The sequence below is a fragment of the Rhinolophus ferrumequinum genome, chromosome 13 (assembly GCF_004115265.2).
Source record: "Rhinolophus ferrumequinum isolate MPI-CBG mRhiFer1 chromosome 13, mRhiFer1_v1.p, whole genome shotgun sequence".
NCBI lineage: Eukaryota > Metazoa > Chordata > Mammalia > Chiroptera > Rhinolophidae > Rhinolophus > Rhinolophus ferrumequinum.
In genome coordinates this window covers 25,222,356-25,359,689 of record NC_046296.1, presented here as the reverse complement: position 1 = coordinate 25,359,689, position 137,334 = coordinate 25,222,356, and the positions used below count along the sequence as shown (strand labels likewise).

At 41.5% G+C, this 137,334-nt stretch overlaps 1 protein-coding gene across 2 annotated transcripts; it reads right to left on the bottom strand.

Annotated features, from left to right (window-relative positions):
* Positions 1-32,541: 32,541 nt before the first annotated feature.
* On the bottom strand, positions 32,542-135,925 carry SERTAD2 (SERTA domain containing 2). 2 transcript variants are annotated; one of them, XM_033124975.1, is made up of 2 exons: positions 135,277-135,925; positions 32,542-37,805 (listed from the first exon to the last, which is right to left on the bottom strand). In XM_033124975.1, exon 2 carries the CDS (start codon positions 37,799-37,801, stop codon positions 36,857-36,859), a length of 945 nt encoding a protein of 314 aa, XP_032980866.1. In that variant the 5' UTR covers positions 37,802-37,805; positions 135,277-135,925; the 3' UTR covers positions 32,542-36,856. The 2 variants fall into 2 exon arrangements, with proteins under 2 accessions (XP_032980866.1, XP_032980865.1); XM_033124974.1 differs by lacking the exon at positions 135,277-135,925 and adding an exon at positions 54,886-55,178.
* Positions 135,926-137,334: the final 1,409 nt, after the last annotated feature.

The following is a 137,334-nucleotide window of genomic DNA, read 5'->3' as shown; positions in this document are numbered from 1 at the left end:
TTAGGCGTGGCTGTAACAACAACCCAAAATACTGCATTTCATGTAATAAGACTCACACCTTTGTCACATTGGAACTCTGAATCTGGAGTGTGTCATACACCTGGATGGGGTATCCGTTTATTTGGCAGTGTTTTTTTTTTTCCTTAGTGACGTACAAAAGAATGCTGTTTTACAATCCATGCGAGCATTGATGAAAAATGGTAATGGTGGCTTAAACAATAGAAGCTTATTTCTCTTGACTTTAAAACGGGAGGAAGCAGTCTGCAACTGGTAAAGAGGCTTCATAAGATCATCAGAGACTGAAGCGCTTACTAGCTTTTCTTCTCAACACATGGTTTCTACCTGATGATCCAAGGTAACTGTAAATGGTACAATCACCATCCCTCCATTCCAGCCACCAGGGAAGGCATTCTCCCTCCCTTTAAGCACTTGCCATAAAGTATGCATGATGTTTCCAATCACACTCTATTGGCCAGAACTTAGTTGCAGCACCATATCTAGCTGCAAAAGAGACTGGAAAATACATTTATTCTGGGTAGCAATCCAAAAAGGAGTCTAGTAGTAAGGAAGGAGAGAACAGATAACATACGACAGCCAGAAGTCTGGGCCCCACCTATTTTTCACTTCTCAGCCCATGCAAACAGTCTCGTTGAGCTAAAGGAATGCTTAGAAACAAATTCCGGACCTTTGTCTCCAGCTGCAGCGATGCTTCAGACTGGATCTGTTGCCTTCCTGGTGCTTTTCCAAAGGAGAAAGAATCTGCAGGGGGCAGCACAGGTTTACTGGGACCTTGGCGGGGAAACACATGCTAAGACAAGCCATGGACGGAAGAAGGGAACAGCCTGGTAAGGTGAAAGGGGCACTGGACTACACGAGGAGTTGTATGTTCTAAACATAACTCTGCCACTCATCAGCTATAAGATCTTGAATAAATCCCTTTTCTAAGTCTCCAGTGTCTCATGCCTAAATGAGGGGCTCAAGTCTATAGAACTGAAGACCTAAGGTGGAAAGAAACCTTAAAGAATCATAGAATTTTAGGGCTGGAAGATCCGCTGGTCCAGTGCTTTGTAAACCACTCCCAGGAGCCCTGCTGCAGGATTCTGGGAGGGGTTGGCCCTGCGGTGAGGGGGTGTCCAGCAGCAAAACATTGGACTTATGTATTGGGGGAAGGGGGGTGTGCAGAAGATTTCATCTGATAAAGGGTTCCATTGCTACCAAAAGTTCAAAGCCAATGGTGATTAAATTCTCAGAGTTGAGATTGAAGCCTGAAAAGGAAATTGATTTATACAACATTACACATCTATAAGCAGAGGCAGGACCTTGACTCTTGGTCTTTTCATTTACACCCTCCTGCATCTCCTGAATGGGTGGCCGGTCCAGCCTTTACCTGAACATTTGGAGGGAACTCATACGGGCTCAGAATCTCACAAGGCTTCCCCCCACCCCACCCAGCACCGATTCTTAGGACTTTCATTGAGTGGAAAACTACTTCATGATAACCTGCTGTTGGTTCAAGTTATTCGCTCTCAAGCTGCATGAGATAAACCTAATCCCTTTTCCATAAATATCTGAAGACCACTATCATGTAGCCCGTTCCCTCCTTCCACCAGGTTTCCTGTGATGACATGCTTTCCAGGTCTTTCCCATAACGCATCATTCTTCTCTGGACATTGGCCCAGTTTGCCGAAGTCCCTCTTAATGTGCTCCCCAGACTGGACCACAAGTTGCCTCATCACTGGCATGGGGCTCATATTTATTTTATTTCAGACTCTTCTTTTTAAATGTAGCCCAAAATTGCATTACCATATATGGCAACAATGTTGCCTCTTTAATTCATTGTGTAAACAGCATTTCCCCATAACTGTCATCAAGGCAGATTTTCTCTTATCATCTATTTGTGTCATTGAGTTTTTAGATCTAAAAACAGAGTTCTACATTATCCGTTTACAACTTTATTTTGTTAGGTTTAGATGATTATTTCAACTGTCTCACCAAATCTTAATTGTACCGTCTAGCATATCGTCTCTCCCTCGTTCCTCAGCTTTGTCACCCACAGATTGATAAATAAGCTTCAGGATCCAAATCACGGACACAAATGTTAACCAGTAGAAACTCTGCAACTCCCCTCCCAGTGTGCCAGGAAGACTCAGCATACTGGGGGGCTTCTCAACACAATGATACCCACGTTTCTCCATCTTGCCCACAGATCCTAAGAACAGGCTAAGTCTTGCCAAATCTGATCACGCTACGCCTGTGGCATTTCATGAACCATCCTGAGCATTTCTACAGATAATCTCCAACACCTCATTCAGCTTGAAAATTTCTGTGACCTAGTGATCCAAAAGAAGCATAAGGGTGATAAAATAAGTAGAAGACAAAATGACATTGACTCAGATGAGAGATTAAATGAAGATAACACATGTAATCACAGACACATAGCAAGCACTCAGTAGATAATTTTGGATCATCACTTATCCAGGCCAGTATTCCGTCATTGATGCAGATAAAAGGCTGATGGTAGGAGAACATGGCTCTCTTCCTTACAGTACGTGAGAAAGTCAGCCCAACCTCCAGATTACTCGGGTTGCCCTTCCTGTAGCTCTTATGCTTAAGTTATCCATCATTTTAGCTTATCTTTTCAGCCCGGACTAACTCTGTGGATAGCATTTTATATCACCTCACACAATATTTTATTTTAACATTACCTCTTTCAAAAAAGTCTCCCTTTCTTCAGTTTTCCAAAAACAAGATTTAGGGGCCAACACAATGGTCACCTTCTCTACACCTTGAAATGTACTATGAGCGGTGACTGTAGCTCCTTTGGCCTTCACCCTTTTGACCCACGTTCGTGCTGCTCTTCTGAGTCATTGTCTCTCTCCTGAGGGTCAGTGACTACGGTTATGAAAGATCACATAGCTCAAGGAGTTAGACAGAGGTCTGTGTCATCAGTGCTGTGTCTGCCGCGGCAAAGTGCTGCTTTTGTCTTCCACAGTATTTCCTATCTGGCATCCTCAATCAAAACAGGTAATAAGGGCTGTCCCGGTGGCTCAGGCGGTTAGAGCTCCGTGCTCCTAACGCAGAAGGCTGCCAGTTCGATTCCCACGTGGGCCAGTACCAGATAGCTCAGTTGGTTGGAGCATGGGCTCTCAACCACAAGGTTGCCGATTCAACTCCCGCAAGGGATGGTGGGCTGTGCCCCCTGCAACTAACGGCGGCAACTGGACCTGGAGCTAAGCTGCGCCCTCCACAACTAAGACTGAAAGGACAACAACTTGACTTGGAAAAGTACCAGAAGTACACACTGTTCCCCAATAAAGTCCTGTTCCCCCTCCCCAATAAAAATCTTAAAAAATACAACAACAACAAAACAGGTAATAAATGTTTGTCAAGAGCCCCATCCTAGCCCCTCCCCGAGTTCTGCACCATGAGTCTGACAGCCCCCTGGCCATCTCTACCCAGACAGTACATAGACTCCAGTATTTAAGCCTGGGCACCACACATCCATGCTCTTACCTGCCTCCCTGCCCTCGGCCCATACCCCTGCCACACCCCCTGGCCTTGGTGGGCTCTGTCCCCACCGAGTGCCCAAACTCCAAACTCACTCTTGGCCGCTCCCCTTCCTCACCCCTAATCCTATTGGTTCTAAAGTCCTGTCAGTTATACCTCCTAAATATCCATTTCCTCTGTCTTCAGGCCCCTCTTAGGTGGCTACTGTAACAGCTTCCACACTCACCTTCCCCCACCTTCCCTCCTTCCCATCTCATCTTCCGCTATGACAACAGAGTGCTCTTTTCTGTTACAAATCCTTCATGGTACCCATTTGCTTTCTGGACAAGGTCTTAACTCCTAGGCATGTGCAAAGCACCTGGCATCTTTGTCCTACCTGGGCCATGGGTTTCTGATGGCCAGCTCCTCGCTGCTGGTTACCCAATGCCCCAGAGGTGGCCCAAGCCAGCACCTCTCGCAAAATGCTCCCTCTCACCATCCACACCAGTGTCACTTCCTCTGGGAGCCTTTCTGGACCTTCCCTCTTCTTTCCCCTTCCTCCCCCCAGCCCAAACACACACACAGCGGGCTCTCCAGCCTCCTAGAGTGCTTGGCAAACCTCTGATAATATAACACTCAGAATAAGCCTAGTTTACATTTATTAAGGGCACTTCTGAGTGCCAGACACAAGGCTTTGCACATATCCTCTCTGAATCCTCCCAGTAACCATAAGAGGTACGTGAACTGTACTTATCTCCAGTTTACTGGTGAGGAAAGCAAGACTTGGAACGTTATGTAACTTCCCCAGGGTCATTCAGCCAGGAAGCAGAAGAGTCTAGAACCCAGGTCTGTCTGATCCCAGAGGCTGAACACTTAACTACAGAATATCAGACCCTCAGCGTGATGAGGGCTGTTAGAGCACCTATTGCCTTCCTGTGTGATGACCAATTCGCTGATCTTTCTACCTCCGTCTGTGAGCTCCTTGAGGGCAGGGACGTGTCTGAGTCAGGTTTGTCCCCTTGGTCCCTGGGCCAGTGCCCAGATGTGGGCAGACTTTCACCTTGTTTGCTTCCTCAGCCAGGTTACTCATGAGACCCTCCATGAAATAGATGGCAGTCCTTCCAGAATCTGTGTTTTGCCTCTGCCTGCAAATATTGTGAAACCCACCTCGAGCCCCACCTGAATTTTCCCCCAAATATCCTATTTTATCACTCACGAACTCAATTCCACAAGCTCTGAAGCAACCCCAAACACCAATACCAACCCCATGGGGCTTCCATTTTGCTAAAAACGATTTGTTTTGGTTTGTTTGTTTTTGTCTAAATCCCTGCTTTGTGCAACTATCATGTAGGGGCTGAATGCAGGGGGGATCTCAGCGGCTTCTAGAACACAGCTCTGTAGCCCACACCACCTGGTGGTCCCTGGATGAAAAACACACAACTCTTAAGAGCCTCCCAAACCTGGAACAGTCCTTCCCATTCCCCAGCAGGTGCCCTGAGTGGATGGTTATGGGAAATCAGTAGAGATGCTTCTCAGTCCCTGAGCAAGGCCTGAGTGTGGCTCACAACGACTCAGGTGACCACACTCTTGGGTCCTCAGACAAAGCTTGATATTCCTGAAAGGAGGTGTTCAACTGATAATCATTAAACTCGAGTTACACAACAAGGGTACCTGACGGCACACTATGTGGAAACCCACCCAGCCATCAGTCAGCTTTCAACATCCCATTTACTCCACCCCTTCTTTTCTGTTATCCTAAGCAGGACTTGTGTGTCGGGGCTGAAGGGGATGTAGGCATGGTGTGTGGGCCGGGGGCAGGAAGGGGGGTTGCTGCTAAATTTGACATTGTGGGCCTGGGCTCCCCATCATGGCCCCCAAATCCAGCAGGATCGTTGCTGCACCAGGGGTTCTCCTTTCATTACAAATTTAAGCCTCAGCTAAATAGAGATGTTTTACTGAAACCAGTATTTTGACTCAGTGGGAGGAGAGAAGTGTGGCCCGAGGACCGTCCAACTCCTCAGATAACACTCTGGCCAGGGGGAGCATCCGTTTGAGTGGGGTTACATTTGGTTTCACTTTATTTTTGCTGAGTTGCCTTGGGAGCCTGAACTTTGGTCTGGGTGAGAATCATTAATTCATTGGCTCAAGAGCGTGACCCCGAGCAGCGTCCCACCTCTCATCAGAATAAACTGTTCTCCCTCAGCTCAAAGACGGAGCCTGAACTCTCTCCCCAGTGACCTGACATTTGCCTCGGCAGCACCCCTGTTCCATTCCAGCCCCTTCTCCCCCACCCTGGCTGTCCAGGTCTCGTCAGTGCGGCAACAGCTAGAACCCAGAAAACAGGGAGGCCTGTTTCCCTTCAGCTACTATCTTGTAACTCCCTCTTAATTTACAATCTGTTTGCTGTTTCAGATGTTTGGAAAGAAAACTCCTTAGTCAGCAGCTCTGGAAAACTTCATTTTCAGTGAAATCTGGACTCTTCTTTCCCACCCCCTACCCCCCAGGTTTTTTTGGTTTAGTGGCTGGAACCTAACGTCTGTGAGACGAGCAGCAACTCCTGGGCCCTGGTCGCCAGATACCTGTTGAAAGGATGCATTCAAGGGTAGAAAATCCGGGCGGAGCCCACCGGTGACAACTGGTATTCATCTAATATCAGCCTCCACTAACGGAAAGAAGGGCAGGCAGCCGGCCACGAATGAGGAGCAAACAAGAAAGGGCGGTCTGTCCTGGATCAGATGCTACTGGGGACTTACCAGGACACCCTGTTCCTACTGACTGACAAGAAAGCCGAAGGTGCTTGAAGACAGGACCATTTTCCCCGCTGACTGGCTGTGGCCGCCCCCGTGGTCTAGACCTCCACAGCACCACACTCTGGCAAAAGGTCCTCCTAGGCACTTGTCAGTCTGCCCGAGTTGGTCATTGTCCTTAATTGTGCTTCTGCAGGATGGTGAAGGTAGGGGCATGGGCTCTTTCTTATTAGATAATCATTCCATCATGGAACTTGGTAGGGAACAAAGGAGGTAACGGGCGTTGCAGCTCTTGCTGGCGGGTGGCTCACAGCTTTCCCAGGTAGCCGTCCTCGAGCACTCCCCAGCCCCAGGACAAAGGAATTCTGAGCCTTCCAGGGCCACAGAGGCTGTGGCCTGAACATGCTCCTGAAGAAGCAGGAATGAGACAGCAAAGTTGGAATCCTGGCACTGCCCCTTCTTAATTGTGAGACTATGAGCCAGTCTGTTAAATGAGGATAGGAATTAAAGTAAAAAATACCAAAACAGGCTTGTGGGGACAGAGCCAGGAGAGCAGTTTCCAGGCTCTCAGCCTCACGTGGAAAGGTGCTGGCTCGGGTAGTAGATGGCCATCTGCTGTGGCTGGGTGGCCATCAGCTGTTACTGGCTAGCCATTAGCCACTGATATAACTGCCGTGGCTGCGCTGGCAAGCATGGATTGCAGTCAGCAAGGGGTTGGTTGGTTGGCAGAGAAGCAGACGGCAGATTGCGGATCGTGTGGCTCCTGCTTCCTGTGTCTCCAACTCAGCCACCAGCGAGAATATAGTGATATGACTCCATCTATGGCTCCTTGGAGGTTCCTTTTTGGCCTCACCATATCCTGCGTTCTTATGTGGGGAGCGGGAGCTGAGACCCCGCATGACAGGGCTTCTTAGAAGATAACTGGTGTTCAATACTTAGCATACCTGGAAATACTAAAATACTAAGGGATCCATAAATATTAGCTATTATTATTATTATTATTATTATTATTATTATTGACACCAAGTTCTTATTGCGTATCAACAATGTTTCTCACCTGACTTGGGAGCCTTTCAGGTTACGGGCAGTTTAAAATGCAGCACCTGATTCAGGAAGTAATTAGGGACCAGCAGGCCAGCTGTTCATGATCAAGTGATTATGAACCTCCTACTCTTGACCTGAACCAAGAAGCTACAGAAGTAACTGAGCACCATATCAGGGCTTCCGGGAGATGCTGAGGTGACCTGGGGAGAGGAGAGATGGCAGCAGTGCCTCCAGTCATCCAGGGAGACCTCAGAGGGCCCCCCCAGGCATTTCCACAAAATGCCTTGACACTCTGCCCATGGCTTGTGGTGGGCCCAGGCTTGAAGGGTGGGTGGGACATAAACATATTGGGAGGGGGTGCGCGGCCACAGCCCATCCTAAGAGGTGAACCCCACAAAGTCTCATTCCTCAACTGTGATTAAGCACCTACTATGTGCCAGGTACCAGTGCACACCCCATCCCTGATCACACAGGAAGTGCACCCCTGGGATTTGTCAAGCACTTGGGGCCTGGCCGAGCCAGGAATGTGAGCCGTGTCCCTTGGGGCATCTCATTCTCTTCCCTTGAGCCATACTAAACCTTAGCTAGCTTAGATTTTATTTACCTACTGATTTACTTTGCTGAAATTCATCGCGTGTTGCCCCGCACAGCAACGTCACGTGCAAATTAAAGAGATAGCCTTCTGCTAACACTGTTATCACACATGGAAAGATTAAGGATAATTTATGAATACCGTTTGAAATCCAGTCTGTTCAAGTTCCCCCAAAAGTCCCTAAAATGTCTTTGATCGCTTGCCTGTTCATACCAGGGTCTGCACAAGGCGTATGCATCCCATTTGATTGTATGTTCGTTTTAATCTAGAACAGTTCTCCACTCCTTCATTTTTCATTACATTGTTTTTTGTTTTGTTTTGTTTTGTTTTGTTTTGTTTTTTTTAAGAGACCAGGCCAGAAGGACAGGTGGCTCAGTTGGTGAGAGCGCAAGCTCTGGGCTGACGGTTCGATTCCCACATGAGCCAGCGAGCTGCACCCTCCGCAACCAGAATGAAGTCAATGAGCTGCCGCTGAGCTCCCGGGGAGAGTCATTTAACTTGTTCCTCTATCCCTTATGTTTCTTCTAATAGGGTCTTAGTCCCTTCAGGATGCTTTACCAAAAAATACCACAGATTGGGTGGCTTATAAACAACAGAAATTTATTTCTCACAGTTCTGGAGGCTGCAAAGTCCAAGATGAAGGTGCGAGCTTGGCTAGGTTTTGGTGACAACCTGGTTCATAGACAACCGTCTTCTACTACGTTCTCACATGGCAGAAGACGTGAGGGAGCTCTCTGGGGTCTCTTATAAAGGCACTAATTCCATTCATAAGGGCTCCATCACCCTCATGACCTAATTACTTCCCAAAGACCCCACCTCCTAATATCACCACACTGGGGATTAGGATTTCAACATATAAATTTGGGGGGACACAAACATTGTCTATAGCAACTAGCATAGCCTTTCTAATGGTCAATGTCTTGAAACATCTCCCACTTCATCCAGCAGAGGATTTGGGCTCAGCAAAGCATAGGTACACTAGGGTGGGGAAAGGATGAGGAAGAAACAGTCCTTGGGGTGCTCTAAGCATGGCATGCAGACACAAGCACACAGTCAGGAAGGACCTACGTGCCCCAGAAAAGATTCCAGCAGAGGGCTGGAGGCAGCCCGCAAACTTGTCATCCAGAAACCCCAGCTGTGGGAACTGGCCCTGTGGGTCATCTGTCCTGCCAGGCTGTCCCAACCCAACCAGGACTGGCCACCTGGTGGATGGCCCTCCTTCCTTCCTGGGACCTTTCCCAGACCTCTGTATGGCTCCCTTCCTCCATTCTTCAGGCCTCTGCTCAAAGAAGCCTTTCCTGAACACTAGCTAAAACAGTGCCCCCAACCCTCTCCAGCCCCCTGCCTACTGTGTTGTTTTTCTCAGCACACACCACCATCTGACATATATTTGTTGTTCATTTTGTGGTATCTGTCTCTCCTGCCAAGACTGTAAACTTCATTAGGACAGGGCCCTTTGTTGCCCTGTTCACTGCTGTATCCCGGTGCATAGAATAGCTTCTCCTGTGAAGAAGAAACCTAATAAACCTTGAATGAATGAATGAATGAATGAATGAATGATAGATATATAGATAATAGATATATAGACAATAGATAGATAGATGAGCCCCACAGCAAATAGGCCAATTCCAAGCACATAATTGACCTCACGTAAACAGATATTGTTTGGATTATCATCTTCCCAGAAACATATACTAAAATTCTGAAAATACACTTAACGTTAAGTGGGGAAAAATCACATCATCCATGTATAACAACAATAAAATCTCCCCCTATGAGTTGTCTAGTCTCCTGGCCCTCAAGTTGCCCTGCTGCCAGAGTTTGGGCAACTCCTGGATAGCTCAACTCAGGATAGGTCCAGGGCCTCTCGGCCATAAATACCATTTAGTCCCACTCGGCAAATAAGAGCTCTGTGAATTATGGTGTTTGGCTGAAAGGATGATTCCTCTGATTTTTTTAAAGCTGAGTCTGCTTTCTTTTTCTTTTTCTTTTTTAGCCCTCAAATGCTGAACAGGTGCTGTATTCAATTCCTAGCCAAGGGTTGTGGCTTAGAGTGGGCACTGAGCCAGGGGGCCTGGGAGAGGTAGTGGGGGTGCCTGGGGGCCAGGGTGGAAGCTAGGGTGCTGCCCACTGACGAGTGAAGAAGCAGGGCTAGTTTTTTTGTTGTTGGAGTCAAACCAACAAACGGAAGGGTGTGTTATCTAAAAAGGGGCTTCTCACCCTAGCCCTCAGGGGGACCAGAATCCCCTGAAACTCTGTGCAACATGTTGTGAATATTTGCTTCTGAGCACCCTTCTTGGGAGAAGGTCTGTAGCTTTCATCAGTTTCCAAACGGAGTTTGTGACACTGCCTTTTCCCCTCCCCCCACCATGACCACCACCAAAAAAAAAAGTAAGAAAAACACAGAGACTGCACCTGGCAGCTTTTTGGGTAGTAAATCAACAAACTTGTGTCAAACTCCTGCTGTGCCCCCATCCCACCCAGAAGCTCAGGCTAATTGGGGAAATAAGGCCCAATGGGAGGAGGCAGGTTAGGGTGTTTGGGTTTTAATTTGTTTTTTCTTAAGTTATTCCTTGAGGGCTTCCCCTGCGCACAGCACCGAGTTAAACTCTATAACAACAACAGTAATAGTAGCTGGCTCTTACCCAGCCCGTAGTAAGCGGCAGGCACTCTTCAAAGTGCTTTCCGTGTATTAGCTCCTTTAATCTCCCCAGAGTCCTATGAAATAGTTACTATTATTTTCATCTCACCTTACAGATGATAAAACTGAGGCTGAGAGAGGTTAAGTAAGTTGCCCAAAAGCCCACAGCAGACTAGAGTTAAACACAGAGGATCTGGCTCCACGTTCACGTGCCTACGTAACCCCTCAAGCTCTAGTCTCTCATTTGAGCCTCACAACCACCCCCAGAAGTATCTTTGAGGGTAATCTCCAGTCTGCAGGTGACAACACTGAGGTTGAGCAATGTGCCCAAGGTCACTCTGTACATTACACACCTCCTGCTGTGAGGTCGGAGAGCCAAAGAAGAGTCAGAGGAATCGAGAGGCGCAAAAGGTCACTCTGGGCAGGGGTAACCAGGGGAAGCGTCCAGCAGAGGGCAGTGGGAATCTGGAAGGCCACCACACTCAGATGTATGTGCCTGGGGGACAGCTCCTAGAGGCCAACAAGCTGGGGTCCTGGCCCCTGCCCCATCCCATTGCCTCCCTCCCTAGCCCAGTGGGAAAGGTGGCTTGTGAAGGAGGGGACAGAGCCTCAGTCTCAAGGTTAACACCCACCGTCATCCCCTATTCTGCATCAAAGTCACATAGGTCCTACAGGATTAACAAGGCAGCGAGTATCCCCAGCCTGCCCCCACCCCAACCCTCCCTCTCAGCCTGTTGTCCTGCTTTCATTGACCAGATGCCTAGAATAGCTCTGCAGGAGAGGCCTCTCTCCTACGGGGAGAGGGAACCCCCACGGTGCCAGGCCTCAGGCCATGTGGAGACCCAGGCTCATTAGGGAGCCACACAATTACGGGACCGGTCAGGCCTATTGCCACCAACCGCTCAACACAGACGGCACCTCAGTGTCCACAGCCATCCTACAAACAAGAAAACTGAGGCTTGGAGGCTGTACTAGGTTGATTGGTGACCCCCTCAAAACTATGTCTCCCCAGTACTTGTAAATATAACCATTTTTGGGGGGGGATGTCTTTGCAGATATAATTAAGCTAAGTATCTTAAAATGAGACCATCCTGGATTAGGGTGAGGTCTACATCCAATGACAAGTGTCTTTGTAAAGGAGGAAGGGAAGTGAATGTACTTAATGCCATTGAACGATACATTTAAAAATGGTTAAAATGGTCAATTTTATGCTATGTATATTTTGCCACAATAAAAAATTAAATATAATTCAATGTTTTAAAAAGGGAAAGAAGAGGAAGAAAAAAGAGACACGCAGAGGGGAAGGCTACGATGAAGATGGAGGCAGAGATTGGAGTGATGTGTGTGCAAGCCAAGGAACCCAGGGACTGCCAGCAACCACCAGAAGCAAGGAGCAAGGCAGAGCACAGACCCCCTCCGAGCCTCTGCGAGGAACAAGCCCTGCTGACACCTGGTTTTGGATTTCAGTCCTCCAGAACTGCGAGAGAATAAATTCCTGTTGTTTTAAGCCCCCCAGTTTGGGGTCATTTGTTACTTACTCAGCCCTGGGAAACTAATCCTTAGAATGACACTTGACCAAGGTCACATGGCTCCTCTGTCATGGAGACTTGGGGTTTCTAACTATAAATGCAATGCTTGGTCCACTGTCGAAATGTCCCTTTCTGCTGCAGGGCAGCTCTCATGGACTCATGGGGCAGATGAGGCTAGAAGTAAGGTTTCCATCTGTGTTGACAGCAATGACCCGTGCAGCACGGCCCTCAGAGAAATCAAGTCACCATCTCATTGCCTGGAGTTTCTTTCACGAGGCCATGTGTGTGCAGACACCTCGGGAAGCTCTGTTTCTAATTGGTTTCTAAACCTCACTGGGCAGAATGGTTGTCCTGAATAGCAACAGGAATGCCTCCAGGACCACACATACTGGGCACTGCACGACTCCAGGGGGCACCTTCACGGAGTCAGCAGCACAAATGGCACTCCTGGAGCTGCAGTGTGCTGCCTACAGCACTGCACACCGTGGCCTTGGACACTTCTGCTGATCAGGTCAAATTCCCCCATGGCCAGCCCGTCAGGCAGGCTAGCCTGGCCCCTGTGGTCCCAGCTCTCCAGCAGAACTGGCTGGTGGGTCCTAGCCTGAGAACTGTGGGGGTTTCATCAGTCCTGGGGGGTGGGGGGTCTTTGTATCTTGGAGCCATTACCAGAAAGTAAGCCCCCATTTCCTGTACAGGTTCAGGTCCAGAGGAACCCCACCCTGGACCCAGGGCGGGATGAACAGTCTGAGATGCCGGCAGAGCTTTCTTAGATGTTCTGTGTGGTTTGCTAAGATTTCCCTTGCTCTAGATATTTGGAGAAGGGTATCAGTGAGACTCCAAGTTGTTAAGCTTGGGAGCTGCCATTGGACAGTCTTGTCACATTCAGGGCCCAACCACACCCCTGCCCTTCCTACTAGTACTTAACCTTTACCTAGATTCTGTGTGCCAAATATACATATAAAATACTTCAAAGATCTATATCTATATCTATAGATAGATGATAGATAGATATTTTTAAGATATATATATATATATATATATATATATATATACATACATTTTTTCTTTAAAATGAGTATACATTTTTTTGGCACCCTCTGTATGTATGCCAAAAAAATGTATACTCATTTTAAGAAAGAAAAAAACTGTATTAAAATTGTAATACTCAATATATACTGATAACAAAAGATGAATACAAGTCACGTATATACATTTTTTTGGCATCTCTGGTATATATATCTTTAAGCTACTTGGAGGGGAGTTTCTGCCACTTGCAACCAGACTGACTGTCTTATATATATATACTTCTCTGAAGCATCTGGGCGTTTTGTAGAAGCATCACCTTCCTGCAGAGGGGGCAGGGGCGGACTGGGGAGGACATGAAGCCTCTGGGTTAATGTGTTGGAAGCTGCTGCCAAGCTTATAAATTTTTTAACTCATTAAGTAAAACTATAGGAAAATGGTTCTAAGTTGAAAAATAATTTCATTTCCACAGTCTTGGAAGCACATGGGTTCGGCCTCAAAGCTACTAGACTTTCTTTCTGTTCAGAAGCTCTCAGCCCAATGGCAGCCAAGTTGCAGGACAGGCTCCCCAGGGTCCAGCAGGGCATGTGACGTGGGGGCAGGGCTGAGCAAGGCTTCAGCCTCCAGTGTGAGGTACAGCCAAGGGCTGTCTCCTGCCCAGCTGGATTTTCCAGTCCAGCCTGCACGTTCCTTCCTGTTCCTTCCCTCATCCTCTGGCAAAAAACGTGACTGCAAACCAGACGCCAGATAGTGTGTGTGTGGGGGGTTCCCATGGGGGCCTTCCTGGCGGAGACGCTAGGGCTCTGCCAGCCAGCTCTTGGTCAGGCTGGCAAAGTTCCCTTGGATGCTCCCTGTCCTGCCTCCCCGCTCTCTTCCTTTCCTCCACACCTCACAGCCTCTGCCTGTCTTCATTCATGCTTTTGCTCCCTGCACCCAGACCCCATCCCACAACCTGCCACTTACATGGTCAAGGTGGAGAAACCCTGCAAATGTATCCATCCCCTTCCACCCAGTTGCTTTACACAAAGACAAACTGAAGACAGGAAGGTGAAGTGGACTGTTCAAGGTCACATCACTGTGAAGATAAGCTCTGGAGCGAGAACCCAGATCTAGACGGGAGGACAGTAATCTTGGGGAGGGGGGTGCATTTGAAGCTAGCTCTCTCTCTCTCTCTCTCTCTCTCTCTCTCTCTCTCTCTCTCTCTCTCTCTCTCTCTCTCTCTCTCTCTCTCTCTCCCTGTAGACTACGTAGGAGGGGAACCCTGCGCTCCAGTGACAGACAGCTGGGGAAGCAGAGGGTTTGAGTCAGGGACCTAGTCGGTCTGGACATTGAGTCGGTCTAGACATTCAAGAGGGAAACAAGTTCAGTCCCCTCCTAGCGCCTTTGTCCCGGCGCGTGGGACTCCGGTTCTCTCCCTCTGTGGAGAGGGCGCAAGAGGCCGGGAAAGCCAGGCCAGCGCGGGGGTTCCGGCGCTGGGCTGCGTCAGGGAGCGAGGCTGCCAGCGCGCCCCGAGTGGCTGGAGGAAGCTCCCATCGCCGCTCCCTGGGCAGGGACCCCCTGGCTGCCTCTGCTGCCTCCCGCATGGTTCCTGCTGTCCCCGGGCCATCCAAGCTGGCCCGGCCGCTGGGTTCGAGCGGCGGCGCCTGCAGGGCGTCCTCGCCCTCCAGCCCCGCGCCGCGGAAGCGCAGGTAGCAGCAGCGCCTCCGCGGGACCGGGCACCGGGGTTCCGGCTCCCTCTCCGGGTCCCCCAGGCCCGGCAGCTGCCCCCTGCCCACAAGATCGAGCCACGCTCCACCCTGGGGCCTGAGTCTCGCCCGTCTCCCCCGGGCGCCATCCCTGGGTCTCTCCTTTTGACCTCCTGGGCCAGCGTCCTCTAAGTTGGGCCCTGGGACCAGCAACATCAGCGTCCCCCCCACCCCACCCCGCCCCCATCTTGTTAGAAATGCAAACTCTGGAGCCAGGCCAGACCTACTGAATCAGAACCTCTGGCTCCAGCAAGGGGTGTGCCCAACAGGCCTCCAGCAGACGTCACTTCTGCTGAAGTTTGAGAATCGCTGCTCTGGAGCACGGACCTCTTCCAGCTCTGCCTGGAAGGGTAGACAGCTCCTTGAGCACAGCGATCCTTTGTTCCTCAATTAGCCGTCTTCTGCGCAGCTGATTATTGACTAGTGAGACAGGGGAACTTGTTCGTATAGGCAGCCCTGGGGTTAAGAAACATGTCTTTCCTAGGTGATGACCAGGAGTGACTTGGAAGTTGACACAAATTTCCTCAAAGAATTCATCCATTAGCGTCTCTTTAGATTAAATCCTCAACTGTGTACAATGGAGCTGGAAAAGCGCTGGGACTCTCTTGCCCAGGGCCTGGAGGGGTTCACAGCAGCTGGTGTGGCTCACATATCCAGCCTTCTGCTGGAGAAGCCGGACCTGTTGCTTTACAGGTGTCATTTGTAGGCTGAATGAAAATCTATCCAAGGTTTGGGATACATTGGAAGATACTGATCTAAAGGTTACGAAAGGTCATTACCATTTCATAGGAAGAGACTAACTTCCCTGCCATAGCAAAATGTGGACAAATGAAAAAGATGTGGCAATGATATTTTGTCCTTTTTTCCAGAATATTCTTTCATATGTTTACATAATGTTTTCAATAAAATTTGAAACATGCATAACTCTGTAATGTGTCCCAGTCCTTGGGGCCGAAGTCTTTGCTGCTAACCTAGTGACAGAAAAGGTGAGCCTACTGGCTGTGGCTTAGTGGGAGTGTAGCCAGCTGAAGTCTATTTTACAATCAGCATCCTGTGAGTCAGAATCACCCCAAGGAGTGATTCTGATGATGGAATCCAGATCAGAGCGGGGGAGATTTGGGCATAGGTTGGCCAGGTGTATAAAGTCGCATCTCCCAGGTGACCCTCTCATCTGCAGTTTGAAAGAGCAGTGGGGTTTGGGAACGAGAGGGAGTGATAGAGGATGGGACCTCTGGCTGGTCAGTGGGGACACCTGGGTGGGTAAGGATGACAGAGGGTTTGACAGAGCAGGGGTTTATTCAGAGCTTACTGTGAGGTGTCAGGAACCTTGAGAGGATTAGAGGTGGTGGAGGCAGCCCCTGCACCATCCTGGGGATCCCTCCCGTACCTGGGCCAGGCCCGTGAGCCAGGGGACTGGTTCCCTTTGGACGACCCAATTCCGTGGGCCCATAACCCTTCTCTCTCTCATGCTGACATCTGAAAGAAGATGAAATGCCTCAAATGAGACTTGAATTCTAAACCTGGAAGCCCCAGAGAGAGCAAGATTGCTGTGTACCTAAGGTGGGTACAATAGAAAAACAAACGTGGTCCAAAGAACCCTGGCTTGGTCCCCCTCCACTTAGCACCCAGGCTATCTTCAAGCAAAGTCTAATTGCCTGAGTGAGCTCTTTTAATTTCTTCCGATCCACCTAGCAGAGAGCCTGACCACACCATCTGCCTCACCCTGTTTCCTGAAATTCTGGTCTCTTCAATGGGATTTATAGAATTGGGGAAGAAGGTTCTGTGTTGCTTCACAGTTCTGCTGCCCATTTTTCACAAGAGAAAACTGGGTGTCAAAGAAATGAGAATAGATTCTGCAATGAAAGCATTTGGAGCCAGACAGTGGGAGAAATTTAATTTATAATAAGTGTTCTCAACCACGGCTGCAAATTAGAAGCACAAGGACACTTTAAAAATACTGATACCCAGGCTCCACCAAGCATTTGCTCTGGGATGAAGAGGCCTTCTCTCTCTACCTCCCTCCTTTCCTTCCTTCCTTCCTTCCTTCCTTCCTTCCTTCCTTCCTTCCTTCCTTCCTTCTTTCCTTCCTTCCTTCTTTCTTTCTCTTCCTTCCATCATTTAAAATATCTTCCTGGTGATTCCAATATGTCAGAGTTGAGAAAGGCTCAACTAAATGCAATGGTTGTGTTAAAAAGACTGTCCGGTAGAAAGATGAAGAAAGTATATGAATGGACAATTCACAGTGAAGAAACAAAAATGGCGGATAGGCACATGAAAAACTGTTGACCCCAATTAATAATTAAAGAAATGCTAAATAAAACAATAATGGATAACATTTCATGTATCAAATTGTCAACCTTTTTTTTTTTTTTAATGAAAGAATATTCCCAGGAAGAGCAATGATGTGTTTGTGTCTGTGTTGGGGTGTGCATGTGGTGTGGGGGTCTCAAACACTGTTTATGAGAATAAAGGGCTACAACCTTTCCTGAGGGCACTTGGGCAGCATCCACACACTTTTTCAGCCATGAATTTCACTTCAAGATTCTAGATAGGATGTACTGAGATTTTAACTCGAGTTGTGAATCATAGCAGGAACAAAAAAACAATCGGAAATTTTTAAATATTTAACATTAGGAGGTTAGCTCAATGAACTATGTTACAGCAGTAGAATAGAATGCAACATAGCCACTGAATATGATATAGTGGATGAATAAATATGTCTCCACTTGGGAAGATGTTCAGATAAATTATTGAGTGAAGAAAAAGCAGTTTCTAAATTATAGTGATAACATTTTTGCTTTGTTATAAAAAGTAGAATGTAATAAAATACATGTGTGTGTTTGTGTCTGAACTTAGAAAGAACTTAGCAAAATGTACTCAAGGTTTTAGCAGTCCTCACCTTTAAGTAGTACAATGGTTATTATTTTATATTCTTGTTTCTGCTTCTCTGTATTTTCTAGCTTTGCCCTACAGAGGACACACTTGTTTTTGTTAAAAGGGAAAAAATATTTTTAATTTAAATTTTACTCTCCAGAGCAAAATCTGCTGTTCTGTTTTCTTCTGGAAGGGGAGAGGCCAACATCTTGGAGCAATGAAATCACCACATAGTACCCTGACCACTCACCCTCCTCTATGTGTCGCACCTTAGACCAAGAAGCCAAAGTAGCGGCTCCACCTGGATTCTTTTCCCCTTCTCTTCCGGGCCTTTTCCACATTGTTGGGCTGTGAAATGGTTGAGGGTGGTGGAGTTGGAGAAGAAAAAGTAGATCCAGAGGTCTGAGGGTCCCCATCAGAGCAGAGAAAACCCAGGTTTTGCAGTCCTGGCTCCCCTTCAGTTTAGCTGTGTGACCTTGGGTTGGACCTTTAACCTCTCTGAGCCTTGGTGTGCACAGCTATAAAATGGAAATAATCATAGTGCTGACCTCATGGGTGGTTATGAGACTTGACTGAGATAACGGAATGTAAATGGCTTAGCACATTGCCTGGCACATAGCATTTCTGATTCTTTCTGATTTGGGAAGCCAGGTCCTTCTCTGCCCAAGGGGTGGGCAGATGCACACAGGGAGCCTCTGACGGTCCTGACCCTCAGCACAGCCCCTGTGACCACCGCAGGAGGAAAGCTGAGAAGAGGAGCCAAGCCCCAGACCCGGGGACCCCAGAAGGGCTTTTCTAGACTCTGTGCCTGGACCTGTTACCTGGGGGCCACACCAGTTAGGGCTCCCACCCTCAGCCCCTACCCCACGTGCCTGTCACTCCATCCTGTAAATGCCTTCAGAGACTGGGGTCTTGACCCTTTTCCCGCAGTAACTCCATTTATCTCAGCCCACTTGCTGATGCATCAGGGCTGCCCAGGGACTCTGAACACAGCTTGCCCCTAGTCGTCGCCGCCTGCTCTTTACAATGTGGGACTTAAGGATGAAATACCACCTCCACTAAGCCATCCTCTCAACCCTCATGACCATCTTCGTGCGTCCAAGCCTGTCACTGGCAGCCCAGAGGGCCAGCTCCCACAGAGGTGACTGAGCTCTTCAGTGCAGAGCAAGGTATCGACCAGGTTGCAGAGTTCCCCAGTCAGTGCCACGACTGGGGCTTGTTACTCAGGCATGGGGAGGCTCCTCAGCAACAGTGCACATACCCTCTGACAAAATCCTGAACAGACCAGCTTTACGGTCTTCTAGAAGCTTCCATCTGGGAGTAGGAGGAGCTGTGTCCACTTCCTGACCCAGAAAGGGCCATAGTCCTTGGCGGCGGCAGCTGGACCTGCCTATTCTCCACTCTTCCAGGTCCTAACCTAGGACCAGGTCCTCAGAAACAGTGTCAGCAGGAGAAAGCCTTCACAGCAGCAGGTTGAGTACCTGTGATTCCCAAATCCCCTTCCCTGAAGACTAGGAAAGAGTTGGGAGAACATTTGGGGTTTTTAGTACAGAGGACCTGGTGAGCCAGCCTGACTTCACGTCTCCTGAATGAGTGAGGGGATAGACGGAAGAAAGAAGGAAGGGAGGGAAGGAAGGAAGCAAGGAAGGAAAGAAGAGTCACGTTTACTCTTTTATTTCTAGAGTTAATTGAGGTAGAGAGAGAGAATAAGACATCCATGGATATGTTACCAGCCATTATAAAAATACATAGTTAAATAAGCCTGGAAGCTTAGCTGAGCACACAAGTGTCAGTAAGCAGCTATATTTTGCATTTGCTGCCCAGCAGCTAAACCAGAACTTGACCCGCAGGGCAATAATTCAGTGAACTGTGGAATGGACGAATGAATGATATTACCAGACCACTCCGAGAAGGTAGGGAAAAGGGGAGGAAGCTCTGGGTGTGTCTCCACACTGCATAGAGTTAACACCACTTCTACTTCTTGGTGTCATCTGACAACTACCTGGGGGAGCCTTGAAGTCAAGCACCCACAGATGAAAACTCATTTTTTAAAAAGTGAAATGAACAAAGCAGGAGGAGCACAGGCAGATCAGGAGGGTTCGTTTCATACCCCAGGCTGCTCTCCTAGCAATCTGGTAAAGAGGCCAGAGCTTCTGCTAAGTAAGCTAGTTAAATAATACCCGCCCAGGCTGCAGGTCTTCTTCAGAATTGCCTGACCTTCTAAGGTGTACCTCCTCCCTCCCCCTAACACACATGCTGTGACCCTGTCCTGGGCTATTCTGAGTGCTTGATGTTTGAGCCAGTGTTAGGGTTTGTGTGGATCGGATTTTGTGGGGGTTGAGCTTCTGGTTGGGATGGGGTGCCGAAGAACTCCTCTGGCTTGCCCAGCCCAGGCGACCAGACAGCCACTGGTTCAGATCCTCCGGTCTTGTTGCTGTGTCGTAGACTCGTTGACTTGACTGGGGACTTCTGGTGGCTTTGAGGCTGTCCCTGATCTAAACTCAGTCCCTGGGGGCTCCAGCCTTCTGCCTGCTCCTCATCTCCTGTCTCCTACCCTTGGCCTCCCCTGGGTAATGTACTGCCCCAGTCTGAAAGGGGCAGTATCAGGGGCAGTGCCCAGACCCTGTCGGGTTGGGGCCTTGGCCCCTGGGAGACATATGGCGTGGAAGGCAGGCCTGCGAAGCTGGTGTTTTTCTCCTGCGGAGTGGCCTCTTTTGGTGACTCAGACCCTGGGAATTTGGGAGCCCTGCTAGGCTCTGGCTGAAGTGGGGCTCCCAGGGGCCCTCACCAGACTCGAGTGAATGCGCTTAGGTTTCTTAGCTCCCCTAGCCCCCCCCCACTCCCCTCAGTGGGTTCCTTTTGTTGTCACTAAATCCCCTCCAATCTCCCCTTCCAAAAGCCGGCAGATCCAAGTGGAATTCAACACCCAAACACTCACACAAAAGCTAGGATTAATAGCTGGCTTTGTCTGGGCACAGATGTGCAGCAGCTTGGATTGGGGGGGGCATTTTTCCTGCCACCCCGGCTGGCTCCTCACTGGGGGAAGGAGAAGAAGGGGAGGAGGGACTGCCACATGCTCCCCCTCAAGAGCTCTCTGAGCTGAGCCCCGCCTCTCTGAGCCGCTGTGCTCTTGAGGGTCTGGCCCCACCAAGGAGGAGTCACAGGTCCTCTCCTGCTGGGAGGCCCCTCACTCTCCCCTCCTATCCCTTCCAACAAGTCACACTCCACTCCGAAGCTGGTGGCATTCACAGTCCCTGTTCTTTTGGAGCCAGAGCTCTGAAACAGGCCCCAGCAATCCTCAAAGAAACCCTGTGAGCTGAGCAAACCAATGGGACACTGATAGGAGCCTCCATCACATACAGAGCCTCCTTATCTGTATGTGCAGGCAGATAAGGAGGCTTCCTGGAGGAGGTGGGGCTGAGCTCCAAAGGATGGACAGGGTCTGGAAAGCAGGTAGGGGAAGAAGGTGTCCTAGGCAGGGGCAGGACAGAGCAGGGCCTCTACAGTCTGGGAGAGGATTTGAATATTTCCCCAGGGCAATAGGGAGCCCCTAAAAGTTGTGGCTCAGAGTAGGAGCTGGAGGAACAAGGTGAGGTATAAGGAAAGCTCTTCTGTTGTTGAGTGGGGGACAGGCTGGAGGAGGTGGAAGCCCAGGTAATAAGTGGGTGTTGCTGGGGCACTCCTCTCTGCCTCCAATAGAATCCCTTTTCTGCACAATCCATGCTACCGTTCAACCACATGATTGTGAAGGTTTTGTATTTGGTCCTCAACACTTTGGGGAAACTTATTGTATTTCCCTATTGTTCTGTGTTGGGTAAATCTGGCTCCATTTCCAACCAGGTAGCCGATTGGGAATATGACATCAATCAAGTTTCAGTGATTGGGGTGGAGGGTGGTCTCCTCCTCTCTAGGTCTCCTGCCCGTCGGGTTTCTGAGGGGCTAGTTGACCAAGACCAGGTCTCTGACTGTCAGAAGGTTTAGATACTAGATGAAAGCAAACAGATATGGAACAAGGAGGCAAATAAAACACTGAGACGACTTCACATGGTGATAAATGCTATGGAGAAAATAAAAGAGAGATGTGCCTGGCTGACGCTGGGGTGGTCAGAGAAGGCCACTCGGAGGAGGCAGCATGTGAGCTGAGATTCAGAGGATGAGAAGCAGTGGGACATCTTAGGTAGAACCCTGTAATCACAGATATTTAAGTAGTTTCATAAGGCTCAACGACATAAAAAGATAGAGGGAAAGGAAGAGCAGATGAAAGGTCCAGAGGCAGAACCGAGCTTGGAGTAGTGGTCCAAAGTCAGAAAGCCTAGTGCCGTGGTAAAGCACCAAGCGAGGGAGCACGTAGGAAGAATGAGGTTGGAGGGGAAGACTGGTCAGGAAAGGAGTTGAGAGTTCAAGCTCAGTGGAAAGTTGTTGGAGGGCCAGGATGTGGCTTGATTCACATTTAGAATATCGAAATGTTGAATGCCTTGAAATTTGAAATGAAAAACATCACTCTCTTTACATTAGCACTTTATACTTAGGTAAAAATCTAACAAAATATGTACACAATTATATGAGGAAAACTACAACATGCTAATGAAATAAATCAAAGAAGATATAAATAAGTGGGGCGATAGTCCATGTTCATGCAGAGGAAGGAAGACTCATTATTGTTCAGATGTCAGTGCTTCCCAACTTGACCTATGGCTTCAACACAATCCCAATCAAAATCCCAGCAAGTTATTTGTGGATATTGACAATCTGATTCTAAAGTTTATGTGGAGAGGCAAAAGACCCAGCATAGCCAACACAATACTGAAGGAGAAAAACAAAGTTGGAGGACTGACTACTTGACTTCACTATAAAGCTACTATAAAGCTATACTGATCGAGACAGCACAGTACAGGAAAAAGAATAAATAAATGGATGAATAGAAGAGAGGAGAGTAGAAACAGACCCAGACAAATACAGTCAACTAATCTTTGACAAAATAGCAAAGGCAATTCAATGGAGAAATGTTGGCCTTTTCAACAAATGGTGCTGAACAACTAAACACACACACACGTGTGTGAATCTAAACACAGACCTTTCACTCTTCACAGAAATTAACTCAAAATAGATCATAGACTTAAATGTAAAATGTGACACTATTTCAAACTTCTACAAGATAACATAGAAGACTTGGGCTTGATAATGACTTTTTAGATAAAACACCAAAAGTATGATCCATGAAAGAAAAAGTACGTTGGACTTCATTAAAATTTAACGTTCCTACTCTGTGAAAGATACTATTAAGAGAAAAAAAAAAGAAGTCACAGAGTGGGAGAAAATCTTAGCAAAACATATATCTGATAAAGGACTGGCATCCAAAACATACAAAGGACTTTTCAACAATAAGAAAACGAACAACCCAGGGGCGGACGGGTGGCTCAGTTGGTTAGAGCCCGAGCTCTGGCCTACAGGGCTGCCGGTTCAATTCCCACATGGGCCAGCGAGCTGCGCCCTCCGCAACTAGAATGAAGTCAATGAGCTGCCGCTGAGCTCCCACTGCCGCTGAGCTCAGTTGGTTGGAGCGCATCCTCTCAACCACAAGGTTGCTGGTTCGACTCCCGCAAGGGATGGTGGGCTGTGCCCCCTGCAACTAACAATGGCGACTGACCTGGTGCCGAGCTGCGCCCTCCACAACTAAGACTGAAAGGACAACTTGACTTAGATGGAGCTGCTGAGTCCACTTGATTTGTATGAAGCTGATGAGTCCTGGGAAAAACACACTTCTGTTTCCCAATAAAAAAAGTCCTGGAAATACATACTGTCCCCCAATAAAGTCCTGTTCCTCTTCCCCAACAAAATCTTTAAAAACAAACAAACAAACAAACAAACAAACAAAAAACAACCTAATTAAAGGGCAAAAGACCTGAACAGACACCTCACCAAAAAAGATACATTGACAGATAAGCATATGAAAATATGGTCAATATCATATGTCATAAGGGAAATGCAAGTTAAAACAACAAGGAGATACCACTACACACCTGAGAATCCAAACACTGGCAACACCAAATGCTAGCCTAGTGAGGATGTGGAGAAACAGGAACTCTCATTCATTGCTGGTGGGAATGCAAAATGGTACAGCTGCTTTAAGAGACAGTTTAGCGGTTTCTTACAAAGAACACTTTTACCATATGATCCAGAAATCACACTGATAGGTATTTATCCAAAGGACCTGAAATCTTACATCCACACAAAAACCTGCACACAAATGTTTATAGCAGCTTTATTCAAAAAACAAAACAAAACAAAAACAAAAGAACCCCAAATTGTAAGTAACCAAGAAGTCCTTCAATAGGTGAATAAACTGTGGTACATCCAGATAGTGGAATATTTTTCAACAATAAAAAGAAATGAGCTGGCAAGCTATGAAAACACATGGAGGAACCTTAAGGCACACATTGCTAAGTGAAAGAAGCCCATCTGCAAAGGCTACATACTGTATGATTTGAATTATATGACATTCTGGAAAAGGCAAAACTATGGAGACAGTAAGAAGATTGGAGTCTGCCAGGGGCTGGGGAAAGGGGTGCGTAGGGGGAGCACAGGGGTTTACAGAGCTGAAACTATTCTGTATGAGACTGTAATGGTGGACATACGGCATTAGGCATTTGTCAAAACCCATAGAACATACAACACAAAGAGTGAGTCCTCAGGTAGACGGTGGACTTTAGGTAGTAATAAAGTATCCAAATTGGCTCATCAATGATAACAAACGTAACACTCATGCAAAATGTTAATACGTAATAAGGAAACGTGGGGGAGGGCAGGGAGAGTAGATACGTGGGAACCCAGTACTTTCCCCACAAGTTTCCTACATACCTAAAATGCTCTAACAAATAAAGTCTAATAATAAAATATCTAAAACAATTGCTTTAAATAGATTTCTGCCGCCCACTCTTCCCCTCAGCGCCAGCTGCCAGCAGGTGCTCGCTCCCTCCCCACCCGACGTCCCGGAGAGCACGTTGTGGAAGCCAATGTACCCCTCAGGGTCCAGACTAAGAGAACAACATTATTTCAATTGGGAAAGGGAAATATCTCTCACCTGGCAGCAAGATTGGCACACACATCATTCTCTCAATCAATTATCCGGCCTGGGTGATGCCCCAGGGCTCCTCCCTCCAGGCAGAAGCCAGCCTGAGCCCATCCTCTTTCCCTTCACCCCTGTTTGGGTGGGGGGTGGATTGTTCAAATACCTGGGGCCAGGGCATGGTCCCCCAGCCTGAGAGCTAGCGGGAGTGGCTGCTTCTCCTCCCCACTGCAGGCTGCCCCAGTTTTGGCCCTGGGAGAGGGTAGTGTGAGGGAGTCAGGTCACTGACCCAGGAGAGAGAAAGTGGATCCCTAAAGAGCAGCAAGCAGAAGACCACCCTTGAATGGGAAGTAGGTGGTAACAACAGCTCGTCCCTTGCTGGGTTGCAGTGGGATTAAATGAGGTACTTCGTGGAAAACACTTAGCCCAGGACAGACACCGGAAAAAGTGAGGAAACATCGACATGACAGTTCCGTGACTCACCCCATGGCCATCCTCCTGCTGGGGAACAGGCTGGGGACTGCTCGAAGGGAGAGCAATCGGCTTTGCTCCCAGAGCCTGGCACCTCGCAGGAGCTAGTCTATCCATTCCTTCAGCAAGTAGTTATGTAGGGTCGGCCCCTATGCCAGGCACTGAGGAAATAGCCTCACAAAACACAAATTCCAGTCCCCGTGGGCTCACACAGTTCAGAGAGGGAGACCCGAGCATCAGACAAACACAGGAAGGTGCATATCAGGAAGCCGCGTGTGCTGGGAGAGCAGGAAGGCCCATGGGGCCGGAGCACAGTGAGTCAGGAAGGGGAGACCTGGGGTCAGAGAAGAAGCATGGGCCACAAAGACCATGACAAGAACTTTGGATTTTATCCCAAGAAAGCCAGTGGAGGGCCAGGAACACGGGAGTAACAACCTAACCCTGGGCTACCTGATGTGTGGTCCATGGACCAGCATTTCCCAGAAGCTTGTTAGCATTGCCGACACCCAGCCCCATCCGGACCTGCTGAACGAGAACCTGATTCTCACAGGGCCCCCCCGGTGATTTGTGTGCACATGTGTGGGAGCACGGCACTCATTTGTATTTCTGAAGGTTCACGCCGGTGGCTCTTTCGAGGACAGATGATCCAGACAAGGTGGGAGCAGGAAGCCGTGCTGGAGGCTGTGTGATCATCCTGATGAGAGCTGACAGTGCTGGTGGCTGGTAAGATGCCAGTGGATCCTGCAGGTACCTGAAGGCAGATAAACAGGATCTGCTGATGCAGTGGGTGTGCTGGACAAGGGGAGAGGTAAGCGGGCTCCAAGGATTTGGGCCTTATCAGTTAGGTGAGTGGTGGTGCCACCGGCTGTGCATGGGACACTGGGGATGAGCCAGTGAAAGCTGAGTGACAGAACAAATAAACCTGCAGGCTCCCTAACCATAGCTGCCTAGCCAGAGTCTTCCTGCTGCTACGGGCAGGAGACAAGCTCACAGGATGTTTCTAGCTGGAAAGGGTTCTATCCTCCAGCCGGTTTGTTATGACCCACGCAGACCATCTTGGTGGGGAGGCACCCTCCTGGTCTCCAAAATCCTCTCTTGCCCATTTTATTCTTTCCTGTAGCCCAGCCTAGGGGTCTGGCAGGCTGGGGGTGCTGACTGCTAGGATTTGAGGACCAGAACCTATTCCTGGACCCTCATTCTCCTTGGAGCCAGCCCCGAGACAGCTACGGATCACTTCTAAGCTTCCGGCTTGGCACTGGCTCCACAGTGACCCACAATGTGGCCTGGGCCCCCTGGACAGCAGTGTGATATGTCCCAGGCCATGAAGGACAGAGTCCCATGGGCACACACAGACCCCTCATTATCAGCTGTCTGGATTAGTGAGAGGGTGACCACAGAGGGCCCTGCCCGGTGGCTGGCAAAGAGAAGGTGCTTACAGAACAAAGTCTCCCTGTCTCCCATCTCCCTGAGGGCACAAGCCCTAAGCCCCAGGCCCTCAGCCCTTCCTTGGGGTCTTCAGCAGCCCCTGCCCACACTGTATGGTCTGTTGGAGACCACTTAGAGCAGAATGACCTACGACTCTTCCCCTGCCCACTTGCCACCACCGCCACTGGCTCCTGTCCCCCACCCAGGTGGACATCTCTCCTCAGCGCCTACCTCCCCTAGCACCTGGCACCGCACCGGTTCAGCCAGCCCAGGGAGCCCCTCCCCCTGCCTAGAATCGCCATCCCTGCCTGCAGGCCAGTTGTACTTAGTCCAGTCAGAGTTGCTCAGGCCAACCTGGAAAACAGAGCTAGCAAACCTCTTATCCCAACTGACCCTATAGCCAGGAGGCTGGGCAGCCTCAGCTCAGTCTCCAGCCATCAGAGGCAGCACCAAGGGCCTGGGCCAGCAGCAACAGAGCCCCTCAGGAGGCTCTGTGGGCCCTGACATGGTGACTCAGAGGTCCCCAGACCTTGATGAACCAAAGACCTGGAGCTTCCCACCAGGCCAGCCTCAAAGCCCAGGGGCTGGAGCCTGCCTGACTCCTCTAAGTGGAGGAGATGGAGGGCAGAGAGGCCAGGTCATCAGCTTCCAAGGTCAGACTCTGCAGCAGCAAAACTGGCTTTCAAGCACCAACGTAGGAGACAGGCAGAGGCAGAGAGAGACTGACAGAGACCAAAAGGGAGGAAGGCAGAGAGACTGAAAGTCGGAGATTGGAGAGGCGGGTGTGAGACAGAGAGTGGGGCAGAGCGGGTAAGAGAGAGACAGGCCGGCAGGAATTTCCACACTGGCAAGGCTTGGAGCAGCAATTTGGTAAAGGGGGAACTTGGAATGTTTCTAATGTTTTTTAGGTTCAGTGTGGGCTGGCTCCCTGAGTCACACCAGGCTTGGACCTAAAAACCTGCAACTGGTGCAGGGCATTGGTTGCCCCCTTAGCTGAGCCCCTTCTCAAATCCGTGAGAGTGTGCATATGTTTGGAGCCAGGGGAGGGAGGCTGGCAGGGATAGAAAGGACCAAATGGGAGCTCTGAATGGCTTCTGTCCCCCCTGATTCTGTCACAAATCTCCAACAGAACGTGAGACTTCCAGCTCCCGTGCTCGCTGTTCAAAAGTAAGTTTCTGCCCAGTTTCTTTACACTCTGAAGCAGGACGTAGTAATGGTAGGAGTCCAGAGCTTGGGACTTCACCCCACCGCACTCCTCCACTAAGCAGCCTTTGGCCCCTCTTTCTACCTCCGTTTCTCTAAGCCTGCTCAGCCTTCCCCCACGGCCACCCCCTCCAAAATTGTCATGAGAATCCATCCAAGGGAATGTATATGAAATGCTTCCTACACCATCAAGCCGTATGCAAATATCAAGGGTGATTTTCATCATCACTGGAACCTTTCCAGGCCCAAGGAAGCCGCATTCCCTGCGAGCGTGTGGATTGGATTGACTTTGGAACAACACCATTTCCAAAGCACTCGGCCACCTGGCACTGTTTTCAGCCACTCAGCTGGGAGATAAGTGACCATAAATCCTTTTCTAGAGGCGGCCTGGCTCCTCACATTAACACACAAAACAGCGGCACACACTTCCACAGATAATCACATCCTGAGAGGACAAGTGGTAAAACAAACTCTGGGAGGCGTGTTTGTGCTCTGGCTTCTCCAGGCAGGCCAGCCAACCCCTGTGAAGGTTGTCCTCATGGGGAGACTTCTCCCCAGCTCGCCCCACCCCTCCCCTTTCCTGGCTCCCGCCTTTCCCTGGGTCTGTGCTCCTGCAGCCATTTCTTGTCACTGCTGAACAATAGGCCTTGCTAGCAGCTGGCAGCTTGGCCGCCCTGCCTTGGGAAGGGAGGGAGGGAAAGAGGGAGGGAGGACCCAGGCGGATTGTGGGCTGGGGCAGCCAGCCTGCTGCAAGGGGGTTCCCAGCTCCAGGGACAATGCCAGCGTGTGCACCTCCCCAGTCATGCCCATGGCTGTTCCATCCCCAAAGTCCCAAAGGCTGGCACTGGAGACCTTAGAGCAATGGCGCTTCCTGCTACCTGAGAGCTTTTGTGAAATGCCCAGGCCTGGACCCCATGCCCAGATGCTGGTGGAGCGTCCCATAATTCTAACTTGCTCTCAGGGAGAGCCACAGCTTGCAGCGTGTGGCATGTATGCAGTCCTGCCTCCTCCTTTTGCTACTGAGTCAGCTGAGTCCCTGAGAGGGATAGTGACTGGCCCAAGGTCACACAGAGCCAGGATGAGAGAACCTAGGGGACATTTAGCCCTAAAGGGCTCTCCCTGCTCCTGGCGCACTGTGGCCCCCTGGGACAGTTTCCTACTCTTGTCCCTCAGGGCAATGCCTCAATATTCTGGGAGGGAGCCACACCTCTATAAAGAAAAGGAGATGTGAACTGACTTGTCCAAGGTCAGGCAAGTATAAGAGGTAAAGCTCAGTTTGGGACGTGGTCTACTGACTAACTCACCTTGCTCAGCCTCCAGGTGTCAGCCTGCTTATGAGCCCCAATGACACCAAAAGCAATGACAGACGACAAGAGAGTGTGCTGACGTGGTTATAAGAGTCAGAGGCCTGACCCACAATCCCGGCTCTGCCACGTGCCAGCTGTGTGACCTTTGGGAAGTTGCTTAAGCTCTCTGAGCCTGGACTCCCTGCTCTGCAAAGCAAGGGTGGCAAGATAAACATCAGAGGGCTGGGGCAAAGATTCCATGAGATCACGCACACCAGCATTCACGGTGTCCAGCTCTGCAAGTAGCAACCCTGGGGACTATTACTCCCGATTCAAAGACTTCTTTCCAAGAGGAGCAAAAGGACATTAAAAGCAAAGATGGAAGAGGCAATAGGGATTCTGGGACCCCAGTCTGCCACACAGACTCAGAACACAATGTCTTCAGTAAATAAATAGTTGACCACTGTGACAACAAGCATGGTGTCAGGAAATGGTGCCCCACAAAATGTGCTTTCAGCATTAAGACGCCCCAGCCTCACTTTGAGGCCCAACCTAAAACACCACATTGAGTAGAGACCTGGATTTTCTCCTTGCCCGCTTCTTCTTCTCCTTCTCCTTTTTCTCCTTCTCCTTGCCGGCTTCTTCTTCTTCTTTTCCTTTTTTTAATGTTCTAAGTGCTTTATGTGTATGAACTAATTCACTCCCCACCATTGCCTAAGATCAGCTCAATATTAACCCCATTTTATAGATGAGAAAGTCCAGGCACGGACAAGTTCAGAAACTTGCCCAAGGACACAGGCTATAAATGATGGAACCAGGATTCAAACTCAGGCAGTCTGGTTGCAGAACCAAACTTGAACCTCTATGCTATAAACTGCTCATGCCTTAGACAATAATCACTTCTCCTCTCTGTGTCTCTGCTTTCACATCTGTAAAATGGGCCTTTTGACAAGAAGATCCATGTCTAAGCCTCCTCCCAGGTCTTAAGCTCTCTGAAGAGGTCTCCTCTTATGTGACTTTTCTGACTGCTCTGCTCTTTCTGGCTCTAACACTCTATGCCCTTGGGACCCCAACCCTGCACCTGGACTCTATTCATTTTCTTGGGGTGTTCTTCCCAGTCTATGTAAATCCCTGAGCACAGGGAGTGTGGCCTGGCCCAGCTATGGCCAGATCCCATCCTAAGCATTGTGTGGTTTGCAAAGATCAGGGTTTGGCAAACATTATCTGTTAAGGGCTCAAGAGGAAGTACTTTAGATTTGGAGAGCTATATTTTCTCTGTGCCATTGTGGTAGGACAGCAGCCATAGACAATACACAAATCAATGAACGTGGCCGTGTTCCAATAAAAGTGTACTTACAAAAACAGGCAGCGGACAGGATTTGAGCCAATGGCCATAGTTGGCTGAGCTCTGGCAAAAATGCACATCACAGGGTCGCTTCTCTTCAGAACAGCAGAGGGTAGCTGAGGAGACAATTGGTGTGCAGCTAACCTAAGACATGGCAGGACTTGTTAAGTGTGTTTGCAGAGGCAAAGAGCCCTCTAGAAAAGAAGCAGTTGGTTCTGACCCAGGGATGTGGAGACGGCTTCATGGACGGGCTCTTGAACTTGGCCTTGGAATAATGGGCAGAATTTCTACAAGCAGAAGTGGGAGCATGATCCAGGGAGCGTGCTGGGAACGGGACATTCACGGGGTCAGGATGGGGTGGAGGGGGCCTGGGACCCAGAAAAGGAAGACTGAGCTCTGGGCATCTCTCAGGTCCTAGACAGTTTTTTCTTCTGTTAATTCAACAAATGTTTTGAGCACCTACTATGTGCTAGGCACCGTTGCTGTAGGCATGAGAGGATAGACAACATCCATAATGTGCTTTTTTATTGTACTGTCAACATTTTCAAAGAGATTTAGGAGCTATGACTTTATCTTGTCCTCACAAGCACAGAGAGACGGAACGAGTCGCCAAAGTTTTATCTCTGATTAATAGCAGATGCTCATATTCCAGAGACAAACCACTCTACTGAGCAACAGACTTATTTCTAGCGGCCTAAGGAGTATCTCTAACGGGATGTCTGGGAAGACTCAGCCTGTTCTTCTCCCCGTATTAGTTTGCTAGAGCTGCCATAACAAACCAAGTGGCTTAAACAACAGCAGTTTATTGTTCCGGAGGCTAGAAGTCAGAGATCGAGGTGTCAACAGGGCTGGTTTCTCTGAGGGCTGTGAGAAGAATGTTCCAGGCCTCTCCCCTCGCGTCTGGTGGTTGGCTGGCCATCTTTGGTGTTCCTGGGCTTGTAGACATTCCCCCGGCCTCTGCCCTCGTCTTCACATGGTGCTCTCCCTCTGCTTCTCTGTTGAAATCGGCCAGTTTTAAAAGGACACTAGTCATACTGGATTAGAGACTACCCTAATAACCTCATTTAAGTTTTATTATCTCTATAAACACCCTGTTTCCACAGTAAGGTCACATTCTGAGGTGCTAGAGGTTAGAAGTTCAACATAACTTTTTTGGAGGACACAAGTCATCCCGTAACACCCCCCCATATTCCATTGCTGATTGAACGGAACCTTCATATCCAGGCCATTCCTTCCCCAGCTGGTTCAGGGGCACAGAATTGCCTGGACCAGGTGTGGCTGGATCCCAGCTGCTAAGGAGGTTCCACTGGATCTCCTCCATTAACTTCTGGAAGATGGTGGAGGAGGGCCAGCCTGCACAAACCAGGGGACTGCTGGAGGATGTGCCACAAATGTGTGAACCACTGGTGCTTTGGGATGTCAATTCTAGCACCAAGGAAGTTGAACACCTGTGGTAGTTAGGAAGCAGGTGCAATAACCAGAGGCAAGGAGGGAAGAACTCTGAAGCAGGGGAAGCTGTGGTAGGGATGGAAAGGAGATGGTGGGAGCGTCAGACATTTGGGAAGAGTAGCTTGCACCGGGGGTCCCGTTGTAGCAATCAGGCCTGGGAGAAGGGTGATGAGGCCAAAGAGAGGCTGAAAGGGGAAGGATCGGCCCCATGAGGACACGAGGCTGATTGAGACAAAGCTTGGTAGATACTTAAGTCCAGAGTTCAGGAGAGGCAGGACCTTGAAACAAGTTTTCAGAAACTGAGTGGATTACATTTCCTCAGGAAAGCAAGCAGTAGGAGTAGAGGCTCAGCAAAAACCTGGTCACTGACCAAACCCTGAAGAAAAACAATGTTTTGAGAGAGTTGGGGGAGGGACGTGAGAATGTGGAGGTGGAGAAGGGCCCAAGAGCCAGGGGGAGAACCAGGAGAGAAAGGTGCTCCAGAGACCAAGGCGGTGAGAGAAGGTCAACAGCACCGACTCCAGCAGAGGCGGCGGGGGGACTGTTCCTCTACACGAGCAAAGTGGGACCTGAGCTGGTTATGCTCCGGCCAGAAGGAAACGACAGACACGCCTCTCATCTTTTAACTGTTTATTGTATAATATAAAACTACAAAAGTAAGACTGCTCATTTCCATGTACATTTAATCTGTCCAATTGTTTAGATTACAGCCCAAACCTACATGTGAATACAGCCATCTGGGTTCCGATGTAACGTCTGTAATATTGCATAGAAAAGGCACAGCTCTCAGGTCTGTAGGGGAAAGGTTACACCTCCTTTTTGTGACAAAAGCCCTCCTCAAAAAAACCATGCACCAAACTATGTACATCTTTTCCAAACTCTTGCTTGTTTCCTTGTATGGACTGCACTTCTCTTACAAACTTGTTATCCCCAAAAGACATCCAAAATTTGTACTGGCTTTGTCTGCAATAGCATTTGATCCTGGCTGATTTTCAAGAACCATTTAGCCTCATTCTTAGAAGCACTGAAAACAATTGTACACCAGCAGGATGCACACACCTTGCTGTCGTCAGCAATGACAGAACGTTAACCATTTACAGCCAGAACAGGTTAAATATGCTCTTTTCAGTGTTTTCAGAAAATGTATAAAGGCCCAATTTGTAACAGCAAGGTTTTGAAATTAAGACAATTCATACAGAGAATAACAATTGCTGCACAAAGTAGACGATTGTTGTTTTTTTTATATTTTTCATTTAAGAAGGCTGCCCTGCGGTATTCATAATTCTTTGTTTACCACAAAGGTGGTTAATAAATTTAAGCTGTAAAAACAATCCGTAAGTTGATACTTTGGCTCTTTGGAGCTTATTTGTTTAAGAAATTTTCCTTGATCGACCTCAGGGCAGTTGGGACTCCAAGGGGCTATGGCAATAAAAAGCTCGGTTGATAAAGACACTCAAGGTGTAAGGAGGCTCTGGCTAGGTCTCACCCTTTGGTGTGAACGAGGGTGTCGGTATGGTTGCCCCTTCTGTCATAAAGAGAAAGTGCTACTAAAAAACATTTAAAAATATCAACCCTTTGATGCTCGATTTTCTTAAAAATTTGGAGGTATTAAAACATTCCTCATCTATACCTTTTGCATATTTCAAATAGACCCATATTAGAGAATAGAGTAAAAATGAATGTGGACTGTGCATACAATAAGACCCAGGGGTCTGGCGTGGACCCCCTTTTAATACAGATTGACATTCCTACAAGAGAATACATTCCTACCATACATTCTGCACATGTTACGATCCAGATGTTGTTAGAGCTCCACAGTAAAATAAATATATTTACACAGAAAAAAGGAATAAATAACTTATGAAAAAAAAATCACTTCAAATTCAAAGCTCTTATTATTCTGCTCTCATCTTGTCACTTCATTGCACGTCACTGTCAATAATTGTCCTCTCCCAGCCCCATCCAGCATGTCTTTTTCATAAAGGCACCTCAAACTGCCTGCCCGCCTCTGAATGCCACACCATGTCCTTTACGAAGGGGAACGTATTGCAGCCAGGTGGCATCGGGAAGCACGTCCCCCACTCAAACTAGGACGTGGAGATCACACCCAGGCTCTGATTCTTCCCTGTGGGGACATCACCTTGTAAAAATAAGACACAAGATAACTTGAACACTTGATGGTTTTGTTCTTTTTAAAATGGGCCCTTCATTTCCCATGTCTTCCTCAGTAGACCTTGAATATCAAGAATTTATGGCCAGGGTGTCCAGAGTTAACAAGCATTTGCCTGCTGCTGGTGGGCGGGGGGGAGATTTGTTTTGATTTTGAAGCCCAGCCTTATAAATATGAGAGAGTCAGAGAACCACGTTTGGGCAACACTTCGCTGTGCTTATGTGAACTGTTGCCCAACATATGGGATTTGTTTAAACACACGATTTGCTAATCCAACCAAAGTACAGTTGTTCTAAGTTACTGTAAATCAGTTTTTAACAATGGCAAATCAACCGCCTTACCCTGTTATTGTTCAGAATAATCAACACTATTGTGTATGTATACATGCGTATAAGTGTGCAGCACGTGGGAAGTTTCCCAGGTCCTCCAGTTAAAAGCATGGCGTCTGGGCAGACTTGTTCTCCACAGAAAAAGGAAGCTCTTAAAATGGGCAGGCACAGTGACACCAGAAGCATCTATGACAACCCTCACCTTAACTATATGGTCCCTGGTCCTACCTAAGGAAATGACACATCTGCAGCAGTAAGAGGTGTCCCTGGTGGAGGTTGCTTGTAGGAGAACAAGTACAATTTGATCTTTTCTCACTGCTCTCCTGAGTTGATAATTAGCCTTTAAAAACACATTCAAGTGGGGGAAGAAAGTAAATTAGGATGTAGAAAGATTTAATCATATCATACAGGAATCTTTTGATTAGATGAGCAGTTCCTTCATCACAAATGTATTTGTTTTGCCATGTGCATTATAAAAATAAAACGATCTGTGGCTTGTTTAAAGTGCCATTTTATAAAGCTGTCTTTTTTTAATTGGCCAGAAAGACTCAATTTTATCCATGGCAAGAAGTGAGCAGAATTGGTGACTGAATATTGACAAATGACTAACAACAAAGACAATAACAAAAACACAAATCCCATAATTTAAAAATTCTTAAATAAATATAAAAGTTATTCCTAAAGAAGCCATCTGCATTTCAACAATATAGGTTGTAACCAGCTAAAGTACCATTGGAAGAAAGAAAAAACTGAAAAGAAAAGGCCATAAACAATTCCCGCAACAAGCATGATACATTGCAAACATTTTAAAATTAAATGTACACCACTAGGAATAAAAAGCTACTTCTCAAGTGTCCGGGGGGGAGGGTTGGTGGTAGGGGGGTAGTGGCAAGGGGAAGGAGGAGAAACATGCATAGAGTGTCCTGTCTGCGTATTTGGGTAAAACAGCCTTGTAGTTAAAGCAGTTGATTCAAGAAAGCAACCAGATTGGAAGCCGTGACATAATGGGACCAACTCCAGGTTCAAGAGCCACGGACGTTACAAGAGTGCATCCCAGGCTGGGCCGAGGTGAGCCGAGCTCACTGTGGTGATCAGGAAAGATGCCATTTTCAGCACTTAGCAACAGAGAGAAGGTAAAGCTCTTGGGAATGGAAGCTGGAAAAGACAACTGAGCAACATGATGGATGCCTTCTGGGGGAGATTTTTTTTTTCTGTATGAGTCCTAAGCATTGCAGTAGGGTTTAGTTCCATGAAGAGGTTGATTGCTTTTCATAAAATTTTGTTCGCATGTAAAATTTCAGGTCATCATAAAAATTTTGCCAAAAAGGAAAGATCTAGATTTTCGTTTAAAAAAATAAAAACAATTAAAAGCGCAAACTTGGCATAAATACAGTGAATATTCGGTAGCTTTCCCCTCAAGAGAGGGAGCTAAAGAGAACCATCACTTAATCCCGAGTTCCACAGCCACCTCCCGCCAACTGCTTAATGTAAGTTTGATGAGCAGACGTGGCTCTGGCTTTGGAAGTCACAGTGCTGGCGGGTGTTCATGCCAGGGGTCGGTGCTTGTGAAATCTGGGTGTGATATCACCTGGCTCTTTCTTAAAGCGCTGTGTGTGTGTGTGTGTGTGTGTGTGTGTGTGTGTGTGTCTGCCTGCATTTGGGGACATCAACTGTAGATTGATTTGATTCAATTTTCTCTTTGCACCAAACACATATAAAACATTACAACGCTATAAAAGTACAAGTGCAACTTGTACATCTGAAGTTTGCAGGAACTATGTGAGCAAATCCTATCAAAATAGCTATCTCATATGTATAAACAGCATTTGTTTTTAGAAAAACAATATCATAAACTGCAGAATCTGTACAAAAATATAAAATAAATTTGGGCAGCAGTTTCTAAACAGCCATGTAAATGCAACACTTAAGAGGAGTAGTTAATGCCTCTAAAAAGGCTGAATTGCCAAGTCAACTTATACAGGGCAAAAATGCCAGAAAAGGTACTGAGATTATCTAAATAATATATATATATATATTTTCTTTTTTTTACCTCTTGCAATAAAACTTATAGAAAAAATAGACAAATATGCACATGCAATTTACAGCTTTCCCAACGTATTTATCTCTTGTGCTTCACTTGAACTGTTTATTTTTGCCATTCGATATAGCAACATTGTGTTCCGATGTATTCTTTCCTAGTCCAGGGTTGTAGGTCTCTGAGGAACCACTCAAAAAAGTGTATGAAAAGTGGTCATACTTGGATGAAGGCACTCCAACTCTGCTCAAAGCAAAAACTAGTGTGATCCTTTTGTAAAATGTTCTTTTTCTCTGAAAAAGGCAAGCAAGGGTGCATGCACAGTGCGGAGAGCTGTCAGGGCGCAGGGACACTCGCAGGCTCTGGGTGGGCACAGCCACCGGGCCCCCCTCGGTCTTAGGACCCGACGAGCACCTCCATGATGTGGTCCAGCTCTGTGAGGTCCATTTTGAAAGGCTGACTCGGGGCGACGGGCTGGCTGCTGTAAGGAGCGAGAGTCTTGAGGAGGTCGTCCGCGGACACGGGGGCCATTTTTGAGGCTGTCCCCGACGCGGATGTGCAGGGGTCAAAATCATACATCGACGTGTCAATGTCGGCGAACAGGATGTCGTCTAGGGTCAGGTCCGTGAGAAACCCCGTGGACGTGGTGATTTCAAAATTCCCAGGCAGAGAGTCCATCAGTTTCGGGTCGTCGGGGCGGCCCTCTTGGAGCCCTTCGGGTTTCGGAACGCTGGACTCGCTGGCGCCCCCTTTCGAGCTGTCAGTCGCTGCCACGGCGGCCTCTGTGGAGGTAGATGTGGGACAGAGCTCCTCGATCTCGTCCAAGGCGGAGGAGAAGCTGTCCTTTTCCGGCGGGAGAGCTGGAGGCGAGAGTTTGGTAGGCGCCGCAGGCTGCACGGCGGGGGAAGTGCAAAAAGTGTCATCGTCGTCCTCGAGCAGCGAGGCCGGGGTGAGGCAGGCCTCCAGGGGAGTAGTGCTTCCCAGGTCGCAGGGGTGAGTGGGCGGGGACGCAGGGTGGCTGAAGGCGGGCGGGGCCTCTCGGTAGCTGTCGCTCAGCGAGTCGCTGGGCTGGGCCGACGGGGTGAACACCGGCCTCAGGCTGCCTTCCTGTTTGAGCTCCTCCTGGATCCGCCGCAACATGTTGTTGATTAAGACGGTCTTTTGCAAGCTGGGCTCTGTGAGGGGCCTGTGGTTGTAGAGTTTCATAAGGGAAATGTTGAAGATAGTCTGGCGCTGTAAGGTGTAAGACACCTTGGATGGACCGTCAGAGGGAGACAGGACTTTGCCTTCCAGCCCATCTTCATGCTCATCAAACTTCCGTTTTCCTCCTTTACCCAACATATATCTGCAAAGGAGAAAGGAAGACAATGGAATTAATAACAGGAAAACTCATTGCTCCGGTGGAAAAGATGCTGGTTCTGAAGTCAGACCGTAGACGGCTGTTAGTTCCTTGCCCGGGCTTAGTTAGGACCGACGAATTAATTGGGGGAAGACCCTTTAGAATGAGCGAATTGGGAGATCTACCTTTGTAAGCCCGTGGAGCAATTTTTCTCACTAGGTAGTCTGGTGAATGGATTTCTTGAGAAATGTGTATGACCCAGACAAGTTAAACGTTACCATGGAAACCGTGATTTTGACTTTCTCAGCTCCTGCTCTTGCCTCACATCACCATGCAGGTTCAATTTCCCTCTCCCAGATTTATTTTTAAAGCCCAAGAAAACACAATGTTATGACCCAGGCAGATAAAGGTGTCATAGATTACAGCTTGAACACATCCTGAACCCTCAAAAGACCCAAGTTGGAGAAGGGGAGGGAACATGTACAATTCTAGAACTGTGTGTGCTTTCAAATGCCTTTTTTCCTTCCTCATTACACACAAAGCCTTTTTGCCTGTTGGGTGACACGCGGTGAAGCACTTGGCCTGCATTAAATGACCACAGTGAATGAGCTGCCACTACTTTTCAGTCTAGAATCAAGTGGAGGAATGTGGATTTCCCAGCCCAAGTTTTTCCACGGCTCAATTTCATCACATACAGTTATGTCTGAATGCAACTGGGCTAATTTGAAAGTAATTTGCTCTGATTATAAGCATTGCTGTTTCGGTACTTGGGACATTTCATAACAAAATACTGTGACTCCAGAGATACATATGTATTTCAAAGAAACAACAAGCTCATATCTCAGGCCTTGAGCATCTGGGAATGGGCTGAACTCTAACTCCTGCCCCACCTTGCCTGACACTCACAGCCTAGACTGTCTGTCCCGAGCTCGGGCCTTATGAAAACACCCTCAGCTGGCTGCACCTGCTGGAGAATGGTCCTTCCTCTCATAACTTCCACCATCTAAACAGAATAATTGCAAGTCCATTGGCCTTTACCTTGTACAACTAATCTTCTAACTGTACACCTAAACTTCTAACTGTTGTCCTTATGTCGTCCAGACCAGAGGACATGGCTCTAATTCAGCCAAGCCTGTGCCTGCCTGCTCTCTACAACACCAGGACACGTGGTAATCCTCTCCTCAATGCCACTCACTCTCTGGTATCTTCATGTACAAGCACTTTGTAGTTAGTTTTCCTTCTAAAAGTGACTTGCCTTTTACTGAATTGCTTCAGCTGATTCTGATGGCACTTAATTCAATCCCTTATGAACTCATTCTGTGCCTTTGCTGTCTTGGGCACTCTGCCAGGCAGTGGGGAGTCCCGCGGAGGAATAAAGCTTGGTCTTTAAGGGGACGGATAACTTCTCCTACACCTCATTATCATTTTGAATTATGAGTCTCATCTCATCCTAAAGCTAGCCATAATAAAATTTCATAGAACTTCCTTCTGACGCTTTGTTATAAAGGCCACGTTGCCTCTCACGGCAGACAGACATTCAGGTGGTCACAGAGCCTGGCACGCAAGTCCCACTTGGGGTGACTACCTTCCTGTGCCTCGGTGTCTGGGAGAGAAAGACGAAGACAGCTGCAACCCATCAACGTCAGAATCAGCTTGAGAATTTGTTAATGCTCATAAAAATGTGGAGTTCCTTGTATGAAACACTTGCCCTCATTTTGTAAACATTAAGAAAATGGCTGTCAATCACTAGGACTAAAGACCAGTCCCATAATTAACCGTTCCCTGAGGCAAGGAAGGTGTGATAGCAACAACTGGCTTATCTAATACCTCACATGACAGAAACGTTTCCTACTGTTTAGTGCTAAAAGTCTCATTTGTATATATACTTTGCAGAGAACATTTCCTATCTAAAGAATCTGTGCCCATTTAAACTTGAGTGTGAATCAGAGAGGAAGTGATTTCATTTTACATTACAAAATACTTTCTACTTTATGCATTTAGCAGCATTACCGGACAACTGTGTTTTGAAACAGATAACTGTATTCACAATTATACTATTTGTATTTGCTTACAATTTAAGCATTTAGAAACTCACTTCCAGAAAAATTCCACTTTTGCCAAAGAACTCATTAAGTGCATTTAACTCTCATACAAAAGCTGTTGGATGATCTATGTTACATGTTGTAATGTGATCGGACTCAATACATTTAAATGTGTGTCACAGAGGACACAAATGCATACATGTAACAGAATGAAATACTTGGCCTCTCTGACTCCATCTTGTTCAAGCCTGCTTTGTTCCCATGGCCTTCAGGCTAACAGCTTCTGCCTAGTCTTGCATATAGACATGCTAATCATTAGAGGAATTCTGCTTGTGGCTTGAGTGTTACAAAAACAGCCCCTTACCAGAAAGTGCCTCTCCTGAGGAGATAAGGGAAGTATGTGTTGTTTATCAAAGATTTGCAGGAACCTCCAGACCAGACTCACATCAATTAGGGTCAACAGACTAAGCACCATCTTCCTCGAACCCCTGTTGGGGCCCAGATGTCTGCGGTCCTCAATCACCTCATGCCCCTTCCATTTCCCCTACCCCCACATAAAAGAAGCTGCACTTTGTACTTTCTTAAGGTGGATTTGAGATACCACTAGGTCTCCCATCTTCTCGTTTGGCACCTTCTCAATCAATAAACCTTTCCTTATGCCAAACTCTGACGTTCTGAGTTTTGGCCTTTCAAAGCATCAGGCACCTAGGCTTTGGACCAGTAACATAACACATACACTCTACAACAGTGATTCTCAAAGTGTGGTTTGTAGAGGGTGCCAGTCTGTGAACTGTTACTGTCCATGATGAGATAAGTAGGTATTACATTATTTATAAACTTTTATAGCAAGTTTACAGAGTAACTGTATGTCTACAAATCTAATAAAAAGTGAGGCTTCTATTTTTACATCTTTGTACTTTTATTTCATTCTCTAGTAACTATTTTTATTGTGTTTTACTGAAGTATTAGTCTATGCAGGAGGAAAAAAAAACACCAAACTAGATGGTCCTTCATCACAGAAAGTTTTAGAAGCACTGCCCTAAAATGTAAACCAAATACACAACTAAAAACAAATTAGTAAACTCATCACTACTTTGAAGTAACACTTAGGTAAGACAGTGTACACTTTTCTTTTTCTTTTAGTCATTGATCTAGAACTGTCTTTTAAAGACTTGTTACCAGAATAAACAACAGGACTTTCTCAATAACTCACATTTCTCTAGAAATATTCATGGAAGCTAGAGAACTCAAATATTTTAAAAGTATGTAGTACTATATACATTTAGCAGAAGGATATCTGTGGAAATGCTTTCAGAAAGATTTCAATGTGAGAAGTACCTAATTTCCAATTAGAATGATCTAGCTGGTCATAGCTATGTGATAACCCTAATGATTTAGGAAAAATCCGATAAGACATTCGTAATACTGTCTGGATGGGGAAGGAGGAAGGCTCATGTAAGCAAAATCAGTGAGCAGGAATAGACAGACCAATCAAATCTTGGATGCTTTTCAAATGTGTAAATAAGGACCCATGACAGAGTATGTCTCTCTCCAAGCAGGTTTGCCTTCATTTCTCTATTTCATTTTATGAGGCAAAACTGGCTCCACACACCTAGTAAGATTGCAAAATGCACACAATCCTGATTGGTAGTCCTACTTCTATCTAAATTTTTATAGAAAGGAATAAAATGCAACATAATTAAATCTCACTCACACTTTTACTTAAAAAATTAAAAAAATTTTAAAATTAAAAAAAGTTACAGCGTTCTCAAAGTTGGCATAACACAGTTTAGAATCAAGTCTTCCCATTGACTGTTTTCAGAAGAGGCCTCCAACTCCTAGAAGTGGGAGGGTCATGAGAAGAACCCCCTCTCAGAGCTGTATTAATGACCACCTCCTGGAGCAGGGCACCATTCAAACAAGAAAAGACAAGCCTCTCAAGAACCTGAGGGCAAGAAGCCAAATGGTGCCTCTGGGCCTGCAGCTCAGGCCGGCCAGAGGCAGGGTGGACGGCTCCTCAGAAGCCTTTCCTCAGGCACTCCAACGAAAATAACAATAGCTCTTTAAGCAAGCTAGTGGAGAGGCACGTGACCTTTTAAAAGGCCTCACTCACTAGATGGCAGCTAGAAGATGAAGCAGAAGCTGGAGCTCATTAAGGGCTTCCAGGTAACACAGGGAAGGGGGTGCTCTGGTGTTCTTGCCTTAACGGCCCCACGGCTGTGGAACGACAAGCCTGGTTTCTAGGCCACCCCCAGGCTTGACATCCCACTTTGTCTCCTCCCTCAGCTTGTGAAGATCCAAGTCCAAGGTCCATGTTTTCTACCCAATCTTTCAGTCAAAGACCCAAAAGAGACCCTGTGGCTTCAGGGCTGGTTAGAGGCCCCCAAGTGGAGGAGGGAAGTGGGTGCTCCCTCCCTTTTCTGCCCACTCAAAGGGACCTAAAACTAGTCACAGGCACTCTTCCATTCAACTGTCACTGGCTCTTAACATAAACTTAGAGGCAAGACACCCTCCCTTCCCCAGTAAACTTCTTAGAACCAAACTCCTAGCAGTCTGATTGTCTTAACATAATTTTTTTGCAACTATTAACTACAGCAAAGTTTTGAAAATAAAGAATAAAACTCACGGGTAGCAATATGAATGAAAACTTCTCTTCTGGAGTTTTCCATGAAGTTTAATACTGAATAAAACTCTATATACCAAACCTGGCTTTCAATTATGCAGCTTTCATTAGGAAGGGCCTGGCTGCCCTCAAAAGCTATAATCCCTTAGGGCAGATGATCAAAAGTGACAAATGTCACTAGGAGATTCCTCAGGGGAGAAAGGACCAGAGGAATAGGAAACGGTATCACTTATTTGGGGGTTTGCAATTCTAGATTCTGAGTGCCTCTCACAGTAAGGAGTCTGAGAGATTATTACGGGGTGATCAGGAGAGACTTCAGGAGATAGGATTTGAGGTTATAGTTAAGGTTGGATCGTCTCTTAATATTTCCCACCCCAGCCAATAAGCCCCATGAGGGCACAGCCCATCTATTTTGTTCACCTCTATATCCTTGGGACAGGACAGTTCCTGACACACAGGGCATACTCCCTAAACAGTCGCTGAATAAGTGAATGGTAAATGGAAAGAAGGAGAAAAGACAGTGAGGGGCAGCCAGAGAAGAACTGTAAACAAAGACAGAGATGCATGTCTTTGGACCTGAGTGTGAACTGTGCATGAGAGGGAGGGTATGAGAAAAGGGAGAGGTGACAGCTGTACAGGGCGGACCTGGCTAAGACAAGGCCCTGGGACCAACAGCATAGAGGGTGGACATGGGAGCTCTGCTCAGAAAATTCTCCTGTGAATGCCTCGCTCACTCTTTAGTTCTTGAATTTGGGTGAGCATCAGACTCACCTGGAGAGCAGGTTAACATAGACTACTGCCCTCCCCCCGACAACCCCAAGGGTTTCATTCAGCTGGTCTGGTTTGGGCCCAAGAATCTGCATTTCCAAGTTTCCAGGTGATGCTGGTCTAGGGACCTCACTTGGAGAACCACAACTTCCTCTTTTCCCCATCTGGCTATTTCATGTTTAAGCCTGAGAATATCTTTATTCGATTAAACTTGAGTTTGAAGGTCTTCTCTATTTGTGTCTAAGTAAGTTAAGGGAAAAGAGAACGAACAGCGTTTCTGTGATGGCAACTGACAACTGACATTAAAAGAAAGACTATGCAGAATTAAAATATCTTCAGCTTAATTTTATTGGTAAAGCTCAGCTTCTCAGACTGACCCCAGATCCCACAGGCTCAGTGGGGCCCAGATATTTCTTGCTGTGATCTTAAGGAGTGAATGAATGGCAGTGAGGCCTTACGCCCAAGGTCCAAAGAGGAACGGAAATAGTACCTGTGTGTTAAAAAGGTAACATTTCACAGCTTTTATATTTTTAAGGCATTAAGGAAAAAAATACATTAAAAAAAAAAACACCAAGTGATCAAAAAAGTTCTCTTTAATTCAATGTTTTTCAACTACGTATTTAAGCTCTGCCTTTAAAACAATTTTAAAAACCCCTCTCTTTAATGTTATTTGAACTGTCAAAATAAATGTTATGGTTTTTAAATTAAGAATATTAAATTGAGGGAGGCCGGTTTGCTCAGTGGTTAGAGCACAGTGCTCATAACACCAAAGCCGCTGGTTAGATTCCCACATGGGCCAGTGAGCTGCGACCTCCACAACTAGATTGAAAACGACTTGGCCTGGAGCTGATGGGTCCTGGAAAGACACACTGTTCCCCAATATTCCCCAATAAAGATTAAAAAAAAAAATACTAAATCTACTTGTGCAAACTACCACTTCTGTCATTCCCACTAACAACAACGAAACCCGCTGCTCTAACCTGCAGGCTCACCGTAGCCCTGGTGGCTGCTAGTGCTTCCTAGAGGCCCAGGGCCTGGTGGCCACTGCCTGACAGGCCCCTGGGGGCTGTGGCGGCCCTGTGGGCAGCATTACTGCGGGGGCTTGTGAGAAGCCTGGATGGGAAGCCCTCTTCTGCCCATCGCCAGGGCTGCCTTTCTGGCTTTCTGACTCTGTGCCAGTCCAAAAAAGATGCAAATATTGTATTACGCTTTAACTCAATCCATCCCAAACAACAGCCAATGCTCCAGATGGAAGGAAAACCCTCCATCTCATCCTACTCAGTATCCATGGAATTAATGCTACAAAAGAACTTTAAAAGAGGGTCAAAATCGATAGTTTGCTTCCAGTTTCTGAAAAGAGGACATGATTGGGGAAGGTGGGACTGACAGGATTAAAAAGGCAGCAAAGAGGAGAGGCCCGTGCAACGGGGAGAGCGGGTAAATGGCTTCCAGCTCAGCACCACCCAGATGGAGGGACGCCAGGCAACGCAGAAGCTGGGTGACAGGGGATCCTGGAAGTCATGACTTCGAAACTCCTCAAGGCCCTACTGGTTCCTACCTGTGCACATTTTCAAGAGCTTGTTCCAACTTCCTTTTGGAATAGTATATAACAACTAGAAATCCAGTGTTTTCCCTTCTCAGGAGTATAGCAGGCTCCATGAATAAGTGACATGTTTTAAAAATCCTTTAACAAAGCAGGACTAAGCCGTGGTGTCTGCATTTGGGGAAGGGTAGCTACTAGGGGGGGCATGAGGCTTCTGGGGAGCTGGTCACATTGTACTTCTTCACCTGGGTCATGAAGACACTGGGGTTTGCTTTGGGATAAGTCACTGGCCTGTACACGTAGGATCTGTGTGTTATGCTTTGATAAAAAACGTTTTAAAACACTAGTTAATAGCTGTCCAGAAAAAGACTCCTAATTCAAAGGGGAGCTTTCCGAAGCCACATCCCTAATCTCTTCAACTGTCCCATGTAACCATGGGTGTGACCACTGATTGCTGAAGAGTCCAGACGTGCCAACACTGACACTACTAACAATGAAAATGAGGCATTTACAGCAATGCCAACCATTCAGAACAATGATTTGTCCTCAAGAATTGACCTTGTTTGAAGAAAAAAGACACTAAGAGAAGATGTGTGATGAGTGTCTTCAGAGAGGCTACTAGCAGAAGCTATTTCCTCACTCTGACATCCTGTGCCACCAAAACCCAGAGCCCTTTACGGAGAAACACACACATTCTTGCAGTTTCTTTTGAGGGTAGTGGTAGGAGGAAGGAGTGCCTCTGGCAAAATTATTGTGTGTGTGACAGACTTCCCAGACCAAAAGAGAGAGGCTGGCCAGAAACGGTTCTGACATAACTTCTGAAACAGAATATTCTCGTCTCTCCTCTCTTCACCCCATACACTCCCCTTCAGATGTGTTTTAGATCCTGCTTTTGAGGTGGTCCAAATGGAGAATCTTTTCTAACAAAGGACACCTCCCACCAGCCGTGGGTAGAACTCTAAGAAATGGTCATATTGAGTATGTTTTTTGTTAAACTTAAGTTCACCCTGTCACACAGCAACTCCCAAGCAGGAAGGAAAGGTCCTATCCTACTTCGGTGGAGAGGAAGCCACGTTTGCTTAGACAACTTTCTACACTGTTAAAATATGACACCTTAAACAACACACAGGACTCAGAAATCTGATAATGTCTACGCTTTTAACACCCTCCTTTCCCCAAGGAACACCAAATCACCAGGAGAACAAGGCCACCTCTGAGTCGTGGGGGTGATGCTGGCAGAATCAGAGAGGAGGCTAAGAGAAACAGGGGTCCTCCAAGGGTTTGCTATCCAGGGGATGTATGTGCTGTGGGTGCAGGAGTAGTAGATGGCTCTCCCCCACCCCCCAAGCTCCTGGGTAACGATCTGGTGAGTCTCCAGGAGAAGGGGGGTCGGGGGAACCGGCACTCCCAAGGGCTGCCTTCAGACCCCAATGTGACTGCCTCAGGCTTAGGGGAATGGCAGAAACAGGGACAAAATTCCATTGAGGAGGAAAGCCACTCCGCTTATTTACAGACAAGGACTCCCAGAAGACAAGGGATCTTAGTAAAAGCACCCCTAAAGCTGCCCGGATAGGGGAGGCTTTTTTAAAACAAAAAAACAAAAAACTAAAGCTCATCCAGGATGAGGTCCCTGCAGTAACATCCATGGTAATTGGTAAGTAAGACAAAGCCTTCCCTGACAAATCAGCAATGTCATTATGAAGCCAGTCACTAGACGAAGCCAGTTAGGCGCGCTCGGGCGCTATTCCGCAGCTGTAACCCGACACCCCTGTTTGCGGCGGCGCCTCCTCCCGCCTCTCCGCCTGAACTGGGGGCTCGGGGCAGCGGGGCACTGCACCGGCTGCTGATTAATCATCAGGCACCGAAGGAGACCGACGGTAACAATCCTCTTTGCTTTCTCGATGGCATCTTGAAGCCTGGACATAAACCGAAATTCGGCCAGGAAGTCAATCTCCAAGTAAATTTAAAAAAACAAACAAAAACTTTTACCGTTTGGGGGAGTCTTTTCAAGTCCACATTTTAAGAAACTAACTTTCCCTCTCAGGATTTTTACATACGTGTATTATATTAAAGACAGTTTCTGACACTACTGATTTGTTAAATATAATCTTTTCTTTTGGAAAAAGAAAAAATATTTAACATTGACAACAAATTGCATTTAGTGGGCAAAACAGAGTCAAATTCTGGGAGATAACGTTTCAAGTAAGTATTTCTTTGGAATAAATTATGGCCTGGTTAATAAACATCTGGGGGGAGGAGAAATGGGTCTTTTAGAATGTAACTGTTAAGTACTATAAAATGTTTCTAATATCCTGTCTCATTGGGTCCTCCAACAGCTGGGAATTTTAGGTTTTAAACAAAACTCCTATGACGCTAGAGACACCACTCACCTTCTTCCAGAGACAGTGGAAATGCTAACAACTCTTTTCTTTTACTTAAGGATTCTGGCTAAAAGCACTGCACACTTAAAGACTGGGCAGAATTATATGGTCTCTGAACTTAAGTTTAACAAAAAACATACTCAATATGACATGATGCCAGGAATTTGCTTTAAAATACTCGAGAAAGAACTTGGCTGTGTAGATGAAACAAGATTGACAAAATGTTGATAACTGTTGACGCTGGGTGATGAGTGCAAGGGGGTGCACTGTCTTCTTCCCTTTACTTTTGAGTATATTTGGAATTTTCCATAATAAAAAATTTTAAAAATACAACACACCAATACATAGTTTTAAAATTCTATAAATTAAAAAAATCAAATAAGCACAATAAATTATTTACACTCTTACCGAGGACTGTTATAGTAACTTGATAGATTATTTTACACAGAAGAAAACTATTAATGCGCTATGTAAACAAGCATGCCCTGTAGGAGACGGAACTCCTTTTAAGCTCCGAAAGACAGCACTCCACATCCAGCCACAAGGGGGCGCGGCAGAGCAACAAGGCACTCCTAAGTGATTATTCACTGCAATTTCTACCTACAGATCTTTCAGAGTATACACATTTCCAAGATTGTTTCCAAATTCCGGTCTCTGCAGGACACTGTTAAGCAAGGCAAGAGCCTTGTCGAGACCAAACTAAATTATATTATGCTATGGTTCAAATTCTGGAAATATTGTATGTAAAAAAGGTTGTTGCCCGTATATATTTCAAAAACCATGGTTAAAATTCCCAGAGGATTTCTGAAGTGAGAATACACACACAACAAATATACAAACCCAAGTCATAAGATGTGGACTTGGAGAAGCCAATAATCCAGAATTTCCCCTGGGGGGTCCTAAAGTGGACTCCCAACCACACAATTGAGTCTCAAGGTAAGCACTAAGAATTTTCCAGTATAGAAAAACGTTCAATAATCCTATTGCTTCTTAATAAAACAGAAAATTCCATGTTGAACAGATACAGTTTCAAGTAGTTATTTGGGAAAACTTCATAAAGGATATGGGAAGAGTCATTTAATTATAAAATGCAATACAGTTAACCTTAGCGAGATAATGAAGGAAGTTACTGTATAACTACTTGCTAGAATTCTTTCTATTCAAATTATTACCAATTCAGGTTCTACGATGTTATATGTTCAGTAATGACGTTCATAAGAGATGAACTACTATCACCAATCTTTCCATTTGAAACTTGGTAAATATGAATTTGTAAAAATAATATAACCATTTAAATTATGATGCTATTTCATATTAATTTGATGTCACGAACACATCTTTACCTGAATCTAAAGCCTCATCTAAAGCCTCATTAACATTAAGAAAAGGAACTCTTAAATTTGAAATTCTTTCTCTTAAGATTATATGCCTATAAAGACTAGCCAGCCTCACCCCACCCCCATTCCCATGCATAATGAAAATATTTTTTCTCCTGTATTTATAATTGCGTGGATGGGATTCTGGTTTCAATCCTCCCGTAGCATCTTTTCCCCAAAGATACCTTGTTTTTCCCCTCACACTAGAGACCTTTAATAAACAATGTCAAGGGGGAAAAGAGGCTTAAGGGATAAACTCAATGCTTTGCCAAAAGTATGTGACAGGTTTATTTTTTTGTTTTTAAAGAGGGCCACCGGATATGTAAAATAGTCACACTGAAACAGGTTAACTGTAATATGTTAGAACAAATCTGTGGAAAATAAAATTGCACATTCGTTAAAACAAAAGGGTTCCTTTCTAGATTTTGTTAGCCAAAACCTACTGGCCACTGAATATAACAAACAAATAAAAACTAAGTATGCTACATCAGGCAGTGTTTTTATGAAGTGTTTCTTAAAGGTTATGATTAGTTTTTAATCATCTTTGCTTTCAAATTTGGAATGCTTTATTACTGTGAAAAATCACTTAAAATAAGACATGCTATAAAATATTCCTCACAAACACAGAACATATTTCATCTTTTAACTTCTTCATGTAGCCTAAAGAAGAAAACCAGAGAAATGTTATTTCTTTATTTACTTACTGAGTGAAACTAAACATTGTATTATATGGTCTAAATCTAGATTCCTTAAAAGAAAACTATCGAATTTCTACAATATGAGACATACACTCATGAGACATGTAAAGGAGAGGAAATAACTATTCTACTACTATGGAAATATTTGTCCCACGTAAGCAACATACATATTTAGAATGTTTATTTTAGTTACTTCTAAGAATTAGGCAGGTTAGTGATAAGGTTTTACAAAGACAATTTAAAATTTATATCATCATGTGCTCGAATACAAAGTAGAAAAAGGAAATGAGGATACAAACTAAACTTCAGAGCACTGAATGATACTTTGTAAATGTGGTAGCCATCTGTTTTTATTTACTTTGGGGCTATTTTGAGATCAAATGTATTTCTTTCCGCGGACTTCTATGTATTGATAATTAATGACCCAGAGAACTTTACACAAAGTCATTTAGTCAAATACAATAAAAATAATTAGAGTATCACACTTAATGTAATAAATATTTATTTTCGAAGGAAGCTACCTTTTAATGCTTCAAGGATCTTCAATCTTTAAGGAGACTCTGCCTCCAATCTATCCCACTTGCCACGCCCCTAACATTCCAATTACCCACCTATCTTACTTGAGGAACCCACATTTTGAATTTGTAAACCAACTACTGTTAGATAACTAACAATCATTACCAGGTGAAATCTATTTCGTATTTCTGGAGATGGTAAAAATATTTTTAAAAATCTTGTTTTAAAAAATGCTCAGAAAATACCAGCACCAGGTTCAAGACAAGCAGAGAGGCAGTGCAAAAATTTCTTCAGCTGCAGACGCCAGCGCTCAAATTCCTCTGCCAGCTCGGTTCTCTATATGACAGCAAGGAAGACACAGAAGTACACACATACATGAAGGGTCCCTCCTCACAAGAAAGGCAAGAAATCTGAAAAGCAAATCTGTAGCATGTATTATTATAAAATGGTATAACCACTCCGGGAAGATCAGTTGAAAACAGTTGCCACCTCGTTATCTCGTTAGTGTGGCTAGAATTTTATGCAAACCTGTTCTGGTATAGAGATGACCTTGGGACTTTCAGATTCCCTGAGTTTAACTCGGGTGACACTTCTGAACACCAGGGTGGGGTACTCCAGCAGGCCTGCCCGAAGCCCCAGGAGTGTGGTGTGGAACGATAAGGAGCCAGAGGAGAGGAGAGCAAAGGGCTAAAGGTTGATCTGCAGAAAAGTGACATTTCAGTTATTTAATGTTGTGACCAGGGCATATTCAAGTAGAAGTTTTTACTTTTTTGTTCAACAGGTTCACACAGCCCACTATAAACACGAATGTGAGTGTGTGTATAAAATGTCCTTAAAAGCCAGAATCCCTTCCCCTTCACTATTCTATGTAAAACTCCTCAAAACACAAACAATGCTTGCTTTAGCATCTTCTTTTCAGTTAACCGCCTATGAAGGTTTTTAAAGAAAAAAACAACAACTTAGAATTAAACAGTAACTGCAAAGCTACAGGTTTTTGCATAGAGACAAAAAGATAGTAATACAGACATGAATTAGTTCTAAGAACTTAGGTTTGCTGCTACCCGGAGTTACTAGAGAAACAAAGCTGCCTTTGGGCACCTAAAACTAGTCAGACCTGCTGTAGCAGTTGCACAGTCGGCTCCAGATCTGTCCTCCACTCTCCTCCCTCCAGCCCCCACTCCACGCATCCGCATAGCTCACTCCACTCAGGGCGGTGCCGAGCCAGGCACACTCACCCCTCGTTCTGCCGTCCCTGAGCGGAGGCAGGGCCAACTCTGGACACACAGCGTGCAAGTGTGAGAGGAGGCCACACAAGAGAGCAGCAGATGCCAACTCCATTCTGAACTGAAAGCTGCAATGGGTACAGAATACAGCTTCTGTGATCCTTGGTTTCTAAAACAGATAAATCAAACGGTGGCGTTTGCCTCAGTGACTCCTGGCAGGTATTGCCAGTGAAGTTCAGATGACAGACAGAAGACCTTGAGAGGAGACAAATGAGCCTTTCCAGATTTAGGAGCCCTCAGACCACAAAGAGAGAATTTCCAAAAGGGAGTTTGCAACGTCCGTGGGCAGTGCTTGTTCAAATGATAAGCATCTGTTTTGTCTTATTAGAAATCACGTTTTCAAAGATACTGTGATGTGTTTAGTTTTCAATCTTTATTTGTATTTCAACGAAAATTTTTAGACAGCCAAGCATGTTTTGTTTGTCCTATGATCCTCAAGAAAAACAAACAAACAAAACAAAAAACACGGCATCAATGATGACCCAGAATAGGAATGTTGTCTTATTGGCCTGACATATGCCATTCACAGATTCATACAAAGAATGAACTGCCACATAGTGCTCATGGAGAAAGACACTGCTCCACACAATGAGTGACGGGTGCTCCAGGGGACAGGTCTGTTCACAGTGTTTCCCAGCATCTGCACAGAGGGCAGAAGTCTGCCTTTAATACCAAGTGCACTAGCCATTGGAGACAACACTTTTTAAAAAGAGAAACGCCAACTTTGGTTAGTAGTAGCTCTTGCCTTCGAAGATATTAAAACTAAATGAAATATCCACAAACTTAAGCAGCAGTCCTAGCTTGTGGGTTTCTGCCAATTGTTTAACGAATGATTATTAACAGTGGATAGAAAATGTATGATTTGTGCATATGCAGCGGCCACAGCATTTTTAGATTTTCATGTTCTGCTGTATTAATTAATGGAGAGACCTATTAAGGTGGCTGTTCCCTTTATTGCAAGCCATTTTCACTTAAAACTGGAGCTTGCCCTATGGTGCCTTTAGCATACATCTGATCTTTAGACTCAGTAATCAGAGAAAGAGTCAGTCAGTCCTTTCCCACCCCTGGCTCCCCCTCCTTGGCCAAGAAACTAATGCAGCTATAGCTGTCTCCTTCAGGATATGCCATAACAGTAAATATGAAATTTCTGTAAAAGTAAACGTTTAAAAAAAGTCTACAAATGAATTAAAATTCACACTCGTAAATACCATATTTAACTATGTATTATTTAAATCTATATAAAATATAGACAAAGTCATCTTGAATTTTCTGATATAAATGAAATATAAGATAAAACTTAATGCTTTTACTAGTGTTCTTGAACAAGAAACCACAGGAAAAAAACAGTCCTCTAAAAAAGTGTGTATTGTAGCTTTTAGCATTCTTAGCTACTAAAGTATAAAACATTTTGGCTGAGGGTAAACTTTTAGTATAATACTGATAATTTGTAACCTGATACTTTGACAGAAAAAAAATCTAAGTATTTGTATATATGTGTATATGTGTGTGTCTTCAATCTCCCCTTACACCTTTTTGATCTGTTTTGTGTGTGTGTGCACATTTCTAAAGTAGTGTAACTTTTGTTCTGCCACTGGAGCACTGTTTAAAATAGTGGGTTCCAAAAGCCATCAGTTGCTACACAAATTTAAGTGAGTTTAAAAATATCATAATATATATTATTTTACTATGCTCATTATTAATAATCAGTGCATGGCAACTGAGTAAAATTTATATTTTAGCTCCTGAATTAAATTAAAAAGCTTTCAAGGGGGACAGTTCAGAAAATAGGAGTCGAAAGATTTTCTAAATCTGAGTTAATATCCTTCTCTTAGCTTTTAAAGGGAAACAAGCTTGAGCAGCTGTTACCTAAGAAGCTGTGACACTTGCCTGACAATAAAACTGTTCCCTAGGACACCTCTTGTCTACACTTGGTTGGTATTATAAAATGTGAGTCCTCTCTTCTACCTGTTGTAATAAAGCAAGGATCAGAGCTGAATGTTCAAAATAAACACACAAAGGCTGTCAAATCCATTTCATAAGATTTCTCATCTAAGAGCAACATAGTTATACACATTTTTATTAGGAGGAGGAGAAAGAAGTAAAAATTATTTTAAAGGGTACTAAACTTGATGAATATAAACAACTTTACATTAACATATAATACCTCTTAGTAAATCAATGAAGCTAAAGGAAAACTTGCTAACATTTCTCTCTCTCTCTCTCTCTCTCTCTCTCTCTCTCTCTCTCTCTCACACACACACACACACACACACACAAATTGATAAAATGAACAGGAAAGCAGAGATCCATGAACAAGCTATTCTTGTTCCTGCCAGAAGCTAGGATCTTAGGATGGGTATTTTCATCCTCACAGCACACCCTAGCACACTCAAATCAGAATAGACTGCTATAAAAAGGGGGAGGAATGGGAGGAGCTCTTGGGGTGAGACATGCCTTCTGGTTAGCTGAGCAACTATTCCCAACCTCCCCCCCCCGCCCCCACCCCCATCAGCAAAACAACCCAGAGGCTCTCAGGTGGACTGTCCTCCAGGGGTTGAGTGGAGCCAAGAGCCCACTTCACTCTTGTCAGAGACTAGTCCCTAATTATAAAAGGCTACTTTGAACACTTAAGGCCTCGGGAATCCTATTGGCTACTACAACTTCTAGGCTCTTTACACACGTTATGGAGGTTTCTTAACATATATTGGGAAATCAAAAAGCGTATTTCATGAATAAAGCTTGAAAACATTTACTCACTATCTTTCTTAAGACCAACTGGGGCTGCTCAATTCGATTCAAATAAAAACTGCTATAATCTGAGGCTGAATATCTCACCGTGCTGACTGACCTTCCTCATTCAGTGCCTGTAAAAACTTACTTTCCACCTCCTGAAACATCCGGAAACTACCCAGCTTTAAAGCTATTGGAAGACAAATTATATCTAACCTTTTCGTGAAACTTAAGACTAAACCCAAAAACTCTACTCCCATCTCAATCTATTACTATTACTTCTGCTAAAGGTAAGGTAACTCATGACCAAGGGGAAAAAAATAAGAACAATTTATGATTTTCTCTCGATGCAATGGCCCTCTGACAGCACCCTCTGTCTTAATGGTACAAAGTCCAGGGCTTGGGACAGCTGGCTCCCCTCAGCCCCCTCCCTTTCAGTCATAGGCAGTAACCACCAAGATGACTTTTAGATTTCTAACTTAAAAACCATGAAACATTAAGTTTAATATACATATACATTAAAAATCAATTCACTTGCGCACGGGCGAAAGAGGGTGGAGAGGGATGTTTTTAAGCCAAAACCACAGGAAAACTCACAGAAACACACTATAGCAAGTTAGATGCAAACCCAGCCACGGAACTCAAAAGTGAAGCAGCCTTCGCGGCAGCAATCCAAACCTTTAAAAAAAAAGTCTCGCACATTCACAACAACACAACCGCCACAACACGCACACACATCCCAGCTGTAAAAACGACAGCTCCAAGCTCCCTCGGCCCCGCTGCTGGGCTCTGGTTGGCTCCCGACCCCCTCCTGACCCCATCCGTGACTGCCCGTCCCCTGCCCTTCCCCCAGCAGATCTGCACTCGTACGCTGGGGGTCCCCGGCCCTCGCCCCGGAGGTCCAAGGGCGCGAGGCCGGGAAGCAACGGGAGGGAGCGCTCCTCCGGGTACCTGCTCCAGCCCAGGTTCTTCTGGAGGAGGCGTCCGCGACCCTCGCGGCCGCTCGGGGGCCTTCTCCGCCCTCCCGGCTCTCCGGGCCCTTGGCCAGGTCCCAACGCCGCCCCCCACTCATCGGGAGCCCAGCGCATCCGAGGATCCCCTCCCGCCTGGCGCCGGGAGAACTTACCACATGCAGCTCCACCTGGGAACTAACGCATCAGGAGGGGTTTCTGCCCACTCCTCAAGCTACTCCCGCTCCATACGGAGTCCCTCGCTCCGGGGGCCCGAGGGTGGCGCCGGGGAGCGGGCAGGAGGCGAGACCGAAGCTAAGACTCCGCCGTCCTCTGCCTGTGCGCTCGGAGCATTATACAATGGTGGAGGAGGAGGCGGCGGCGACAGGCAGCGGAGGAGGAAGCTGGAGGCGGGCGGAGGGGGCGCCCTGACCGAGAGAGCGGCAGCTCGTGCTCCAGCACTCGCCGTGCAGGAGTGACGTGCGGCCAGCGAGCCTCCCGCAAGCTGCGGCCCCGGGCTCAGCAGGCCCCGCCCCTCAACCACGCGGCCCCGCCCCTCGGCCCGGCCCCGCCCCCTCCCCCGGCGGTCCCGGGAGGCGCGATAAATGCCGAGCGGGGCCCCGGCAGCCAGAGGAGCAGGAAGGGGCAGGCGGAGCACGCGAGACGCCGGTTGGCAGCGCGGCCCACGGCTCCCTCTCTGGCTGGCGCACCCTTTATTTTTTCTTAAGGAAAGGCTTAAAGAGAAGGGGAGAGAAAAAGAGACACTCGGGCCAGGGGACCATTACTAACCACCAATAATCCCCTCACACTCTAGAGAATACTCATGCAAATGACGGAGCGGCTAGTGACAAAGGCGGCGGCGAGTGCAGCGCGCGCACAGCCTGCTGAGTCGCGCGACCGCAAATATGACAAGCATTTGAGCTATTCGGCAACTTGGGGCCGGTCAGCAGTGCGGGCAGGGTCCCGCGGGGGTGGTGGGGGGGGGCAAAAATACGACCCCGAGGCGCACCGTCCACGCTACCCGCAGGGCTTTCGAAACTGGAGTCCCGGGAGGGCACGGGCGGCCGCGTCCGCAGCTGGGACACTCCCCGACGCCTCCGTCTCAGGACTCACGAGTGACCCGCAAAGATCTCCGAATGGCAGGATGGGGGCTCCAGCTAGAGTCGGGGCTAGAAAATGCCCCATGCGCGCGGTGGCCTTGGCTCAACACTCAAAATGGGTCACCAAGTCAACAGTACTTTCCGAGCAGGACGGAAAGAACCGAGTTGCATCCTTCGTGGCCGGCTGCGCCGCGATCTAGACCCGGCAGCGGGTAGCTGGCCCTGAAAGGAGCCCACGCAGATAGGGAAGCCAGGCTTGGAGACGCAGGGAGGCCAGAGGCTCCGTCCTCTGCTCAGAAGTTTCACGTTGATAGCCTTTTCCCTCTCCTTAAGAAAGCTTCTGCTCTGCTTATTGGGAGAGGCTGTGTCTATGCCTAAATGGTGCGAATTTTAAAAAGCAGTAGGAAAAAGAGAGCCAGCTCCCCTGGAAAATAAAAATTATTGTATTTAAAAAATAACATGCGTGTTCAGTGTAAAGCTATTACAAAAAATAACTCAGGCACCTTAAAATTTTGGCTGCCCTCCAATCAATACCTCAGATCACTTCGGTGTTTAGTGGTCCACTATGCTGGTTATATTTAAGGATAATAAAGCTTTAAGACCTAACATAAAGGTGATTATAAGTCGTTAACATCAAGACAAGTTTATCTCTATTTGAACTGTTCCGTAATGATTTGTTATCAATCAAACTGATGATCGTATTGAAAATTAAACCTGGGCTAAAACGTTGCTTCTGTTTTATCTTTAAGGGCAATGAAAAAGGTTTTTTGCTGGACCCTCAGCATAATTAAAATCTTATACAGATTTTTCTTGAAATATAACCATTGCCAACAGCTAATTAATTATTCGTGGATATCTTTGGAAACTCTCATTATAACGGTGTTCCAAATTGCACATCATGGAAGTGTGCTCAGAGGCTTCTGCACGTTCTGCTCAGTTTGTGCCTGGGTGGCACAGCATTCAAACATTTTGCCGAGAAGCCAAGATAGTTTTCATTTCCAGAGTTCTGCCTTTTAGAGACGACACTAACTACTAACAGTTTCCTAACCACCCACTCACTTGTACTTTCAGCGCTCACTTTAAGGAAAAGCCATTGAAATAGAAGCTGCAATAATCTCTTCCTGTGATATCTTTGTAGTGGAGGCCAGAGGCTCTGTTGAATTTAAAATGAATTTAAACTGTTATTCATGAATTGAAGTCAGCAGCAAGTTAGACTTGCAGAATTTTTGTGACACTTGGATCTTTTCTAGCAAATCGATTCCCAAATGCAGTGTTCCTGTACAAAAAGAACTAAGATCAAAGTGACTATTTTTGTGTCTCCAAGTGGCCATGTGATTCTGCTAAAGCACGTATTCTGTACATGCTCAGTAACAGTTTGAGTTCTTAAGAAGCAACTTGAGTTTTGGGATTCAATAATTTTCACCTTTCCACACTTTTGAAGGTTGTAACATCCCATCAGTGCACATGTTATAAACGAGTCCCACTTCCCCACTTTTACATTCTGGCATCTTTCACCAATAAGTCAAAGCATGAAGTGGCAGCTCCAGCAGCTGCTGCTGTGGTCCAACACCAGGTGGTGAACACCCCTCCCCCCCCCAGGCCAAGTCCCCACAGCCTAGCCCAGGGCTGGCCCTGGGAATCCAAGTCCACCAGGATAAGGAAAGGCCCTCCCAGAACTTTTGAAATCAACCCCCTTTCAGTATGCAATGGCCTGGTTTAAAAAATTTATATTGTTTATTCCTAGCAAACGAGAAAGAAATGTTTAGTGAACATTTAAGTGCAATTTTCACTCTTTCACTCTTTGGAACATTTAAAAGCCCATTTAAAATAATCCTACCCTCAAGATTCAGAGCTTAAAGTTTCTCCCTCGCACTTTCATATATAAGAAATTAGGCCAGTCATCCACATTTAAATATCAGGAACATACCTGTTCAGGGAGAAAAGCATTGCTTTTCTAAGTATAGAACGGTGCTGGTAATTTTAAAAACTACTCGTGAGTTTATTTCAGAGAGGTACTTCTCAACATTGCTTTGTAGTTTTGGGTACTAGTTTGCACATCACTGCTTCTCTTGAAAGTTTCTGTGCCCTCACATCTTGCAAACTACTAGACTACTGCACTAACTGAAGACCACTTTTAGCACTTAATTAGCATGCACCAAAGAAATGACATAAGCACAAGCTGGCTACATAAACTAAGAAACAGACTTTAAAACAGTTTTCAAACTGTAACTTTTCTTTCACCTTTATTATATTTTATCTTTCAGGTTCCACATGAAATATTGGTAAAAATCATCCATCTATATACCGTGAAAACATTGGTCTTATGGCAAAAAAAAAAAAAAAAAAGGTACACATTTCAGTTATGAAACACACTGCATAGCCAGCTGTGCTAAATAACCTTTTCATGGAAAATACAGAGCTCCTAACCAAATGTGGACTTCCCATTCACCAATAACTGAAAACTGTTAATACATCTTCAAAATAAAGCTCCGGAAGTCACATCACCTGATTATCAAGGACTGGATACAGTGATTTGGAAAGCTAAATACTCTCACAAACATAGTACAGACAGGTTTAGTACTTTTCAGCCACTAGTGAGTTAAGACTTCACTGTACCAAAGAAGCAGTGAACTCATCTACTTCTGCAAATTCTTCTCCATCTCTTTTTCCACCTGCTTTTGTCAGGTTTTTTCTCCCTGCTTCTCCCTGAAGTCATGCTTCACACAGTAGAACTTCACCTCCAGTGAAGAGCTGCTTTTAGAAAGTTTCCTTATTGTTACCGAACTGCTTTGCAATGACACTTTTTATGTTCCAAGAGACGGTCATTCTTCTCTTAGAGATAGTGCCTTTTCTCTTTTAAAAATATGACAATATTTAAATTCTAATTTGGATCCAAATCTTGATACTATTTGAAGAAAATGCTTTTAAAATCATTTTCTTTTCTCTAGTATTTTTGATTAGTTCCTTCTGACCATTACTAGAGAAGACAGCTTCTATTAGGTATTAGTTTCCTTCCCATTCCATTTGCCACTATTTTCCGTTAAAATCCCCAGATAAATTGTGAGGTCCAATTGGGAGCAGCCCCCATTAAAGACTCCAGCTTTTGTTTTCACTCTCTCCTCAGATGGAAAGTGAAGGCCTTTCCTCGTGACAATTCCAGCGTTCCCTTCCTACCAGATGCCACTGCACCAAGACTGGAGGTCGCTTCCCAGAAACATCTGTCCTTGTCCCCAGTTCCCCACACAGCAGTACCCTCCTGGTGGCCTCTGCATGTTGGCTCTGTATTTCCTGTCTAGAAACCATCCACCCTTGTTGGGGAGTTCATACTCTTCTCAAGACACTCAGCACTCCTGGCTTCCATAGAAAACATTAGTGGAGGTTACAAATAGCACAACCTCCAGATCACTTTGTCCCTGGGAACCAGCTTGGTGACATGAAGACGACTGGAGTAGGAATTTGAAAATCCTGTACAAATAAATCACTTAATTCAGGATCAGTTGTTGACGTTTTCGTTTCTTAATCTGCCATGTCACAGACTTGAGAGCAGCACAGGTTCCAATGAAAAGAGCACAGGTTTTTGGTCAGGGGATTTCGGGTTCAGTTCCTCAGCTATAATCAGTGGTGAGGCTGATTCAGACCCTGAAAATCACAGGGGGGCTGCTTCCACACCCCACAGAAGGAGGAGCTCAGATTCAAAGATTTCTGTAGCCCCTCCCCAGAGCTAGGAGTCTATGAAAAGTGCCTACAATGGGGACTACCTACCTTCATGGAGGAGCTTTAGGGCACAAATGAGATAATCTGCTCAGACTGGAAGGATATGAAATCAACCTCACCTTCACATATTTCGAAAAGAAATGAGTAGAAGTACAAATAATGACAATAGGCTCTCTTCAATTGGATATGTTCTTTGAATTATTTTTCATATCCGGAAGGTAGATTGGAGCAGTCTCCTGGATTTGTTACCTATTATGGTTCAAATCACCTAGCTGTGAAATCTGTAATACACCACCCCAACATTTAGAAGCAGGATGGTTTACACGGCATTTTCATATGGATTCACTTGTTTGCTCTTCATAACACCTTCTTTGTGCCATACACAGGACATGTACTATTTCCCACATCTTACAGATGAGTAAACAGAGGCTCGGAGAAGGACCTGCCAATTGAACTCTTCCTTTATCAAGCCGACTCCCAGGGACAAAGAAGGTCTGGAGACTGCGAGGTTTCTAACGTTCACTGATATATTTTGTAGAAGCCACAAAAGACTCAAGACGAGTGTCTTGAGAAAGTATGAACTCCTCAAGAAGCGGGTGGTGGTGGTGGTTTATAGACAGGAAGTACAGAGTTAACATGCAGAGGCCACCAGGAAAGAGGTGCTGTGCTGGAATCTGGATACCACTTTGCTTCAACCCTACCCTAGAGTCACGAAATAACAACAATTCTATATCTCACCCAAAGAACTCCAACCCTGCCTGTCCTTGGCTTTGTTGGCACCATATTTTAACCCACAGAATTAATAACCCACACGCATCACAACAACAAAAAAGAAATAAAACTTCTCACACCCTCCAACCCCTCCCTCATTTCCAATATGGTTCATAAAACTGTCATTCGTGTCATCACTCTATCTCTAGCCTCTAGAATAGCACCTGACACAGTAGTATTTGGTAAATACTCACTGAATGAATACATTGAGGAATACTAACAAGTTTACCACAGCTTCATAAACTCAAAGGGTTAATCTTTCCTGCTAAAATTTTCCTTTCATTACCCTTTCACTAAGCTCTGCGTGTACACACACACACACACACACACACACACACACACACACACACAGTTTAAGCAGTATTTGGGAACCTTCATAGTGAGAAGGGTCACTGTGAGTGATACTGTATTCTACTTATAACTGCTTTTCAGCATTTCTAAAATATACCATTTGGGTTTAACACAGTTAAAAGGAATAACGGGCACTCACAAAGTACTTACTGTTAAGAGTTAATCTATACAGCCTCACTATTGGGGGAACAACCTTGCAGATAAATTATTGCCATAATTCAACCAGACTGCACTTCTTTTTTTTTTTTTTAATGGTTTCTAGAAAGGTGATTTTTTTTTTATTCCTATAATAATGACAATCAAAATTTGAGATGGAAATCATGCCATACTTCTTTATAAAGATTTTATCTTCCTACTTAGTTTAAGAGATAAAATTCTCAATTAAATCATATTTAAATACAGAGGAGCATTCGATAATTATGGGTAAAAAAGATTTGCCTATCCAAAGTTTCAGTGATTACTTGAATGGTTCAAATGACAATTTACCTTTATCACCTCCATACCTTCCTAGTCATGAAATATAAAAACATGCCAATAATCAAACGTTCTGAATATTATCAACCAATATTCATTTCCAGAAAAACTTGGCAAAATGATGACAGGAAAATTTATTTTTTTCAAAAGGATTACTCTAATGCCAACTGTTTTTTTTTAAGGAAGGCACAGCTCACAGTGGCCCATGTGGGGATCGAACCGGCAACCTTGATGTTATTAGCACCATGCTCTAACCAACTGAGCTAACCAGCCACCCCACCAAACTGTCTTTTGTTTCAAAATCAAGCAAATATATATGGCTGGCTAGACTAAATTCTATTTTCTGCTATATATATATTCTCATGTCTATTATAGAAACCATCTAGGATTGTGTACCTTTAAATTACCTATCAGTGAAAAGGTCATTTAAGAGAAGTATGGTGATTTGGGGAATACAAATTACATATTTCAAGCATTTTTTGAAGTCCTAGCTATAAAAATTCTACTTTGAGAAATTAAAAAAAAATTCAAAGTTTTAATGTGTACAGATGCCCTGAAAATGCATCTAAGTTCAGGCTATGTGGTGTCATTAGAAGAAACATGTGGACAGAGAACATAGTTTAAATGTAAATATAATATACAATTAAAAAGGAATCAGCTCTTTGCCACGCTGAATTTTTATTGGTTTCCTGAAAGAAAGGTAACACTTAAGTAAGACGGTGTAGACTTTTTCTTTTCTTTTAGTCACCAGTGTAGAACTGTTTTAAAAAACCTATTGCCAGAATAAGCAAGACTTTTCCAAAATTTTCCAACTGTCCAATAATACTGTCTCATGCTTTAAATTGAAACAATATATTTTTTAATTTAAAATTTTTTATATTTAAAATCTCAGAAATGTACAGTGTGAAGTCAAGCACGAAGAAACTAAGGGAAGCATCTCAGATAATCACCAACACCAGTTAGATACTGTGTAACCAGATAATTGTTTTTCTAAACATGTTTAAATATTGAACAAAAGATTTAATCTTGCTAAGTAATATTTGTTTCATAACTGTTGTCTTGTTTGATTTATATGAAACTCCTTAAATGGGCAATTATCAGAGAAACTGGCTTTTAAGGAGAAAATAATAGTGTGAATGAGCTATATGTAACTTCCCTTTTTAAAAACAGAAGTTGAATCTGTAACACCAAATTTAGAAAGGAGAGTGGATGGCAGCAAATACCACGAGAATATCATCTATAGCAAAGACGCCCACTGCCATTCCGTTCTGGTACAAATAAATATATTCCGCGTTTCCCCAAAAATAAGACCTAGCCAGACAATCAGCTCTAATGCGTCTTTTGGAGCAAAAATTAATATAAGACCCAGTCTTATAATATAATATAATATAATATAATATAATATAATATAATATAATATAATATAATACGAGATCTTATATTAATTTTTGCTCCAAAAGATGCATTAGAGCTGATTGTCTGGCTAGGTCTTATTTTCAGGGAAACACGGTACTCTATGATCTTCTGTTTGCTCAAACAATGCATGTATTTGATCATCCCTCAAGATGATTCTTTTAAAAGGAAATATACATGTAAAAGAGGCACATCAAATTAAAAAATCTCACTTAAAAAGATTCCCTGATATTGACTACTGTGATTCATTTGGCGTCATTATACAGTGTGCACAGTCGATACGGGGGCTGCAGATAAATAACTTTTGTGGGAATAATATTAGTAATTTCAACACCATTTATATTTCCTTTTAACGTCCTTTAAGAAATTAAAGTCCAAATTACAGAAGGTAGAAAAGTTTTTTAATCAATCAGATATTCATTTTCAATCCATTTTCGATTTGTTACTACTTTAGAACTGTTAAACATCAAGATTTTAGTTTTAGTGATAAAAATTAACAGCTATAAAGATAAAGACTCCAGAATTACTATTTTCACATTACACCCAAAAATGAAAAGCGAGAAAATAGAAACCTTTCTAAAAGTTCATGAAGTGAAAAGATCAGAATTAATGGGGCTCCATAGCAGTTATGGACCGGAATATTTAATGTTACATAAATACCAATCCCGCAAACTCATCAATAAATTAAATGCAATTCCAACTTAAATCTCGATTTTTTTTTCATGGAACCTGATAAAGCAAATCCAGAAATTCATCTGGAATAGCAAAGGGCAAAAGATAGCTATAATAAGTTTAAAGAATAAGATGGGGGACATGTCCCATCAGATATCAAGGCTTATTATAAAGCTCTAGTAATTAAAACAGACTGGAGTTGGCATAGGAATAAATAAAGAGAGCAACAGAACAGAATTGAGAGTGCAGAAATATACCCACACATGTATGGAAGTGTAAAATATGACAAAGGTAAGATTACATATTAGTGGGAAAAAATACATTATTCAATAAATGGTTATGGGCCACTTGGTTACCTGCATGAAAAATAAAACAAAATTAGGTATATAATATTTAAAGGAAAAAAAACACCTATTAAGTGAACTGAAATCGAAATATGTAAAACAAAACTTTAAAACTCTTAGGAGAGAATATAGGAAGATATATATACCCGGGGTGCCAAAAAAAATGTATACACATGACTTGTATTCATCTTTTGTTATCAGTATATAGTGAGTATTAAAATTTTAATACAGTTTTTTCCTTTCTTAAAATGTGCATACATTTTTTTGGCACCCTCCGTATTTATGGCCTCAGGATTAGGAATGTGTGATTATTGTTTGTCTCCTAAGATTCATTCTCTTGCTTGCCTCTGTTTTGCCCTGTGCCTTGAAATGTTGACCCCCTTCCTTTGCCAGCTAGCTTCCAACTGGATTCAGCAAAAGGAAGGCACCAGAAAGAGATCAGTGGGTCAGAGAGGAGAGAGGCTGGGGTATTTCTCCTGTGCTCCTTCCAGCTTTGGGCCTTGTTACAGCAGTACCCATCCCTCTACAACCACGGCTTCTGCGGGTGGCCCCTTCTCCAGAATGCCAACTCTCATCGATTCTAGCAACAGCATTTCTTCCCTTTCCCCTTTAGACCTAAGGATAGCAACAGCTTCCTCCTATTGTTGACCTTCCATGCTTCAACTTTTGTCACATCTCTGTAAAAAGGCCCTTTATTAAAGTCTCTTTAGTTGACTCATATAGTGGAATTCTGATTCCTGCAGAGACTTTGACAATTATTAAGAACAAGACACCCAATGCACAAACCATAAAGAAAAAGACCAGTAACTTTGATTACATTAAAAATTAAACAAAATATAATATAAACAAGATAAAGGCAAGCTAAAGACTGGTTGAATGATTTATGTGATTCATGTAATTGACAAAATTCGTAGTATTCGGAATAAATAAAGAATTCTGAATCAATTTTTTAAAAGCCATAGAAACCCAATTTAAAAAAGGGATAAAAGAGGAAACGCAAATGTTCAACATGTGAAAAGATGCTCAACTTCATCAGTAATAAGAAAACTGCACATTATAAAGAGATAATTCACAGCTCTCAGAATGACCATTTTGGAGATAATTTGGCATCATCTAATAAAGTTGGAGATGCAAACACCCTGCCCACATACCTGCAGTCTTTCTCAACCCAGGTTCCATGAAAAAATAAGCCCTACAGAAAATGATTCAAGTGACTATTTCCTCAATCCTCCCAAGGATGGAATAAAATTAAAAACCAGTGGTATGCTAGCAAATGTTTAACAACTGGCTGGGGGGAATGGGGAAAGAAGTCCTTATCAGCAGCATTTGCTGATGTCTGTGGTGTAAATACCGCCACAAGGGCTGATTTTAAGCCCTCCAACTGAATCCAAGAATTAAGAGATCCACACCATTGCTTTTAGGAGCAAGCATCAGTCTCTAGCTCCAGCCCAACAGTTGAACCATTCTAGATTTATAGGACAGAAGTCAAAATATTTTAAAACATGCAAAACATTGTTATATGTTGTTTATAAATACACACATATGCAATTATAGAATAAAAAACTAGAGATAAAAAATTCAGGGAAGTAGTTATTTCGGGTAAACTGAGGAGGGTAATGGAATCCGAGAGACACACGCAGGTGGCATCTATTTTATCTATAATGTTTAATTTCTTTTTTAAAACATCAAAGCAAATAAATACATTATAATAAAGTATTTGAATTTATTGTTTTAGATTTTATTAGGTTAAAAAATGTTTTTTCTTTCTTCCTTATAGTTCCCATGAAGTAGAACTTCATAAAGTTTTTTCCTACAATTTCTAATATCTATTAATAAAGCATTGAATAATATTTGTATTTCATGCATTTATTGATTTCCCATTATTTCAGTAATAACTTACTCCTTTCACTCATTTTGATAAACTGTTCTCTCTCTCCCCCTCCCCCAATAAGAGACTTTCTTATAAAATTCAATAAAACTCAAGTTCTTAATAGGAAGCCCAGCTGATAGGGCAAATGTAAGAGAATAATTTGTTTAAAGCCTGTGTTTAGGGTATATTTCTCACCTACCAGGCTAATTTCTATCTAGCTAGAAAGGATAAAAGCTTCCTCACAAAATATGGAAGGCTTCTTGTTCCTTCCTCAATATGCCAAATATCACATTTAGCACTAAAAAGTGAAATCTTGTTGTTGATTAAAAACAACAAAACAACAACAGAAACACACTTTCCCCCATGAAATATCTTTCACGTGGTGTTCAGTTGACCACTGACTGCTACACCAAACACATTTTGATTCTTCCTTCTTTTGTGTCTCTTGATATGGGCACCTTAGGAATATAACCCACACCTGTCTTCATTCTCTTGACCTTGGGGAAAGTGGTGTTGTCCCGGTGCATAGGGAGTGCGACCTTTTTTCAGAGATTGTCTTGAAATAAGCCTATATTTTAAATACACACTTTTCTGCGTGCTAGCAGGCATTCTGAAGCTAGGTGGTTCTAAATAAAGAACGCTAGTCAACAACAGGAAATAACTCCCACAGAAAAAAGGGGCAGAATACAAACTCTCACCAACTCTTGTCCACAGTTCACAACGGCCTTTTGTTCCCTGCACATTAAGCCTGAAATCTTTACTTTGCAGAGCATGTTTGGGCCTTTGCAGAGCAATTAAGCCTCTTTTCCTTTTGCTGGTGTCCCTGCCTTCTTCCCTCTGAGGATGTGAACCTTACCACTAACTTCTTACTATGAGGTAGCAGATCAGAACACAAAACAGTTTCTATTCCAAAACTTAACATCTTTTTTTTTTAATACGTTTTTCTTCACGCAGGTTTTTAAAGAAACAAAATCAATTCTCAGTTTAAAACTCGCTTTACCTTCTAATACATACAACACCACGTCGTATATATTCTAAAGGAATATCGTGCTTCCCCGAAAATAAGACAAGGTCTTATATTAATTTTTGCTCCAAAAGACGCATTAGGGCATATTTTCAGGGGATGTCTTATTTTTTTCATGTACAACAATCTACATTTATTCAAATACAGTCATGTCATCTTCTTCTGGAACATCGTCATAACGTACTAAATGCATCCATCTGGCTGACAATCTTAACTGGGGCTTATTTTTGGGGTGGGTCTTATTTTCGGGGAAACAAGGTATGTCTATCTGCAGTCTATGTTTCTAAATCTATCATAAGGATATATCATATCAACCCATAAATCTAGATTGATGGGTTATCAACACTTTACTAGGGACATTTCAGCAAATCAATGAAACCAGAAGATCAATTTATATTCTACTCAAAGGCTCCCCATCTTGAGTCTGTAGTGAAAAAGAGGGAGAAAAAAATCTAGACCCAAGCTAACCAAATAGAAAGACATCTGAATGATGGTTTTCAAAGTCAAAGTGACTCCTACTGGAACAGACTGGTTGGCATTCAAGTGTAGACAGCACAGGTACCCCAGACAAGGAAATGGGACTGAGCAAAGTAGCTTCGATATCACTGCTGCCTGGTATTTCTTCCCTCTCCTATACACTCAGCCTTTGTCTCTCTACTGGCTCCTTCCTGCAGTCAATAAATTACAGACTCAGCGCTCTCTATCTTCACTTTGAAAACAAGAAACAATCCTCCCCCTGCTTCAATACAGCAGCTATGTTGGTGGCTACTCCTATCTTTACCCTTCACGGCTTTAGTCCCTCCTACTTCCTCTGGCTCCTGCAGGACAACTCTATGGACAACCTCCAGAAAAGAGCACCAGTGCCCCTAAATGCTAAGGCCAATGGATGCTTCTCAGTTCCTCATGTTTACTGAGCCTCTCTATAGCATTTCACGTTGACACTACTGGCCACCTCCAACCATTTCTTTCAGTAACTTTGGCTAAACTATATAGTCTCCTGGTTCTTATCTGTCTGGCCACTTGTAGTTTTTGCTTGTTTATCTGTTGCTGGCTCCTCTTCCTCTGCCCACCCTACAAACCTATAGTTCTCGATTTTTAAAAAATTACCTCCAGTTGCACTTTGCGACCAGAGAGGGTTACCAAGGTGAGTGGGGGATGGGGATGGTTGGTTAGGATATCAGAATCTTCAGGAAAATTTGGAGACACGAGTGTTTTGAAAGAATTTTGCCTGCTGATAATCACTATATAAATGTTTGCACTCCCTACGGTTTTGTTTTGGCTCCCTCTTCTCTTCTGCTCATCCTATAAACCCTCCCGAGGCAACCTCACCCACTCTCAGGGTATCTATATGCTAATGATTCACAAATCATTAACCACATTGCAGATCTTTCTCTTTAAGCTTCATAGCTGACCTTTACATATAAAGAGAGACTACATATTCCAGTTTTTCAGGGTCATTCCTAGTTTATGCTTGTCCTAGTATAATTATTAATAGCACCCTGTTTCAATCTCAAAAGGGTCCTGGTTTGAAAAATAAAAGTATATAATTAGCCTATTTCTATCCTATTGCCTATCAGACATCTCCACTGGGTATCATAAAGGCGTCTTCAACTCACGGCACATCTGAAATTGTCCTACCAGCATCCTCCTTAAATCTGCCCCTCCTCCCCAAGGCCTAAATATGGTTAAGGCACTGACGAGGTACTCCTGGTGTCTAAGCTGGAAATCCAAGTCTCAAGGCACCTTCCCTCTCCTTTCCCCTCACATTTAACCAAAGTCCTGTCAATTTTCTCTCTCACATGCTTTTCAAACATGTCCCCTCCTCTCCGTTTTCCCCATCAACTGCCCTTGTCAAGATTCTAATCTTCTTTCACTTTGATTATTACAACAATCTATCTTCCTCTGTCCAGTTGTGGATATTCTCCTCTAATCCATCTATACCACCTACTTCTGTACGACAGGTAGCACTCCAGGTACCAGAAATACAAAATGAACAAAAGGTGCTCCCCTGAGTTCACGGGGAAGACTAACTAATCATTGTGATGCAGTGGGTTACATGGTGACAGAGCCATGCACAGGGTGACAATGGACACACGCACGGCCTGGCCAGTGTGAAAGGGGTCAGGGAAGTGGTGGTGGATCTTAGGGTACGTGGGAGTTAGTCCAGGTCATTAAAACCAGATGGAGCAGCAGAGGTGGGGACATGAGAGAGCATAGGATATGGGTGCAGATCGGAAGTGTAAATCACAGGCAGGGAGTAGCAATACACAAGACTAGAGAGTTTTGCTAGGAAGGCTTTGTATCCTCCATTAAGTGGTCTGGCCTTTATATTCTGAAGGCATTAAGAAGGCACTAGACGACTTTTCATGAGGATGTGAGTGACACGATCTGATTTTTAGTTTATGACATTAACGCTATACCTATTCCTAAACTTGACAGAATGATCCAAAAATGTATTTAAAATAACCAACAAATGAAAAAATAAATTTAAAAAAAGACATAAAAAAGATGTAATAATTAAGAGTTGGGTTCTGACAAAAGAAAAATATAAATGTATCTGCACTGAAAAACTTGAAACAGATTTTAGTATAAAGATTTAGTATATTCTTAAGATGGCTTTCTTGATAGTATGAAAGGAAGGTGTGTACAAGTTTACTATTTAAGGGAAAAAATGAACATTATATTCTTGCCTCACATAATATGCTAAAACACTAGAAATTAACTAAAGAATAAAATATATATATTTTTTTAAATGTAAGAACTTAAAAAATTACCAATGAATAAAACTGATCTTAGAGGTAGATAAGACCTTTCCAAACATAAAGCAAAAGAACCATAAAGTTAAAATGGATTACATTAAAAAAACTATATATCAAGAAACACCATAAGCAAAATCAAAAGAAAAATGACAAACTAGGAAAAAAATTTGCGACACAGATAATAACAAAGACATACTAACTTTACAACCTAAAGAGGTCTTATGTATTAATTAGGAAAAAAATACTAAATTAGAAAACATCAAAACTAAATTAGAAAAGTGAGCAAAGCACAAAAGCTGATGATCATTGGAAAAAATACAAATTGACCTAATCAAAGAAATATAAATTAAAAAGAAATATAACTGCCACATACCAAGCTGGCTACAGAGATGTAAAACTGGTAACAGAGTGGACTGGGCTTTGTCATAGCCACTGATGAGCGTGTACAGCTGACCCTTGAACAACACGGGTTTGAACTGCATGGGTCCACTTATACGTGGATTTTTTTCAATAAATACGTACAGTACTGTAAATGAATTTCCTCTTCCTTATGATTTTCTTAGTAACATTTTCTTTTCTCTAGCTTACTTTACTGTTAAACTACTGCATATAATACATACAACATACAAAATATGTGTTTATGTTATCAGTATGGTTTTCAGTCAACAGTAGGCTATTGAAGGGAGTCAAAAGTTATATGCAGATTTTCGACTGCAGGGGACGGGGTTTGATGGCCCTAAGCCCTGCATTGTTTAAGGTTCAACAGTAAATGGATTCAAGCTTGGAAGGCGGGGTTTGTTCATGTGTATCAAAACCTTTTAAAATGTCCATATCCTGTAATATGGTCATTTCATTTCTAAGAATTTACCCTGTAGAATTCATCAGAGCTGTGCATAAAAAAATATATTCATTCAACAAATATTTATTGAGTGCCTAGTGTGTCCTAGGTTCTAGGAGCTGGGATGTAGCAGCAAACAAAACACGCAAAATCCCTGTTGTTGTAACTCTTATGTACTAGTGAGGGGTAAGAGAGAAAACAGAATAAATCAGTAAATTATATGGTATATTAGCAATTAAGTGTTACTAGGAAAATAAAAGAGGGAAGGAGGATAGGGAATGGGTGCTTGGGTGTGTATGTGTGGGGTGGGGGTGTGCTTTTGAAGAGGTGGTTAAGAAAACCTCACTGAGAAGATGACATTTGAGAAAAGACCTGAAGGAGGTGAAGACTCAAGCCAAGTGAACAGAAAATGCAAGACTCAGGCCTTGAGCAGGGAGCGTGCCTGAGGGCTCAAGGACTTCTAGGGAGGGGAGGAGTAGCTGCGGGGGAGCATGGCAGGAGAGGGGGCACAGGGAGAGGCAGGGCAGGCTGTGGAGGGTCTTATAAGCAGACACAGTGATTTTGGCTTTTACCTTGAGTCAGATGGGAAGTGATTATTGCAATACTCTTGATCCCTGACTGTACTCTCAAGACAGTGGCCAGTGATGCTTTTACAACAAAAGTAAGATCATGTCATTCCTCTCTCCAAGGATGGTGACTGAATTGCAATGATTGATTTGTTTGGTGTTGCTTTGAGTTTTTAATCTCTTCAAATGTGTCAAAAATTCTAATACTATTTTGAAAATGTGTTAACACTAAACAACTGAGAACCACTGAATCGGCGTAATGGCTAAGAGCTTCAGCTTCACGGTTATGGCAGATCTGACACTTAGGAACCATGGTCGCGTTTCTCAATCTCTGATGCTTAGCTGTAAAAAAGGGGAAATGTTACCCACCCCACAGTTTATAAAGATTAAATAAGATAGTGCATTTTTTTTTCCCCAAAGTGCAGGGTGCCACTGGTGGTACATGAGGTGATTTAAAAGGTACAACGATTTGGCCCTAAAGGATCATCTTGGAGAAGGGAGGCAACAGCTAGATGAGAGGTAAGTGTTGTTTGAGGGGATGCAAAGGTTCCCCAGGAGAAGAACAGGATAATGGTATGAGACGTTACTTGAGGTTTCTTACTGTTGAGCCTCCTGTGTTGCTGGCGACACAGTTCTGGCTAATTAGGTGGAAGGGGAAGCTGGCTGGAAGCCCTGGGAAAGAATTTTTCCTTTGATTTAGAAAGTGAGAGACACACAGGCATGCAGGGAGAGCTCTCTCTCTCCTTCCTGGCTGTGAGGCTGTGGTCCCTGCAGTCTTGTGGGCATGCTGGAAGAAGGTTAAGGACAGAAGTCCCACATGCTGGGGGAGGTGGGCTATAGGATGACGTGGAGCCTGGGTCCTCTATGACGTCACTGAGCTGATGAGCGGAAGAGAACTGAGGCCAGGACTACCCACTTCTAGGCTTCTAAGGGAAAAAAATAAATGGCCTTATGGGTATGTTTGTAACTATAGGCGAGGTTCCAGGACCACAGGTCACTGAATCACCTAATCTAGGGACTAGTTTAACCCCACATCTCTGGACTCCACCCAGCTCTGCTAAAACCTTATCTCTGTGGGAGGGGCTTAGGAATCTGCATTTTATACTTCTCAGTTATGTTAGTTTTTTCTTGCTGCCAGTGGCTTAAAATGACACCAATCAGGGTGGCCCGCTGGCTCAGTTGGTTAGAGCTCAGTGCTCATAACATCAACATCGCAGGTTTGATTCCCACATGGGCCAGTGAGCTGCGCCCTCCACAACTAGATTGAAAACAATGACTTGACTTGGAGCTGATGGGTCCTGGAAAAATACACTGTTCCCCAATGTTCCCCAATTAAAAATAAGTAAATAAATAAATAAATAAATAAATAAATATAAATAAAACGACACCAATTTATTCCCTTACAAATCTGGAGGTCAGAAGTCTTAAAATCACAATGTTGACAATGGCTGCATTCCTCTGGAGGCTTCAAGGGAGGATCTGTTTCCTTGTCTTTTCCAGCTTCTAGAGGCCGCCTGCGCACTCTTTGGCTCTGGTTCCCTTTTTCATCTTCAAAACACATCATTCTAATCTCTGCTTCTGTTGTCCCATTTCCTTCTGCCTTTTGACCTTCTTGCCTCCCTCTTACAAGGACCCTTGTCATTACACGGAGCCCAGGATAATTCAGATAACCTTCCCATCTCAAGACCTTTAGCTTAATCACATTTGCAAAGTCTCTTTCAACATGTAAAGTAACATTGGGGGGTGGAGAGCGGGGGGCGAACTATTCTGACCACCACATCAGTTGGTTATGGGACCAATAATAAACATAGGTTTAACCTTTTCACTGTGTTAATTGATTTCAAGTTTATTCTCCAAAATGTGTCAAAAATCCACAGAAAATAATTACAGTATTTATATTTTTAAGTAAATACAGTTAAGGTGCTACATTTAATTAAAACAAATGATTACTTTAAAGTATAAAAACTTCCTATTGTTATTCATTCTTGAAAAACACAAAAATATACATCTGCTTTCCTAAACTTCCTTTCTGGAACACTGAGCTCGTGGGGTGAAGTCGCAACACCGCAGTCAGCGGCAGGGAGATACTATTCGACTCTAGTCGAATGTTGCACACGAACATGTTAAGCCACTGTTGGTTTTTCTGTAACCTGGGGAAAAGGGTCAGGGAAAGTGATGCACGTTAGAATTGTTTTCATATACGTATATATCTGCGTCCTGTCCCGGACCTATGGAATTGGACTGTCATACCTCCCTGGGAGATTCAGCTGCAACCCCTGTCTAAAATCTACTGACTAACCTCCAACTACGTACGCATTAGTTTCTTATCTGTAAAATATAAAAATAGTATATGTGCTGCCTCTCATGATGATGTGAGGATCAAGGGAGGCAATGTAAGCGGAAGCATTTGAATAACTGGTAACGAGCTATTTAAGTATCAATGGTAATTATTAAAGAAAACTGAGGCAGACAGAAAATGGTGGTGTTGGGCAAAACAATTCACCCAGAGAGACTCCAGTTGTAGGGAATTAACAAAAAAAGCAAAAATAAATCCTTGAAAAAAAGAAGAAATCACAAATCCCATGCACCAAACCTCATGCATTATATCATATTCCTTGAGTGTTTATCATAAAGATTTTAATTTTTTTTTGCCCAAAAACCATAAATTGTAAATGGAAATTAGAGAGGAGAATGGATTAAAAGAGGCAAGCACATGATACTAGCAAAAAAAAAAAGAGCTAACAACTAGAAAGGCGGGGCGGGGGGGGGGGGAAGGGCAGGATTAAAAACCGTTGGTGTAAGATGTGAGATCATTTAAAGTAGCAGCAAACAGCACCATGCCCCTCAACAGCCCTGCCTTAAGACTCTGTGTTCCAACAGAATACCTTAGCAATCTAAATGATCCTGAATCAGGAAGAAAAGGTAGCATTATGCTCAGTGCTCTCTGTGGGGAAAATGTAATTACCAACAACAACAATAATGAGAGAGGAAAAGATTTGTATCAAACAAGCTCACATTAAACAAAGTTGGGTGCTTACTTCAAATATCTTTAAAATGCACATGTACAGAATGCCTGTATGCTATATAAATAATATGTCACTGTATAAACTATAGCTGTTATAAATCTACACATAGGTTCTGCTGATGTGAGGGAAGTTCTCACACATCATAAGAGCTCACTAAATCTGTGTTGTTTGAGAGATTGAAATTGATACTGTCACCTTCCTGGATAAAGAATGGTGTTAGATCAGTCTGTCCATCTGCTGGCTGTGGAATATACACTAACAATACCACACCGTTAAGTCTGTATAATGACTTATTTACACATTATAAAGCACACTGATATCATTTTATTTGCTCCCTATTCCCTAAGGCCCCAAGAACCAGCTAGCTACTACTATTCTGTTTTACATTTGAGGAACTGAGATTCAGAGAAAACTTTCTCAAGATGCCACAATCAACAAGCAATAAAGCCTAAATTCAAGACCCAGTTCTCATCTTCAAATTTACGTTCTTGTAAATAAGACACTTCACTTAACTTGAAGACTCTGCTAAAGTCCATTTCTGAAAACAAACTCAGATGGGAACTTTCAGTGTGGTTATCTATCTACCTATCTATCTATCTATCTAATTACCCACCTACCTATTTACAAAGCAGCATGAATCAGAAAAATTTTAACATATCTTATCTTTCTCTTTTTAATATGCCCACACATGGGTCAAGTTTCTATAAAGAGCTTTAGCTCAGGGTAAAATTTTATGACTGAATCTTAGACACTTAAATAAATGGAAAATGCTAAGATAAAGCTAGTAAACAAAATCATTAGCTCTAAAAAAAAAAAAATCTCAAAACATACAGATTTGTACTTGGTTACTGTATGAAATGGTGCTGTTATTCCACTGGGGTGGAATTACTTTTAATTATACTTCTAGTGGACTACCATGCAGAGCTGAAAATGCCACGATTCACCAAGGCTGCAACAGTCCAGCAGCTGAGTGACGTACCCACTGGACGTGAAACTACACGTGCATGATGCACATTCTCTTCCTCTGCCCCCACCACACACTCTGTGCGACTCCAAAACAGTGGTATTGGCATAAAGACAAGCTTAGAATGGAATAGGATAGAGAGCCCAGAAATAAACCCTTGTATATGTGGTCAAATGATTTTTGACAAGGATGACGCTTCAATGGAGGAAAGGACAGTCCTTTCAACAAATGGTGCTAAGAAAACTAGATATCCACATGCAAAAGAATGAAGCTGGACCCTTATCTAACACCATATAGAAAAATTTATTCAAAATGGATCAAGGTCCTAAATGTAAGAACTAAAACAATAAAACTCTCAGATGAAAACACAGGACAAAAGCTTCACAACACTGGATTTGGCATTCATTTCTTGGATATAACACCAAAGGCACAAATAACAAAAGAAAAAATAGGCAAATTGGACTTCATGAAAATTTTAAAATTTTATGCATCAAAAGACACTATCAACAAAGTAAAAAGTCATTGGGAGAGAATATTTGCAAATTATTTATTTGATAAGGGATTAATATCCAGAATATATAGAGAACTCTGATAACTCAACAAAAACAAATAACCTAATTAAAAAATGGACCAAATGGGGTGGCTGGATGGCTCAGTTGATTAGAGCGTGAGCTCTGAACAATAGGGTTGCCGGTTCGATTCCCACATGGGCCACTGAGCTGCACCCCTCACAACTAGATTGAAGACAACGAGCTGCCGCAGAGCCTCTGGAGAGGCAACCTGATGGCTCAGTTGGTTAGAGCGCGAGCTCTCAACAACAGGGTTGCCGGTTCAATTCCCACATGGGATGGTGGGCTGTGCCCCCTGCTACTAAAGACTGAAAATGGCGACTGGCCTTGGAGCTCAACTGTGCCCTCTACAGCTAGATTGAAGGACAACTACTTGGAGCTGATGGGACCTGGACAAACACACTGTCCCCCAATATTCCCCAATTAAATTTATTTTTTTAAAAAAGGACCGAAGATTTGAATAGATGTTACTGCAAAGAAGATACACAAATGGCCAACAAGCACATGAAAAGATGCTCAACATCACTAATCATTAGGGTAATTCAAATCAAAACTACAATAAGATACCATCTCACACACATTAGGATGTCTATTATCAAAATAACAGAAAACAACAAGTGATGGCAAGGATGCAGAGATATTGGAATCATTGTGCATCTCTGGTGGGAATGTAAAAAGGTACAGCCACTGTGGAAAACAGTATGGCAGTTCCTCAAAGAATTAAAATAGAAATACCATATGATCCAACAACTTCACTTCTGGGTATACTCCCTCCCCAAAATTGAAAGCAGGGTCTCAAAGAGATATTTGTACACACACGTTCATAGTGGCTTTATTCACAATAGCTAAAACATGGAAACAACCCAAGTGTCTGTCCATCAATAGATGAATGAATAAGCATATACATATACATACAGTATTTTCCTTCCTTTTTACGGCTGAAATATTATTCAGCCGTAAAAAGGAAGGAAATTCTGCAGTATGCTACAACATGGATGCTATGTGAAACAAGACATTCACAAAAAGACAAATGCTATGATTCCGTTTACATGAAGTACTTGGAGTAGTCAAAAATCATTAAGAATGAAAGCAGAATGGCGGTCACCAGAGTTTGGAGGTCGGGGAGAATGGGGAGTTCTTGTTTAATAGTATAGAGTTTCAATTTTACAAGATGAAAAGACTTATGAGGCTGGATGGTAGGGATGGTTGCACAATACGAATGTATTTAATACCACTGAACTTGTACACTTAAAGATAGTTGAGATGTTAAATGCTATGTTATGTGTATTTTACCACCAAAATAACACAAACAAAAAAACAGAATGAGGAAATGGAGAATAGCTATAGCATACGTATATAACTATATTAATAGAATTTGCCATAAGTGGTTAGAAACTGCAGCTTAAATTAAATTATGGGACAAAACGAATTAAAATGATTATTAACAATTAAAATGGTTTTATATTGATTGGTAATTAATACTAATAACTACAATGGCATCTTAGACTTATTTATATAGCACTTTTCTCTGAAGATCTCCATGTTTTTTACAAATGTCAAATGAGAAAATTTTCAGAGAATATCTGCATAAAATAAAGGAAAGAAATATAGAAAACTACAGAATGAGCCCTTTGCCAAATACTGTGAAATGAGACCCTGTGAGGGATTCAGAAAGCTTAGGTAGGCTTTTGAAGGCTGTTCATGGGAACTGTAATGTGAGTCTAGTTAGGTTCTCCAAAACTGTGTGCCGAACCCAACAGACTCTTCATTACCCCAATAGTCAGTCACCCTTTAGCAAAGAGGTTTGCAAGCGTAGCCCTTGTGGGTAGTATTTACAGTAAGACCAAAAAAGGTCTCAGTGTTCCGGTCACTATAGTCGGTGCTAGACCAAAAGAGGAAGGGAGGGGAAAAAAGAGGGAAGGGCGTGGGAGGAGAAGCTTTGATCACTATGAAACAACTACCAAAGATCTAGATGAACCAAAACCTTGTCACCTAAGGTATTATTTCCTTTCATTCAAATATAAGTTTACAGATAGGTAGCTTTGTCCCAAGAAAATTAAACTTTCAGAGAACATGTATGCATCATATTCAAGCCCAGAATATATTCAAACTCAGTAGGGTGTCATATAGCCGTTAACATTTTAATTTGCTCCTGAACACATAGAGTTTCTAATTCAATCAGAGCTCTTCTTCTAAATCTTTAACATGCTGTAGACTAAAAAAAAGTAGTATTACAACATTATTACTAAGCAAAATACTAAAAATACTAAGATACAATGAAAGCTATTCTTCTCTGAGCACACATACAACTCCCATTGTTATTAAGAGAGCACACACTCATTTGGGGAAAAAAAGAAAAATACACTGTAATGCCTCAGAGCTATTGTAAGTGATGCATTAGCTTCCTAAGACTAAATAAGAAAAGCAGACACTGGTTAGATTTGCAGTTTTCAAATATGTACATGTCCAATCAATTATTCTGTGTTCATTTTCATTTTAAAAATTACCCCTATGAAATGAATGCATCACTGATGGGTTAGATCATAACACTCTTTTCAGAAAAACAAAGACAAGTTTAGTAAGTTTAAATAATATACTAAATAAAGGTTCCCTTTCTCAGCTGAGAAAACACGTGAGTTGAAATCAAGTATGGGGAGTTCTGGAGTCAGTTTCATAATTACTATGACCCCACAATTAGTTAAAGCAAGAATTCTTCATAGGAAATTTTTTTTAAAATTCAAAATTATATGAATTATATTCACCACTAGCTATCCAGATCATAAGGTCTCAAAAATCAAATATACTCTCCCTGTTTTGAGACTTTGGTCTTTCTTTGAAGAAGAATGGGTGTAGTAGAGCTGGGGGAGGGAGACCTTTAAGCTGGAAGAGGCCCGAAAAGCTCATCCAAGACTCATTTTAAGAAAGATAGATAAACAAACCAACATTGGGTCCATTTACTGAGGAATATTTGCCTGGTTGCAATAATGAATACATTGCTTTTACTGTGCTGTGTGTGTTGAGGAGGGTGACATGATTTTTAGTTATACTCGTATATTACCAAAACAGGTTTACACACTTTTCATTTTAAAACTAATAAAAAAAATTTTTAACATTTTAAAATGTTAAAACTTCTTCCCCCCCAATGGACAAAGACTTGGGCCTTCTAATGGCTTCATATGAGTTAGTTCTTAAAACCTGCAAACTGATTGGGTGACATTTAATCTCTGAGATTAAAATCACTTAGTGAATATTGTATTGTTCCACTGTTCTCACTGTCATTTTGGCATTTGGGGCCTCGCTCTGCTGCTTCTGCTGGCGCACTTACCAGCTAATGAAACCTAGCCCAGGAGCAGCTGCCTGAATCTATGTCAAACTGCATCTGGCAGCCATCTATCTTCCAGCCATCTAAATTCACCTCTGAAATCATACAAAAGCAGCGCAGAGCTCTCTGCAGCCACACCAACACACCAGTCTTTGTTTCATCAAGGCTGTAAAGCAATTTTAGACCTTTTTTTTTTTTTTTTTAATTTGCCACATATTTTAGAGTGGCAGCTTTTGAAAGGAATGGGGGAAAGTTTTTTTTTTTTTTAATCATGAGAATATCAGGTCTTAAAAATATCCCGTTAAAATTTGGTAGACCATCATTAGCACAGTTTTGGCTGAAATAGTAACATTTAAGGGCTTGCCAGTAGAGACACACTGGTGCCGACAGATCCCAGACAAGGAGGCGAGTCTGCTTAAAATTCTTGAGTTGTCACGGTTATTAAATATGCTGTGCCACAAAACCTTCCAGTACTCAAGGTTTTCTCCATATCAGCCCTGCTAAATTATCAAAAATGCTGGTTTAAGCAGGAAAATTATTTACATGTGCATTCAAGAACATTATTTTAAAGGGCCATTATTTGAGACAGAAAAGTTTTCCTGAATGAGGGGAGAAATAGATAGATAGATAGATAGATAGATAGATAGATAGATAGATAGATAGATAGATAGACAAATTTTTTTAGATGAATTCTTTTTCCAGAAATTATAATTAGTTGGATCACTCAGTAACAATTGACTCTTCTCCTGCCCTTCTGATAATAATGACCTTTATAAGAGGATACTTTTTTTTTTTTCACTGCAATGGCTAAGGCTTGAGCCATTAAGAAAGGAGTGTAACAAACATGTGCTGAAGATCTAGAAGGAAGTCCAAGTCATAGATGGTACCTAAAGCAAACCTAGTTTTAGATCAGAAATAAGTGGGGGGGGGAATCGTTTTTTGCTTATTCATTGATTTTATATATGTGTGTGTATTTATTCATATGTGTATAATCAATTTCACTTTAGACAGTATTTTATCAGCATCCTATATTTTCTTTTTATTGTGGAATTTACATTTACCATTCTAAATTTTTTAGATTGTACAATTCAGTGGCATTGAGTACATTCATATTGTTGTATAACCATAATCACTATCCATTTCCAGAACTTTTTCATCACCCCAAACAGAAATTCGGTACTCATTAAAAAATAACTCTCCACTTCTTGCTCCCAGACTCTGATCATCTCTATTCCACATTCTGTCTTTATGAATTTGACTATGTTAGGTATCTTATAGATATCTTATAGATATCTTATAAAGTCATACAATGCTTGTTCTTTTTTTGTCAAACATCACTTCGTATGTTTTCCAGGTTCATGTATGTTGCAGAATGTATTAAAATTTCATTTCTTTTTAAGGACAAATGATATCTTATGCGTGTATACACCACATTTTGTTTATCTATTCATCTGCTGATGGCCATGAGGGCTGCTTCTACCTTGTAGCTACTGTGAATAATGCTGCTATGGACACTGGCATACAAGTAAGTCTCTGAGTTCCTGCTTTCAATTCTTTTGGGTATATACCTAGAAGTGGAATTGCTGGATCATGGGGTAATTCTATAACTTTTTGAGGAACTGCAGAGTAGCTTTTTAAAACACATCTTCCAAAGCTTAATTTTGCCCTCGTAATGAGCCACAGATTAGTTTAATGACTAAAAGTTTTCCTCTCCGATGTATGGAGGTCATCAGTTCCCTTCACATTGCTGAATCCAGTGGTCAATCTCAGTCCCTATTTTACCAGACCTACAAAGTCCATCAGCTGATCCCTCTTCCTCCAAGCAACACTTCGTTCACTTGGCTTCCAGGATCCTACACTCTTGGTTTTCTTCCTCTCTCACTGGCCATACCTTCTCAGCCTCTCCCTCACCTCTAAAGGGTCCCTGAGGCTCAGTGTTTGGACTTCTTCACTATATGTACATCTCTCTTGGAGATCTCATCTGGTTCCATGGCTTTAACTATAATATAAATGCTGACAACTTGCAAATTTGAATCTTCAGTCTGTACATCTGGCCTCTGAACTCCAGACTGGAACATCCAACTGCCTATTCAACATATCCACTCAGATGGCTCAAATTCAAAATGCGCTCCTCAACTTCTCCCCAAAGCTGCCTTGCCCCTGCAGTTTTTCCGTCTCAGTTAATGATAACACCATTTATCAAAGTCCTCAGCTCCAAAGCCTTGGAATCATCAATGATTCCTCTTTCCTTCATACCCAATATCCAATCTGGCAGCAAATCTTGTTGGCTATCTTCAAAATCTAAATATTATAAAAATGGATCGTTTCTCAGGACTCTACTGCTACCACCGCAATCCAAATCACCGTCACTTCTTGCCTTGAATACAGAAATAGCTTCTGAAGTACTCTTCCTTGCTTTTACCCTGTTCCTCTATTCTCAACACAACAACCAGAGTGACCCTTTTTAAAATAAGGCAGGTCATGTCCCTGCTTCACTCAAAATCCTCCAATGCCTCCCCACTTCACTCAAAGGAGGACTCAAAGACTCTACAACACAATAGAAGGTTCTCCATGTTCGGAATGCTTGTTGTCTTTTGAACTTCATCACCAAACGAGTCTCCTCCAACACTGGCTTCACTTCCTTGCTAGTCCTTGAACATGCTAGACACACCTTTCTATCTCAAAGCCTTTACACCCGGCTGTTCCTTTTGCCTCCATATACTTGCTTGGTTTTTCTCCTACTTCCTTCATGACTGCTCAAATGACACAGTTTCTTTGCTTTTAAACCTTGTTTAAAATCGCTAATTGGAACCCACTCACTCCTACAACCTTTTCCATATCCTCAACCCCTAAACACTGCGTTACAATTTTTTTCATAGCACTTACCACCTCCTAAAACATTGTATAATTTATGCATTGTTTAGTATCGTCTGCCCTAGTTAAACTATAAGCTCCATGAAAGCAGGGATTCCCCCTCTCGCCTGATTTTGTTCACTGTTGTATTTCCAGCACTTCGAAGAATGTCTACCATAAGATGCTCAATGGATAGTATTTAAATGAATGGATCAGCAGAAAAACTACCCTTCATTTTGGGATGTACTGTCAGTTATGGGTGCTTAATATGGTTACACTCAAATGTTCAGCCTCTCACTTATGGCAAAACCCACAAACATTTTGGAAATGTCTTCCATGGGTCTGGCACTGTACTGGCTGCTGGTGAAATACAGATATCCCTTCCCTCATGGAGTTCAAAGTCCAGTAGAGTTCTAAGGAGCTCACAATTTTTAAATTAAACTTCTCATTTTGAGATAATTGTATTTTCACATGCAATTATCAAAAACAATACCAAGAGATACCATAGACCCTTTACTCGGTTTCCTCCAAGGGTAACACCTTACAAAACTATAGCACAGAATATTGACATTGATATACTCAAGATACAGAACTTTTCCATCACCACACAGATCACCTGTGTTGTCTTTTTTACAGTCGTACCCATCTCCCTCCCACTACTCTCTTCTTCTCAACCCCTTGAAACCATTAATCTGTTTTCAGTTTCTATATTTTTGTCACTTCAAGAATGTTATATACTTGGAATCACACAGTATGCAACCTTTTGGGATTGGTTTTCTTCACTCAGCATAATTCATCCAGGTTGTGCATGTATCATTAGTTCTTTTTTGTTGCTCAGTAGTGCTAAACATAGCAGTTAACCATTCACTCATTGAAGGATCTGAGTTGTTTCTAGTTTGCGGCTATTATGAATAAAGCTGCTATAAACAATCATGTATAGGTTTTCGTATGAACTTTTCATTTTTCTGGGATAAATGCCCTGGTGTGCAATTGCTAGGTCATGTAGTAGTGGCATGCTTCGTTTTCAAAGAATCCGCCAAGTTGGTTTTCAAAGTGTCTGTAACATTTTACATTCCTACTAGCAATGTGTCTGTGACCCAGTTTCTCAGCATCCTCACCAGCATTTAGTGTTGTCATTATTTTTAGTTTAGCCATTCTGATAGGTGTGTGTGTCTCTCATTGTGCCTTTAATTTGCATTTCCCTAAATCTAATTATGTTGAATATCTTTTTGCCATCTGTATATCCTCTTTGGTGAAATGTCTCTTCGTGTTTTTTATCCATTTTTTAATTGGATGTTTTTATTATTGTTCAGTTTTGAAATTTCTTTATGGATACTAGCCATTTGTCAGATATGGGGTTTGCAAATATTTTCTCCAAGTCTGTAGCTTGTCTTTTCACCTTTTCAACATAGTCTTTCATAGAGCAAACTTTAACTTTGATGGTCTAATTTGTCATTTCTTCCTCTTATTGATTGTGTTTTTCGTATGTAATACAATTTATTTTGTAATGGGCCTGAGTTTTAAATGAGTAAGAGTTTGCCAGACTGAGAAACAGGAAAGAACATTCAAGGCTAATCTATCAGAATGGCAACACTAGCTATGATGCTAGTTGAGTTAAAAATATGAGAATTGGAGAACTCTCTGACAATCCTATACTTCAATTTGAAATATTTGGGGATTGGCTAATATACACACTTTCTTTAAAAACAAAGAAATTATTAATGCCAACCACTCTGAGACAATAGTAATTCTAGATACCAGAAATGGAACTCAGAATTTTCCCACACAAATAAGGTCATGGTAATTCAATAAAGGTGAAGAGTATTGTGAATGGAGGGGCTTCTCCTTTATTTAACAGGCCCATTCTTATAGATCATTCTACTTAAATGAATTTTCCAGAAAACTGACGAAGGTTACCTCTTTCAGAGTGCCAAAATGTTTTTTTTTCTTTTAACCACAATGGAAGACTCTGGATCACTGTTACTAAATCTAAGTTTTTAACTATGTGGTAATGTTGTTAAATGAGCAATGCCTCAGGGCTACTAAAGTTCACAGGACTGGTTGCCCCTATATCAAATTCCTCTGAACTGCCAGCTTAGGTTTTGCCTCGGCCTTTTATATGTCCATATTTGTTACTGGACATTCAGCTCTCAATTTTTGCAGCTGTCAAAATGCCTGCTTCTCACTACACTTCCTCCTATTCTGCAGTGGTGTGGGAAGCCCAATAACTAAGCCAGTAAGAATTCTGTCTAATTTAAGAGTAACAGGCTCTGCAATGAGGACACGATTTTACTCACCTCTGAGTAAAATGCATTAGTGCATGGCCATGCGATATCGATTTTAATGCTGCTGAAAGCTTTGGGCAGAGCCTTCTAGCTTTCCCTGAATATATGTTCCCCTTTAGTAATAATTTTTAGTTGAGCCCATGAGTATCCAACCAAAAACTAAACCTCCTAGCCTCTTTTGTAGCTGGGTGTGGCCATGTGACGACGTTCTGGCAGATGGGTCTGAGCAGAAATGACAGCACAACTTCAGGATTGTGCCTATCTGACTCTCCCCACCCCCCACTCCATTTCCCCTTTCTAAGGGCGGTTTTAGTGGGTGTTGAGCCATCCTGGGCAAAAGTAAGCTCCAGGGATAGTGGAGCAGTAAGAAAGTGATATGATAACAGTTCTAGTGTATTGTTGCCCAGTCTTTATTACATCTTTGAGTATCACTAATATTTTCAAGAGATGCCACATTATTCTTAGTTTAAAATGAATTCTAGGTTACAATATATATTATGTAGAACTTTCCCCGAGAGGAATGTTGTGGGAGTCAGCCTCTAACATGATTCCCATTGATTCCCACCTCCTGGTATTCACGACCTTGTGAAATTCCCTTGCTTTGAGTACAGGCTGATTTAATGACTCACTTCTTACAAACAGATGCAGCAAATGTGATGGGATGTTGCTTTCAAAATTCGGTTTACCAGCTTGCTCACCTTGTCTTGCTTGATTGCTCTGATGGAAGTCAGATGCCATGTTGTGAGCTACTCTAGACAGAAGCCCGTAAATCAAGGAACTCCTTCCAACAGACCATAAGGAACTGAGGCTTTCATTCCAACAGCCTGTGAGGAACTGAATCCTGCTCACAACCATGTGAGTGAGCTGAGGAGTAGATCCTCCCTCAGTCAAGCCTTCAGATGAGACTGCAGCCCTCCCTGACACGGAGAGACCCCGAGGCAGAGGCACTCGGCCAGGCTGCACCTGGATTCTTTATTCACAGAAACTGAGATGATAAGTGTTTGTCGTTTTAAGCTGTTTAATTTGGGGGTAATTTGTTATGCAGCAATAGATAGCTAATATAGCAGTTCTAAATTATACATATCAGTGATAAGGGATCATAATTTCAAAAAGTCATACATAAATTTCATTTCATGGTTTTGCTGCTTTTACACATACTAGAAGTGTATAGGTCATGTTTATGTGAAAATAAAAGGAATATATTATACAGAGTATGAAAGTAACTTTGTTTATAGCTATACAATTTAGACACTAGCAAATCAGTCTTTGAAAGTGACCAAATAATTAATTTTATTACATCTTTTAGGACTAATGATTTCATATCAAAGCAATGATCTATATTACGTAGCCATAAAGGTTTCTTACTCTTTTCCCCCGAAATAAAATACTATCTTGATCATAATTTAGGATTGAATTCTAATTGTGACATTTATAAAATGTTACAAAATTCACGAGAGATAATCAATATTTGTAGCTGTTCAGATTTGGAAATGTGTAAGTACTGGTAAGCTAAGTTTTGTATCTTGGTAATTCCAATCCCCTAAGTAGATACTCTCTGGCACAGAGAGCAACCAACATTTTTTTTCCTCCAGATTCATTTCTTTTTAAACTGAAATACAGCAGAGAAAAAATTTTAACAGCTTTATTGAAATGGAATTTGTATACCATACAAACCATCCACACAAAGTGTCTAATTCAATGGCTTTTAGTATATTCACAGAGTTGTACAACCAAGTGCTTTTTGTATATGATATGGTGTTTTTTTTTTTGAGACGCCAGAATGGAAAGAAAGTAGAAAGAAGGGACTTTCATGGAAACTACCACTCTTTTCAAAAGCTAAAGTCCCATCTTCCCAAGCTAACCTACAGGAATTTTTTTCAAAACGTATTCTCCTCCAGACAACAGGCTAAAATTCCTAGATTTCTTTTCAGTCTTTATTCTTATAGGATTCTTATAGGATTCATGCTTATAGTCCTACACTTGCTCTTGGAGGCTGTTCTTTCCCACTTCCCTCTAGCTGTAACCTCCAGATCCAGAGACCTGCAAAAGCACACGATACTCCATAGTACAGAGCTTCTGGACAGTGTGTGAAGTGCCATAAATGGGTGACACATATGCTGAGATGCTGATACCTCAGCCCGCAGGGCAGTCACAGAGGGCCCAATGCCAAGGAAACTCTTAAGCCAGTGCCACTACAGGGCTCACCCTGTTCCGTATTTTCTACAACATAGCATGAAAAAGGTTCTGAAGCATTGTCCTTATTTGACTTATTCAGTGAACGACCATATCTTGACACCATGTTCCATCATTCTGCTAGGTACTGGGGCAACAAATAAAAAGTCCCTTACAATGTGGAAGAAAGCACATGTAAGTACAGGCATACCTCATTTAATTGTGCTTTGCTTTATTGTGCTTTGTAGATAATGCCTTTTTTTTTTTTTAATACAAATTGAAGGTTTGTGGAGCCCTGTGTCAAGCAAGTCTATCACTGCCATTTATCCAACAGCATTTGTTACTTTGTATCTCTGTGTCACATTTTGGTAATTCTCGCAATATTTCACTTTTTCATTATTTTTTTATCTGTTATGGTGATCTGTGATCAGTGACCTTTGATGCTCCTATTGCAATTGTTTTAGGGCACCACAAATCATGCCCACATAACACCATGAAATTAATCAATAAATAGTGTGTGTGTTCTGACTGTTCCACCCACTAGCCCTTGTTCCATCTCTCTCCCTCTCCTTGGGTCTCCCTTATTGCCCAAGACAACAATATTGAAATTAGGCCAATTAATAGTCCTACAATGGCCTCTAAGCATTCCAGTGAAAGGAAGAGTCACAGGACTCTCACTTTAAAAGTCAGAAATAATTAAGATTAGTGAGGAAGCAATGTCATTAGCCAAGATAGGCCAAAAGCTAGGCCTCTTGCACCAGTTAGCCAAGTTGTGGATGCAAAGGAAAGTGCTTGAAGGAAAATAAAAGTGCTACTCCAGTAAACGCATGAATGATAAGAAAGGGAAACCACCTTATTGCTGGTATGGAGAAAGTTTTAGTGGTCTGGAGAGAAAATCAAACCGGTCACAACATTTCCTTCAGCCAAAGCTTAATCCAGAGCAAGGGGTGAGAAAGCTACAGAAGAAAAGTCTGAAGCTAGCAGAGGTTGGCTCGTGAGGTTTAAGGAAATAAGCCATCTCTATCACATTCAAGTGCAAGGTGCAACAGCAAGCACTAATGTAGAAGCTGCAGTAAGTTATTCAGAAGCTCTAGCTAAAATAATTAATGAAGGTGGCTACATTAAACAACAGATTTTCAATGTAGATGGAACAGTCCTATATTGGAAGAAGGTGCCATCTAGAAATTCCATAGCTAAAGAGAAGTCAATGCCTGGCTTCAAAGCTTCAAAGGACAGGCTGACTCTCTTGTTAGGGGCTAATGCAGCTGCTGACTTTAAGCTGAAGCCAGTGCCCATTTACCATTCGAAAAATCCTAGGGCCCTTAAGAATTATGCTAAATCTACTCTGACTGTGCTCTAGAAATAGAACAATAAAGCCTGGATGACAGCACATCTGTTTATAATATGGTTTACTGAATATTTTAAGCCCATGGTTGAGACCTCCTACTGCTCAGAAAAAAATATTCCTTTCAAAATATGACGGCTCATTGACAATGCACCAGGTCACTCGAGAGCTTGGATGAACATGTATTAATACAAAGAGATAAAAGTACTTTCATGCCTGCTAACACAACATGCATTCTGCAGCCCATGGATCAAGGAGTAATTCTGGCATTCAAGTCTTATTATTTAAGAAATACATTTCGTAAGGCCATAGCTGTCACAGATAGTGATTCCTCTGATGGATCTGGGCAAGGTATTAGTGCAAAAGTAATTGCAGTTTAAAAGGTTAAAAATAATTACAAAAACCACAGTTACTTTTGCACCAACCTAATAAATTAAAATCTTTCTGGAAAGGATTCACCATTTTTGGTGCCATTAAGAATATTTATGATTCACGGGAAGAAGGCAAAACACCAGCATTCGCAGGAGTTTGGAGGAAGTTGATTCCAACCCTCATGGATGACTTTGAGGGGTTCAAGACTTCAGTGGAGGAAGTAACTGCAGATGTGGTGGAAATAGCAAGAGGACTAGAATTAGAAGTGGGGCCTGAAGATGTGACGGAATGGCTGCAATCTCATGATGAAACTTGAACGGATGAGGAGTTGCTTCTTATGGATGATCAGAGAAGGTTGTTTCTTGAGATGGAAGCTACTCATGGTGATGCTATGAAGATTACTGAGATGACAACAAAGGATTTAGAATATTCCATCAACTTAGTTGATCAAGTGGCAGCAGGGCTGAGAGGACTGACTTCAACTTCGAAAGAATTTCTACTGTGGGTAAAATGCTATCAAACAGCATCACAGGGAAATCACTGATGATGGAGGGTCAACGGATGCGGCAAACTTCATTGCTGTTTTATTGAAAGAAACTGCCACAGCTACTGCAACCTTCGGCAACCACCACCCCGATCAGTCAGCAGCCATCAACTGAGGCAAATCCCTCAACCAGCAAAAAGATTATGACTCACTGAAGGCTCTCACGATGGTTAGCGTTTTTTAGCAATAAAGCATTTTTAATTAAGGTATGTACTTTGCTTGTTTAGACATAATGCTATTGGTCACTTAATAGACTACAGTATAGCATAAACATAAGTTCTATATGCACTGGGAAACCAAAAAATTCGTGACTAGCTTCACTGTGATACTTGCTTTATTGCGATGGTCTGGAACCGAACCCACAGTATCTCCGAGGTACACCTGTAATTACAATATACTGTGATATGAGCCCCAAGGTCATGGTGCAACAGAATGTAACAAAGAAAGCTCCTAGACCTGGTCTGAGGACCTAAAGAGAAGAGAAAAGGGAAAGCAGATGAGAAACAATCCCTCTATCTAAGAAGCCACCTTCTCAGGGAACTTGGAAGGTTAAGTGTCACCTTCTTCACCTTGTTTATCACCATACCCCAACACCAGCAAAGTGCCTGGTGTGTTCCAGGTAGTAAACAACTTGGCTGAATGAACAGAGTTCACACTCTCTTCTTTTGCAATGTGACCCAATCACGAAGGGTTCACTTTTGTTAGACTCTGCAGAATTACAAAACCATTGGAACTTGTGATCGTTGTCTTTAGTCTCTGGGATTGATTGATCCTTTTCTGGGGACTCCTACGATCTGGTATTTCTCAATTCTGCATTAAAAGTAAGCACAAGAATTCATTTAATTTAATTCAGTAAATAACTGAGTGCCCACGAGAGAAAGCCATTTTACTGGAAGACGTACAGATTTCATAATACTCATTTTAAAAAAAACACTATCTGCCAAATAAACCTTGTAAGAAAAGCTAGGTTCTAGGAAGGTCATGTCTTCTTCTTCTTCTTTTTTTTTTTAATATAGGGAAGGAGTCCTGAGAAGAAATGATCAAGAACTGCCTTGCCTGGGATGCGACACCTAGGAATAACAATAAGAAAGAAGGAAAGCATAAGTAGAGAACTTGAAGTCAGAACAGGGAAACAAATCAAGAAGAAAAGCAAACTGAGTGTGGATGGTCATATTCATTTTTATAGCTCTCTGGTAATTTATGATGGCTTTAAATTTTATCCTCTGCAACAATAAATCTTAGAATTCAAATTTGCTTGGTGTTTATTTCCCACTATTTTATAAAGACAGTCACAAACAAAAACAAACCCTGCTACTAGAGGGTCAAAAAGAGAGAAAATATAAAGTTACAGCTATAACGCATTCTATTTACAGTATTTTGAACTATAAACATATTGCTGATGCACAGCTGTCAAATACATACAGCAAACTCAAAAAATGTAGAAGGAGAACATGCATATAGGAAACAAGAGTGCAAACAATTCTCAACCATAATGGGTGTAACTATTACCCTGTCACACTTAATCCCTGGGATTCACAGCACTTAAAGAATTCCTGGTAGCTGAAACTGTACAACAGGCAGGGAGACTGATACTCCTGTCCTTACAAGCAGCTCTTCTCTGGGCCGGTCTCCATCTCCTACTCATGCTGAGCCCTGAACCCTATCTAATCAAACCATCAAAATTCCCTCAGAAAAGGAATCCTTATAAAGTTTTCCCTGAGTCTGCCCTATCAGTCTATTAACTCCCAATCTTTTGCCTGGGATGAAAATTCATACTTCAGAAGGAAGATTACCCAAAAGAGAAAGAAACCATTCTTTATCCAAACCGAAAGAAACTTCAAGCACATTACAAACTAAGAGATAATTAAATACATCTAGAAATTAGAATTTGAAATTGAATTCCACCTATAATCCTGAAATCCTAAATTTGGTTGTTTTATCATTGTATATCTTTCTTCCACCCCCACCTCTTACATGAAGAAACCTTTCAAAAACACCATCAGAATGTAGCAGAACTGACTGGTTTGGTTTTAAGTATTTCTTCCTGTATCTGGAAGGCTCATAACCAGTGAGGTGTTTCAAAAGATGAAGAGCAAAAGAAAACTGAATAAGGGGGCTAGATTATGTCATTTGATTCTAAGATTTTATAAACAAAATCGAAAACCTATATAACGTATGAACAAAATAATCCAGTAATGAATCATCAAGAAAGGATATAAATTTACCAAATATCCTAGTGATTAAGAGAATTTTACTTGATTTTATTTTTTCCTTGGGTTTGTATTCGGTATTTGCCAAACAGTAAAATTAACTAGTATATTATCTTACAATTTGGATAAAATCGAATATTTAAGATCACTTTCTTTAAGGACAAAATTACTCCTTATACATTTTTACCTCTCTTCACCATTTTTTCCATCAAAATTTTGTCACTGAGTAACATTACAAATAGTGGCACAGATTATTTATCAATGGGTTTGATAACTGTTAAAATTATATACATCCTCATTTGGTAGGTTGGTGGTTTGGTCTCTGTACAGTTTTCTTTCTTTTGGCAGGTATTTGTTTATAACCTATGGTACTGAATAATATCTCTCAGTAAATGTGTACTATGAAAACATGTTTCTTGCAAATGAAATCTACAAATGATCAATGTGTGTTTTTCAACATCTTTAATTTGAACTTATGTTATTGCTCTTTATCTAAAACTTTTCATCGCTGGCTTCACATATTGTTTTTTTGTTCAAAACAGAAAACAAAGCACAGCACTTAACAGAAACTGTGGAGGTTTTTTCCAGATACTATTTCTCCATAAGCATAACTAATTATCTTTCAAACGAATCTTTCTGAAATAATTACAATTGATCATGACTAAACTTGTAACTGATACTTGTTTAAGTTTTATTGTAGCTCAATAATACTTAGACCTCAAAACAAGGCTATGTATTTCAAATAAAGGATAATTAAGGAGTCAGCTTTTTAATTTTCAAAAATTCATTTTAACAGTGTACAAGATTGTGTTTTAAGGATGCAAAAATGAATCAGACTCCCAATACATTTAATTAATTTTATTGTTCTTCGCAAAGAACCAATTTTTTGTTTCATAGATTTTTAAAAATATTCTTTGCCCTTTTTCTATTTTATTGATTGATTTCTCTTTATTATTTCCTTCCTTCTACTCAATTTGGGTTTAATTTGCCCTTCTTTTTCTAGTTTATCAAGGTAGAAACTTAAGTAACTGATTTTTTTCTTTTCTAGCATAAGCAATAAATTTCCCTCAAACACTAGGTCTCACAAATTTTGATGTGTTGTGATTTCATTTTCATTCAGTTTAAACCACATGCCCAATGTCTTTTGGATGTATGAAAAAGAACATTACTGAATATGTTTGGAGAAATATGTCTATGAGTTTGGGGAGAAAGTAGAAGGGTGAGAAGGAGTTGGAGTAAAATCACCAAATTTTTAGAAAAATTTTTGGAAACAAGTATAGCTTCTGGTGTGCCCACAAACAGTTTTCAAAACTTAAGGGAATCGGTGGTAGCCAAACAATTGGATTTACTAGGTATTAGGGAAAGGAAAATGCAATTGTGCAACGCTGGAGTTTGAACAGGCCATTAGGGTCAAGTAGTTCGATGTAAAAGGGGGTTCTGATTGCCTAGAACGTAAAAAAAGTCTGTTTTCCTCTGCATTAAAACAAAACTTCTAATCACCCTGACTGTCATTTCTCCTTTTTCTTAATTCTAAAAGTAATCAATCACACTCAGATAAGTGTTACAATTGGAGGAGAGAAAATATCCCAAAAAGTGTATATGTGAAACATCTTTTAATTATTGATTTTAAAGTAGTGTAATGTGTGTCTTAACAACTGTAGTTCTGTACAAAGAAAGCATGTGGAGAATATACCAACGTTTAGCTTGTGTTTTCACAAGTATATGCTGTCTCATAATTAAGTATACAGAGCTCAAAACAGCCAACGCTACAGAGAGCTTCCACTGTTAACCATGATAGAAGAGGCTGAGAGATATTTGCTAATGACTACCATAAAAGGAACAGATGACTAAGAACAGAGAGGATGTATGACTAAAAAGTCCCACTACTGTTCTTTGAAAATTCCCTGAATAACTAGGCATGCCAAATGTGGTTTATCATAAAATTGTTCGATGCTAAGCTCTGTAGTTAGACAACAAATACATGCTCTGCCCAAAGGCTAAATGCCAAAACAAGACCATCAATAAGTGAAGGTGTGAATCAAATTAAAGTGTGGCCCAGAGTTCAAATGCTGCTGTGCCAGACTGGCCTAACTCCACAGATAATTCACTCAATTCCTGTTACGTAGACCACAGCACAGTAACCAGGCACTTCGGGCCACTGCTGTTCTTTCCTGCTCCTGCAAAAGTATCACAAGTTTCTCACAGATTCTCAAACACTAGAATAATCCAAATCAGCACATCAGAGCCTATCTTTGGTAAATCAACCTTTTCACCCCAAAAGCTTACCACAGCTATACCCAAACTGCAGAAACCAAAAGAAAATCCCGGTACACATTTAGAAATGCATCATATTGCTTTCATATGTACAACTGTCTCCGAATATGCTGACACAACTGATTTCCCAAAAGAATGTTAGTTCCCCCCCAAAATAATTCCAAATTATAAAAGTAAGTTACCATTGTTTTATAAACAACCTCATTTAATCTTCAAACTCATGAGATATGTATTACATAATTTTTCGGATCGGGATGCATTGTCAAGGTCACATCATTTACGATCAGACTGAAATCCAAGTTTGGATGACTCTAAACCCATGTTTGTTTCACTGCACTTCACTGTTTCTTGGTATTTTTCTGTTTGCTACCCGCACTTGTGGGAGAAAATACATTGAGCAAGTACTGACTCAAATGGGGAAAGTTTTGAATACTGCAGAAATGTCTTGTAACACAGCAGCAGTGACTTTTCATGTCATGTGAGTGTGAGTAGATATATTTTTCTTTTCAGTTTTATATTTTTGGTCGTCCTAGTATATGCTACTATCTGGATCTCTGCACATGTTTATAACACTATGTCAGTTTTCAATAATATATGGGTTTTTAGTAAAATGTACATCTTCACCATGTATACATCTTGCATCTTTAAAAACCCATGTTCTATGCACACAGTGAAAAAGAAGCAATTCTTTATTCCTCTGTACAGCTGTCTTTCATTCGACACATTTGATTCAAAAATGAAGGATGGAACTTACTTTCCTCATTAATATTTCCTCTATCTGGCAATAACTGATGTACAGTGCGAAAGAACAGATTTACTATAAAGACATTTTAATTTTCTGAAACAATAAATTGCAAAGTGGCATTTTGCTCTACTGAAAGAATGCAGAATCCAGTGTAATTAAAAATGTCAAATACCAGGACATATGTTTCTTTTGTTGCGTCTATTTCTCTTCTTCCATAATAGCACCTCACTTTTCTTTGAGAACCCCCTCCCACCCTTTTTTCTCAGTCCACCAGCTGATTCTACTCTCAGTACCACAGATGAACACATGACCTAGGCCTGGCCAATCAAAGCATTCCATCCCCCTTGCCACGGTGATTGATTCACAGACACATACATGTCCCGTGAGAGGCCAATGAGATTCAATGCCAAGACTTTTGCACAAACTATTGGGAAAAAAGTGCCCTCTTTCTGCTAAGGATGCTAAAGAGACTATTGCTTCTGTCTGTCTTTACTACCACCCGGGGACAATACACCTAAGAAGGAAGACACCATAAGAAAACAATGAAGAAAAGTAAGACAAGATTACATATTCCTGATGCTGCTATTTGAGCAGTAGCAGGTTTAGGACGGGAAGGTGGGTCTGACCAGCCTATCCCTGTCATGTGGTCTTACTCTGCTTCAGGCCTCGCAGCTCCTGTTGACTCCTTGTTTCCAGGCTTTCTGGCAATTCTGTGAGCACCTGATACCATTTTTGGCTTAAGTTGAACAGAGTCTGTTTCTGTTTTGCAACCAAGAACCCTAGCTAGCCCAATGGGGAGACAATTTTATGATCTTACGGGGGGAAAGGCCTGCCTAGAAAGATAGATCTGACTACGTAGCAATCTAAAAATAGTAATAAAATAAGGAAAACTAAGTATATAAACATGTGATTCACAAAAGAATATTAGTCAACATTACATTTTAAAATATTCAAATTAAGGAGAAGAAAAAATGAAGATTTAAACAAAAACAAAAACAGAAAGATACTAGTATCTCAAAACAACAAATCCTGGAAAGGCAAAAATCATTTCTGTGTTGTTTATTATTGAAACCTTAGCTTACCCTGACAAGTAATACACACTCAGGTATTTATTAAATAAATGAATGAATCAGTTTAGGAAAGAAGCAATTTGGCATAATAAACAGACCTTCTCATGAACTGCCGTAGGAGCGCACACTGGTCCAGACATTGGAGAGCAAGTCGGCAATATTATAAAATGTTTTAATGTATGTTCTGCTAGACTCAGCAAGTCCATACCTACAAATTTATGTTACTGAGAAAAACTGCTTAAGATATAAGTGTAAGTGATGTTCCCAGCAGTACATAGCTTCCAAGAAGGCAGATGACAAACAATACAAATGTCTGGCAATAATGGTTTATTGAATAAATTATTTTACATCCAGTCACATTGGAATACTATGCTGCTATTGAAAAAGATAATCTATATTGACATGGAAGGAGTTCCATGACTGAAAATAACAGAAAGCAAAACAACATCTATAGTATAACTTTATTTAATAAAGTTATTTATTTCTATATATCGCCTAGGGGAGCATCTAGAAGCTTATTCATTGAAATGATTCCAGTGGATTCTGAGTACAGGGCTTAGGGGGGTTTATACTTTTATGGTTTGGATCTTTTGAACAAATAAATATTATCTCTATAAACATACCAAAAATAACTTAAAATGGCACACATACACAGAATTAGTGCAATTTCCAAAGGAATTACATTTAATATGTAGTCAGATCTTGAGAGAATCTTAATTTTTTCATTATGGCAATGTAAGCCTAAAAATTTACCACACTGGCCTAATAGGGAATAAAATCCCCCTTTTTCATTCTAGAGGTATAAGACTCCAGGGAACGACAGAGGCTAGAGCAGCTACCCAGGTAAAGCATCCTGAGAAAAGAACTTGTTTAAACTTGTATAAATAATGCTCTTCTGAATAAACACAAAAAGAACCATGAGGGAACAACCAAGGCCATCAGTTGTTCAGATGCTCATTACATCAATTCCGACCAGTGAGAAAACTACCCTTGAGAACACATCCATCATGCAATGGAATTATTTTGTGTAACATCACCAGAATGTCTCTTATTTTGCTGAAAACTCAAACATATTCACGCACTACTTATCCCAAAATTCTCAGATACATCATCAATTTTAAAAGTAGTACGTAAAATGCTTGGCATGTGATACGGAAGGCAACATTGATACCAGGAAGAGTTAATGTAATACCAGCTGTCAGTCTAGTACAGTAAATAGTACAACCAGCGCATCTGAAAGTGGTTTCAATAGCCCCTGATATTCTGAAGCACTTAACAAGCATTCTACCTTGAAATCAGAAACCTCTCGGCAGGGTACCATAACTTGTACAATAAATTCAAGTTAACATTGTGAACGCTCCGCACTTCTTTAAAGATTAAGGTATATGGGGAATGCAAGCCTGTTTAACTCCATCTCAGAATTTACGTATTCAAGTACATGCAGTCTAGTAGAGTGACGAAGGAATGGCATGAGTACAAGTCTTGACTCTGCCACATACTAACTATGAAATCCTGGGCAAAATAAGACCTGCTTTCAGAGTTGTAATGATTAACTGAGTTAATACATACAAAGCACTTAGAATGGTTCCTGATACAGAGGATGCTCAAAAACTATTAGCTATTATATGATTATGAGGCATAAAAATGATTCTAGTATACTCTAATGCTGTGGGATAGCCATGGAACTAACCAGGCTAAATTTAAGTTTTAAGGCATTTTATAATTCAACTCATTATGGTTCTGACTTTTTTTAAAAGTAGTGAATAATTAATTTTAATTCTTTGAGGTGCTTCATTACTCTGCATTAACTTAATGTTATTCATAAGATTATATAGCACAATTGTTCCAAAGAGCTCAAAGGTTTAATCTAATTATTTTCTGAGCCAAATGTGATAATTTTTTTTCAAATAGACAATTTCTAAAAGTGAGTATGTTTACTGGTTGCAGGTTTCATTCTGAAAAAAAAAAATTTCTGCAAACATGACACACATAATTCAAAGAAGTGATAATGGTAAGTTTATGCCAGTAATTACTATAACTTTGAAAGGGATCATTGCAAAATTCAACTATATGAAAAGCCTAGGACTGAAAAATGCTCTAATCCTAGATGTACTTTTCCCCCTCCATTTTAGCAAAGTGAAGCTTCTTTCTTTTTACTTCTTTATCACTCCATTTTCAGTCATCCCTTAATTTCATTAACGTATCATTAGGCTTCATTGCATTGTCTCTTTTCAATAGGGATGCTCTTTTAAAATAAATGTCTCTCCAGTTTTGCAAAAAATCATGAGGCCTAAATACTGGCCAGCTCATCAGGTCATTTCACCTAAAAGAGTCTCCCTTTATCACACAGCACCGCTGGTTTTGGGAGAGACAGTCCATAAAGCGTATTACTAGAAACCTGCTACCTCCCAATGTATTTACCACTTATCTTAGTGCAAAGACCATGATTTTGTGTCTTGATTGGTGTATTTGTTTTGTTGTGAGATTTGAGAGAGACTCCTTTGTGGTAGGTTTGATTATTTAAAAGTCATAAATACAACCTCCCTTTTTGGTAGTAAAACGTCTGAACTTTGCCAGCAGCTCTTTCACCTGGTCCTTGATTTGAAAGGCAAAGATGGTCCACTGGGCCACACCTTAAGCTCTAGTAAAAGTCTGACCTTGTGATGTAAGTGGTAGTCTAACATCTAATCACACTTATGAATTAGCACACGCCATTGTTATTACAACTAACAACAATAATTTCTAACAGTATTGTTTTCCGTGATTCAACTTAACTAGTCCTCACAATAAGCCTATGAGGTAGATATTATTTTCATACTGAATTTATAGATGGGAAATCAAAGGCAAAGAGAGATTAAGTAACATGACCAAAGTCACACATGTTGTGAGTGATGATGACATAATTTGAACCCAGGTGGTCTGAGCCAGGGCCCATGCTCTTAACTCCTATATTAGCCCTTCTCAAAGATAATTTTGGGCAAGCAAGAAATAAAAAGAGTGGTGTGAGCTGCGTCATCATGCATTTAATTTACTTATATTCAACTATATGTTGTGCTCAATTAAAAAAAACAAAACTGGAAAATAATTTAAGTAGTATAGGCAACTGCCTGTTCAGTTTTTTTTCTCCACTCTACAAAGTCTCAGATCCACATGCCACGTAGTTAGTAGCTGACAGCAACAGCTCCTTTATAAGAAGGGGGCCACGCAGCATCGGTTCTCTCCATTTACTTTACTTTCAGCACAAAACTGTTTTACTCATCATATGCCCAGAAGGACAGAGACGGGAAACTAATTCTTTTGTACCCTTGGTCCATTGCAGGACTTAAGTACCCCTCCTCAACGACCCAAGTACTTCTCTTTGATGAGGGCATTTAATTAAGTTGAGTGTGGTTTTAGTGTACAGAGACATTTTTCATGTAACATTAGTTATATGCAAGTCAACTATTTCATCTGGAGCTCAATTGAAGAAACAGTGATTATTCCATTGCTGCTGGGGAATACTGGCTCTCTGGGGAGAAGGAATGTCAGCCCCCACTGTGCACCTTCCTAAGGCATTAACAAGAGCAATTCTGACCAAATGCAACTTTCACAACTTCAAAACTTATCTCCTGCTTTAGCTGCAACTGCACTGTATGCATTATTTCAATAACATGACTAATGGAGGCCAGATAATTACAGAATGCAATTCATGCTCATCTGGGCCATTACTGTGGCTTTGCAGGCTCTTCACATTCCCCAGCATCTGTTCAGTTTTTCCCCCCACTCTCTACCAAGTATCAGATAGTTCCACACCCCACTTAGTTAGTAGCTGACAACACCACTACTTTTAAGAAGATGGGGGCCAGGAACCTCAGTTCCCTCCATGTACTTTACTTTCAGCACAAAACTGGATCCTCATCCAGCCCCTCCTGCTACAAACTGGAATCTGGTCTCACCACTTGACTGAAACTCTTCTCTCAAAAGCCACCAATGACTTGGTTGCCAAGTCCAATCACGTCTCAGTTTTCATCACTCTCTCTCTATAGCGGGGATTCTCAACCCTGACTACAAATTAGAAGTACAAAGAAAATACTGATGCCAGGGCCCCACCCACAGAGGGCTGGGTACTTGCTTAACGCTCCCCAGGTGATCCTAATATGTCACCAGGATAAAGAACCACAGCTCGACAACACTGACTCTACTCATTCGTTCAGCTCTTCTGCTTGAAACACGTGGTCGCCATGACATCATACTTACTGGGTATTTCTATTTCTCCTATTATTCTTCTTCAATATCTTTGTCTGGAGTCTCCTCTGATTCCATTTGCTCTGCCAATTGTTCATTTTCCTCTCCACCTTAATTTAAGGTTTCTAACCATCTCAAATCTCCGTATCTAATCTTGAAATCAAGCCCCAGCTCTTCGACCCTCACCTCACATGTAGATGCTGTGCCTCTGACTTCAAACCCCACGTGTCCAAAATCATCAGACTGTGTCACATGCCTCTCAATCCATTCTGCAGAGCAGGTATTTCACACTTTCTGCATTTTTCTCAAACCCTTCATCCGACCACATCTCTTCTTGTTCATAGCAGAAAACCTTGCTCCTATTTCACAGAGAAAATAGAAGCTTTCACACTCAATCTTAACTTGATCTCAACCTGACAAAGTCCCCTGACATGCACTTTTTCTCTGCATCCCACCCCCTCTTGGGCTCTTGTTTGCAACCACCGTGGAGACCAGGACCTATCAATGATTTCCTTTCCCTCTTCTGGATCCTTCCCATCAGCATCTAAATATATTGAAGCCTTTCCTATTCACAAAAAGACACCCAGAAAACTATTCAACTCCACATAGTCTCTTAGGTACCACCATCGCTTTTCCTCTGCAGTCAAACTTTTTAAAAAGTTGTCTCCACTTCATTTTTCTTCTTCCCATTCACTACTCACTCACTACCACAAGTCTCCATGCCACCACTCCATCCAGTTGCACTTGTCATAGTCAGCAAGAGTCTCCTTGGAACATAGCCTTCCTGATCTCTTTGCAGTACTGTACACGACTAACCGTCTATCCTTTTTAAATGCTCGCTGCCCCTGGTTTCCAAAACACTTCACCATCCTGCTCCCCTGACTCCTCTGGCCACTCAGTCTCCGTCTCTCTCAGAGATGCCTCTCCCTCAAGGAATTCCTGAGGGTGCTGTCCTCACCTCCTCCCTCACATCCTCTCCCTGTGTGCTCCCATCTCTCCCATCACGTCCATTGTGCGCTATCTGCTGATGCCACAGTAAGTATTTCTCCACTCAGATCTTCAATGAGATTCAGAGTTACAAATTCAAATGCCTAAGTCTACTTCTCCTCCGAGAAGTCTTATGGGTATTTTAAATTCAACATGACGAAACCTGAACTCATCCTCTGCTCATGATGCCTCTCCTCCAACCTGCTGCTCTTCCTCTTTCTTAGTGAAAGATATCACCGTCACCCACCCAGCTTCCCAAGCCAGAAACTTGGGCATCATCCTCATCTCCTCTTTCCAAACCCACTACATTCCACCCCAACTGTATCAGTTCAGTTCAGGCTGAGACTATCTCCTGCTTCAATTTTACTGCAACAGAATCCTAACTGGTTAGTGTGATCTCGCTACAAATGCAAATCTGATCATGTCACTTTGCTGCCTAAGACACTTTATATAGGCACGGGAATAGTCAGACAGATTGATGGGATGGAATAAAATTCAGAAACAAACCCAGAAAAATAATTTTGTATACGAAAACATTTAAAGCAGCATTTAAAATCAGTGGAAGAAGATTCAATTAATGGAGTTGGGATAATTGGCTATTTAGTTTTTGTAAAAAAATGAAAAGCTGTATCCTTACCTCATATAATGAATGGGTATACATCCCAGATAAAGATCTAAAAGTAATAAAAGAAACCATAAAAGGACACAGAAGAAAATAGGTGAGAATGTTTTTACTAATCTGGGGCTGAAAAGGCATTTGATAACGGGGGTCCTGAGTCTTGAGAAGGACCTGTAAGGACCCTTGCTTATCTCCCTACATTGTTTCAATCGCCCTACTCCTCCTCTCCAGTCATGGGAGTTTCTTGCTCCAAGAGACATACGTACCATGTATGTTCTTGCCCCTGAGGCTTTTGCAGTGTTCTCTTTGTCTTCTCTCTCTAGTTTTCTGAACAGTCCATCCTCTTCCCTCTGATTATATATAATATATAAATATATATTTATATATTATATATATATAATATATATATATAATATATATATATAATATATATATATAAATAAATATATAAATATAAAAAATAATATATAAATAAATAAATATATTTAGCATATATTAAATTTGGTTCTATGCCTTGTTTTTCCCCCTGGATTCTATTCTGTTCCACTGATTTGTTGGTCTCTTCCTGTGCCAGTGCCATCATGTTTTAGTTACGCTGGGTAAAAGGTAGATGTTTATACCTGCTAGTATTATTCCTGTCATTCTATCTTATTCAAATTTTGATAAACACTGGAATCAGCTTATCAAATTCTATGAAAAACTCCATTAGGACTTTTGGTTGTAATTGCACTGCATCTATAGGTTGCTTTTGGGAGAACTGGCATCTTTTCATCCAGGAGTACATTTCTCTACATATTTGGTCCTTCAGCAAGAAACTTTTGATAATGTATGTCTTATGGAATTATTATTAACATTTTTCCTGGGTACTTTATATTTTAATTGCTACGATGATTGGGGCTTCACTTCATTATATTTTCAAAGTGATCACTGATGATGTGTAGAAAAGCTACTGAATTCTGCATACTTACTTTGCATCTGACCACCTTACTGTTTTCTCTTGTTTGTTCTAATAGCCAGTTCTCTGGGAGAATGAGAGCATTAAGTTCCACTGGGGAAAAAAGACAGGTAGTTGAAGCAGGTTTGTATGTAAGATAATGAGGTCCACATAAGACAGGTTGAGTTTAAAGTAACAACGTTTTATGCTTAACTGGAGATCTCCTAAAAGTACACAAAAATACAGAACTGGAAAAGAGGGCAGAGGTGAGGGCTGAACAAGATGTAGGAGTCACATGAATACAGGTAATAGGTGAAAATGCTTCTTAATTTTGACAAAGGATCCAAGAATAAAAGACAGGGTTTTCAATAAATGTTGCTGGGAAAATTGGAAAGCCACATGCAAAAGAATGAAACTAGACTGCTATCTGTCCCCATACACAAAAATTAACTCAAAATGGATCAAAGACCTAAATGTAAGATCTGAAACAACAAAATATATAGAAGAAAACATAGGTACTAAACTTATGAGCCTTGGTCTTAGAGAGGATTTTATGAATTTGACCTGAAAGGCAAGGGAAGTAAAAGCAAAAATAAATGAATGGGACTATATCAAACTAAAAAGCTTTTCACAGCAAAAGAAATCATTAACAAAAAAGCAACCAACTGAATAGGAGAAGATATTTGCAAACAATCCCTCCAGTGATGGGTTAATATCCAGAAAACATAAAGAACTCACAACTCAACAACAAAAAAGCAAACAATCCAATTAAAAACTGGGCCCACGACCTGAACAGACACCTCTTCCAGGAAGACATACAAAGGCCGACAGATATACGAAAAGATGCTCAACTTCACTAGCTATTAGGGAAATGCAAATCAAAACCACAATGAAATACAACTGATACCTGTTAGAACAGCTATTATTAACAAGACAAATATAATAAGTATTGGAGAGGCTGTGGAGAAAGAGGAACCTTCATACACTGTTGGTGGGAATGTAAATTGGTACAGCCACTACAGAAAACAATATGGAGGTTCCTCAAAAAAGTAAAAATAGAATTACCATGTGACCCAGCAATCCCTCTTCTGGGTATCTACCCCCCCAAATTGAAAACACTTGTTCATAAAGATATATGTACCCCTATGTTCATTGCAGCTTTATTCACAGTGTCAAACACCTGGAAACAACCACAGTATCTTGTGATAAATGACTGGATAAAGAAGATGTGGTAAATATATACAATGGAATACCGTGTTTCCCCGAAAATAAGACCTAGCTGGACAATCAGTTCTAATGCGTCTTTTGGAGCAAAAATTAATATAAGACCCAGTATTGTATTATATTATATTATATTATATTATATTATATTATATTATATTATATTATATTATATTATTATATAAGACCTGGTCATATATTATAGTAAAATAAGACTGGGTCTTATATTAATTTTTGCTCCAAAAGGTGCATTAGAGCTGATTGTCCAGCTAGGTCTTATTTTCAGGGAAATACGGTATTACTCAGCCATAAGATGAAATACTGCCATTTGCGACAACATGGATGGCTCCTGAGAATATCATGTTAAGCAAAATAAGTCATATGGAAAAAGTCAAGAACCATGTGATTTCACTCACATATGGGACATAAAACTGAAAGCAACAAACAAAAAAGACAAACAAACTCAAAAACTCACAGACAGAGACAACAGTATGGTGATTACCAACAGTATGGTGATTAATAAATTTTTTTAAAAGCTTCTTAAGGGTAATGTCAATGCCAGGATTAATGAAGGAAAAAAATGTTTGTATATTCCAAAATTTGCAATTAAAAATAGAATAAAAAAGACATTTAAAAAAAATATGTGGTGGTTGCACATCACAATTATTGAATATAGATCTATACAATGTACTTTTCCAAAATGAGTTTCAGGAGACTACGGGTGGGGTCTCCTGACGATACGCCTGATTACTACATTACTACCGTGGGATTCACGTAAAAAAGAAAAAAAGAATCCTGATGATCAAAAGTAAAGCAGGAAACGGGTGGAGGGAAGGGGAAATGCTGAACTACAAGGTCATGGTCAGGAAACCAATTTGGCAAGGCATGTGGAAAACCAAGGCATATAGAATCAAGTACCACATACAGTAGTGCACAGTCCAAAGCCAGCTTTGTTTTCAGTAAGGGGACTCAAATGGCAGGGTGAAGGCCAGTGTCTGCGATCCACAGAGGGAACCATCTCAAAAGTCTCTGTCAAGCTCATTTTCTTTTAGCAACTCTTACTACTGAGACACACTCTCAAGTAGTCTCAAAATGCAACTCGGACAATAGGCTGCCTTACCCTAAGAAATGTATTAGCAATAAGTGCCTAATGTTGATTGTCAAAACGTACACAAAGTCCCCTTTTCATTCATTTCCATTATTTTTTAAACAAGTCAAAGAACTATACTTGTAAATAATACAATAAAATTAAGGTATTGCACATACAGCCAAATCCTAACTCTATAAAAGGTATTTGTGTGTGTATACATTATATGTGTATGTTCATATTATGGGTGTGTCTATTCATTAAAAAAACAGTGGAAGAGCATTTGTCAGATTGTTAAAAGTATCACTAAATTCCACAATGTAGCGTAGATTCTATTTTTTAACTTAATCTTTTCTGCATTTTTAGTTTTCTACAATGAATATATGTAGATTTAGCAATAAGAAAGAAAAATCGAAGATCCTGATAAAATTTTAGTGTCAAAGAAAACCAATCACAACTGTAATACAGAATTTCAGCTCATTCGTGAAGATAGGAATTCTGATTAAATCTACAAAGTTTCAGATGTAAGTAATAAAGAAATATGTACGCCTAAATTTCTCCTTCGGAGAAAGCTTAAATATAAGGGTCTTTTAAGAAGTAAGTGTGAAATCCACAGAAGTAAGTGTAGCAGCATGAAAGGGAATGTAATTGATCCTCTCATTATGCACATAGAATGGGAAGAGATTAGAGAAAACAAGACAATCATTTCAGAAATGACCCCTTTAAAACAGCGAGTCAAACCAGGATCAGACTTCTGGGAAATGCATGCATCGTCTCTGAAATCGACGTGGTGTACAGGGTTAATACAGGAGGGATTTCTTCCTGGGGCACTCACGGAGGAAGGGCAACAAGGTGGCGGCTAAACCCGTCTTCCCAGAGACGGCTGTTTCCTACACTGGCTTCTTACCTTCCAGCACCCCTGGCCAGGCTGCCTTCCAGATCCTTGGTCCTTCTGGAGATTCCCTACCAAATCCTATGATCCGTCTTCTTTCTTATCCTCCCCTCCTCAGGGCACAGACTTTTAAAGTTCGAGGGAAGAGCCTGGGAAAGCAGCTAAGTGGCCAAATCAGAGTCCTCTCATTTGAGGCTGGAAGCTGGTCCGCCAGAAGACAAGCTGTCTGAAGCCAAGAGTCATTCCCTTGTGACCAGATGTGAGAAATGGATATGTTTATTACGTTCAACTAAACACATACTTGTTAAGTGTCTTCTACAGATGAGGTACCTGCTACGTGCTGTGGGGATAGACTCATCTTCCTAAGAGAGTCTTAATAGAGGTGGTGGTAGGCAAATAAAGTGAGAATTATGCAATACAGTAATGAGAAGGAACACTGTATGGCGGATGAGAGTGGGCTCTGGGGTCCAAATCCCTGCCTTCCTAGCTGTGTGACCTTGAGCAAGTCACTTAACTTCTCTGTGTCTCAGTTTCTTCCTTTATAAAATGATGATAATAGTGCTATCACCTCATAGAGCTCATGGGAAGAGTAGTGAAAGCCTAAAGAGCTTAGAACAGTACCTTGCACATAATAAAACATTTGCTATCATTTTGTGCCAACTATGTAGCAATGTGCTAATAGCTTATATTCAATAAGGGAGGCCTTATTAGCCCTGTTTGTAGATGAGGAAACTGAGGGTCAGAGAATTAGGTAATCTGGATAAGATCTGGAGAGGAGAAACAGAGTTGTGATTTGAGCCCACATTTGCCTGAATGCAAAGCTTATGACGCTTCTTACTATTATTAACAGCAGCAGTACTTACCCTGTGCCGATTATTGTATGCATAACTGCAATTATTCTCATGAAATACTATTTGACCCCCTTTGACAGAAAGAAGAAGAAAGCCTAAGTGTGAAGAGGCCTGTACCCATGCTGGCAATCGTTACGCTGGTAAATGGCAACACCAGGATGTCAGCCTGTGTCTGCCCTTTTTCAGTGCCAGAGATCATCACCCCTGCCTAGTGGTGCTTCGACTGGGGAGCTTTAAAGAGGGAAAAAGAGAGAGATTTCAGAGGGTCCTACCCCCAGAAGTTCCTGACTAAATCTGAGGTTCCCGTAACCAAGGCAGCCCACTAACCTCCTCACTAGTGGTTCTCACAAGTCTGCAAAGGCATGCGTTGTCGTAGGTCTTAAACGCTAAGGTGAAAAGTTTACACTCAGTTCATCTAGAAATGGGGAGTCAGTTAAGGTTTTCCAGTGAGGTTTTTCACTAAGCAGTGTTTTAGGAAAATTAATCTGGGAGTAATGAATAGGATGGGCTGAAGGGGAAAGAGAAGTGTGGCAGAGACCGACTGGCAAGGAGACTATTCTAAGCCACAAAGCTTATTTTAGTCTTAACATAGCTATATATCAGACTTAGAAAATAAGTCCTTGGAAAAAGACCCACCTGAACACAAAATGACTTGCAGCTTGCAGAAAATTGCATTTTAATATTCCAGATCTATATATAATAATAGCACAAATAAAAGTTGGGTTTTCTTTTTAAGTTTAACAAAAGAAACATATACATGTATATGCACAAACATCAATTTTTTAAATGTAAACTCTGAGACATACCAGGTATGAAAACATGACTGAATTTACCTAGTATACTATGAAGAAAAGAAAAATTAGGGTTTTTGTAGGGATTTATAGTTTAAAAAAACTAGTGATACAAACTTTCTGGTAATATTGAAGAAAAGAGAAGATAGTATGTGGGTTTATTTTATATAACAAAGGATATAGCTTATTCAGATAACTATAAATTCAGGAACTGAATTTATTTTTAATTTATATTACAGATGTAAATGTTTCTATGATACTAAATTTAAGAGAATAGTTTTTGTCAATTTGAGATTAAAAAACTGAAATTGTGGTAAAATAGGAAAGTTTTAGTTTCTAGCTTTATTATCATTAGAGTGTTGAGCAGATACAGAAAATACTCATTTTCAAAAGAGACAAGTATGATACAGATATTATACTCTTTGACTAAATAAATCTACTCCGAGGAATCTATTGGAGGAAAATAACCAAATAAAAGCAAAAGGCCATCTGTAGAAGATACACAATTCAGTGTTTCTCTAGTAACTAAAAACGAAAGAAAAAAAACCTAATAATCCAGCATTACAGAACTGCTTGATAAATTATCATTTATAAACATAATAAAATATAATACTAAATTTTGATTATAAAAATGATATAAAATGATTATAAAAATGATAAAAAATGACACGAAAACAAGACAATGACTGTTATATTTTAAGTGCATGTTCCAGAATACATCATTATATGGATATTATTTATACCTATATAAAAATATACATACATGGAATAAGACAAATGTCAAAAGTAAAAACAGTTCAACTGTTATGATTAGGTATCTTTCTTAAAATAAAAACTTTTAATATTGTTCTATTATGTTTTCATTGTCTTCCTATCCATACCAATTTTTCAATTTCTTTCAAGTAGAGGAAACTTCCTAAGGGAAAGCCACCTCCCACCCCTAATCTCAGTGATTATATATAACTTCTCCCATGTATGGTTTTTGCCTAATTAGTCTTATTTGTAAGGCAACACTAACGGTAGCCTTTCTTCTCCTTCTTAATATTTGTATTAATTAAAAATACATAAATCACTATCCCTTCTCAAGATTCTGAGTCCAGGCCTAATGCAGGCAAATCCAAGAGAAGTGCTCCAACACCCACACACCTTCCTTAATTTTTGCATAGGAGAGTTCTGCAGCTACATGGATTAATGTACAACAAAACCCTTCCTATTTCTAAATAAAGTATTTCTCTCCCTCGTAAATGAAAATGCACTCAGATTGTCCCAAAGAGTTCATTTCATCTGGGCCATTAGATAAAGAATGCCTGACAAAGGGAGAATGAGATTCAAGGAAGTGAGAGCTGCAGATGGTTTCCAGAGAAGTCTTTCTACTGCCAGTATTTTAGAAATAATTTGGAAGGAATTAGCAGTTATAAGCAGGTTGCAACAGAAACACCTTATCTTAATTTTTCCAGTATTCTATACTCATTTAATGAAAATTTAAAAAAAATAAAAAACAAATTTAAAAACCTCAGGAAAAAAAAGGTAGTTTTCAAAAAATTTTCCAGCTTTTTTCTGTACCTTTGCATCTCTAGGAATAACCCAAACAGTGGCTTGAAATGGGACAACAGATTTTGCAGAATAATACGGAGACACTGGGTCAAGTAAAAGAAAATGAGCTTCCTCTCCCCTGATCCAGCCACCTCCCCCCGCCATTTCCCATTCTCTCCATGTCACCCCACCACCACTGTTCATTGTTCAACATGTATTATTCTCTCACTTCTTCACATGGCCTCTTTTCTTCAGAAAAGACATATGTCTATGAAAACACATCGCTTCTAGTTCCCTCTCCTCGGTGTACCATCAGATTCAGCTTCCTAATGGACAGCTCTATCCACATCACCCTCCTCTTCAAAACCTGCATTAACTTGCCAGATTCCTTAGCATGAACTTCAACTTGCTCCCCAGTTGGTCCATCTACTCTTCCTACATGTGCCTTGGACTTTCCATCTCCAAGTCTTTGCTCAAACATTCCTTTTCTCCGAAATGCCTTTCCCCTCTTCATCCTCATTGTCCAAAGCCCTATCCAACCTCTAGGATTCAGTTCAAATTGCATTTCCTCCAAAAAGCCTTCCCTGCTGGCCCTAATGACATACCTTGTTCTTCCTCAGAACTATCATCCTAATTTATGCCTCTGTGATGGTGTTCATATCTTGGAAATTTTATAGTTATTTGTGAATAAAGCTTATTCCTCCACCTTAAAAGCAATGACAACAGCATCTCTTCTACGCCTCTCATGACTGCTGAATCAATGAAAGACTCAGTTTTGGTGAAGGTAAGACTGTGTATGCACATGTGTGTGTGCATGAAAAGTTTCCACTTGTTCAGAAATTGGAATGGGCATGTTTCCGGGCTAGCCTTCACATCGCACTTAACCCACATGTTACCTGAGGTGCTGCTGGGTCTCACTCCCTGAAAGACTAAGATCTGAGGGACTGGGGCAGGGCCAAGCAGGGGCACTTTTTTAAAAATGCTGCAAGCGATCGGATGTGCAGCCACAGTATTGTGTCGACCTGAGTTTGGGGTCCTAGCAACGAAGTGTATGTGGTTCAATAGGGAGCAGGAAGAGGAAGAAGAATTCTCCCCCTTTCTGGGGAAAGAAGGCACCCAATCCCACTTTTTAGTCGTCCTCTCTCCATTTCCCAGGACCTGAGGATGCTCTACATTTCCTGAGTTTCTCACCTTGTCCTGCCCTTTGCGCTAGTGTCTCCCCGCTAAAAGTTCCCTACTATCCTACCTCTCTCAAAATGTCAGCTCCTCCAGGGAGTAGAGTTCAATTAGATATTTGGAATAAAGCACTCTCATGAAAATAATTTACGTTGTAGGGATCATGAATGAACCTTTTAGTTGTTTGCATGTGCAGTAAGTTATCCTAACGTCCCCTCCTTCCTGCACTCAGCCCCTCAGAGTCTCCCTGAGCAGTGACAATGCCTTCCTTGGCGGCAGCGTCTGGGCTGCTTAGAAGAGGAAAACTGGGCAAGACCAGCAGCCGTTTGTGTGTAGGGATTGCTTATAATTAGACTGCCCTATTCGAAATGTATCAGGAAAAATGCAATTAGTGGACTCATTTCTTAGATTTCTGTTATATTTTGCTTGTGAAAAGACTTAAGATGTAAATCTTAGAAATAATATCCTGGTAAGAGCTAATGAGAAAAATAGTTACTGAATGTGGATCCTGGTTGTGAAATACAGGGCTTATAATATCCCAAAAATGTTTTTATTTATTCGGGGACACTAACATTTAACAAAGGTAAATGGTACTTTAAAAAAAGAAGAAAGACTGGTCTGGACAAACTATAAAAGGAGTCGTATTTTATTTCTAATTACCTCACTCTGTCGCCAGAGACTCTCAGCTACTTTCATGAAGCCTTCGCATGTCCATTTAAATCAGAGCTCGTTCTATGGGCATGCCATTCCACACATCCTCCAGAATCCAGACAATCTTTGCCTGATCTGTTGCAACCAAGCTGCTATAATTCTTTTCTCTTAGTGCGTACACTCGCACACGCACAAATCCCGAGTGTGTGAACCTTTGCCAAGAAACAAGAAGATAGTCCTGCTGGGAGATTAGGTATATCTGAAAGGGAATCATTTTATCTGCCGTCCAACTCCACTACTTCCCAGTAGTCCTGACAGCTAAAAAGGTAGAGAATTAAACACTCCTCTTGCTCATGGCACATGGGTTCAGGTTGAAGGCTATGACTAGTAGCATCAAATGCACACCTCAATGGACTCAGTTTCTAACAGACAAAATTGAAACCGAATTGAGTCTTTGTGGTTTTCTAAACATTCTCATTCCAGTCTCAGAACACCAGGAAGCATAGTCGCTGGTGCTGACTCCATACAGAACACTGACGTATGTTCCTGACCAAAACGTGGGGGAGCTCGACTTGTACCGTGTTTCCCGGAAAATAAGACGTACCGTGAAAATAAGCCCCAGTTATGATCATCTGCCAGACAGACTCATTTAATACGTTATGACAATGTTCCAGAAGAAGATAACATGACTGTATTTGAATTAAATGTAAATTGTTGTACATGAAAAAATAAGATATCCCCTGAAAATACGCCCTAATGCGTCTTTTGGAGCAAAAATTAATATAAGACTCGGCCTTATTTTCGGGGAAATACAGTATAAGACCCAGTCTTATTTTCGGGGAAACCCGGTAGCAAGAGGCCAGATGAGGCAAAACCAAAAATGTCCAGAATTTGATGACTATCTTGAATTCCTTATAATTAAATTTAGCTTCACGGAAAAAGCAAATTCTAGGAGTCATGAAATCTAGACTAGTCCTGGCTTTGCTACTGAATTAACTACTCATCTTTTCTGTGCCTCAGTTTTCTTATCTATGAAATGGAAATCTGTTGTGCTTAACTCAGTGTTGGAGATAAAATTATACAACTAAAGTGAAAAGTGTTCTAAGAGCATGACCCTAAGTAAGATAATCCAGTAATGCTAAAATCTTATCACTATTTCTTAGTTCATTTATAGTCACCATAGTCTTATGATTTAATAACAGCAAAAGAAATTAGAAATACTTTTATCCTTCGCTGCGTCCTTATTCAAGTCACTTCTCATTTTGTTCCCCTTCCAGAAAATAAGGATAGGGGACACTCTCAAATAACTAAGTACTACATAAACTTTTGAATTAAGAAAAGGTTCCCACTAATTTTCACTGCCTTAACATGTCAATAACTATGAGGGGGAAAATGCACTAGAAGTACTTGAATTCCTACCCCAACTATAATATAATCAAAGGAACCACAGCCCCAAAAGAAGAAAAGGTTGGACAAATACGCATACATCCTGCACACAATACAAAGAGGGAAGCACTGGAGGGGGGTTCCTCCCTTCTCAACACACTTTACATCTCTAAACCAGAAACTAACAATGCTAGGAAAAGTAAGAGAATCGGACTTTTAAGTAACAGAGGTATAGGGAAGTGCATAAATATAAATGGACAGATTCGCATATTATAGAACAAACATCCCCACCCAGGTCAAGAAAAAGAACATTGTCAGCATCCGGGGAACACCCTCCCCACTAGGTACCCCCCTCTAACCTCCCCCCCACACACGTCTCCTTGATGTGTCCTGGAGCATAAGAGCTGTGCATTCTCTAGGGCAGCAGTTCTCAAGTATGGTTTAACTTCTGGCCCTGGGCATCTCCAGACCCCTTCAGAGGGTCGACTATTTTCATAGTAGTTCTAAGACATTATTTGCCTTTTTAACTCTTGAGAAAACAGTGAAAAATTTGGATGAGTTCAAAGTGACATGAACAAAGGCGGCAGCACCAAACTACACTACCAGTCATTGTATTCCTCCCCTCCACACTCTAAAGAAAACATGCCAGGTTCGTATGAAAATGTCCTTGGTGAAGCAGTAAAAATATTAATTTTATTAAATCTCTACCCCTTTAAGATGTACCAATTGCCAATTACAAAAACAGTCATGGAGATGTAAAAAGCACAGCATAGGGAATATATATAGTCAATAATATTGTAATGGCTATGTATGGTGTCGGATGGGTACCAGATTTATCAGGATGATCACTTCATAAGATACAAAAACGTCTAGTCACTATGTCGTGTCCCTGAAACTAATACAATATTGTAAGTCACTTGTAACTGAAAAATTTTCAAAAGTTACAAAAATCTCTACCCTTGAATACATGTCTTTCTAATATTTCTGTGGGATGAAATGGGGGAGTACACATACAGCACTTCTGTCACATACCAAGGTACAAAGGTTGCCTGGAGAAAGGCACTTGAGCAATTGTTTGCCTTTGAACTGGGTGACGGTAGAAGCTGCCTTTTTTCATGGGACACCATTTTTACTGAAGGAGTGACAGACAAACTATGGTTATTCAGAGTTGAGTATCTGGCAGACAAGTCAACCTATCACTTTGAGAAAAACAACTGACAGTTTGTGTGCCAGTGATAAAATTCGGGCTTTCAAGTGAAAATTAGAATTTCAGTACACTTGTATCTGCCACTATATGCTTGACAGCTTCCCAATACTTAAACACTTTTCTGATGAGATCAGTTGTGAAGTTAAAGAATGTGACATTTTAATGTTGTATAATGAAATGTGTCAACAATAAAAAGATCTGCATTACTCAGTAAACCAATATTTTCCAAATTATCAATGTACGATGTTACAAAATCATGCATGAGTAAAATCTATTCAACATGCAAAGTAAACTAAAAGATTTTAATGTAACAAAATAATTAAGTTTATTGATATGGTTTCAGATTTCACATTGCCACCAACCTTTAAGAAATTACCATTTGTAGTTTTAGTTGAGTATCAAAGAAGAATATGTACAATTCTTTGAAAAGGTTATTAAAATACTCCTCCTTTTTCCAACTACCTATCTGTGTGAGGCCACAGTTTCTTCGTACACTTCAACCATAACAACATACCACAACAGATTAATGCAAAAGCAGATATGAAAATCCAGCTGTCTTCCATTAAGGTAGACATTAAATAGAATTGCAAAATTTTAAAACAATGCCACTCTTCCCACTATTTTTTTTTATAAAATTTATTTTTCATAAAAAGTTATTTATGCTAACATATAATGGGTTTTTTAATGAATAAATATTTTTAAATTTCTTTATTTTTAGTATGGCAGATATCAACAGATACAATCCCCATAAACAAAACTTCTTTGAGGTCTTCAATAATTTTTAAAAGTGTACAGTAAGATCAAAAGGAAATGCTACTCTAATGTATAAATCTAGGAGTGAAGCTACTGGATCACAGGGTATCTTATCTTCAGACTCACTACTGCCAAACTTTTTCCTAATGTGGTTCTACCAATTTACACTCCCACCAACAGTTCTTTATATATTCTGAATATAAGCTTGTGGTCTGCTGTATGTGTTCTAAATATTTTTCCCAATCTACTTTTTCCAATCTTTTTAATGAACAGAAGTTCATCAATAATAGTTAAATGTATCTCTCTTTTCCTTTATGGTCAGTATTTTTTGTGTCTTATTTATGAAATCTCTCTGTATTCCTATCTCTTCTCCAATGTATTTTTCTAAACGTTTTATTGCTTTGCTTTTCCCAGTGAGATTCATGGCACTATAGGCTTATCAGTTATTTAGGATTTCTATGGGCTTGTGATTGTTCACAGTAAGGAACTCAACCACTCTCCTCCACATCTTCATACTCGTAAGTCTCATTCAGGAATCATTCTGCACAACTGCTGTCAAGTTTCCATCTGAATCTCTCAATTCAACTTACCAGACAGGCTGGGGATACAAATGTTTTAATACAAGATCAAAAATAAGAGGCCTTAGTTTTCCAGCTGACTCTTCGATAAGTAAACATATCATTCATCCATTTATAGTATTACCATGATGAGGAAAGCTGACTTTCATCCTGCCACAATAAAGTTTTCAAGAAAGTGATGTTGATGTTTTGTTTTAAGACAGAACTGAAAGCATCTTGGGAAATTTTCTAGGTCCACAGGATTTCAGTATTTCTCAGCAAAAGTCAAGTCCAAAACAATGGAGCGCAGCTGACTCAATTTGTTTGACTTTCTTTACAAAGGGCTGAGGAGTAACTCCAGAATATTCCTAGGTAGGAAAAGCACTGTCATATCCACCATGGGAACTGGAAAGGGCATTCCTGTCATGTATTTGTTACCCTCTGAGACCCCAGCATCTTTCTAGAATGTAAGTTACTTCTTCAACAAGACAATAAATATCCATGCCCATTACAGTCACGAAATCAATTAGATAAATTATAATCAATATTTTTTCAAATGAACTACAACAGAATGTAATAGAAAATATCAGAATGCCTGTACGTAGTGAAGGCATTGTTTCATGAAATTTTGTTTCAATTAAATGTGTGTGTATATGTGTGCCTCAATGTAAAATGTATTTTTTACTATGGGTTTCTGTCAAAACATTTAAAAGGCACTAGTCTGACATATTGTAGTGAGCATATATGCTGGGGAGTTTTCTTCCCAACAGCCATCTATTATCCCAGGAAATAGCCACCCACCCACTTTCCAGTCGTATGGATAAACACACATGTCGCCATGTTTTTACATGACCTCCCTCACCCCCACCCCTACTGAGTGACCCAGGGATGGACACACGATTCATATCAATCTGATGAGTTCCTTGCCTATGATTTTTTTTTATTAGTTTCAAGTATACAAAACAATGTAATAGTTAGGTATTTACACTCCTCACAAAGTGATAACCCCCTTCCCCAATCTACTGCCCCTCTGACATCGTATATATCTATTACAATTCCATTGACTCTATTCCCTGTGCTGTACTCCACATCCTGCGACTATATATGTATTAAATTATAGTTGACATTCATTGTTATTCAGCTTCAGCTTCAGGTGTACACTGCAGTAGTCAGCTTGCCTAAGATTTTTTAAAATTTGACATCCAGAGAAATTTTCAGACAGAAGCTATCAGGTAAACTGTTGGTGGCCTTGTTTCCAGTCATGTGGAAAAATGGTCTGCCATGAGAAGGAATGAAGCAAACATACAGAAAGAGGCAGAGGTGAAAGATGGAGAGAGTTCTGGCCACACTTAGGCCAACTACAATACTGCCCTTCCCAGTTTGGTGGCTCAGGCCCTTCTTAGATTTTGTAAGCCAGTAAGTTTCTATTTGCTAAGTTAGTTGGATGCGTTTCTGACACTTTCAGTCAAACAGACAGACATGCAATGCCTGTTTTTCTCCTAAAGTCTTAGGGGCTAAAGTGATGAATTTAAAATTTAAATCCCAATGGATAATGAATTGGGTTCTTGCCCTTAACTCTACGGAACTAACGCACCACCACCACCATTTACCATCTAAGAGGGAAAATTAGCACAACTCATAAAAAGCTACAAATATAAAGATTGTTACTGAATATCAAGTTTAGTATTCCCTACCAAAATGAAATGAAGGACACTTTTCAGTAAACATGGTAAGTGGAGGTAGGACCCTCAAAACCTCTTCGGCAAGTTTACATATACACCATTTATAATATTTTGCCTGTCTTTGTCCTGAAATGAAACCAGTGAGACACAATATGGTAGAAGATGCTGCACAGATGTTAGTCAATAGGGCATCTATTTATTTTTTTTTAAAGCTAACCCAAAATCATTCCATCAAGTTCTTAGGCCCTGGAGAATGGAGTGAGGGCAAGATCACCTGATTACAACCAACTATATGCTGTGTATGATTCAAGGACTTAGGGGCAAAAACGTGAGAGAATGAAGAGAGGTCGGCTGAAAAGCACAACCTGGAACTGACAGAGGTGAGCATGAACCAAGCAAAGAAACTACGAAAGCCAAATGCAGCTTCTCTTCTAAGAATATAAATATAGCTTCCTCCTAGATCTGCTTTACTGGAGGCTAGTTTGCCCTTGAAATTTATAATCCAACTGCCTTTGTATATACCTGAATATCTCATGCAGAACACTGCAGAAACTGACCCATTTACACAATGCAGTTTGTTCAGCTTAGGTAGTAACTACCGAGAAAAGACAAATTTAATTCTGGTGCAAGTTAGGTCTATACAGGCATTCTGTGAGTGTTTTTGCTGGCAAAGTGATCTCATTATATAAAATAGAACTTGTAATTATTCGGTTCAATTCTGTATCCCCTATCAAGTCAGCTTGACTTGGAGACTGCCCAATTTATCGGGGGGTTGAAAAAGGCTCTCCAGGTCCTCAGCTGAGCAGCTCTTAGAGAAGGCTAGCAGGCATGTGACTTGGTCGTCATCCGCTCTCTGAAAATACACACCAAGGAGTTACAAGTTATTAGCAGAGCTTTTGCTACAAGGCACAAGCAATACATGATTTTCTCAGTCAAAACTTCTAGGGACAATGCCTGAAGAGAAATCTGGTGCTAACAGTCACAATTAGATTTGCATTTAATCCTTACACTTCAGCTTCTCAGGGACAGGCAGCATTATTCTGAAAGGCTCCAAAGTGGCCACAGTTGTTATTTTTCACACAACTAGAAGGTCATATAAGAAAGGGCTTCTTCATAAATGTTTCCAAAAGACTGAGACTAAATCTGTGCTATCCATGAATCTATCTGTGACAGTCTTAGTCTTTTAAATGGCTGAACACTTAGCACTGGGTGCATTTTACCCTGGATTAAGTCTCCCCTACTTGATCCTAAATTCCTGCTGGCTGCTTCCAGCACAGAGCTTTGCAAAGGGTAGATGACTGGAAGCTCCAGTCACATTAGCTCCTGGGATGAGCACTGCAGCCTCTGTTAATGGAGGTGTCCTTTTTAAAAGAAAGAGCACATTGGTCTGAGTCTGGGGCCATAGTCTCTGCACTGCCTAGAGTTTCACTTTCCTTATGAAGGGTTTTACTCTAGGTTTTAAAAAAAAAAAAAAAAAAAAAACTATATTAAAACTGAATGGTCCTTAAGGTTCATTCTGCGTGACCACTCTGATTTTAAATATGAAATAACAAGGCTCCTCTTTTTTCTATGGGATTATTAATGTCAAAGTCAACCAGGAAGCCGCCCTTTGATGATATATATGTTCTTACTGTGAGCAACATGACTGGCCACTAAGCTGGATTTGCTGACTGTGGTTTTCTGTGTAGCTCGAAGAGTGAGAGGTACGGAAAACCATAAAGCTGGATGTTATCAAAGTGCCCGTTCCTAGCGCGGTGAAGGGACTCGTGGCGCAGAAGTCCAAAGATGGGGATTCCAGTTGTGGCTCTACTGCTCACTAGCTGTGTGCCCTGCGGCAAGTCACAATTCTGTTTCCTCATTTATAAAGGGGAAGGGCAATACCTCACAAGGTGGCTGCAGCTGCGGGCGTTCCACAAAATAATGGTCCTGAGAACGCTGATCCACAGCAACGCACCATACGGACCCAGGTGGTCTGACTACTGGCAGCGCATCGGCCAAAATGGTATCGTTCAACAAACTTGGAAGAGTTCAAGTGGAGGGCTCGTGCTTTTAGGAAGGGTTAAAATTAAAATTCTACTTCGTTTTCTGCTCCAATTATATCCACTGTGGAAGAGACCGCAAGATAATTACTTGGGAGTTAAAATCTAAGCCCAGCTTGGCTCTCCCACTGCTCCACCACTGACGGCGGTTATCTAACATCTGTCCTCTGCCCTCGCTACTATTTGTTTACAATTACAAACAGCCTCTTGCAGTGATGAGGGGCTCCACTGCTGTTAAATGATAACCTGGGACACTTCAGACATAAGTTTTTTTAACTTACAGCAGAGTTGGGCAGACCCCCTGCGGCCATTCCTGTAAGAAGTGGGTGTGGGCTTCCCCCCAAGGGCAGTGCTGGGGAAGCCCCACACTGGTGCCCACACTGCACAGGCTGCTCAGCTCCCACAGCCGGCCCAGACTTGGAGACTTCCCTGCACAACAGAAGTGAGAGCTTTGGGCCGGCAGCTGTTACTTGCTCCTGACTCTTTGTCACTCACAGAAAAAAGCGAAAGATGGTGGGAAGGAAATTTGTTTCCTTTGTTAAAGCAGATTTTATGGACTTCACTTCTAGCCCTTCAACCTGCTGTCATTTTAAAAACCGACAGTATCGTCTTTTCAAGGCAAAAGTATTTTTTTTCATATGACGAAATAAAATACAAAAGTTTCATGTGAAGCTATGCAATAAAATGTCTCTTTCACCCCAAATGTGTATTTTAGTCAACTACGGTATACGAGTAGATGCTAGCTTATGGAGGTTGCTAATATAGTTAACTTCTGATTATCACAGCTTCAGTTAAAATTCATTTCTGAGTGCTCACTATGTGCCAAAGTACAGTTTTAGAAGGCAGTTTATTTTTTTTTTAAATTATGTTTGCCTCTTTAATACTTTGGATTTTAACACATTTTCTGTCATGGGTGAGCTAAAATCAACATTTATCTGCATTCCCTAAACAGACACCTCAAAATCAGGGGAGCTGGCTCAAGTTGGGACATCGAGCAGAGGTTCGAGTAATTTATTGTGGATGGTCCACACGTATCTATACACCCTTCCCACCCATTCTTAATGTCACACTGAAAAACTATTTCAAAGAAAACACAAACAGAAAACCAAGAGTTAGCTACAACCTGAAGTATTCCCAAACCATATAAGCAACTATCAATCATGGAAGGTAACTGTTCTTGCCCACTTTTTATAACTGCCTTGAAAATAAACTAGAAGTAGGCACGTGAGAAAGACAAAACTATTTTATATAAGAAATTAAGTTATACTTTAACCAGTGGCGCAGCTCTCCCCTCCTTCCCAATAAAATTTGGATTTCCAACTAATAGAACAGTCCTTTCATGTTGGTTTTGTCTCTTCCAGTTAACAACACAAAAGAATTACGATCATTCATCCTCTCAATTTTATATAGCTTTCAGAAGCCAAGTAAAGAACAGGATCATCTTGTTAATAAATCTTTCCCATTAAGTGTAGACTTATGCTAGATTTTTCAAAAGGCTCTCTCTTAGGCAAAGGAGTAGGTTACCTTATTGTCTAGGAGTTCCCAAATGCCGTAAGGCTGTATCTTATTTTAATGCACAGATGTCTTGACTGGAAAAAAAAAAATCTCATAAATCATCATTCCACACATTTTAGATGGGAGAGGAAGTAACATAATAGCACAATTAACAATTACTAAACAAGTTAATCAATATAATGAAAAAAAGACAAAATAATGTTTAAAATGCCTGAATTTCAGTCATTCCACCACTTGCTAACTTTTTAATTCTCTGGACTTGAGAATTAGCTCATTTCTAACAGGAGTATCTACAATTCTTCTGCTCATCACACAGGTTTCTTGCTAGAATGATATGTGAAAATTCAAGGATAAGTACTTTACAAACAGTTTTAAAGGGCCATTCCAGTATTCCTGACATGAACGAATTACTCTGCATTGCATTTATTCAAGTGTGACTGAAGATGATCAAAGCCAGCGACAGGCCTGCAGCAGTTCTGCCAGTTGAGAAGCTCTAAAGTGGGTCCGCTATCACTGCCGCATGGGGTGACATCAGGCTGTTGTTTACAGAAGAAGAAAGGCTGCCAATTTCCACTGAGCAGAAGACCGCAGTGGCCAGCCTCCTTCGGCTGCGTATGAGCAAGAATGGACTCTTTATGCGTGGCATGTGTGTACATGCAACGGTTCACGTGCGGGGGCACCAAAACAAGAAAACTGTTTTGTGTGTGAGCACCAGCACACGCGGTGGGGCTCACGTTTTCACTCAGGCTAATCAAAATTGATCAAAACACAACTTTCACTTTTGTTACTCTGAAGGGAAACTAAAAACTGCCACTCTCAGAAACTTCATCCTCTGTGTGATTTTTTTTTGAAAGCAGTTTTGAAGCAGAACAGTCAGTTCTTCTAGTTTTTACAGACTCCTCCTCAAGTTCTGCAAACATTCACTAACAAAAAGAATTATGGAAGGATGTATTTCAAAGCATAAAATATATTCAGACGGCAGCAGCCAAGTTTTATAGGAAGGACTTCATTTTCAGAGTGGTTGGAGTTGCTTCCTCCTATAAGTTCAGGAAGTACTCAAGTCTTAACATACTCTAACTGAATCCACTTTGGGGAGATATTTTGTTAGGCTTATGACTATAAAGGAGAAAAAGTCTGGCTTATTAACATATGCCCATTCATGAAATTTCCTGGCTGAAAGCAACTTTATGTTAAATTAAATTCAGAAGGACAAAAAGAAAACAGGGGCTGCATTTACTATACTCTTTGTTAAACTACCCATCACCTTCTGGGCTAGTAGTCAAATCAGGAATAATATGGGAACAGATCAGATAATGTTTATACCTGGCACTGAAACTTTACTTCAGACAATAAATCTAGTGTAAATCCTAACACTGGAACACTAAAGAAAAGACATGGGAAATATTTTTGGTACCTGGAAATGTGTTTTCTTTGGTCCTGCTGTAAGTGTATCCGAAAAGGAAAGAAACTATGGCTCAGTAATAAAATGAAGTTGAGGAAGAACCCTGAGTTCTGTTTTTTGGCTCTGTGACTGATTACAGTATAATCCCAGGTCAAATTCTTAGCCAAGATGTGCCCTATTCTTAGTATCTGAGAAATTGAGGTGTTCATAGCAAATATTACTTTCCAATTTTTAGGAGAACATAAGGGAAAAAAACCCAATAAGTAAAAAGTCTTTATACAATGTTACATTACAGGAATTAGAAAATAATAGAAACATGGGCTGGGTATCCAGCCTGATATTGGCTGACTCCTTTGAGAGCTGGGGAAGAAAACGTGCTAAACAAGTAGGAAGTGTTATTAACACTTCCTTCATTTAACAGTAGCGTGAAAAATATGGCACCAGTTCAACTTTTCCAGGGCCGGTTCCAGCAAGCAACCTAAACACATCAAGAAACCTGAAGGGCCATCCCTGGGCTCCTCCTTAGTAGGAGTACTAAAAATGGACAGCAGAAAACCTTGTCGAAAAATATGGAAGTGATTTCAGGTTAGACTTGAAAATAGCTGTTACCAACTTCATTCCTCCATCGGGTGAAGGACACCTGAACACACAAGTCAAGGATGATGCAAAACAATGATAACAAAGGGGCAGCAAGTAGGAACATTAACAAGTCGACAGTCAGGGATGTTTTAAAAGCACAGGAATTTAACTGACTGAACAGAGCAGGGATTAGAGCAGAGTTTCACACATCCTGAGTCAGTACAAAGTTCATGAACTTTATTTATAATGTAAAAGAAATAAAAATTTACATACAGCAGTCAACTTGTCAGTCAAAGCCATCAGCAAGAGCAACAGTACTGAGAAAAACCAACCTGATGGTAATCCTCATGCTGAATGTGTTCCCTTAGCCAACTTACTTAAAATTCTAACATCTACTACTTGGACTTTATTTTTGTTAGCCTTTCTGGTTGTCAAATTGACAGGATCACTATAAAGCAATTAGAAATGCACACCGAAAAAAAAAAAAGAAATGCACACCGAGAAAATGAGGTCATATGAAGGGAAGAAATTTATAATTGGATTGACCAAGTGCCTGAGTTTCCATTTAACACATCACGGCTTAACTGCCGCACTCCAGCATACCAAAACATCGTCTGCTCTGTGGCATACTATTTAGAAAAGTCATAATATACTTGCTTGCGATGCATTTGCTTCATAAACTGCCTCCTTGAGAGCACAAAGGGCTCCAAGAACTAACTCCCGACGCTAATACTCATAGGTGACCACTCAATCATTTCAACTTCAAAGACACACCTAATAAAAGAAAACTCAGTTCCATTTCAGTAACTGACTGAACAGCACAGGACTTCTCTTTGCCAAGAACTTTTTCCTAGTCATAAACATTTCTTTTTTTTTTTTCTCATCACATAATGGTGTGCTGAGTTTGCACTAATACCTGCATCCAGTATTCAAAAGTTCAAGCATAGATATTCCAAAGTACATCTCATTTTGCATTACTAAGGCAAGAAGTAAGGACACTGCTAGCTGCAATGCAAACAACTTGTGCAGAAAAACAACTTGAAAGCTTCCAAAAGAGTAATTCTCACACCAACACCACTTGTAAACTTGCCTTTAAGTGCACAAGTGGCTAATAGAGATGAAGCAGAAGAATCAAAGAACAGGCTTCCACTTTATTTTAGGAAATAAAAAATCCATTTAAAAAAAAAAAGCCCTTTCTAATCCATACAATTATTCAAAAATAAGAGTCACCGTTAACTCCAAAAGAAGTGAAACCAGAACACCAGAACACTTGCCAGAGACTACTATATGAAATGACTAGTCAATTACACAGAAAAAGTGGCAGCAACAAGCAGCTCTCCTCTATCACCCCACAACATGACTCTTTGCCCATCTCCCTGCCCAGTCACCATGTAAAAGCAAAACCAATACCAGTCAAATGCCTTTATGTCTCTATGAGTGATCCTAAATTAGCTCAAATAGAAAATGTTTCACTTTCATCATGTTGTTCTTACCATGCATAAGTACTGCAAAACAACAAAACCAAAATTCACGGCCCAGGTCGCTCGAGTGCACTTACCATTCAGTAGTCACTGTCAGCGATAACATATGAAGTGACCTGCAGTGGAACCCAACCACAGTGCTGAGGAGACAGGAGCGCCCCTGTACCACAGGGTTTGCACATTGAGTGAGGAAAGACGAACTAATGGCTCATTTATGGCTAATTACAGACAAAGTTTTCTGACAATCAAACTTTTCAACCATAATACAATTCTAATAATACCCTCACACTACCTTTTGGTTTTTCCAGTGGCAAAATTTAAAAAATTACTTCTCAAAACTCAAGTTGACCAGTAAGTGTCCCCAAATGCTTCATGACTCAGTCACATAGCACATAGAGATGCACAAGTTTGAATGGCACAATGCTTAACATGGCAAAATGGGACTCGTGGCTCTAAAATTTCCCCCGTGATTTGGGTCTTTCAGAAATAACAAAAATCATTCTCCAAGTATAATCTCTTTTCCAAATAATTTTTTTTAAAGATACTGTAAATATCTTTTTCTTAGGGGGCCAACAATTGTTTGTTGGCCATGCTGCAATTTTCAGTCAAAATAAGAACTCCTTATGAAAAATGAAAACAATAAATGACCTGGGACAAAAGCAGTTTTGCCCTTAGAATCCATTCCATACAACACTAGACCCTGCCCATGAGAAGCTCCAAGATGGAACACAGAAATAATAGAATCAAGAAAGAAACAAAGACAAAGCTCTGGCAATGACTCTATCATTAGAATATAAGTCCTGGGTAACGAGAGGCAGATAATGTCCTGCTCTCCAACCCACTGTCACTTGGACTTTTGTTCCATTCTCTCAGGGAGACTAAAAAGTAGGGGCAAGGAGCACAGTTGAAACATTTCTCCGCAGGGAAGATAAAAAAGAAATTGAGTCAGTCCCAGCGGCTTAGCCTTGATTGGTTGTTACCTGCCTGATTGAGTGTCTGAAGACAGGAATGCATCCCTGATCCAACTGCTAATCCCAGCAATCAATATGGCCAACTGTATAGCTATGAACAAATGTTTCCTATGCATGACTTTTCACATCACTGCAAAGCCAGCCTTATTCTAGTTAGGAAATTAAATTTTAGTTTGAGCTTTTGGATCTTGATCTTTGCTTTCTTTTCATTTCTTTTTTTAACATTGGGTAGTGGAAACAAAAATAAAATTTGGTATTAGATGGGAAACAACAGCCATTTCACTTTTCATTTCAGCCTCTGAGCCACTGGCAGCAAACCTTAGCTAAACAGTAAAAGCATTTGTTACACAGCAAAGGGAATCCTGTCCACACAACTTTTCTGCAAGGTACTAAAATTAAAAATTTGCCCAAACAAAACCAAGCTTCACAAGTTATAACCATATGTCATCCTTTCAAAATGTAACCAATAACACTTCGAGGAAACGCAATACCAATTTCAAACTTTAAAAAAAAAAAAAAAAAAAAAAAACTTTAGCACTTTTAGCTAAAATTATAGCCACGATATCCCTTCTCTGGCTTCTTTAATAAAATTACAATTTATTTCAGAGCTCTGTTTTCATTGTGCTGCTTCAAAATTTAACGTTTACAGAACCTTCATTTGAGATGTATAAGACACATCAACACACACTTAAACAGTTCCTTTAAAAAGTATCCCTCTGGCTGAAATGATTCATGCCAGCAGAAGCTTTGAATTATGGATGGAACCATTCAAAATCTGAGTATTTTCAGTATTCAAGGAGCTTAATAGATCAATAGCTATCTCGTCTACACTAAATCTAAAAATTAAAGACACAGTAAAAAGAAAACTATAACTGAAAAGGGAAAGGCATTTCATCATTTTTCAAGTCAACAGAGACACAAGACTTTTCACCCTCCTTCTATTCCCTTGCCATGGAGGTTGGCAGGAATTAAATATTCTACTTAAGGGGTCAAGAAAGATCGATAGCTCTCCTTCAAGAGTGATCCTGTTGTTTAAGTAGAAAATTAAAAAAAAAAAAAGTGAGTATCTTCCCATATGATTGGATTGTGACAATTCTGCAGGACTTCGCAGGTGTTTCAGGAGTGCTTTAGAAATCCCATAGGGGAAAAAAATGACAATCCTTCTCTACATATTTTGAAAAGGGCATGCCTGAACAAAGACCCTCCAGTATTCACACAGACTGGAAAACACATCTTTGGAAGATGATTTTCTCATGAGGAGTGAGAGAGGATTCAAGACCAAACAATCCAAAAAAGACTTGCTGGTAAATTAGGCACAATTCTTTTAAGAGAGTAAGTTCTGGAGAAACCAGAGCAGCTGAACTACCATAGTAAGTCTAGATTTTCTCAAAGTATTAAAGACTTGGCCTATACTGGACAAACAAGATACAATAGTTCAAATAGAGCATTTTATTTTGCTGACTTTTTCACAGGTAATGGTGAATTTTTCTAATAAAAGGAGAAAATCTATTTCAACTCTTGTTGTTTTTACCAATAGTGAAATAAAGAGATTTTTGTTTACATTTGATCTGGAGCTTGATAAATATGTATACACTGTTGACAGTTTCCCTTCCGTGGCTTTGGAATAATATAAACTTGAAATATATAAGAAAAAATAAGATTGGCCAAGGGTAACGGAGGGTACTTGACCAATTTGCAAAGTATACATAAAATGCTATGTTCTAGATAGTGAGGTGAGAGAACAGGTAAGAGACTAGTTAAGGGAAAGTCACTTACATATATGCTTACTAGTATGGAATGTGGCAGTGTCAAAGGAAGACAGAATTTTCTATAAGATGTAAAGGAAAGAAGAAAAAATAGAAATTAGTATTTATTAAACATCAGCTTTCTGTTGGTTGCTTTAGCTATTGTTTATCAGTTAATAATCACAGAGATAGCTATCACTATTCCCATTTGACAGCAAAGAAAACTGAGGCTTAGAGAAGAGTGATGAACACTGTTAGTGGTAAACCCAATGCCTATTCCTCCCTTCCTCTCCCTAAGCGAACCCCATTACCAGATTACTTACTGGTCCAGACAGGGACAGAGATGCCCAATCAAACAGAAAGATGACAGTCCACGTCTGTGCAGACATTGCTGACTTCCTCTGAATACCATAATGTATGAATGTGAACCAGCTTGAGAAAGGAGCCAAAACAGAAGTCGGAAGCCAACAAGAAGTCTGGCACAGCAGAAGGGTGGTAAGAACCTGAGCTACAAAACTGACCAACTCTGAAGTCTGCCCTACCTCTGGATCTGTTGTGAAATAATAAACTTCCTGATATTCCAGTGAGCTAGAGGGTGGTTTCTCAAAACATCCTAACTAATGTAAGGATTTAATTCACCAAGGTCACCTGCAGTAAGTGGCAGAGCAAGTATATGAACCAACATCGTTCTGGCTCGAAAATGAGCTGTCTCCACTAAACCACACTGCGGCATGAACTTTGATAAATATTTTTTTCTCATGATGCCATCATGCGATGTTAGAGCTAGAAAAGATCTTACCTCACCATAATAGGAAAATGCATTTACCTCATAAAAATGTTTGAAATAGTGGCCTTATTGCAAACACAGAGAAGAAACTCTCTTCAGCAAAAATCCCTACAATTTCATATTCTGCAGAACTTCTCACTTGATATGCATTTAATGTTTAGTAGAAAATGAATTCACATGCCTTTAATAAATGGAATTGAGCTCTTGAAAAGCCTTCCAAGTTATTAATTTTCTTAGGTGGGATCGTGGTACTGTGGCTATGTAGGCAAATGTCCTTATTCTCAGAAGATGCTTAGTGAAGTATTTAATGGTAAAGAGCCTTAATATATGAAACTTACTTTCACATGGTACAAAAAAGTATACATCGAGAAAGAAAGGGGGAGAGAGAGTCATCAAGCGAATGTTAACAATTCTTGAATTTAGATAGAGGGAATATGGGTGCTTGTTGTATTATTCTTTCAAGTGTTCTACATGTTTGAAAAGTTTTACAATAGAAAACTTGGGTGTGGGGGAATCTGGTGTGGGAGAGAGCACTGCAGAGAACAGTGTGGCTATAGATTAGAATAATCTGGGGACTTTTCAAAACATGGAAGCCAGGGCCTCACCCGGGTTGAGGCCTGGGCATGGTAATCCTCAAGTGTCCTGCTGGTATGGCAGAAAGAGCTTACGCTTTAAAGTCACAACTGTAATACTCTGATAGTCCCAGTCCTATAAAGACAACTCTGAAAATTTCTCTAGACTATTTTTTATTCATGAAAAATTGCCAGCGTTCTAAACTTAACATAAGCATTAATTTCGACAACAAACTTCCCTGCAACATACATTGGGTGACATAGGAATATTCAATTAATATCAAACCATCACTTTAACAAACCTATATTACCGTTCCTGTGCTGTGCTCAAGACATGGGGACAAGAAGAATACAGCAGACTAAGTTTTTCCCTAAACAAATGTACTCATAGAGTCTATGGTCCAACATGCCAAAATTTAAATTTAAAAAAGCAAAAAAAAAAAAAAAAAAAAAAAAAGTAACACTATTTGAGAAGCATTAAACCAAATAGCCTCTTTAAAAAAATTTTTTAAAAAAGTCTTATTAAATCATGCTCTTTACTCCACACCAAAGATAGTCATAATCTGTTAAACTATAAGGAAAGGAGGATTCCTTGAAAAATACACAACTCCAGTTCTCCAAATTCAAATTTGTGCAAATTACTTAAAGATACTCCAGTGAGCCTTATATATGGAAAAAAGCTCTCTGAGGTCCTATATCTAAATTTCAACTGGCGCATGGGGCCTCCTCGGTTCTATTTGTCTTTCTTAAAACATGTGTGTCTGGGGTATGGGATGGAGGTGAATAAATGGTAGATGAAATAAAATGAAGTAATAAAAAAATAAATGCCAAACTTTAAAAATATAATTCTTATAATAAGGATTTTATCTTGAAAATATACCTTACAACCTAAGTGGCTTTTTTAAAAAAAAAGTGTTTTTGATACACAATGAACACATACAGCATTTAAAATGTATAATTTGGTATGTTTTGACATCATGTATACACCCTTGAAAAACATCATAGCAATCAAGATAATGAACATAACTATCCTAGGCGGACTTTTGAATCAAATAGATGTGTGTGGCACAGATACAGTTTTCAGGAAAAGAAACTCTTGATAGAAATTGTTATTAAAAAAAGAAGAAGAAGTTTCCACATACTTTCATCAACAGATAAAATAAACATTGAGGCTTTGGATTTTTTCTCCCTAATTTAAATCTAATAGACAAGCATATGTTGTGTTATTCTATCTTAGATTGAGGCCTCAATAAACAAAACTGCATTCCAAAAACAAAGGGATTCTTAATATTTTCAAATATCCAGGAAAATTTTAAAAAAGGCATAGTCACACAGCATTCTGTTTGAGAACTTAAACATACACACATCAGGAATTTTGCTAATTTCAAAGCAAAACAATTTAGAAAGATTATACCTACATATTATAGCAATATATATAAACTTCCTAAATTTGGTATATTAGGCCCAAAGCACTCCCATTTCACAGGCAGGGCTGCTCCAGGCAAAACTGAGGAAGAAAGTGTGTCTGCAGCAACTGCCAAAGCCTCTGTCTCCACTTCTTTCCTCCCCGTTCAGTGTTTCTTCCATTTTTCAGTGAACTCCCTTGGTCCACAGGGCCCTCACCGATGTGCCAGGCTTCCCAAAGCTATGGAGTAATTTTTGTCCTTGAGAACCTAAACCATATCCATGGTGTGTCCATACATTCTGCTTCCCATGGGGATAGCTAGCTAGGGAATGCAGTAAATGGCTAGGATGTGTGCTCCATTCCCTTTTCCTTCTCTTCCTTGCTGAGCAGTTGCAGTAGTTGGAAGGGGGACTGCTCTACCCTGAGGTAACTCAGGCACAAAGAAGGTCTGCTCACCATCTTTGCACGAACTTGAAAGGAAGGATGGATTGTCACGGAGGCCACCCAGGACCTATAGAAGGCAAGTCCATTTGATCTAGAACTAAGTTTACTGTGGTGGTGTACACCAGAATTCCCATCAAACTAAATACCATATTGCCTAATACAAGAGACTTCATTTCCATGTGGAGATCTTTTGTCTCCTCAACTAGACGACGAACACCATTATGGACAGGTGCCAAGTCTTACTACTAGTCTCTGAGACCCCTAAGCACCAGGCACATGTATTAAATATTTATAAATAAAAATAAAACAATAAAAATCATTGTTACATTGTATTAATGTTATTTTACTGCAAAAACACTTAGATATATCTACTTTAATATTTGAAGTGGAAATGTACACTAAGGGTTTTATTTGTTTGTTTAGGAAAGTACTTCGTTTTCACAATCATAAAAACAAAAAATTAGTTCTTTATGTACACTAGACAAAGCAAACTTAAGATTTTCTTGCTAATTGTGCAATATAACTGATATGACTACATTTCCATTGTGCAATTTTCAGCGTTACACATATTTTTCAGGCTCTGTTACAAAGAAAACAAAGCAAAGGGAGAAAACAACTTTAAAAAGTATAAAAAAAAAAAAGAACCTGGGAAAAATTTCAGACTATGTCTACTGTCAGGTTCTTCAGGATTCACAGATGAGGATGATTTCAGATTTCTGGTAGAATCATCTGTCTACATTATAGCTTTTTAATATTTCAACTCAAACTCAAATTAGAATTGTCCATTCAAATGGAGTTTTGTTTCCGGATTTAGGATTCCTTTTATACCAAGTCAAAGGGCATAAAATCCATATAAAAACATCTTACCTTTTTTTCAGATCATTATTACACAATGTTCAGTTTTGACTACTTCAAAGTAGTAGCTAACAAGCTCAGCACACACCAAATTGTTCGGGATATGATTTCTACAGGATGGAAATATCTGTCTCTTTTCTTCACTGCTGTAATGTATGTGCTCAGTACGAGTAGCTGGCCCATAGTAAATGCTCAATAAATACCTGTCAAATGTACTGAAAGAATGAACAAATAAATGAATGAATGGAAGCTAGGAATGGGATATAGCTGTGTATGGGGGGGCAGGATATCGAGCTCCTTCCATGAGTCACAGTTTTCATAAAGTACAATTTCTGGAAAATCTCTTATTTAATCAACTCCAAAATGCAGTTTATCTAATCTTATATTTGAATTGTTTAAATAAAAAGTAACAATGAACTGTTTTTTAAATCAAAAAGATTCATTTTGTTTCATCAAACTGAAAGGTTTTCTACTACTGATATCTGAATGTCAGGTATTTTGAGAAAATATTAAACATTCTCTCCAAATCAATGGATTTTGGTCCTTAGGAAAACTTTTTACTCAAAGGATTTTTATGTAAACCTTTTTTGTTTAATAATACATATTCATTTTCATACCCTTTGATTTCCTGGGTGAAAAGAACCCTTAAAATCAAAACAAAAGTTAACTCAAAGGGATACATTTCATTTGAGTTGAAGCCATGAAAGACAATAAAGCTGATGGTTACTTCACCGGGAACCATTAATCATTCAACAATGATAAACCCTGGAAAACCTCAGAGTGGACTTGGTCTGATGTTCAGTCTGGTTTTAAGGAGTTAAAAACAAAACAAAACAAAACAAAGGAGCTGCTCTTCATGTCTAATGTGACATTCTCAGGCCAGCCACCCACTGCGGTGGTCCGATGGTGATGGTCATTGCCGAAACAGCCACCACAGCTCACCAGAGAGCACTTTCAAGGTAACATGGACAGAAAAAATTCTGTGAGTATCCCCCCATCAAAGAGGTTACTAGACAAGCGGTTAATAAGAAACATGTCACAGTTTTCCCTTTCACTACGCCATTTAAGCTAAAACTTGGTTTTAGGTTTACAAAATGGCCCCTTAAGTTCTATGTAGATTAGATGATCAGAGAGCTTATCTTTTGAAATAAGGCAAAGCAAATTTTCTATAGAGAAGACCTTTGCCTCAGTCTCATAAAAGCAGACTAAAATAAATTAAAACTAACTTCATACCTCATACAGAGGCATAGGCAAAAGATAGTTAAAGGAAAAAACCTGCTGTGATCAAGGTAAAAGAACACCAGTGTGAAAAGAAGATAGAGCAAAATAAGAAAGAGGCTGCATAAAAAGAAAAGACAAACTCATGTGGAAATATTAAGAAAACTGAAAAACAATGGTAGAACAACGAGAAGAGGGTTATGAAAAACAGAAAACAATTAAATTAAAAGTGGGCTGTTTGGGTCATTTTATTTAATATGGTAGGAGTAAACATTCAATATACTAAAGAGTTATACATACATACCACCACACAAAACAGACATCAACGTGGCCTTTAAATTCAAAAGTGGAGAAGAAACCTGATCATTCTAAGTTTCAGTCAATTGGATGAACAGGACAAAGGACAATATATTTTTAAAACTTGCTTTCTGCTTAGCAACCTTGCTTTAGAGGATCACTGTCCACTACAAGTATACTTAATATTAGCTGGAATAAATAATACTTCTTTGTATGTCCACTTGCTTTGATAGGTCTTACTCTGAGTACAGTAGAATCTCATTTCCATTTAAAAAAGTGAATAACAACACCATGAGACTGTGACAACCCTTCACTAATAACCACAAAGAGGTAAAGCTGAATTCCAAGAAATTTATATATCGTGCTAACTCTGGGCTTTTGACTTTGAAACACTCCTAACTCACTTTTAGGGACAAGAGGAAAAAAGACTAGTTTTTAATATACGAACTGTTGTCACCTGCCTTCCCAAATAAAAGATTAGCTGGAATAAATGAAATCCTCCAAGCCACTATATTCTGAAATGTGCACATTTTCACTGCATTCAAGGTACAAAATAAATGTGTGTAAGGAGGAGTCCTATAGCTAAATAATCCTTTTGAAATTTAAAATTAAATAATATGATTAATTTTTCTCTTTGCATGAACTTCTAATGGAATCTGATATATCTGAATATTTTTTCCTGCAATGCACAAGCAAGTTTTACAAGCTTTGATACATTTAATCAAATGTATTATCTCTTAGATACATAAAGTCTGTTCTTAGGACATCAACAACTGCCATACCCAGGATGTACCAAAACTCAGTGTTAGCATGTAAAATCCCATTCAATTAAACCAAAGTCCCTTGCCTCTTTAAAAGGTACCTTATATATTCTTGTGAACATACCAATAAGAAGTTCCTTCAAATATAAAATTAAAAGGAAAAATGCCCTTCAGACAAAAGTCTAAAAGGTTCACAATTTTTAAATAATGATAAATATCTATTTCTAAATTCTAAGGTTTACTTAGTATTTGCTTGCATAAGTCCTTCTCCAACTTATGAAAACATAAGTTCAAAAGGCACTTACAACTTACCCCTACAACGTCCTCTGTGAATGAGGGTAGGGTAACTGCCTTCCCTCTTCCCACTGAAAGGATATGAACATAGAAAGTCATGGAGGTTAAGAGTAATGTTCAAGGTCACGTGCCAATAAGTAGCGTTGCTCAGTCTAGAACTCCATGGACCTTAATTCTAAGTTTATGTCAATAGATAATGCATATATTATTTTCCTCTCCTTTTGATCACAGACAGAATACAGCAGGTCGAATAATGTAGTTTCCATTCACCTGTTGTTTCATTAAAACGTTGATGAGATACCATAGGAAATTACTCTTGACTCTTGTTTATACCAATTAGCCCATGGTAAAACTGATTTCGTTTTAGTTGTTTCGCTTGAAGTTGCAGAACTTATCGATGACATTAAGTGAGGTCTTATCGTATATGGTTATCCATTTTCCTAATGTTAGAAGACAGGATAGAAATCACAAGTCCTAAAGGTTACATCTATCTCGCTTTCCTCTTCTTTCCAAACAATTCATCAGAAACATTGTTTTTTTTAAAACTCGGAGACATCTTATATGTCTGTAAATACTAATAAATACTTGAATGTCTTTACAAAAATGTTAAATGAGAGAGATGTGGGCTACAATGTCATGATAAAAGCGAAAAATAAGTGACCTTCCACCTTGCAAACCAGACACTTAAGTGTAGTTTCTAAGTGGCTATAAATTAATCTTTTAAAGTTTTATTTTAGATTGCCTGCTTCAAAAGTATATGAACAAAAAAGGGCAACTTTTCTAAATTAATTGTTTTAGCCAATGGAAATGCAATATATTATATAAACTGGGTAACTGATGACTAGGTTAAACAAAGGATTATGTATAGAAAATTATCCACCTTGTACTACATAGTTTACATATTTGAAAAGTTTTAACAATGTTACAGAACACTGTAACACTTCTGAGTAGATTAGTATTCAGATTTCGTTACTGGGGAAATCTCTCATGAAAGATATTTTTGCATTTTATAATTTCAGGGGGCGTGACAATTAAACTGGATTTTACTGACAAGTTAAACAGTGATTCTATAAATGAAGCAGGTGGTAGGCCCCATCAATTTTGCTTACTTAAAAAAATATATATTCCCCAATTGTGTAATGCCTATTAAGTGTGCAATGAAGTTTAAAGTGTTATATCTACTAATTGCATATATCTCCATTATGATTCCTATTACACTATTTACTGCAGCTATTTCAAAAGCTAATTATTTATTAAGACTACTCAAGAGAAAGAGTTTCATTCTTGAATGGAAAGAAATAAAGCTTTGATCCTTAAGGAAATGATGCTATTTTATTTTCACAGTGTTAATTTGATAAATTCTCTGTTATTATTAATTCTGAGGCTGATAATAACATAACATCATTTGGGATGTTCAAAATCTAATTCGTATAATTTATATTAACTATAATAACATTCAATTTAGTGACAGAAAGTTTGGAAAATCTTACGATAAAATATGGGCATGTCAGGTACCAAGGGACGATATTTGATATGTACTTTTCAGACTATTTTAAGTTTAATCTTCAAAATGAAAAATATTTTCTTAATAAAATGTTATACTGTAATTCCCCTTATTTATCCTCTATTTATAAAACATAATAATTGAGAATGTAAAAATTCAACTCAACAATACAAATAATAGTATTCTCCACAGTATCACTTATAACGTCATTGAGCTACTCATAAACAACTTGAGAATAACATTATTTAATTCATTCCACAGAATTAATTAAGCTTCTTTATATACCGGACACTCTGCTAGGCACTGGAAATTAAGTTATGAAACACTATTCTTACCCTCAAAGAGCTTTCTGATTAGCAGAGGGGAAAATCAGACAACAGCAAATGTGTGATAGTATCATTATAATAGAGGTATGTATAGCCGATTGTGCAAATTTAAATGAAAGAGTAATCTCAACTCATCAAATATCTAAGTTTCATAGTCATATAAACTCTAGTTTAAAAGTATAAACCCTATAGAACATCATGCAAATTGATAAGAATTCTGCTTATTTTGACAGAAATAATTCTTTACGTTTACAAAAAATGTACCCATGTTTCGAGACATATAAGGAGCATAACAGAGAATTGAACTTGAAAACATACCAAACACTAGTCAAGATCTTTGCATATATTAACTCATCAGACCTCACAATAACCCTATGAAATAAGTGCTTCTATTATCCCCATTCTACAGACAAAGAGTCTGAGGTTAACTTGACCAAAGTCACAAAGACAATAAGAGGAAATGCTGGGACTTGAACCTACAAAATCTGGTTGAAGAGGTTCCACTATTAACCACTAACTACACGACACATTCTCTCTAAGGGTGGGTGGTGATGATGGAGCAGCTAACACCAAGTGCTCTGTGACATTGTGCATTGTCACTTATCTTTACAGCAGCTCTCTGAGGAAAAGTCATCCTTCCCATTTACAGGAGAAAAACCAGCACAGGCCAGGTTTGAAACTGGCCCAAGGTCAGACAGCCATCTCAGGGTGGCGGCAAGATTCAAACTCAGACAGTCTGGCCTCTCAATGATTCAGTCTTACACTCATGAGAAAGGCCATATGATAAAATGTATTGAACAATTCAAAAAAGCTTTGTGTAAGTCTTCCTGAAATACTCTGCAAGGTTTGGGGGCTCATGAAAAGCATTTCCTTACAATAGCATTTACATTTGAGTCAACTTTACTACTTTGGACTGATCATAAACACATTTCTGCTCTTTAAAAAGAAATCTTTCTGTAGAAACTTGGCAGATTTCAGAACAGGAACAGTCTATTCTTTAAAATTAAATTTAGTAACAAGTTATTCTGATTAGTCTGAAAGAAAAGGAGAGAATGAACTACTAAAGAGTTACTCTGATTAGTCTGAAAGAAAAGGAGAGAATGAACTACTAAGAGGTCTTTCCTGTACTTTAATATTTCAAAACATGTTTGGTTTGGCCTAATTTGAATCTTGTGGACAAATAGACCAGAACTTGATTCAAAAAGAATAATACCATTTAATATAGGCTGAATTCTCAAAAGTGACCTCAGAAGCCTACTCAGAGTAACTACTTCTCATAATTTTTACTTTTATCTCAAATTAAATACTAAAGATTCATAAGGCAAGAGTCTCATTAAACATACATGGGCAAGTATGTGTACTTTTGAGTCCAACAATCAAGAAACCAAATTAAAATTTTACAACATTCTGTAGCATGATATTGTTTAACAGCAATCAATACAAGAGGGATATCAAAAGAAAAAAAATCCGTATTTACCCTTAACACACGCCACCGTGCCCAGTAACTGAGAAATAAAAAATTCTCTGTTGTAATTTCTTGCTAGAGTAGAGGTGAACTAAAGATGGAAGTGTCAAGCTGGATTTTCATCTTGCCTTGCTTTCCTCCAACAGGTTCAAAGACTTAATATAATAACCTTTAATACTGAATTCATATTTTTTCAAAAGGGAACCTAAAACACTATTATACAATAAAAATAGTAAGCCACGCCACTAGGCAACCTGTCTTCCCTTGCTCTATTACTACACATTCAAATTAGAAATACCTTTTGTTTTGCCTTTATTGAATAAAAGTTTAACTTTGATTTGGAGGAAAATGTACCCATTAGCCGTTTTACACTTTTTGCAGGTCATAGAGTCTATCAGATCACACTGCTGACTACCATTCACTAAGCATCCTAAAGGCAGCAAGCTTGCCATTACCGCTCAGTTTATAAGCGTTATAACGTCCGGATGGTGGAAGTCTGGCAATACCTAGAAATACAGCAGGGCTGGTGAATAAGGAGTCGAGGGGCGGGGGAAGAGGAGGCAGGGGAGGGAGGCAGTCGCCACCTCAAATCCACGCCGGACCAGGAGCCTTCTTCCCACAATGTGATCCCTGTCCTCCCCAAAGTGGATCGGCTACCACATTTTTCCAGATTCCCCCCCCCCCCTCCAAGACCCCACAAGGTACTCACCCGTCCGCGAAGAAGTCGCCACCGGGTCCAGCTCTGAGACGGGTCGGGGTGGCAGCGAGGGAGGGGACGTCTGAGCTGTGGGCGGGGGGTGTCGGTGCGTCACTCGAGTGCAGGACGGTGAGTTCGAGGGGTGGGAGCGGTGAGGAGGGAAATCAAGTCACGACCGAAAGCGGAGGAGAAACGGAGGGGCGGGTGGAGAGCCCCTTTCCTAAAATGAACTCCCCTGCCCCTGCGACCCTGTGCCCCAGGGAGGGAAAATTAAAATCGGGGGAAATAATAGACTGATAAATAAATCTCTAAAACGCCGAGGCGCGAGGAACAGACTTTAATTTAAAGGGGGGAAATGGAGCGAGGGCTGGAGGGGAAATAGAGAGAAGTGGCTCTGGGTCTATCCCATGCCTTTGCAGTCCCCAAGCAGAGGAGGAGGCTGGCAGGGGGGAAGTTGCAGCGGCTCCTAAGGAGGAGGAGGAGGAGGAGGAGGTTACACCGTAACAAGTACAGACAGACAGCCATGGATCAGAGGGGCGCTGCAAGCAGGGGCGGCCGCGGCTGGGTGAGCGGCGGTGGCGGCAGCACCGCCTGCTCAGCTCGCTCAAGACATTTAATTGGATTGATGGGTTGTGCAGTGACTCACAGACTTTACAGAGTCGTACAGCAGTCCCCGCCCAGCTGGACAGGGTAGATGCGGCGGGGACGGGCGGGGAAAAGGGGCAGTGGAAGAGCGGGGAGGGGAGGAGGCGACTGAGAGGGCGAGGAGTTGGGGGGCGGGGAACGGAGCGGATCCACCCAATGGCGAAGCACGCCGCTCCGACAGGCGTGGGCGTCGGCCAATGACAGCACGACTCGATAGGTGGCTGGCTTCTCCCCTAGCCCAATGAGTCTACTAAGGACACTGCCGCGAACGGGGAGTGGGGGGTGGGGAGAGGTGGGTGGACGTTGAAGTGGGGGGTGGAGGGAAAGATGAGGCGCCGGAGACCAGCGGAGTCACTCTGCTCTCCTCGCTCCAGAAGTGCGCCTTCCGCCAATCCGAGAGCCGTGTGGGGGTGATGGACGCAAGCGTGTGACCAATGAGGAGGAGAAGGTGCCGCAGCAAGCCCCAGGGAAGGAGTAGGCGGGCCAGCGCTCTCCCCTCCCTCCCGCGGTAGGGTTCTCCCTCCCGCCGGGTTCGGGTCAGTCACGCAAATAACAGTGTGAGGGCTGGGGCAGCGCGGGGGGGGGGGGGCGGCGGAGGGGCCGTGCTGCTGGCGGCGTGACAGCGATAGGGACTGGCTGTGCTGCCGACTTCGCGCCGGCAGGAGGAGGCGGCGGCGGAGGCTGATTCCTTACTCAGCTTGCAGGCTGCTGCTGCTCCTCAGCCTCTGCCTTGCGCTACCGGGGAGTCCCTGAGGCCAAACCCCACACCTGAGGGGCAACCACATTTGGAGTGAATCAGATCAAAACTTTGCCCACGTCCATGCAGTACCCACTCTTGGAGACAGCTCGGTGTGACGTCCTGGGGGGGTGGGCTGTGCTCTGGCATCTGAGGAAGCTGGAAGCTATAGAGACCGGAGTCTTGGCAATGGCATTTGCCTCCTTGCTTGCCTGTTTTCTGGGGAAGTCAGGGTAGGGTGTGGACAGGTTGAAACAGCTCCTGAATACCTACCATTTCTTTGAGTTTCTGGAAAAGACACTTCATAACCTGGCATGAGCGAAGCTGTATAGTCTTTGCTTTTTAAATGCATGTATATAGACCTTAGCTTCCTCCAACCTCCCTCCTGCACCACTCTCCCTCCCACTTCTCTGCCCACCTCCTCACCTACTACCTGGTGGTAATGCTGGGGAACACACACTATTAGATCTTACTGCTCATTCCCAGGAGCTATGGCTTATCTCAGTTTATTGCCTACTGTCCAGTAATCATTTTACAGACCTGAACCCTTTCCACATACGCATTTGTACTTGGAAGGAACTGCAATTACCAATAAACCTGAATAGAGATGCCCACAAAAGCAGTTACCCTGGCAAAAATCCACCTTCTTTCCCACAAGGTGCATTTCTGCACATAATTTGAAATTTATG

Excerpts from the sequence above, each read along its gene's own strand:
- SERTAD2 (XM_033124975.1), bottom strand. The coding sequence starts at position 37,801 with ATGTTGGGTAAAGGAGGAAAACGGAAGTTTGATGAGCATGAAGATGGG.